The 144179-nt window shown below is 40.6% G+C and overlaps 1 protein-coding gene across 4 annotated transcripts; it reads left to right on the forward strand.

Annotated features, from left to right (window-relative positions):
• The first annotated feature begins 51469 nt into the window (after positions 1-51469).
• Hapln1 (hyaluronan and proteoglycan link protein 1) lies at positions 51470-117154 on the forward strand. 4 transcript variants are annotated; one of them, XM_004841647.4, is made up of 5 exons: positions 51470-52139; positions 88692-88817; positions 105923-106294; positions 111702-112004; positions 113697-117154. In XM_004841647.4, the coding sequence occupies exons 2-5, from the start codon at positions 88718-88720 to the stop codon at positions 113984-113986; spliced, it is 1065 nt and encodes a 354-aa protein (XP_004841704.1). In that variant the 5' UTR covers positions 51470-52139; positions 88692-88717; the 3' UTR covers positions 113987-117154. The 4 variants fall into 4 exon arrangements, with proteins under 4 accessions (XP_004841704.1, XP_004841706.1, XP_004841705.1 ...); XM_004841649.3 differs by lacking the exon at positions 51470-52139 and adding an exon at positions 87641-87738; XM_004841648.3 differs by lacking the exon at positions 51470-52139 and adding an exon at positions 87892-88119.
• Positions 117155-144179: the final 27025 nt, after the last annotated feature.

Genomic DNA, 144179 nt, shown 5'->3' on the forward strand with positions numbered 1-144179 from the left:
GATCCCAACTGTCAGGTTAAGAGATAGTGCAGCTGACTCCTTCGGGCCCCACACAGCTGTATGTGCTGAAGTTCTCTGCATGGCAGTCTACATTTTGGCTTTTTTCTGCTCATCATGGAAATCTTTTTTAAAAAGCAAAACTGCAGACTTATTGTTTCATATATTCCATCTCTTTATTTTCAAACAAATTTGATAACATCTTTAAATTGCAGTGGCCACAAAAGTTCTCAGGGAAGTTTGTACACATCTATTAATTTTCTTCTCTGTGAAAATATACTAAGAAAATATAAAGAAGGAAATCCTTATTTTGCTCACAAACAGCAATTTAAAGGCCAGTGATGAATGCTTAGCTCAGAGAGCAAGTCTCTGAAAGCAAGAAAAATGGGATGATTACATTCTGTATTTTAAAATGCAAATAAACTGGAATACATAAGCAATCGGATACCTGCTTATGCAGAAGTAAGAGCATCTGAAGATTAGTTCATTAATTACTAAGGAATGAAGCATAGCAATGGAACTTTTCTCAGAAAATATAATTATTTTAAAGAAAATTGTGACTTTTAAAGTATGCTATTTCCCATGTTGTTCTTTCTGCATAGGACTAAGAATAAATAAACAGGTATATGTTTAGACAGAAAGAAAAAGTCTTCTATCTAAAAGCTGAGTTGTGAAATGACAACAAATTTGAATATGGTTACTCATATGAGCCTGTTCTTAGAGAGAAAGGTATGCCTCACATGGGTTGTCTGTGTGAGTCAATATTTCTAGTTATCATCTAAAACTCATATAGATTTTCTGAAAGCTTTTGTCATACTCCGCTGCTCAGTTACAGAATGTGCAATGACAATACCTCAGTCAATGACTTGTGCTGGACAACTTCATTGCTACGTTAAGCTAGTACACAGTACATTTCCTTCATTGTCTTCTGTTCCCTTACAGTCACATCTTCTTCTTCATTAAACAGGTTCTGATTAAATCTATTTTTTCCCAAAATGATCATAAGTTTTCAACGGAGTTTCTACAGAAGAAGAATGGAATATTTTATGGTATACATTTTACGATTACAGTGCTTGGATTAATTTTATTAGTAAAAAGAATGAATAGTTTACTATGTTATTATTTCTGCTACTGTATGGCTGTGTTTAGATGTCCTCCCAAAGCTTCATCTGAATAAGGTGGGGATATTTTGGAGGTGGCTGAATCTAGAGTTTGTGATTTGTGGTGTAATGCAAGGCCTGAGATCACTAGGATTAAAGGTGCAAGTGCTACCCACCCCAATTAGTCTGAATAAGATAAAAGGGGCAGGAAGATGCTGTTAAGGCCCCTTGCTGCTTTTGCTGTCCTCTGCTGCCATGAACTCTTGGCCCTCTGACATGTGACACCCTGCATTGGAACCAGCCAATTATGGACTGAAACTTCTATAAACTGTGAGCTAAAATAAACCCTTCCTCTTTCACTGCAGGTGTCAGGTATTTTGTGTCAGCAATAAAAGAAAAGTAACTGAGACAGAGTTTGGTACCAGAGAAGTGAGGTCATTGCTGTGACATTACCTGACCATGTGGCTCAAGAGCCCTTGGAACTGGCTTGTGGGAAGGGAAAGAGTTAGGAACGATTCAGAGGTACCAGCTGAAGAAGTAGAGCTGGACGACTTAGGCTGTTCTGTATGGGAGATTCTGGTCAGAGCTCAGAAGACCAGAAAGCCAGTGAAGTCCAGAAAGCTGGTAAAGACCAGGCTCAGGTGGTTTCCACTGGAAAGGGCTGCACTGGCTGGTGGACTCCAGATGATGTGTGTTATGCCTTGGCAGAAAATCTGACTGCATTTCGCTCATGTCAAAAGACTTTGCCTAAGACTGAGATTAAGGGCAGTGGGCTAACTAATCATGCAGAAGAAATTTCAAGACAACCTAATACTGAGGCCATGGCATGACTAGTGTTAGGGGCTTTTAGCGAGATCTATGTTGAGAATCAAAATCAAAGAGCCCATCAGAATGATTTAAAACTTTTTGAGTTTGGCCAGAAAGGAAGCTCCAGTAAAGCTATGGGCTGCAAAGATAGAGCGGAAGAGATCTTGACTGCTGAGAAGGAACAGGAGAATAGAAAAGATGGCCAGAGAACATCACATAAAACAGCAGGACTCCACCCTTTGCAGCCTCAAAATTGCAAAAGTGAAAGACTGCTTTGAGAAGAAAGCCCCTGAGCACCATGTTCCAGAATAGCAGCAATGTAGAGAATTGAACCCCAGATTGGGTTCAGAGTGCTCAGCAACCCAGGCACTCAACTCCTACAGCCAAGAGAGAAGCAAGCCTGGCTACTGCTCCAGCTGACAGACCGCCTGGGCATCACAGGTGGTGCTGGTTTTAGGTGCATGCAAAATGCAGGAGTTGGGGGTCAAGGAAGCTGCTACTCAGATTTCAGAAGAAGGCCTGGGAGGCAGGCAGTGTGCCCCTGAGAGGGCCGTGTGGGAAGGATGTCTTGGAGGCTGAATCTAGAATATATGACTCATGGTGCAATGCTAGCCCCAAAGGTGTGAGTGCTACCCACCCTAAGTAGTTTGAATAAGATAAAAGGGTCAGGAAGACACTGTTAAGCTTTCTTTTTTCTTTGCTACTGTCTGTCCACCATGAACTGTTTCTGCTCTGCCACCCTGCCTAGGACCCAGCTGATTATGGACTGAAACTTCTATGAGCTGTAAGCCAAATAAACCTTTCTCCTTTAACTTTGGGTGTCTAGTATTTTGTCTCAGCCATGAGAGAATAGTAACTGGGACAGCTTCTATATTTATGTATGTCAAAATGGAAAATATTTCTTTTAAATGTTACCCAGTCACAGAGGAAATATCTTAAAGAATCAACAACTGGGAATTCATCTTATTAACAAGTTTTGCACAACAAAAGAAATCACCAACAGAACAAGCCACAGTTCCCAGAACAGAAGAGGCTTCTGGGTAGGCGTGCCACAGCTTCCAGCACAGAGGAGGCTTCAGGGTCAATGAGCCACAGCTCCCAGCACAGAGGAGGTGAGCCCCGTGGAAGTCACCAGCACCCAACCCCTTGTTAAAATGAGAAGATACATAAATAAGCCTCAGAACCAGACTTCCAGATCACCTACAGGAACCCCAAAGAGAAACAAGATGGAATTCTCTGATACTCAACCACCTGGACTCCCTGAACAAGCAACGAAAGAGGATCTGGAAAAAATGAAATCAGAAATAATTTCTCACGTAACAGCAGAGATTATGTCCATAGTGCAAGACATGATTAATAAATCTAGAGAGGACACAGATAAAAAAAAATAGACGAACAGTGGAACATGATTGAATTCCAACATAGGAAATAAATGGAATCCATAAAACAGATGCAAACAGATTTCCAGAAGATTAAAAAACTCCATTGAAAGTCTATGCAACAGAATGAGCCAATGTGAAGACAGAATTTCAGATATAGAAGATAAAATTGCAATTAGTGACAAAGAAAAGGAAAGTTGCTTTAAAATTGTAAGGGACCACGAGAAATCAACCCAGCAGCTGCTAGATGATGGAAAGAAGAATAACATAAGACTGATTGGAGTCAATGAAGAAACAAGAGAGAGTGCAGATGACATAAAAAAAACTGTTCACAGAAGAGATGACAGAAAACTTCCCAAGCAGGGGAAAAGAACTTGACATACAGATAAGTGAGGCATACAGGACTCCAACTAGCCTTGATCAAAAAAAATCTACACAAAGGAATATAATTATTAAGATTCCAGAAACTCAACCGAAGAACAAATTCTACAAGCGGTTAGAGTGAAGAAACAAATCACATACAAAGGAAAGCCCATCAGAATCATAGCAGACTTCTCAATGCAAACCCTCAAGGCAAGAAGAGCTTGGAGTGATGTACTTCAAGCCTTTAAAGAAAACAACCTCCAATCCAGATTGATGTACCCTGCAACACTATCTTTTAAAATTGATGGTGAAATAAGATACTTTCATGACAAAGAGCACCTTAGGAACTTCATGAATACCAAACCAACACTCCAAAAACTTTTAAACAAAATCCCAGGAAAAGACAATGAGGATCACAACCCCAGGAAGCCCAGCAGAATGAATCCACCAGGCACAACAAGAAATTAAAAACTAAGGGGGAGAATCCAACAAAAAGAAAAAGTCATGACAATGATAAGTCAATACATGTCAGTTATAACCATCAATGTTAATGGTCTCAACTCACCAATCAAAGAAATAGACTGGCAGAATGGGTCAAGAAACAAAATCCAACAATATGTGGCATACAAGAAACACATTTAATTCAAAAAGAAACTCATAGACTGAAAGTTAAATGCAGAAAACAATACTCCATGTGACAGGAACCCCCCAAAAAACAGGAGTAGCTATCCTCTTTGCAGATCAAGTGGATTTCAAACCAACACTGATTAAGAGAGACAAAGAAGGACACTACATCCTTGTAAAGAGAACAATCCAATGGGAAGAGATGACAATCATAAACATCTATGCACCAAACACTAGTGCACCCAACTATATATAACAAATACTAACAGACATGAAAAATCATATAAGCTCTAATACAATAGTGGTGGGGGAACCTCAATACCCCACTGTCACAAATAGATAGATCAACTAGAAAAAAACCAAGCAACAAAATACTAGAACTAAATTGAACTCTTGAACAAATGAACTTAACAGATGTTTACAGAGTGTTCCACACCACAAAATCAGAATACATGTTCCTTTCAGCTGCACATTGGTCATTCTCCAAAATAGAGCACATACTCGCTCATAGAACATATTTAGGTAAGTGCAAAGGAATTGAAGTTATCCCCTGTATATTATCAGACCATACTGCGATGAAATTGGAGATCAATAGCAAAAGAAACTGTAAGAATTTCATAAACACATGGAAATCGAACAACACACTTCTCAAAAACCAATGGGTCACAGAGGAAATTAAAGAAGAAATCAGACAGTTCCTTCAATTAAAAAACAATGACAATACAACATATCGGAATCTATGGGACACAATTAAATTTATAGGGAAATTGATAGCAGTGAAAACTCATATTAGGAAAACAGAGCGAGCCCAATTAAACAACCTGATGCTGACTGAATCTCAAGCTTCTAGAAAAAGAAGAGCAGGACAAACCAAAAGCCCATAGAAAGGAGGAAAATATAAAGATCAGGGCAGAAATCAATGCAATGGAGACTAAGAAAACATACAAAAAATCAATGAAGCCAAGAGTTGGTTCTTCAAAAGAATCAACAAAATTGACAAACCCTTAGCCAACCTTATCAGAAAAAGGACAGAAAAGGCCCAAATCCATGCAATTAGGAATGAAAAGCATGAAATTCCAATGGACCCAGCAGAAATACAGAGGATCATCAATACCTACTTCGAGAAACTATGCGCCAATAAGATGGAAAACACAGAAAAAGTGGACAAATTCCTAGACACATATGAGTTACCAAAGTTGAATGAAGAAGACTTAAAAATTCTAAACAACCCAATATCAATCAATGAAATTGAAAAGGTAATTAAAAACTTACCAACTAAGAAAAGCCCAGGTCATGATGGCTTCACCACTGAATTCTACAAGACGTTTAGAGAGGAACACTGCCACTACTGTTTAAACTCTTCAAAGAAATTGAAAGGGAAGCAATACTCCCAAATTCATTCCTGGAAGCAAGCATCACCTTGATCCCCAAAGCAGAGAAAGACCCAACCAAAAAGGAGAACTATAGGCCAATTTCACTAATGAACATAGTTGCAAAAATCCTTAATAAGATTCTGGAAAATAGAATGCAGAAGATCATCAAGGAGATCATACACCCTGACCAAGTGGAATTCATCCCAGGGATTCAGGGATGGTTCAACATATGCAAATCAATACATGTAATACACTATATCAAAGAGCCAAGGACAAAAAACATGATCATCTCAATAGTTGCAGAAAAAGCATTTGACAAAATCCAACATGCATTTATGATAAAAACCCTACATAAAATTGGAATAAATGGTCTCTATCTCAATCTGATAAAAGCCATCTATGAAAAACCAATAGCCATCATACTAAATGGCCAAATACTGAAATCCTTCACACTAAAATCAGGAACAAGACAAGGATGTCCACTATTAATACTCTTGTTCAATACAGTTTTGGAAACATTAGCCACAGCAATTAGACAAGAGAAAGAAATAAAAGGAATAAAGATAGGAAATGAAGTCAAATTGTCATTATTTGCAGATGACATGATACTCTATATAGAAGACTCCAAGAACTCCACCAAAAGTCTTCTAGACTTAATAACCAAATTCAGTAAAGTAGCTGGATACAAGGTCAACACACAAAAATCAATAGCTTTCCTCTACATGAACAACAGACTCACTGAGAGAGAAATAGGGCAAACAATTCCTTTCACAATAGCATCCAAAAAACTGAAATACCTAGGAATCAACCTAACAGAAGAAATGAAAGACCTCTTCTCTGAAAACTATAGCACTTTGAAAAGAGAGATTGAAGATGATATCAGAAAATGCAAAGACATCCCTTGCTCCTGGGTAGGAAGGATCAACATAGTGAAAATGGCCATACTTCCAACACTGCTATATAGATTCAATGCAATCCCAATTGAAATCCCAGCAGTATACTTCATGGACCTTGAGAAAACAATCCAAAAATTCATTTGGAACAAGAAGAGACACAAATTGCAAAAGTAATTCTAAGTAACAGAGACATGGCAGGGGGTATTACAACCCCCAACTTGAAACTATACTGCAAAGCTACTGTGATAAAAACAGCATAGTACTGGCAAAGAAACAGACCTGAGGACCAGTGGAACAGATTAGAAAATGCAGAAACAACTCCAGACACACTCAGCCACCTCATCTTAGAGAAACGAGCCAAACATCCTCACTGGAGGAAAGATAGCCTCTTTAAGAAATGGTGCTGGAGAAATTGGGTTTCAACTTCCCAAAGACTAAAAATAGACCTATATCTCTCACCACACACTCAACTAAAATCGAAATGGATTAAAGATCTAAATATTAAAACAGAAACGCTGAATTGGATGGAACAGAGGTTAGGTAGAACTCTTGAAGTCATTGATGTAAGAAAAGACTTTATGAACAAAACCTCAGTTACCTGTCAACTAGCACAATCAACAAGTGGGATCGCTTCTTACTAAAAAGCTTCTGCACAGCAAGAGAACCACCAGCAGTGTGAAGAGACAACCCACAATGTGGGAAAAAATCTTCACCTGCTCTTCCTCAGACAAAGGTCTACTATCTCAAAACTATAAAGAGCTTAAAAAGATCAGACCTCCCAAATTTAAAGACCCAATCCAAAAATGGGCATCTGAAAGGAATAGACATTTCTCAAAGAAGTAGAAATGGCAAATAAACATATGAAAAAGTGCTCAACATCACTGGTCATTCGAGAGGTGCAAATGAAAACAAAGCTGAGATTCCACCTCACCTCAGAAAGAATGGCTGCTATCAAGAAATCAACCAATAACAAATGCTGGCGGGGCTGTGGGGAAAGAGGAACCCTGCTCCACTGCTGGTGGGAGTGTAGACTGGTGCAAGCACTGTGGAAATCAATATGGAGATACCTCAAAGGACTAGGACTGGAAGTCCCATTTGACCCAGCTATTCCCCTGATGGGGATCTTCCCCAAAGAATTAAAAGAATCTTACAACGGTGATATATGTGCACCCATGTTCATAGCAGCACAGTTTGTGATAGCTTAAACTTGGAAACAGCCCAAATGCCCATCAACTGGAGACTGGATGAAGAAAATGTGTTTTTTTTATGGAATGGAGTACTACTCAGTCATAAAATATGAGAAATTAGAGACATTTATTGCTAAATGGATCCACTTTGAGGCAATACTCTTAAGTGAAATAAACAGGACACACATGTATAAATACTTAATAGTTTCTCTAGTGTGAGAAACTGAAAGTGTAAATAAGGACTAAAAGGTATAATAGGTAAAGTGAAACAGGAAGAAAAGGGGCAAAGGGGAAGGGGAAATGCAAGGATTAGGGGACAGCAAAGTAGGGAATGGAATTAATATGAGAAAATGAAAAAACAAAGTCTCTCTAAATAGGGAGGGATGGAGGGGTTGAAGGGAGGGCAGGGAAAGGGGGGAAAATAAGAACCAAGAGAGATTATGTAAAGGTGCAAATTTCCAATGATGAAAGTCATTCTATTGTATACCTAAAATGTACCAATAAAAGGATATATAAAGAAAAAAAAGAAATCACCAACAGAGTGAAGAAACAAGCCACCATGTGGGAAAACATCTGCCATCTGTTCCTCAGGCAAAGGACTACTATCTAGAATATATAAAGAACTCAAAAGAATCAGACTCCCTAAATTTAAACACCTGGTCCAAAAATGGATATCTGAAATGAATAGACACTTCTCAGATGAAGGAGAAATGGCAAATAAATGTATGAAAAAATGTTCAATATCACCAATCTCTCAAGAGATGTAAATTAAAACAACATTGAGATTCCATCTCCCTCCAGAACGAATGCCTGGTATCAAGAAATCAACCAGTGACAAAAGCTGGCAGGGCTGCAGGGGAAAAGGAACCCTTCTCCACTGCTGGTGGGAGTGTAGACTGGTGCAACCACTGTGGAAATCAGTGTGGAGAGTCCTCAGAAAACTAAAACTAGAGGTTCAATTCGACCCAGCTATTCCCCTTCTAGGTATCTTCCCAAAAGAATTAAAAGCATCATACCACAGCGATATATGCACACCCATGTTTATAGTGGCACAGTTTGTAATAGCCAACTCTTAGAAACAGCCCAAATGCCCATCAATTGATGAATGAAAAAAGATTTTTTTAATACAATGGAGGGCTATTCTGCCATAAAAGATAAATTTGAAACATTTCTAACTAAATGGATGGACCTTGAGACCATACTCTCAAGTGAAACAAATTGGACACACGTGTAAATACCACATTGTTTCTCTGGTGTGAGAAACCAAAAGCGTAAATAAGGACCAAAATGTGTAACAGATGTTGGGAAATGGGAAGAAAATGTTCAAATGGGGAAGGGAACAAGGGAGGGGGGAAGGAGAAAGGAAAGGACAAGAAAAAAAAGAGAATAGAAGGAAAAAATGAAAAGAAAGCTTTTGTAAATAAGGAGGGGAGAAGGAGCTGAAGGGAGGGGAGGGAATGGGGAAAAAGGAAGCAGGATACATCAGGAACAGGGACAAATTTCCTATGATGAATGTGATTACCATGTATATCTAAAATGTACCAATACAATTTTTAAAAATGTTATTATGATATTAATTATACCTAATAAAGAAGAAAGTTAACTGAGACGCTTGCATTGTTTCCAGATGTCAGGGGCCGATTTCTCTAGCAATCATTAGATAGATACTCCAACAATTCTTCACCCAGAACTATCTTACTGATAGCTGCTCAGCCTCCTTGCCAAAGCAGTAACAATAAACACTGGGGTAGAAAACACTTTTGGGAGCGCCTACCAGGAGCTTGCATATTTCTACAGAAACAGCTCCCTCTGTCACACACATGGACACCTGCAAGAATCACTGTGTGCAAACAGACCCTCCCTCAGCCCTGGCCACAGAAATGGGTACCCGGCCCAGCTGGTTTGGGACTTGGAAAACAACAATAAAAATCAGGCAATCTCTCTCCAGGAAACTGAGCTTGTGAGACATAGAAATACTAAGGTCTTAGTGGGCATAAGAGAGGGGTGAACAGGAAATTACTTGTAACATACATCAGGAGGGAAGGAAAATCTAAGGGAGCACAGGGCCCTGCACGTTCAGTGATGGGCAGCAGGGCTTGTTAGGGGCAGGAGCTGCACGCTGCCAAGGCCTGGGCACTGAGGAGGTCTGTTGGAAGCGTGCTGGGTGGTGCTCTACTGTAATTTTTAAAGTGTTTCTGTTGTTTTCCTCCTGGAGACCTTTGTTTCTTCATAGCCAAGACAGCTGCTTGGATATATGCATAAGCGTGTGAGTGTGTGCATATGGATGTACACATAAAGATTTATGGATCAAGTTATGTGATTAAATATGTTCACCATAGCAATATTTTCATAAGCAAAGGAGACAAGCTACATGTCTGTGTATACACCCACACACAGATAGTGAATAATAACCACGTCTTGAGCACAGCCTGGTGAGCGGCTCATGAAAGTTATATTTCCAAACCTTGTGTGCCCTTTGAAAAAGTTTTAAACTAATATTGCTTTTATTTTTACTTTTTTTGTAGTTTTCTTCATAAAAGTTTTACACAATTTATAGTAATAGTTCTTATGTTTCTAAAAAAAAGCATGTTTCTCATTTCTCATGTGTCACAAATTCCTAATTTCCACAAGCAATGACTCTAAAGTCCTTTAATAAATTTTGTATTGATGCCCAATTAATCTGAGCAATTTACTTAGGTTGCCTCTCTTGACCTTTGAGTTTTAGATATTATTGATTTTTCACTGTAAAGAGGAGGCTCCCATCACATACGTTCATATTGGCCCCAATATAATCAAATCATAATTTTTATTAGATCAATGTTCACTTTTCACCTGTACTGTCCTGTGATTTTTTTCCTTTTCTGCACATTTTTTATCCCTGTTGTTAATAAGCATCATATTTGTTTGCTTCTTTCTAATAGTTCATTAATCAATTTTTAAACTTCTCTCCCATTTATTACTTAAATCCCTGTAAACTACTTCATTTGTGTTAGGCACTCAAACATAGTTTCTGGCAAAGGTTTCTCCCAGAGTCGGCTGACTACCCCAGCAAGGCGAGTTCTTTGGCTGGACATTCCCAGAAGAGTCCCTTTTCTTCTGCCTTGTGTTTCGGTCTTCTAGGATCCTGTGTCTCTTTGGTGGCTTCCTTCTTAACTATGTACCTTCCTTATGTCCCAAGAAAGAAAACACGGGCCCTGCAAAATTTGAGACCTTACCTTTCAGGAGAACTCCTTCATCTGTTTACAAACTTGAGCACTGCTTTGACTTAGTACAGTTTTCCAAATGAGGGACCATATTCCTACAGAAATGTTTTAAAGCATTTTTAGTTTATTTTCTTTTTCCTTTATGTTGTGAAATTTCAAAATAATATTTCTGGATCTGAGTTTCCCCACCTGAATTCCTTATGCCAGACACATGGTATTTTTCAGTATAGAAACACAAATTTTCAGCAGTAGGAATTTCACTGAACTCTTTCTTCTATGATCTTCTCCCATCTTTTGGTTTGTTTGTTTCTTTAAAGCTTCTTCAATGCAGAACTTCCTACAATGGTGCTCTAATCTTATCTTTCCTTTCCTCATTTTATTTTTGTATTTTTACTATATTTTCTGGAAGAAGTTTTCTGCCTTTCCAATTTTTCGACTGAACATTTCATTTCTACATATATATATTTTAATTTCAAGGATTCTTTCATATTCCATATAGGGTTTCTGTGTTTTGTTTGTATTCTTTTTTCAGTTTATGGACACAGTATAGTTTCTCATTTCTAAGTATTTCAACAGTAGCTGGGCTTGGGTTGTTTTTCTTCTTGTTCCATGGTCACTTTTTCCTCTGACTGTCCTGTGTTTACTTTTCATTTTGTGCATTCTGATGATGTCTTTTATGTTGGAGATTTTTGAAGTCCTTGGTGATTCTTGAGAGTGCAGTTTTATGACTGAGCAGCCCACAGTTGGTTGGAAGATCTAGGTGTGCTCGAGGCAGATGGGTGTTGCCTGGGATTTTGTTGTTGCTGTCTGCCTCTGTTAATCCATCAAAGACAGCCATTATCTTTATTTGGGCAATTACTCTGATTTCACAGGGGCAGTTCCTTCCAGCTCCTGCTCCATGAGTCCAACCGTAACAGTCAGGCTTGGAAGTAAACACAGAGAACATAAATCTTCCTTTAGCTAACATTTTTTATTAATGCTTATTGACTAAAGAGATTAATGCAATTCATTTTGGCGGATCTGTATTCACACATAGCATACTCTGGGCATTCTCCCCTCCCACCTAGTTTCCCACATTTTAAAGATATTCCACCCACATGTATAATGTAGTGGGTCTCATTCATGCCACTACCACATATGCTTATACTCCCTTTCAACCTTTTCCTCTCCTCTTGCCCAGTAATAGTCTCTCTTCTACTTTCTTGCCATCTTTTTCAGAGTCCACATATCAGAGAAAATTTGTGATATTTGTGGTTCTGAATCTGACTTATTTCACTCTCACAGTGATCTCCTGATCCATACACTTCTCCTCAAATGACAATATGTCATACTTCGGGGGCAGGAATGTAGCTCAGTGGCACCTGGCAAGTGCAAGTCCTGAGTTCAATTTCTGATACCAAAAAAAGAAAAAGTTATATTGTTTGTGGCTGACTAATACTCCATTGTGTAAATGTACCACTTTTTCTTTGTCTCTTCATCTGCTGTGGGCACCAAGCCTGGCTCATATCTCGGTGATGCACATGGGCCACAATGAATACGTGTGTGCAGCCATCTCTGTGGAATGCTGATGTGTTCTGTTCTCAGCATGCACCAGAACAGAAGGAGGACAGAGAGCTTCTACAGAGCCCAGCCCACCAGCCCTGGGCAGGAGGACCACAGGACAGCACACTTTCTTAAAATGCTTTTGCCAAAACTCCTGTTCTGAGTTCCCTTCCCCTCCACTTCCAGCAGGGTCTAGTGACAGTGATTCTCCAGCTTTCCAGAGGTCCCAGGAGGTAAACCATTCTGCCCCCTCCCATCTCTCCCACCCGAAAGCTTCTTAGGACCTAAGTCAGTCACTACTCTTTTGTTTGCCAGCTTCCAGCTCAGCATCCTTTTATCATTGACACTCCTCTTCCAATCTTCTTGTACTTGTTTATTTATTTATTTAATTTTTGGGGTGGGTACCAGGGGTCAACTTGGGACCTTGCACTTGCTAGGCAGGCAGTGGAATCACTGAGCTAAATCCCCAGCCCGTACTTGTTTATTTATAATCTTAAAAATACCTTTTTTGTCATGTTATTACAGTTTCCAAAGGAAAGACAAGGTAATGTATGTTCAACCTACCATATTTAACTTTCCAGTTTACCCTTTGTAATCTACAATTATTTTTAGAAGTCTTTCAAAATTGATATTAAACTAGTACTTTTTGCTTATTTATTGTAATGCCCAAACACTAGATTTTTCTCATATCAGAGATGAGGTATTTTTATTTTTTAAAAGCTATATATAGTTAGACACCAGGCAATGCAAGTCAACTTTAAAATAATTTTGATAAGATATTAACTCAGCCCCTGGCCTGGAATTTGTATAAATTGAGCGTAAAATGCCTCCCCTAATAAAAGTTGAACAGTTAAATACTAATTTTCAAGCCTGCAGACTAAAAGATTCCTTTCTGCTTTCAAGTGAACAAAATAGTACAAAAAATAACACAAGAACTGAAACATCTGTGAGACATCTATTCACATGTTCCCATTGTGTCTATTAGGTCTGTGATACTTAAATCACTAGGTACCAGAACTCTTATCCCCATAAATTATTGTTAAAAGGAATGAAGATTATTTTCTTTACAATCAAGAACTGTATCTTCCATCTCAGTACTCTGATATCATCTTCAACACATTAATTTAATGAAATTGTAGCACAAGTTTTGAGATATCTTTGTTGGAAAGAATTACTATAGTTGGATTTGTCTCAATTCCTGATAAGATGCCTAGTGATCCATGAATATTTAACAAGCTATAGGATTTTATGAAAGGACTCAGACATCAAAGAAGCAGCCTTCCCACAGTGCTGTTATCAGTGCCTTCAAGCAGAGACCTCTTCTAAGCTGGGTCATCAAAACACCAAAGGGGCGGGTGGCTAGAGAGGAAAAACAGTTCTTTTGGGCCCTAAGAGCTCCGATCAGGGGCCCATCTTAGGAGAGAATGATGACCAAATCCCGATTTTTCTCACAGTTGATCTGAGACCATGTTGACTGTTTGTTTGCTCAACAGTAAACATCGGGATTTTTAAACAGTGCAAGCAGATGCTGATAGTGATAAATAAGTGAAATATTCTCACATACCAAGGTTAATCCAAACAAATGCTCTCCAAGATTATCCTAACAAAAACAAATGGTGTGTCTGAGAGTCTGTTTGGCTACAGCCACCCTTTGTTATTTTGGTGGCAAACAAAAACCCCTTGGGAAGAAGGTGGTCTGTATACTTTAGAATCACAGTTGAGGGACAGCTTCAAAGAACTGGTTCCAGGATCCTCCAAGATAACCTCAGTGACTTTATAGCCATGGTTCTAGCATCATAGAGGCCTGTGTTCCAACCCCTGACTCGATACCTACTTGCTGTGTATGGAGAAGTCAGGTAACCACGTGTGTGAGACATGGGAAAGTGTTATTAGTCTTAACTCATTTGATTACAAAGCCTAATATATAGACTAACATGATTTGTTGGGTGTGCATTCATCTGGGTTGGCTGAAGTTGCAAGAGTTTCTTCCTGTGGAGAAGCACAGGTGTTCCCATCCTCCAGGCCAGAAAATCCACATGAAAGGGCCAGGCATCTCCACTGCGAGAGCCACACACATCTCCAAAGTGGATTCTATCTGGCATTTCTGGAGTTCTGTTCCAACCCTTGGAGCAATAACTGGCTGGAAGGATTAGGTGCAGATTGGTAGAGCTGATCTGTCACGTGGAGATGAAGATACAATGCCAGAAGACACCACTAGAATTATGTGGAGTAGTAATCTCAGAAAGTACAAGATAAAGACAATTCCAAAAGTAGCAGATGCCTAGGACCTGTCTATTCATCCGTACTTTACAGAGTAATCATGGCAAATAGGTTACATAATTTCATTAAAGTATTTGATAAAATGATTCCCAGTAATATTTTATATTAAAAGCTTATTTCTATATGAAAAGCTTATTTCTAAACTACTTGGATCCAAATATTTCATGTTTACTTGAAAGTTAGGTTTTGCCTTTTTGTTCAGCCATATTGCAAGCATTTAATCAGATGCTGATTTTTTTCATTCAAGTGCCTTGAATATGATCAGTTAAAACCAGAGCTTTCAAAGAAATAATCAAAAGTTTTTGAGAAAAATGTTTGAAAATCTTAGCAGTCAAGGTACAGATTGCAAGCCATACATGGAATTGCATTATAGTCACATACTCCAAGAACAGAAAATGCCCCTTCTCAGAAGAGGGAAGCAAATGGAAGTACCAGCTCTACCTACCCTCCACTTGAACTGGTTGAAACAGAATCACACTAATACTTTCAGCCTTGACATGTTACAAAATGCCTAATGATATCCATAAAATCACATCTGTAGGTTAAAACTCAGTTTTCAGCAAGTATCTTAATATACAAAAGTTGGAGACTGTGATATTTTTCTTAGGTCACCATTAGAACTTTAAGAGTGAGTTGAGTACCCAGGGTTTCAATCCAGATTCACCTACTTCGGAGGACTGTCCTGTGCTCTGTATAAGATGATCTTGATCAAGTAGCCAGAATTGAATGTGTGCTAGAACATTCATATAATATAAAGGTGACTTAAGATTGCATCATCTATAATCTGCGATCATCTGGAAACGTACTAGAAAGAGGAAGGGAGCAGAGATTCCGTGGAGCGGATTCTATTGAGTGAATGCATAGTGGTTCATTTTGGCTGAGTATAGATTACAGAAGAGCTAGGAAACACACATGGGCTATTTTCATGTATATCTGATGGGAGAAATTCATGGGAAATTAGATTATAACATTTCTGATTGTACATGAATCAGTAAAAAATATTTTTAAAAGAGGACTTTACAGGGCTGGGAATTTAGCTTAGTGGTTCTGGCGCCTGCCTTGGAAACGCAAGGTCCGGAGTTCAATCCCCGGTACCAAAAAAAAAAAAAAGAGAGAGAGAGAACTCTGCAGATCTTTACAGCTCCAGGGTGGCAGTAACTCAGCGCTACTTTCACTACATAGAGTCAAAATTACTTTTGCATTTGAGAACACGAAGCTTTGTCTGCAGCTGCATCATCTGCTGACCATGCTTTCTTCTACTCCTTTGGAAAAGAACAGTGTGAATCCTGAAAATCAGGTGAACTGCTTTGTGGAGCACGAATTCCATGTATTCAAAACTTCTGACTTCATGCTGAAATGTAAAGCAAGGTGGCTGTTTTATTAAGAGGCTGCTTTCACTACACTGGTTTTTCCACTGCCAGCTTCCAGCCCCTGCTTTCTAGGGAGCTCAGGGTGAGCTCGCGGTGGACACATCACTTGACAGGCTGGGGACAGAGGGGATCGCCTCCTGGGCCGGGGAACCTCACTATCTCCATGAGCCAAGCCTTCATTTTGCTGGACCCAACTGCTATATGTGTCACTTTTAATCTTGAAAACTTCTTGAAAGCTTTATGGGTTGTAACCGAATAATCTTCTTATGGAGCAAATTCTACCGTCACACAGAGCTGAGGTCTGGTCATTTCCGTACATGGTTATAAGATGAAGAAATTTGTTTTGTGACTTTCCTGAGGCTGTGGTGGGAATGACAGCATTATTAACAAAGATGCATAGAGACCCAGACCTCTAAAAGCCCCCAAGCCCCTCTCTCGTGGACTACAATTAATAATAAACTGAAAAATAACACATTGCCACCCTAAATTTGCAAAAAAAAATAAGTCCATACGCCATCAACCAAAAGCCAGTTCCTGTTACTTAGTTAGCTGTTTTGAAAAATAGCTTTCAGAATAATTTATCACTCATAGTGAGAAAAGATGAGAAAAGGGATTTTTTTCTGTGCAGTCAGAATGTTCGCTTAGTTTTTCTTTTTATAATTTATATTTAGAGAATTCTGATTGAGTTCTTGCTATGCAAATGTAACCATTAGAAAGCAAAACTACCTTTCCATTTCCTTCTTTTGTCTGTTCATTTTGTTAGTTTTATTATAGTTTTTACATAATCAGTATTTCTATTTGGCTACATTACGTAATTTGTGTAACATTTTTTATTTCCATTAGTTCCGTGTTAAAAAATATTCAAAGCACATCACTATAACTTTCACTGTACTACTGTCATTCCTAATTCATTGATTTTATTTATTTTTACACGTTTGCAGCACAGGATGATTAAATTTATTATAGGTATAAATATTTATGTATATGAGAAAACTTTTATAGTAGATGACAAACTTCATCAAGTTATATGATGACCGTGGTAATACTCTACTATAAAAAAGGATTGAGTTGAGTCATGTGTAGGAAAACGGGAGCACCTTGAGACCACAGTGTAAAGTGAAATAAATTAGACGCACAGGCTTAAATAGCTCATGGTTTCTCTTATATGAGAAACCCAGCATATAAATAAAAGCCAAATGAAGGACAGATAATAGAAAGCAGGAAGACAGATCTTTTCCAAGTGGGAAGGGGACCAAAACATGGGGGGGGTGGGGAGGAGGTGAAAAAAGGAATAAGATGTGTTATGTATATTTGCCAACCCCACACAGGGAAGGTAAATACTGTACACTGTAAACATGTACTACTAATAATTAAAATTGAAAAAGAGTAAATAAATAAAATTAACCATATAATAAAAGAAAACATAAACTGCTTGCCCTCAAGTAGCTTCTAATTTAACTAGAAGCAAAACATGCAAAATACATAAAGCAAGAAAGCAGTGTTAAATTGCTTACTCACAAAAAGCGTCTTCAAAACTCATTGAGTGTGAAAGGCAGCACATAATTTTGACCTAAGAAAAGCTGATGGAAAGGGGTGAACATTCCTTGAGACTTGAGGAATGGATAGGATTTTGCTAAGGAAATGTGCTTAAGATCCCCTTTGAAAGCAGAACTGAACAGTGACATGGGCGGAAAGAACATTAAGGACCATGATCAGGACTTGGGTTGGGGCGGAACGTGTGTGTGGGCAAAGAAGATTAGCTTGAACCTGTATAAAAGGTAAATGGCAAAGAGCCTCTGGTGCTGCATGGAAGGATTTAACCCCAAAGGCAAGAGAGATGAAAGCAGGGGAAGACTGATAGGTCCAGGGCAAACTGAACAGCAAGAGGCTGGAAACACAGGGAGCATAAACTCATCTTGGTGTGTTTTCTTTCAGATTGAGTGAAACCGATAGTTTTCACAGCAGACGGAGCCAGCACGGTGTCAGGGAGTGGATAGAGAGAGTGGACTCAGGAGACAGGACAAAGGAATGTCTGAGTAAAGGGCAGGATATCAGACTTTCATGTCTGGGTGGCTGGAAAGTAGTGATATGGTGGTAAAAACTTAGACATCAAAAGGATGGTTGTGTAAGAAGAAAAAGAATAAGTTTAGTTTTAAAAGCAGGTTTTCGTATTTCTGTCCAGTAAGAGCCCTGATGCGGGACTGGGGTCTATGTGCTGTCTGCTCTCATGGGGTTCATGGGTGAACTGCAAGAGCGAAACAAGACCCTTTGGGCAGGGGCTTTATGGAGGGAAACTGGACCCCAGGAATGTGAGTGTGTAGGATAGCAACATACAGGAACAGGAGAGGGCGAGAGAGAAAGAAGCTGGATGGACAGAGACATGGAGTCAGAAACCGAAGGCTTTCAGAAGGCCAGAGCCCTCCCTGGAGACCCCTTGCCTTTGGACATGGAGCCAGGTCCTGAAGGTGGTGAACTCTGCAGGAACTTTGGGGCCTGGGTGTCCATCAGGGCAGTGTCCAGGGGGCATGACCCGGGGAGTAGGCTGGACCCACTCAGCTGCTCATAGGAAGCCACAGTCTCCCACTGCCCTTATCTATACTGTCACCAGCAGCTTCATCTCATACTCATTCAAGATGCAAGGAAGGGAGGAACACAAGGGAGGAAGAGAGTATTCCATAGAACAAGGTGCTGTGGAAGGCCAAGCAGCCCAAGGACTGCTGTCAAAGAAAGAACAAAGCCTTCAGAGAAGGCTACTTGACCTTAGGAAGAGGAGAAACAGAGCTTTTGAAGAAAAGTTGTTTAATGACCAAAAGTTTGGCCATCCCCACTGTCATAGCTGAGAAAGTAAAGTCTGAGAATTTGCTGCAGACCAACATATTGAATTCAACTTTGCAGATTTCACTCACTGGTCTTTAATTTGTCCCACAAATTACCCACCCATTGTGGACTACCAGAACATGTTACATGGTTCTGGAGGCATCGATTTTGTTTAAGCGGAAACTAAAGGAGTCTTAATCAGGACTGCAAAGAAAGTTTTCCATTTCGTTAATTTGAAGTCCTCTAATAACTTGGGTGGCCAAATCTATGCCCAGTGTAAACAAACAGCAACCGCTTCCTAACTGAGTAGGCACACTATTGTATTTTAAAATATTCACTAAAAATCTGGCTTGGATTTGAACTGTTCAATGTCTCTTTCCCCCATATGCCCTATAATAATTAAAACTTCAGTTCATCTTTGAGGGACATTTGGCTCCATCCTTCTCACTTTCTTCAGATAATAAATGTAGCTGCTAAATCAACCATAGAGTCATAAAGCTAAAAGAAATCTCAGGATCATCAAGTCTTAAAATCAGAATAAAGGGTTTTATCTAAGGCAGTTTAATCAGTTATATACATCTCAATTGTTTTAAAAATAACTTTAGACTTTCAAAATCTATTGGCTTTGCAATGAGCTACTAAGTCAGTCATTATCAGGTCGGCTCAGCCTTGCTATTTCTTTAGTCTCATTGGTCCTATGATTACAATAAAGGCATTAGCAAGCTTCCTGAAACACAATTTTAATATTAAATAAATGCATTCATGCATATAGTAGACATGTATAACCTTGCCAGTTAGAATTAGATTTGACTATGACAGAGTCTCAAAATAATAATTTCTTCCAAGCACTTCAATTTTCTTATATAAAACCCTAAAATGTATTAGAGATGGCTGAGGGCATTCCGACCCAGGCTTCCTCCATCTTTTCTGTCTCTTTATGGGATCTCCCTTTCCAGATTCTCCTCAGGTTCCAAGACGGCTGCCTCAGATTACCTACACCCAAATACATGTGGTTCCTAAGATTCCACATTATAAATAACCCAACATGAATTGATTTACAAGTATACCTTTGTTTTTATTCCCCATTTTTCCTCAGAATAATTTAATTCCTAGTACCGAAAAGTCATTCAGAAAGGGTGTAACAGATTTCATCTTCACCAGCAGCACACAAGAGCATCCCTTTTGCTAACACCTGCCCTCAACAAAATTGAGTGTATTGTTTTCTCAATTATTTAATAGGTGAAAAAGTTTTCTTAGTATTTGTAATTTGTACTTCTTTGGCCACAAATGACCTTGAAGAACTTTGCTGAATACTAACTACTCATATTTATTCTCCTGTAAGTTTTCCTGATACTCTGATAATTTGCCTAAAGCTCAAATGAGAAAATCATGCAAAAGTATTTTACATAGTATATAAGATACTCTATAGTAAATATGAGATGTTGTTAATATCTTATGAATAATGGAATATGTTCTTTTTACATTCAAGATCAGTGTTCAAATCGAGTACAATGCACGTGGCAGTGCTGTGAGCACTTAGTGTACCCTATGCATGGAGTGCATTATTCCTTTGGGCGAAACACTCAGAAATTGCCTAACTGCTGTGACTAACTGGCACAGAAGATGGGGAGAAGAGAAGAGGTAAAATCAGGTTTCCCTGCTACCACCGGTTTGCTCACTTACTGTCTCCAGGAATATGGAAAATGTGTGTTTCGACGAAAGTCCTCTCTTCCCCAAAAAGTCACCATTTGCAAGAAATAAAAATACTTGGAAAAAAACAGTAAGACTTTTTAAAAAAAATCGCCGTGTGCTCTAAAACTCAGTCGTAATCCTTCTGAGAGAAAAAGCAGCCACGGTGCAGGAATCCCTCAGGGTCAACCTCTCTCCTGCTCATTTCCCGCCAGCACATTGCCACTCGCTAACCTCTTCCCTTCAGAGCGGAGATATCCCGAGAACATTCATCTTGAAAGACCCTTCCCTGCCAATCCACAAGGAATCCCTATGATTTTGTCGCCCCCATGGACGTCACCAGCTGACTCTCACTACCCACCAGGCAGCCCAGCTCCGGTTCAAAAGAAAACTAAATTTGTCCATATTACCTCGTAGCGCAGGATCCCTTAAGCAACCTGGGCACTAGGACTCCTTCAGGGATGAAACACCTTTTCTGCAGGCGTCAATCAAGCTGCGCGTGCAGATGCATCTTCAGGCCGTGGGGCTCTGGGGCCGGGGGACAAAAAACAGCACCCCCGTCTTACTCCACCTTAATGACAAGTTTTAATGCATTGTGATTATGCTGCTTATTTCAAAGAAGTATAAAGTATGTTTGTTTAAAGTATACGCGATTTTATCAGAATTGGAATTAATCCATAGGACTTAGGTAATTATTATTTTTATGCATGGTTTGATTTTTGCATTACTCGATTTGTCATGGTTGCTGGTTATCTTGTGGGTTTGGTGAGACACTGATGCAAAAAGAAATTCAAGGGAGAGGACATTTACTGAACAATTCCAACATTAAATATGAGTCACAGGAAATGGAATGAATAAATGTTTCCAAAAAGGACTATTCTTAAATAAGTTGTAATTTTTTTTCTGGAGAAGAATTGGACATAATTTAGCCCTTTCCTACTGAAAGTGATAAATTCCTGTCCGGAAGCGGTGCAGTATTTCCTAAATGGCTTTGCAATGATAGCATGCACAGCACAGTGCCTGTGCTGAGGGGTTGTTCTTTATGCAGCTGAGAAGAAAATAAGCATAATGATTCAAGTGCCATCTATAGGAAATGTTAAAGTATGGTAAGAAATTTTGCAACACTGATTGAAATATATATAACCTTTTGATAATACAATTTTTTTCAGCAAAATAAACTAAGCCTTTGGGCTTTAATTCTGAATTGATGAGAAATATTTCCTGCAAGGTGAGGCATGGACTTAAATCTTGACTTATCCTACTCTCCACTGAGGTGCTGTCTATATTCTGAGGAGCATTTAGTCCAAAACGGTGAAGGAGGGTGGCTGAACATCTGATGCGTTAGTTACAATCTTTTCATGCTGAGGATGTGTTATGGGTGCTGCTATTAACAGCTTGGATTGTTGTTTGTAATTATCTCTATTTTCCTCATAGGTGGTCCCTGTGCCTAAGCAATCATCCGGAATGTGGCTTCTCTTAATGCTGTGATATTCATTCGGGGCTGAACTTCCTCCCACCTGACTCATCAACTTTAGAAAAACCCACAAATACTTAATGACTCCAAATGTCAAATGTGTAGTCCCGGAAGCTGTTCTCGTAGGACACATGAAAAGGAGAATGTTAGTTGTTACAGAGGTATTTAAATTAATGAGATAAATGTTTGATATTAAATGGAGGAAAGGCTAAGACTAGGATGACAGGCTGGCTCTTGACTGAACTTTCTGATTGGTTTTGGCAGCCTATAGTGATGAGGCTTGTGGATCCATTTGTAACCCAACAGGTAGCAGGTTCAGGATGCATCGCCTCAAAATATGGCATCTTAGAGTATTGAATAGCTTAAGCCAAAACTGTGGAGAAAGGGCAGGGCCAGGAAGGATTGTCTGATTTTCCCTCGAGCAGGCACAGGACCATCACATGGGAAGTGCTCTTCCTTTACGTGGAGGAAAAACACATCCTGACTGTCCACAGAAGGAAGCTGAGAGAATCTGAATGAACAGCCTTGCTGCGTTTTCCCCCATTTATTACACTTAGCTCATATCCCCTGCTTTCTGTCATGTTTCTCCACAGCTTTCTGCTCTTTGTCAAAGTGAGCATAAAAACACTCAGGTTTAACCGAGTCCGCACATCTTCTTCTACTTATGAAGACACCATTGTGAACCAGAACTTACAGGGAATGGACTTGTCTGGTTTTGTTTTAATCTGGCTTTTACCTAACAGAATGCAGAAGAGTAGAAGGAAAAGGTAACTTTCCTCCCTTCTACAGAGAAGCAATTAATTATTCATTACCAAAGTCTACCAGTGCCTGAGTGGTAATTCATATCTGCTCATTTTGGCTAAGAGATTAAGCAAATTTGATTGTGATTGGAGTATTATATTAATTATTAATTGTGTAATAAATTGCTTTTAAAATCCACCAGTAAGCAATGAAATACAAACAAATATTTAGCTTTAATCCTCATGGCAGGGATATTTAAAATAGATTTAAATTAGATTAAAAAGAAATCCACACTCAAGAACTAAGATTTCGCACTTGTACTTTATCAAAATCTTTACGAGAATGTCTTAATCCAAAAGAAATCTTAACAATTAGTTTTTATTGCTGAAATGAACAGTTTCTGAGGTACATGGCTGGTGAGAAAGGAAACATGAACATAAGTGAAGGAGAAAAATCAAGTCAACACACTCCAAATTTGGAATTACTCAAGACTCAGGGTCCCAAAGACCTTGAGCTGCCATCCCACCTGACAGCTGAGTCAACCAACATTGGCTGCCTCTGCCTGAAAGCATTGCTACATCGGCTTCAACTCATCAGGAGGAGAGAACAAAGCGGCCACTCCAGAGGTAACACAGTTTTAGGACTGTATTTGTTCCTGTGGGCTAAAGTGGATACATTAGGCAGATTCTCAATTTGGGCTAAAGCTTGCTTTCACCATAAAATATCAACTGATAATGTGAAAGTGATAAATAACATATCCCTCACCTACCTCTGTTTACCTGAGTTGACAAATATTGTCGGTAAGTCTAACTGAGGAGTGAGCAAAATGAGTCGCTATCCTACCTGCCTACTTTTCTTTTATTCTTTTCTTATTCTCAGATACATTTTAGGTGAATTGTTTTGTGGAAAATGACCTTCTCCTTTGCCTTCCTATTCTGTAGATATTTCTTGCTACTTTTTCTCCATAACATTTAATGAGGAAATGGAGCAGAATGTAAGTATCAAAAGAGTGAGGATAAATTTCCCCACAGGTTTAAATTCATACCATCTACAGTCATTGAAGTCTGCATAAATGTCTCCTTATGCTGAAGGCTTATATGTTATATTTGTGGCCTAATACCTCTTTTTCAGGTATCCTGGCCTCTGAAAGAACAAAACACACCCATTCAGGGATGTGGTTTTGAAGCACTGCCAAGTGCACAGCATTGCTGGTGACAAACGACAAGACACCTCCGTTTTGGTGCCAGTGCTCTTGTTGGTACGTTTCGCTCACAGCAAATAGAATTCCAAACATTTGACTTTATTGGTATGGCACACAAAAGTGTGAGTTCTGCATTTATAGGGCACAGCCTGGCCTGTGGAGGAAGATGCGATGTGCTGTTGCTGCTCATCTATGACATCTTCATGTTTCCCTGGTCACCCCACAATCCCCGAGCAGGTTAACACATTGGACCCTATGGCTCCAGAGGTCCTCTTCAGGCCAAGATAAATTATCTGGTGTCAGACTCATTCTCCCACAGGAAACAAAAATCAAAAACTTTGGACAAATTATACTTAAAAAGCCAGCTATTTGCAATCAACAGTGAGGAGAAGCAGTCCGAAACCGAGAAGCAGCACTGCAGGGTGGGAAATCCGTATTTAGGTGGCTTTTTCCCTCTGAGAAATGCTCAGCAACAGTGACGGCTGGCTGGAGCCCGATGAAAAGTCACAGCCTCCTGGGACACCGTGGCAGGGGACAGAGTTCAATTAAACTTACACTGTTCTGTGTGAACAGTTAAGAAGGTAGGGTGTATGCTCGCGCTGGCCATAAGCAGAATTATTTACTATGTGGAAGATGATCTTTTGATTTTGAACATGTCTTTCCTTTGGGGAAGGGCAATGCTTGAGAAGAACCCTATCTGCCCTTCATTTATAAATCCAGCTAAATATATTGGAGAGTGTTCACTCACTAAATTTGAAATGGTACCAGATGTTCTTTCCAAAACACTGGAAAATGATGTTTAAAAGTTGTGAGGCCAAAAATCACTAACCTAAGAACAAGAATTTACTGCAGAGGAAGAGCTAAGTTTTTGAAAGTATATCTCTAATAAATTGAATTTTAATTACTGAAAACAAGAGCCAGCCTTTAAATAATATTTCTTTGAAGAAAAAAAAAAAGAAGAGTCTTCAAACACACTACAATTGTACAGACTCAGGAATGAGGGTATAACTACAGCAGAGCAAGACAGAAGCTGAGAGCTGAAGCCAGGGGGCAAGTTAGGAGTCGGAAGGAAGTGAGGAGCCAGACGTAAGGAAAGTAGGAAGAAATCAAAGTTGGCAAACACAGGAAGGATCTTGGTGACCAGGAAGTCACCCTTTGTTTTACTCAGGAAGCTCAGACACGACTTCAGAACGGAAGAGGATCTTTGCAAACTACACACCTGACTGGGGGTTAGTATCCAGAATATACAAGGCACTCCAGAAACCTGATGAAATCTGACTGAAAATCGGACAACAGACCTAAATTCACTGACATCTTTCAGAAGACACAAATGGACAAGAAATACGCGAAAAAGTGCTCACTAATCATCTCAGAAACACATATCAAACCACAAAGAACTATTGCTTCCCTTAGTTAGAATGACTGCTGTCAAAAAGACAAAAGATGCCAGGTGTTGGCAAGGATGTGACGAAAAGGGACCACTCCTACAGTCAGTGGGAACGTAGGTTAGTACAGCCTAAAATTATGGAATGCAGAAGAGAGAGGCTCCCCCAAAAAGGTAACCATAGAGTTTCTGTATAATCCAGCCATCCCCTTCTGGATAAATATCCAAAGAAAACGAAACCAGTGTGCTGAAGAGAAATGTACACTCCCAAGTACACTGCTGTTCTACTCACAAGAGCCCAGAAATGGTAGCAAGCTAAGTGCCTATCAACTGAGAAATGGGTAGGGGAAATGTGGGAGATATACAGAGGATACTATTCATCCATAAAAACAGTGAAATTCTGCCTTGCCTGACGACATGGAAAGCAGAGGAGACCATTATAGGAAGAAGATGAGGCCAAGCACCCCAGGACCTGACTCTGAAGTGCCATCTGAAGCAGTTTATCTCATAGAAGTTGAGAGTAGAAGACTGTGAACCAGAGGCCTGAGAGAGCAGCAGCAAGGAGGGATGGGGAAAGGCTGGTCAACACACACCTAAGTGATAGCTGGATAGCAAAACAAATTCTGGTGTTCTACTGCTCAATGGAGTAAGGACAAATAACACGAATGTTTTGTATATTTCTTTTTTGGGGGGTGGGTACTGGGATCGAACTGGGGACTCTGCACTTGTGAGGCAGGCGGCAGAACCATCAAGCTAAATCCCCAGCCCCTGTTTTGTATATTTCAAAAAAAGTAGAAGAAAGGATTTTGAATGTCTTCACCACAAAGAAATGATAAAATACATGTTTGGGGAGATAGACATGATCACCCTGAACAATATACAATACACACGTATCAAAACATCCCTTCAGTGTTTCGTTTTTATGTGTCAATTAAAAATATGTGTGAGGGCCAGGGATTTAGCTCAGTGGTTCCAGCGCCTGCCTCGCAAGCACAAGGTCCCGAGTTCAATCCCTGGTAGCAAAAAATAAAAGTGTGAATACATTTGAAAAGTGTATGTTAGTGTGTACACATTTATATAATGAGAGAGAGAAAGAAAGGGAAAGAATGAGAGCAATTCTACATAGATTTAGATATTTAAAAACAAAGAATTGGACTCAGCCCTTTATTCTTTTTCATAAAAACAGATACCACAATAACACAAGTGAAAGACAATGTGCAGGACCAAAGGGAAAGTAGCACAGGGGTGAACCTACCAAACCCTACAGCCTAGGCAGCATTCAGTCTTAGAAATCAACCATACCTGCTCCACAGGAGAACATTTGCCTGTTTGCATAACACAACAAAGTGATAAAATGAATCGTACCACTAAGAAGAGTTCACCATGCAAACTCTTAGCTGATTCCTGGAGCTAATTTAATGTGCACTTGTACAGGGCGTCTTATCCCTGATGAGTAGAACACCTTCTTTGTCATTTTCTTCTTCAATTTTTATCCCTCGTGCACCCACACTTACATATGTACATGCACGCATACCCAACTTAAATTTTTGGAATAAAGTTTATGCTTGATATCAAATAATACATAATTAGACATTAGAACCCTGCTTTATTTCCATCTCAACTTTGAAATACCTTGGAACATATTTTCTTTTCTTTTTTTTGGTACCAGGGATTGAACTCGGGACCTTGCATTTGCGAGGCAGGTGCCGGAACCTCTGAGCTAAATCCCTGGCCCTGGAACACATTTTCTTTAAAATTTATTTTTATCCAAGGTATAGTAGAATTGTCTTATGATGACATAAACTCAAAGAAGATTGACGTCAATTTGCTTTTAATGATACATACACTCGTGCTGCCTGATAGTGCTGGACATTAAAGAGTTTTGGCTTCTTCAAGTAGTAATGTTTATCCAAGTGTCATAAAATAGTAAAAACATCTTGGTTGGAGATTCATTCAGCCCACTCATTTTTAATAAAGGATGCGATGATTTTAATGAATGATTCTCAAGCATTTTCTTTTCCTGTACCCTGGGAATATGTAACACATCCCTATCTGGTGTTCACTACAGCTGAAGCTGAGATGGGATTATAAGTGACAGATTGGAAGGAAGCGTATTTTAATCCTAATACAGTGGTACCTCGGTTGTTGAACGGCTCCAAGTTTGAAATTTCCACTAGTCGAACAGCAAAATTAGGAAAACAAAAATCTGCTCAATGTTCATAGCTTTGTTCAATAGCCAAACTGAAAATCCAACTTGCAAAAACCTGCAGGAGCTAAGAGGGCCTGATGCATAGGGTTTCACTGTGCACACAAAGGGTGATGCTTCAGGTTAAGCACTGCTCTTACCCACACAACCTACAGTGTTTGTGTTAGTGCATCAAGACTTTCTTCATTTTGCCCCTTTTTTGCACTTTGTGTAAAATATTGTAACCCAGGCTCTAAAGAGAGTTAGTGATACCGGTAGTAAAGCTAAGAGGAAAACTGTGGGAACCATGATAGAGTTAAAGAAAGACATCATTGCAAAATTTGTTAAACACCTGGAAAACTGAATTTGTAAGTGTAGTTTTGGGGCCTCAGAACCAATCAGCTGATTTTCCATTATTTCTCACGGGAAAGACATGTTCAGTCCTCGAACTTTTCAGTGTTGGAATGTGGATTTGGAATGAATTGAGTTCAACAACTGAGATATCACTGTATCACCCTTTATAACTCTGTCTGGGGGGAAATAATTTGCATAAATGGTGCTCTTCTTTGACTGTGTCTGTGATCTTTAATTGTGACATGTCTGCCTGAGTGGAGTAAGAATACCTAGCAGATGAGTAAACCACAGTCCAGGGTGTGTCTGCGGCGTGTTTCTGGACATGACTGACATGTAGGCCAACGTACTCGAGTGAGCAAGACCCACTCCAGTTATAGGTGGCACCACCAACAGGCTCGTAGCCTGTGTGGAATAAAAAAGGAAGAAGAAAATGTGTCCATTTTTGAAGAGCTTCAGTCTGCTTGAGTGGATGTGTCTTTTTTGCCTGTGGATATTCGTCTACCATTCAGTTTTCCAACACAGATCCACACCTGGAAGCCTCCGGAGCGTCCATGCCTTAGATTTCCGGCTGCTGATGCATCCTCCTCCAACCCTGTGTGCTCTGGCTTCCCACTTTTTGGGCTGAGCAGCTCCTGTGTCCTCAGCCTCTCTGGGGTGCAGATGGCCACTGTGGACTCTCTTGCTTTCGGATCCTGAAAGCCTGGCTAGTTAAAGTCCCCTTTCACAGTTACAGGCATATGTCCTATAATTCTGCTCCTTGAGAAACCTCTTGACTTATTCCGGGTCCTTCAAAGTCTTTGTGTTGGAAGCTTAATGCAGTGCAGCAATGTTTGGAGGAGGGCTCTGGGGGGATGTTCAGGTCCTGACGGCTCCATCTTCACAAAGAAATGAGTGCTGTTGTAACGGAAGCTGACAGGAGGGATGCAGCCCCTTGTTCCCTCCCTTCCCTTCCTCCACGTGACCACGAAGGATTCCTCCCCTGAGGATATTAAATCATCGCCCTGGAGGCAGACAGTGGCCTTAAGGAGACAGCTGAATGTGCCAGTGACTTGATCTTGGGTTTCCCAGCTCTCGGAAGTACGAAAAGTAATTTCTGTTCTTTATAAATTGCTGAATCCCAGGGATGTTGTTATAGCTGCGCAGAGACTGAGACAAATGGTAACTTCATAAAGAAGAACAACAATCAAATTAGGTAAAGAATCCACTTTTAGGAACTAAACCTTTACTAGAAGCATAAAGCAATTATGTTTCCTTCCTGAATTATCTTTATGTCATAGTGAGAAAACCTTGGACTCTTGAGCCACAATGATGGGTTCAAATCTGGGTGCAGCCTCCTATGTGGTATAGGACATTGAGTTTAAATTTCTTAACCTCTTCTGTCTCCATTTTCTCTTTCTGTAATGCAGGGGAAACAACAATGTTAGTAACTTAATAACCTTTTGAAGATTAAATGGGTCAATACTAGCAAAGAATTAAGACTACACTTAACAAAAAAGAATTCAATAAGTACAAAGTACTATTGTTAAGTTAGTGGCTGGTAACAGGACATGCAGCCTGTATTTAATGATTTTTTTTTTTCGGTGCCCGGGATTGAACTTGGGACCTTGTGCTTGCAAGGCAGGCGGTGGAACCACTGAGCTAAATCCCTAGCCCAATTTAATGATTTTATATGCTTGAAAATAATAAAAAATCACCCTTGTAAAACGTATATGCTACAGTCTGTTTGGGCACCATAAAGAAATACCAGAGATTGGGTTGCTTAAAAAAAAATAAAAGAAATTCATTTGCTTATAATTCTGGAAGTTCTAAGTCCAAGATCAAAATGCCAGCAGGTCGAATTCTGGTGCCGATTCTGTTCTTGCCATCACCAAAGGTCTCTCCTACAGAGGTAGGGAGCGATACCACCTGTGTGTCCTCCCTGACTTGCATAGTCACTAGTCTTGTCAGACAAGGATCCTGTCCTGATTACAACATGAACTCCAGAAACATCACCCGGGCTTCAACCTGCAAACTCTGGACCACAGCTTCAGGCCATCCCGATAGAGAATCCACATGATTAGCATTTCTCATCGTAGTCTCCATGATATCCCTCCCTGTCAAATCACCCACACCAGATTAGCTGAATTACTGACTAGACGAATAATTTAATGGCATTTTGAAAATCTAAATCCCTGGTTCCTAAATTCCTCTGAAATAGGATAATCAGGGAAATGCAAATTAATCATAGCTCTACTCCATTATTTTGCCTACATCTTGACAAAGTGCTTCTCAAAGGAAGACTGGATCGACAGAGGCAGGAGCAGAGGCAGGGAGCAGGTGGCGAAGGGTGTGATGCTGAAGTCAGCACTCCCACGGGGCGGGGTCTCCAAATGTCATGTCCTCCTCGCACCTGTGTCCGAACCGTGGCAAGTTGCTTTGGAGTACCTTTGGGTGCTATCTGAAAATCCTTCCAGATCCTAGACTTCTTCTATATCTTTTCTCTCGTTTCAGAAAACTATACAACAAATAATTCGCTGCCAGACCTATTGGCTGCCAGAGCTCAGCAGACTCCACTTTTCAGGGAATATCAAGTGCAGTTATTTAAGTTTTCTAGCAGCTGAACCAGAAAATTCCTTAATCTCCAAGTCTTTGAACCAAATTATTTTGAAGAAGAGAAAAAATGTCAAATATACTTCAGATGGTATCTGATATACTGATGCCATTTTGTTTTCAAATTATTTTTAAAAACAATGCATCTCATCCTGGGATAATTATTAGCTTTCTACTTCATCTATAAAGTATTTTTATTCCTTTTAAAACACATTCAGGATACAAAATAATTCAGATGAAAAGTGCATTGGCTGTATTAACACATCAAACATCACCATTACGTGTTGCAAACATATAGAAACAAAAACATTTTTAAAATAAAAAATAAAAATTCAAAGTTAACAAAATAATGATTTACAAAAAGCGGCAAAGAAGAAAAATATATGGACATAAAAATATTGGCTAGAGGTTAGAGGAATGATGACGGGTTGATATACACATATATAATAAATAATATGATACAATATAATAGATCATATATATCAATGGAGCTGAGCCAGCTGGTATTTGTTCATATGTTAATTATTAAAATGTTAGTAACTCTGCTAACCAGTTGTTCAACTATCAGTTGCTTAAAATTAACCATTGTAAAAGTATTTCATACCACAGAAACTAGAAAATTCTACAAATCGGGACATTGATAGTAAGGTTAGGTTGCTATGTGAACACCATAATTTCCCCCTTCTTCCTAAACTATTCACTTCCAGTTAACTTCTGTTCTGTACAGAATTATTTGAACATTTTTTAAAATGAAAAATATCTAAATGAAAATCATTATGGATGTGGTATTTATACTCTGATTTTAAAGTAACAGCGAATTCTCCAGCCCTTGCATGAACGAATGTATATGCCCCACAGACTTTCTACTTCCCATAGTCTACAACTGCAGTTGCTTTGCATAAACAGACTTCTACATATTTGTGTGTCAGTATTGCACGTAGTACCCACTGTGCTAGAGTTCAGTGCTTCTAAATAGAAATGGATCCAGCAATTACTCTAGTGGTTGTAAAACACAGTCACATACTTGTGTCTTGCTCTCTGAGATATAGAACCCATCCACCCAGAGCAGACTGCAGGAATCTGGTGTTTGGGTTTCCCAGGAGATCTGAACAATTAGACCTCAGCCTGCTTCTCTGAAGTGGTGCCAGGAGGTGGTAAACAGGTTGCAGAATATCTGCAGGCTTGTGATGCCCTGGTGGAAAGTACTTTGAACCTTCTCACCATGAGCTGTTTCATTCCATCTCTCCAGGTTAGGTATATATCTCAACACCTACTTCTTGACCAAATGAATTCATCCGCTAAACTGTTTGGTGACTCTCAGCACTTCCCCTTTCTGAAATATGTATTTTACTTGCTATGTGATAGCTTCTAAGCAACAATTGCTAGTTTTCTTAGCTAGGGATCAAAGTTTTGAGACCTAAGTAAAAAGCAGTATATTGCTGAATTGGGACATTTCCAAACACAACTTCTACTCAAAATTATGTTTCCTAGTCTGTAAACCATTCCTTGGAGTGCCTCAAAAATACTGAACCAGAAATCTAAACACTTTTGAATATATTTACGAGCTCCTTGTCCAAGAAGTAAAAAAAAAAAAAAGTTTAAACTACTTATCTTCAATCCTTTATTATCCATGGGGCTCATTTTGCCCAACAACACCTAAAATAGCTGATCTCTGCTTATTTCAGATCTGATATGCACCTGTGACTCTGCCCATTGCCAGTACCAGAACAATGTCTTTCAGATGTCTGTTTGATGTACATCCTTCATCCAGTTCAACTAAACAATTGCGTGCACTACTATCTTAGGTATTCCCAAAATATTTTGTAAGTGATTTCCAGCATATGTTCATGTAAGGATGTAATATTTCTACATTTGCCTGCGTTCTTCTGGGTACACACCTTCTCTGGACTTAGTGAGACCCTTGCATGTGTTCCCTGGGGACCTCTTTCCTCTATCCTGCCCAGGGACAGGCAGGCATGCATCCTGCGCTGCAGGAGCACAAGACAAAGGCTGAGAGCACTGTGGCTGGAGGATTGGGAGCCTTGGGGCATGGGAAGTTTGCCTTGACACAGTCTGGAGAAGTAACCAGTTGCAACAAAGGAGTGAAAAAGATGGGGCAGCACCACGTGGAGATGGAACCCACAGGAGCCCTGGAAGCTGAGTGCCCTGGAAAGGCGCTCTGTGCCGAAGCAGGAGCAGCTCCCGGGGTGCTCAGCCTGTCCTCTCTGTGTCGTTTTATTTGCATTAATCAAATGCAAATTTGATTAATTTGTGGTCCAGTCTACAGAGAGACATCCGGAGGGAAACCAGTTCTCCCCAGCCACCTCTCAATCTGTTCCTGCTGGCGACCCAGAGACAGAATGGCTGGGACAACTGGAAGCATCAAGAGGAGCGAGGTTGGGGCTATGAAATGCTTGGACAACTTGTGAGTTGAAGACGATATGAAGCGAAATCCTCACCTCAGACCAATAGTTCAAGGCTGAAACATAGCATCTTTGAATGGGTTGCAGGAAAATGCCTTCTCCAAGTCAAGAAATTCAAAAGAGCACCAATTTTTAATATAAAAATGAAAGAAAGGAGCCTTGTTTGGGTTAATAAATTAAACAGCTACAGAAGTCCAAATCGAAGCTACACTGGTTGAGCTTCAGAGGCGTCTGCAGGAACATTCTCAGCAACCAACCGAACTGGGACCAGCACCAGGTTGAGCGTGTTCCTGTCTCTGAGACTGCCTGGACTGCCCTTCAGGGGGCTAACTCTTATCTTTGACTTCACATCTGCGACACAATGCCTGACGCTACAATTTAAAGTGGGAGGAGTTTATTTTTCTCACTGTTTTCAGAGGGTTCAGTCCAAGGTCTACTGGCTCCAAGGAAGAAATAGAGTGGTGGAAGGGGCTGGCGGAAGACAGCTGCTCCCCCCATGGCAGCCAGGAAGCCAAGAGGAGGGAGGGCCTGGGGACAAGAAAACAGCCTTCCAAGGCACACCCTAGGGACCCCCTCTAGCTAGACCCCGCCTCCTAACAACGCAAAAATCGTCAGTGGAGAAATCCACTGGTGAGCACAGTGGTACCACATTCCAATCACTAGCCAAAATCCCATCTCTGAACACATGAAACTTTTGGGAGTCATTTTGTAGATCTAAACCATAACTAAGATTCAATTCAAGCATTACCTTACCATATCAGACTGGGTCAGTACTGCATTTCTATGAATATTAATGTTAAACTATTATTTTTAAATGACTGTTTTTTGGTACTGAGAATTTGTCCCAAGGGCTTTCCACTGAGCTACAACCTCAGCCCTTTTCTATCTTTTTTATTTTAAGACAAAGTCTCACTAAGTTACTAAGTTGCTCAGGCTGGCCTCAAAAGTGCAATCCTCCTGCCTCAATCCTCCAGATGGAGGCAGGTATTGGAGGTGTGTGCCACCACATCTGGCTAAAAATGACCTCTTTGTGTGGCCATTTCTCCCTCTAAACTCTAGATTCATCAGAGAAAGAGGTCACATCTCATTGATCTTGGGTCTGTGTACCTAGTAAAGTCCCTGCTATATAGTGAGGGCTTAATAAATGTTTAGTTGTCTACTCCTCCCAAAGCTGTGGCATATTTAAACTAGCAATTTTTTTCTCTGTTAAACACTTCTAAAGAGAAGAGGAAAGCTAATGGTGCAGAGATTTTAATAGCATACAGACACTTCACTCCACTAGGCAGATTTGGTGAAGAGTCCTTTTTTAATTAGGCAGGTATAAACGTAGCATTTTGAATTATTAATGCATTCTGCCTCTCCTTTACCCTAAGCACATATTCAGGTAGATTCTTAAAAATAAACCCTTCCAGGCTTAATCCAGTTTATGGAATCATCTGTTTCATTATGTTGTGTGGAAATATTGTGAAAGGTACTGGGTAGCTGGCTCACACTGACTATTGTAGCATCTATATTTACAATGTGCATGCAGAGTCTCTCACAAGTATTCTTCTTGAACACTCAAAATGTCATCGTTACAGTCAGTGAAATGGTACTGACATTATGGAAACAATCATCTACATTACCAGTTTTTACATTTATAATTCAGAAGATGATAGTCAACAAATGAAATATTTGAAAAAGTTTTTATTATACATTGTTTCAGAAAGAGATGTCTCGAGAATTCCTAATGCTACTCTGAACCGCAAGACCTGCCGACGTCTATAAAGCCAGAGATGTGTAGAACTTAGGGCTACTCTGACATTGTCACAGTATCTTCTGTCTGTGTAAGTAGTCATTTATGTCAAAAGGTAATAAAGCAGAACAGCTGTGGTGTGGTAGCAGTGGTTTCCCAATGCCGCTTCAACAATGAAATTAGTACTGTACTGCACTCTCTGATAGTGTGTCTTTTTCAGATGTTATCTAAATGCAACTTTCAAAACCCTGGGGGAAAGACATTACATTTTAATCTATGGGTAAACCACACCAGGTTCAGTATACATTAATTGGAATTCTTGTGTGCCTGCTCAATACAATAGCCAATGATTATATAAGTGAATTTTTAAAACCTTGTTCCTGTTTTTCTTCATAAATTGAGAGAAGAAACAATGAAAAAGTAACTACATGAACAAAATCAAGATAAAGATATGATCATTGGGGTATCGTGCATATATGAAAAATGGACTATATATGCCCAACAATAGGACTTAAGTTACATAAGTAAAGGTATAGTCATGCAATAGAATATACTATACATTCATAGAACAAATGCTGCAAAATATTTATTATCCTAAAGGAGTGTAACGATTCTATTGTTCAGATGAAAAGCTCAGTTTAAGAATGAATATAATATAAATCTAAAAACTGCAAAATGTAGCAATATACCCAACCAAAACAAGACACACATAGCTCATAGGAAATGAAAAAAATGTACATGGATTGACTTCCTAATCTTTTACAGCAGAATTTAATTGACTGTCTAAAATTGGGGCTTTCTAGGTGGCATTTTTAAAAAGATATTTTACTTTTATTTTAGAAGCTGTGAATAAAATTATGCAGGTGAAATTGCATAAGAATTACTTTTTTTAACTCCTCTTTGAAATAGTGCTTATTTTTATGTTCAAATCTTTGTAAATTGTGTTTGCTTTTAAGGTTTATAACTCAACTCCAGGTAACATTGTACTGATATGCTGATGTGTAAGTCTAGATAAAGCATTAGTCATATGCAATGAATGAGATCAAAAGATCAAAAAATTTACAACAATTATTTGCAGAAATAAACAGAGCTTCAAATTGAGTGTTTAATAAAGAACGGTACTTGGCATACCATTCTGAAAGGTGTGTAGTCTGATGATAGAGGAATTTGAAGGTTGTTTAATTAAGAGGTGGAAGACCCAGAAATAGCTCTGCTATTTCAGGGACCAAATATTTCTACCTTTCACCACAGTGAGAAATGCCATGATTCATCGATTCTGCTCTTATTTGGGCTGAAGAAAAAAAAAAATAGCCTGCAAATACCAGGGAAAGAGCAGAGCAAAGGGGAAGGCAAATCCAGTAATAAACACATAAATATATGGAAACAAAACCATACATTATTTGTGATTCAAAGATTAGTGAGTAAAACAGCTTGGTTGAATCTCAGCATTAATGCCAATCCATAAGGAGGACTACAAAAGGAGGACTATAAATTGAAGTTTAGATTATAGAAAACACAAAAAGTTAAGTAGAATAGCAGACTTTAACACTGCTGATTTTTTAAGCTAGACTTTGGAAAGATTTAAGTGTGTAAAATGAACTAGAATTACAAAAGAAAGACTAGGGAAACAGCCTCTCTTAAGAGCCTGCTACATTCCAAGAAGAGTTCGCAATAATTTCCCACTTAATATTTACAACAGTCCAGTGAAGCATATATTATAATTTTAGTTTTACAGATGAAGAAATTAGAACTCTGAAATTTAAAGTCATGTGCCTGCTGAAAGTAGGAAATAGTGAAAGTTACAGAGAATTCAATCTGCTGGAATGGTGGAGAAAATATTTCAAAACTCTACCTCGCCATAAGAGCAATAAAAACACTGCCAAAGACTCTAAAGACTAACTTTTCCAGAACTCTGGAAATTAACTAAAGGTTTGCAAGAATTCAAGAAGTGTCATCAAGGAAAATGCCAAATGTGGGCAAGGATCACAAGCTCATGCAGTGTCCTAGCTTACCCTGTTCCCAATCCTCCCTCCCCAATTCTACAGTAGCCATGAAAATCAGCGATGTTGTTACCATGGCAACTGTGAAACCTAGAGTTCTGGGAGTAGCTGAGAGAAGCAGCACGGGCTTGGAGCACCTTACAAAGCTCCATCCCTGGAGAACTGCTGCTATTTTCCATGTCTGGTGGTTCCCTGGAAAAACTCCACTCACCAGCCTCCTCATTACCTGACTGAACTAAGAACCCTCTCAGTAGGAAAACCTCTATTCTCAGAGTTTTCATTGAAAGCAATCAGCCACACTTGCTAACAGTGCATCTGCCTGTGTGCAAGTACCTAGTGGAGAAAAGAAGCAGGACAACAAAAGTTTTACCTGGGGAATTAGATATCTATTATAGGCTGCCAAGACCTCTGACATGCACCTGGGATTAGTGAATGGCAAGGAAAAACACGAAAAGGACCTTGCCTCTCACCTCTGAGTCACCTTGGGACCCGAACAAGGAGGAAATGAAGGCTAAGGCAGAGCTTAAAGTGCCAAAGCACTGAAGGGGCAGCCCAACACACAGAGAGCCCTGTGGCAAAGAAGAGAAACTTACTGACTAAAAGCAATTAAGGAAACATCTATGTCATCATTAGCTGGATGTTCACCTAGCTTAGCAGTGACATCAGTTCCTGCATATGACAAAGAATGCAAAATCCATCCACGAAAGACATTAAAAAAAATAAAATGTGAAAACAACAAGGACAGGAAACAACAGCACAACCAACCTGGGAGGACAATGAAGATCTGATTTCCAACCATGCCAAGTTATATTACATAGGATCTCCATGTAACAGCAAAAGTTACTGGACATACAAAAACAAATAGGAAAATATGTCCCAAATAGAAGAAAAAAAGCAGTTAGTAGAAACTGTCCAAAGGATGCATCAATTGGGCTTCTTAGAAAAAGACCCTAAGCCAGCAACTAAAAACATTTATAAAATATAAAGAAAATCATGTTTGAAGGACAGAAAGCTTAAGAAAAATATCTCATCAAATAGGGAATATCAATAAAAAGGACCAAAGAGAAATTCTTAAGTTGAAAAATACAACCCTATTTCCAAATAAAATAAAATTTCAGGACAGCTCACCATTCAGTTTGAGTTGGCAAAAGGAAGTAAAATCTGTGAATTTGAAGATAAGTCAATTGCCATACTCAGTGTCAAGCATAGAATTTTTAAAATTAAAGAAAATGAGCTCAGAGACCCATGAGACATCATGGAGCATAACATCATACCCATAATGGGAGTCCAAGAAGGAAAAGAAAAACAGGGAGATTTAACAGTTGAAGGAATAAATAGCTGTATGTTAGACTGTAAAATCTAGTGAGAAACACTGGTTAATACTTCCATGAAGATCAACCAAGTCTATATGGAAAAAGTAAAAATGTCTACCTACACTAGTCACACTCAAAAGCCAAAGATAAAAGACTACTGAAAGCAGCAAGAGAAAAATCACTCATCATCTACCAGGGATCTAAAATGATTAGCAACTAGCTTCTTGTCAGAAATCTAGTGATATGCTTGAGGACGGATAACATATTTATTCAAAGTAATGAAACAAAAATACTGTCAGCCAGCAATTCCATATCCTTAAACATGACAGAGAAATTAAGATATTTCTAGACAAACAGAACTGAGAAAATTGTCACTAAGACACCTGTCTTATAAGAAACAATAAAAAGGGCTGGGGATTTAGCTCAGTGGTTTTGCCGCCTGCTGCACAAGCACAAGGACCTGAGTTCAATCCCCGGTACCAAAAAAAAAAAAGAAACAATAAAAATATCCTTCAGGTTACAAGGAAAAGGTTTCACAACATAGCTTCAATCCAAATGAAGCAGTAATAGACACTGGGAAAGGCAACTATATAGTTAAGTGTAAAGATCGTATAAATATATTTTTGTTTATGCCCTTCATCTGTCAGACTTAGAAGATTACAACAATAATTAAAAATCTATATTAATAGGCTTATAAAGAGTAAATGTGCAATCTGTGTAAAAAGAATACAAAAAGTATTGAGAGGGAATGGAGCAATGTTGGGCAAAAAGTTTTCTATACTTTTGAAATAAATTAATATATTGAAATTAAGTTGATATTAATCTAGATATTAAACTACAGTGTTTTAAGATGTTAATTTGTATATGTCAGGGTGATCATAAGAAAATAATAAAATGACACAGTTAAAGAATCAGCAAGGATATTAAAATGGTACATTAGAAATATATATTTAACACAAAGAAAAATTTAAATAATGAATAGAGAAACAATGAGACATACAGAAAGCAAATAACAAAATGGCCAACATAAATGTTATTTTATCAGTAATTACATGTAAGTAGGTGAAACACCCCCAGGCAAAAGGTAGAGAGTGGGAGAATGGATAAGTATCCTACCCAATGGAAAGCCTAGAAACACATTTTATATTTTAAGACACAAAGAGGCTGAAATAAAATAATGGAAAAATATATTCCAAGCAAACAGTAACAAAAAGAGCTATGGTAGTTTACTAATATTCATCAGGAATGCACACAATTACAAATTTATATGCACTTAATAACAGTGTCCCAAAGGAGGGGAAGCAGAACTGTCAGAGCTAAAGGAAGAAATAAACAAACAATTTGACAGCAACAGTTGGAGATTTCAACCACTTTCAACACATAGAAAAACTAGCCAAAGGTCAACAGGGAAACAGAAAACTTCACTGCAAGCTAACTAGATGCAACAGATAGCTATAGAACACTCCCAGACAACACATTCTTCTCAGAGGCATGTGGAACATTCTCCACGATACACCACATTCTGATTCATGAAACAAACCACAATAAGTTCTCTAGGACTAAATCATTCACAATTATAATCTTTGGGCACTACTGAATTAAATAAGAAGTAGGTAATAAAACAGCATTTAGGAAAGGCACAAATATGTGGAAATTGAACAGCACAATACTAAATGAGCCCTGGGTCAAAGATGAAGTCACATGGAAGATGGCATCAGTGATGAAGAAAAAACAAACATATGCCTTGCTAAAACTCATGTCAGCCAACTACAGCAGTGCTTCCAGGGAAATTTAATGCCATAAACGCCTACATTAAAAAAATAAATGATCTGCTGGGGATTTAGCTCAGTGGTTCCACCACCTGCTCAACAAGCGCAAGGTCTCAAGTTTGATCCCCGGTCCCCAAAATAAATAAATAAATAAATAAAAAATAAATGCAATCCCAACAATCTGAAAGGCTGACACAAGTGTCACAAGTTGAGCCCAGCCCCGTCAACTTAGTGGGTTAATGAGAATCTGTCTCAAGGATAATAAGTTTTTTAAAAGGGTGGGTGTAGATGGAGCACAGAATGAAGGCACTAAATTCACTCCCCAGTACTGGAAAAAAGTCTCAAATTAATAATCTAATATTATCTTTAGAAGTTAGCAAAGTACTGAATAGGAATCATTAAAGAAAATAAAAAAGCCTAAAAAGTCAACAAAATTGATAAACCTTTATTTACCATGACCAATTAAAAACATAAGAAGATTCGAATTACTAAAATTAAGGTGAGAGAAGATCACTCTATCTTCCAGAAATACAAAGAAGTAGTATATGGAAAGAGTAAGTAGTATATGGAAACACCAGTTTATATGCCAACAGATTTGATAATTTAGTTTGAATGAATAAATTCTTAGTAAGAAACAAACTACTGAAAGTGATTCAAAATGAAATAAAGATATGAACTGACCTATATCAAGTAAAAATTTTAAGTAGCTAATTTAAAATTTGTCACAAAGAAAATGGTAGGATTGGATTTTCTCACTGCTAAATTTTACCTAATAATTGAAGGAAAATTAGTAAAAACCCTTCAAAATTAGCGGAGAAGGAAATACTATCCAACTCATTCTATGAGGCCAGTACCATTATCACACCAAAACCAGAGAAAGACACACCAGAAAAAGAAATACATTAATATCATTTATGACAATACACATAAAAAATCTCCAATCTCATACTTGGTAACAAATACAGCAACATATGAAAAGGATTGTATATAACAGATAAGTAGGAATAAAACCAGGTGTGAAAGGTACCCTTAACATCCATCACAAAATACATTAATATAATACAACATATCTATAGATTAAACAACATACGTGATTATTTCAATCAAATTTAGAAAATCATTCTATAAATTCCAATACCTTTTCATGATAAAAATATGCAGTGAACTAGGAATAGAAAGGAAGATCCTCACCCTCATAATGGGTATCTAGGAAAAACCCAGAGCTACCATTATACTTAATGGTTGCCATCTTGTTCTGTTGATTACTGGGTCTGTGCTCTTCAACAAGTTATTTATGTACGTAAGTACTTAGAACAGAAACCAGTGGGTGACAAGCGTTACTGAAGGATTTGACAATATTATCATCATTAGAGAGGTAAGAATGGAGGACATTTTTAAAAAGATTTTTAAATAATAATATGATGAAGTCAATGGTAATGACTTGGGTACTTGGAATAAACAGAAAAATTAAGAAGTATATTTGACTGGACTTTGATATGAGGCAGGGTGAAAGAACAGTTGAAAATGATTTGTAGGATTTCAAGTTTAAGTGAAGGGGTGGAAGATGATTTCCTAAGTCAAGGCAAAAAAGAAGAGAGCTGTATCTGTGGTGGGGCGAGTTTCAGTGGGATGATCCCTCTGGACATGGGACCACATGTATGTCTAAAATAAAATATCTGCAGATGTAGATTGAGCAGTGATTACCCTATAAACTTTAGAGAAAATAAAATCATCTCAGAAGGATGTGTAAAGAGAAAAGAGCAGCAGACCAATGATTAAAACTTGGAAATGATTAAAGTTACAGCAGAAGAAGAAAAAACCTAAAAAATAGACAAAGAAGAACAAGAAGAGACTATCATCACGAAAGCTAAGGAAAAATAATTTTAAAAACACGTAATGTATGATGCAACAGTATCACAAGCTGAAAAGATGGACTGAGTAGTGTCTGTGGTTTTAAAATTAACATGGTAGATGTTATTGGTGTCTCCATGAGAACAGAAACATAGATGAGTCAGGTTACCGTGGTCGACATAATATAGACAAAAATATATTAAAAATCTATACTTAGGTGCAAAAAGAAAGTTCAAAGATACTTAATTTGTCTGCCCAGTGTAGCTTGTCTCTTAAGTAAATTATCTAGCATGTAGTATTTAAAATTCGACACAATTATAGTTCAATGTATTTCTCTAATTACATAGCACCAACTTCATGTGAAACCTAAACTACCTATGATCCAAATTTCCAAACACATTTCAAGTATTTCTGGATGATCCTTAATTCCAACATAACTTCAGCCTGATAGGTCTTCCAGGTTGTCCCCCTGAGGAATAACAGCTGACTCTTCTTGAGCAGTTTGTGAGCATGGTGTAGGTTATGCTGGCACCATGCATTGGATCATTCAATACTTACACAACCTAGCAGTAAGGAACATTATTATTTTAATTTTGTAATAGATGAAATTTTAGTTCAACCAAATTTCAGTTTTACTGAGGTTAAATAATCTGCCTGGGGATTCAGCTAGGGAAGGAGTGTGCTCAGATTTGAATATAGTTACAGCCTGTGCACTCTGGATTCACCTCCTCATGTCTACCACTCATTCATTGATCAAGTGGTGGAAAAGCTCAGTTAGGAAAACAAATATGTGGTGGTGGTGGGCAATGTGCACAAAACTTCAGTCATGCAAGATGAATAATTTCTGGAAATTTATAGATAACAATACTGTATTGTCTACTTAAATTTTTTGGCAGGGCATATCTTAATGAAGCTATTAGAAGCTGACTTGAATTCTTACTTACTCAGGAGTCTGAGTACTTACTGGGTGCACTACTCCAGTCTGTGACTCCCCTTTTTCTCTTCATGACTCTGCCTTCAGCCACTGCAAAAAACAATCATCACCTCTAACAAAGTGAAAACAGAAAATAGAAAAATGTGAACCCTAAATAAGAAAGTGAGCCTTCCATAAAATTATTAAACAAACAAAACAAATCTGTACCACCTCAGCCCAGCGCAGTCTCCTTCGCTTCCTGCCTCAGGTGAGCGGGCAGTTGGTGACACTGCCAGCCAAGGCATCTCTTCTGATGAGGTCTCACTGCTCCTCCAATGGCCCTTGGGTTGCTAGGCAACCCTTGTTCTCACCTCATGTCTGTACCACACATCTCTGCTCAGCAGACTCTGGCTCTGTGGTCCTACTCATCCGGAATCAGAAGAAATAAACCATGCATTGGAAATACAGGTTGCATGGGGTCTTCTATTTCAGAATCATTTCATTTTTCCTTTTTCTCAAACTTTGCAATATATTCTAATAACTGATATTATTTAGTATTTTATCCTCATTACTTCATTAAGAGAATAATTTTTGATCCTGACCTCAAGTCCAACAAATATTTGCAAAAGTTTTAAATTTTTTCTTTCTCATATTTTCCAGTTAAATATGCCTATTTAACAATGTGATAGCATATTTTGTCATTTACTGATCAAAAGGTTGTGTGTTGCATAATAACATCTAATTACAAGTACTGCCCCATAAAGGAGGTAGTATATGAATATTTTTTTAGAACTTCCAGGATAACTAAGTGTAAAAGATTCTCCCAGAGGTCAGCAGCAACAAAACAATCCTCAGAAGAGGGATTCGAAACACTGTGGCCTCCTGCTGGGAGCTATTTTTGCAGAGATAGTCCTCTTGCTGTCCCTGAAATTATACCACTGATACTGGCTACACTCTGTTTACAAGTAGGGTTATCTCAGCTCAAACTAACCCAATTCTTATCTTACTAATAGGTCTGCAAGAAGATTTGTGAAGCCGAGTGTGTAAGTTAGGTAAGGAAATACTTTTCTCTCAAGCATCAATGCCACTGAGTCAATTAAGGACATGAAATCCAAATTTCATTGTAAAGACTTTGCTCTGATTTATTTTTTTTAAATTAAATTTGATTAAGTTGGACAGAGAAGGTAACATGTTCATGGTTTCTCTTGCATGAGAACCCCAAAATATAAATGAGTTAAAGGGTAAAATGAAGCCAGACTTGGAGATGGGGAAGCACATGGGGGGAATAAAAAATGATCAAGACATGTTATATACTTGGACCAATTCCCCCAAACCAACACTATTATCATGTATTGCAAACATACACCCACAAAAAACAAAATTTCACGGGAAAGAATAAAATTCACAGGAAGCATAAGCAAGTTTTTCAGCATCTTGACAGATCAAGTGGGTGGATTTTTCCCTGAAGATATTCCTTAAATACAAATAGAAACAAAAATGATTACATCTCTTTCTGTCTAAGTTCTTGTAAACACTTCTTAGGAGCGCATCATATGATGGCTCTGAGAAAAACCAACAAAAATTCATCTGGCAAGATAATTAGGATCCTAAAATGACTGCTTTGTTGTAACTTTGCCAAGCATCAGAGTGTCACAGGTATAAACCCTGCCTTGAAAAGACATGTGTTCTTTTGAGAACGAGCATGGGAACACCTCTATAGAGAATGACTTACCAAAGTATAAAACCGCACACACACATTTATTACAATTGCTTACGTTAATTTAATGTATGGCAAAGTACATAAAGCAAATAATCCTGCAATTGTCTGTGACTACTGTGAAGCAACACAAACTAGATGACTTAAGTATTAAGAAGAGTTTATCTATTTTCCTGCTCCATCAGCTGTAGCTGCCTAATCTATGCTTTAGGATAAAATCTGCTTTTATTTTGGAATAAAAACAGCAAATACCTTAACCAAAACAGTCCACCCATCCAAGCAACAAACATGGACATTAACCAATGACTCTTTTCCTAGAGGGTAAGTAAAGAAAAGAAAGCCACAACATAGCCATGAAGCTATTATAATTTGTATTCTTTGATAATATCCCATGTAAGAAGATTATAGGCCTTAAAATTAAGTATTTTATTATTTAAGAGGGTTTTTTTTTCTCTAAATCCCAAGGAAATAAAGATATTTTGACAGTGAGAACTTTGAAGAATCAATGTGACAAAATATGCTTCAAGTTCAATTATTTTAAAAAATAATTTGGGCAGAAGTCATTTTCATAGCTAACATACATATTTCACAGTGAAATGAAAATAACTCTATGAACCTTAATATCACTTTAAATAATTCATGATTTTAACATCAAAATTTTACAACAGAAAGTAATACCATCATGAATCAAGATTAAAATAAGATTAATTATTGAATATTAGTTGTGGTAAAGCAGACTACATGATTGTGGGCTATGCCTAATACACTGAATTGTTTTAAAACAAAACTTATTTACACCCTTTCTTTCTGTTGAGCTATACAGAGCTAAAAAAATACATTAGAACATATTCTGAGCTAAATAACATATATTAAACACTCCCAAGTTTGTGGTTGTTTGTGTTTTCCAGGTGGTTGTAGGACTATAAATGCTCAGTTAGGGAGGAATCTTCACACAGTTCCAGAGAACAATCTTAAGTTACCTGGCAGCCTTAAAAGTATGAGTCCAATAAAGTCATGCACACATTTGGAGTTCTAAAAATATACTCCACTTGAGAGAGAGGGCTTCTAAATTCTGTATGCTACTCCAGTAGTAGCACTTTCTCATATCACCAAGAAAGTCCACAATCAAACTGTAATATAAAAGTTTCCAGTACATTTTTCCTCTCCAAATACTTCTATATTTCTTTATGTTTCCAGATATATAAGAATGCTACAGAGATTCGAGCCCAAATTTGTATTTAGCAAAGACCTATATTTTTAAAGGAAGATTCAGGCATAGTAATTCAGGTCATCAAAAGTTATATTTTAAGAGTTGGCAGGTCTATTGAACAACCATTCTGAATCAACTTGATTTGGAATTAGTTTCTACTGTTTCCAAACAACTTAATTCCAAAAGTTGGGAATGCAAGTCTGAGACCATGTATGGTAAAGCAGAATTTAACATCTAGATCGCCAAATCAATACACAACCCAGGTTTTTTGAGCTAAGCTCTCTAGGAAGCCTTGTCAAGAGTTTTTGATGAGGGAAATGGGATCTTCAGAGTCTTCCGAGTGTAGCAGAATGGAATAGCAGCACAGGCATGTGGAGGGGACCCCTGTGAAGAGGAGGAAGGGCAGGAAAGAACCTCTGTGCTACTTCAGAAGAGTGGGGTTGAACAAAAATTTCCTAGTGATAAAGGAGACAGGGTGAGAAACAATAAATAAATCAAGTTAAATCCCAAGTCAAAACATATCGCTATGTTTTACAGAAGAGAAACCTGAAAAGTTTTACTGAGAATCACTTCCCAGTTTCTCCTGTTAGCATATACGTGCTGTGACTTTCTTTTTTTTCCCCATTAAGTTTATTGGTACATTTTAGGTATAAAATACAGTTACATTCATCATTGGGGTCTTGTACCTTTACATGAGTCTCTTGGTTCTTATTTTTTTCCCCTTCCCCTGCCCTCCCTTCACCCCCTCCACCCTTCCCTATTTGCAAAGACTTTGTTTCCATTTTTTTTCCTCTTCTCATATTTTTTCTTTTCCCTTTTTTCCCTTTCCCTACCCCTCACAATTCCCCTGCTCTTTTAGACCTTTTCTTCCTGTTACACAATAACAGTTATACATTTTTAAAATTACAATATCAAGATCTAGGAGACATTACCACAGATTTTACAGAATTTAAAAGGCTTAAGGAAGCCTATTACAAAAATCTTTTTTGAAATAAATTTGACAACTTCTAAGAAGTACCTTGGAAGACAAATTAATGAAACTAACTCTGGAGGAAATATAAAGTCTGAATAGCACCTATGAAAGAAAGTATATTCCTAGCTTGAAAACCTACCTATATGACAACTACGTGCTGTGACTCTGACATGATTCGATTCACAAACTTTACGTCTACACCTGTATGAAATTGTTCTTAAGAATGGATTAGATATGAACAATGTGCTCATACCATAGAAAGACAGATATATCCCTAACTAATGGAGGATGCTAAGATCTGTAATAGAGATACAAAATAAAATTTGTATCAAGGGTCTAGAAAACATACATTAATTACAACTGCCAGGCTGGGAAAATCCACAGACATACCAAGATACAAGCATGACTTTGGGTTGATTCTTTATTTCACTGGACTCAATTTACTTCTGTGAAAAATAACAATTTAGTCTGACCATTTTACCTCATTTTTAAGCCTATAAATGTTATACATCTACTTAAATGTTGTTGGAAGGGAGACAAGGAGCCATTTAAAGGAGAAGATATTAATAGAGAGAACTTCCTAGAGATCCCTGGATTTTGAGGTTAATCATTGTTCTTACTCAGAAGCGGAGAGATGAGATCTCTCCGTATCATCTCAGTATTTTCAATTCTCAAGCTCTTTGCTTTAAGCATCTGTGTCCCTAGGCCCCTCAGGTGATGCTGGGGTCAGGATTCCTGAAGCAGTCTTGTGTCTCCTCCAAGGAGGTTGGCTGAGCCATCATGAGGCACAGATGAAGAAATACCTCCTCTTTTCCTTTCCTTTGTTTGCTAATAGAGGCTTCCTTCCAGTTTAAGCTTTGGTGCCTTAATTTAGCTGTAGGTTGGAATAAGTAGATTGTGGCAAAGGAAGAAGCACAGATTTCCTATGTACAGTGGGATCAATTGGCTCCGCGAGTCTGTGAAAGGAAGCATTCAAGATAAATGCACGGAAAGCTATTTCCTCAGGCGCTGTTCAAAGGCTCCTTCCAAAATCCTTTTATTTCATCAGTGCTTAATATAACTTAAAGTAACCTTTCTGATGGCCTTCATGCAAGAAAGAGAGGGGTATGCATCTATACATACACATATATTCATATTCGTGAGCTATATATGTATATGTATTCAGATAACTGTCTTTTAAAAACTAGCAAACTTGTATGTAAGGAGAAAATTAATTCTATATTTATGGAAATATTAGGGAAAAAAGGCTGTACCTGCCACTTTGTATAGAGACATAAGTAACATTTCAAAAACAATATTTATTCCAAACCATATAAAATAATTTTAATTATACTAATATTTCGTCTAGTCTTCTAGTAGAATATTTCCATGCTTGGCATTTTCCTAATCTTTCCATCATGAAATGTGTCTTCAGGGCTTCTGGTACAGTGTATTCCTATCTTTCTCTCTATCTCTCTGACAATTCTAGACCTTTCCTTCACCTCCAGCTAATCAAAGCCCTGTCTTTCAGATTTTCCTGAGTAGCTGTGCCCTTTGTCAACCTTGAAACATTCACTAGCTCACCCATTTTACCCCAAGAAGGACTAGATATAAATCACTTCAGACCAATTAGACTTGACAACTTTCCTCTAAAATTTGTAATAAAAGAGAACAGGAAGAAAATACAATGAAGACTACATTAAGTTATAGTTTACAGCTGGTTTAAACTTAAAAGAACTATATAAATGCAAGTGAAAAAAAATCAATATTCAAGTAGCTGATATTGTAATTCCAAGATAATGACACTACTTTGTCACTAACCTTTGTGTAGTTCATTTTCATGTCTTTACTGATTATCATGTATGTGATCACTCATCAGCCAAAGATGGAAGAAAAAACATGTATTGTGTTGCTTTTAATGATATGAGATCAATAATAATGATAAAAGTGTAAATCAACCTCTGATGATGTATTATTTATGCCATTGGTGATTAGATGCAAAACACCGAAGCTGCTCTTTCAACAAGTACCTTTCTCATCAATTTTAATTCTTCTCTTCAAAATGCGTAGAATTTCATCATCACCTTCAATAATAACAATGAACATTTTTTGATCAGCTTCTAACAAGAAGGCTATATGCTGGAAGCAACAGAAAGATGAGATGTAGTATCTGCCCTTAGAGAACTTATGGGGTATCTGACAAAAGAACTAAACATCTGAGAACAGAAATAACAATACAAGGCAGCGTAAAAGCAGCAAACTAGGTGCCCTTGATAGGACTATGGAATTGTGAGGGACAGAGAAGCTTCCTAACATGAAGTCAGTCGAGAACAAGATGACTAAGGAGATGGTACAATCTGAGCCGAAATGCAAAATGAGTAGCTCTAGTTAATAGTGAAATGAAGCCACATCAATTTGCCGAAAACAAATAAGAGAAAAGTTCAGGGATTCTAGAAAGAAGCAGCTCGGGGAAAGAGCAGTAGGTTAAGAGAAAAGTGATGGGTAGCCCTGCTAGAGACAAAACCACTCCACCAAACCACCGTGGGAGCACACAGCCCATCACTGTCCAGGACGGAGAGTATTTATCACGCAGTATGGTATTCACGTGGCTCCCTCAGCTTCTGGATCAGCTCAGCTCTTCACACCGGAACGATTTATTGCCTAATTATTTAGTTTGCCCTTTTGAAGAGTCTGTCTGCAGGACCCTTTCTGAGAGGGAGCACAAAAAGAGTGGGCCCTTGAAAAGTCATCTCCTCTATTGCATTAAAAGCAAAGTAACCTTTTATCAAAAGCTTTGTGACCATTTAGAATATTGAATTTGTATTTTAATCACTGAGTTCAACAGGAATGTAGCCAGTGGGAAGGACTTAATTACAAACGATGTTTCTCATGGTTATGCCAGCAGTCCCAGGAGGAGCTTTAATGAAGTTCCGAGCCCTCACACAGCAAAGGTCAAGTGATTTTGGTCCCCAGTACCTCAAAGTGCACATAGCTGAACCTTTATCTTAGCAGATGTTCAACCAGGTATAATATTAGCCTGAGGCAAAAATTCCAGGAAACCCGAGTTCACAGGGAAGCAGTCCTCTGGAGTTCAGGGGGTGGTCGACCAGCCTGTTTCAGAGTTTGAAGAGGGGGTGAATGTAGATAATCTCCACTTGAATATAAGTGTAAGGTCAGCAATAGGGTCCTATGAAGTTCTTTGGCTGAACATTAACTCAACACCAGAAAATATCTTCTCTCAACAGACATTTAAAACTAAAGCAAAGATGACTTTAACAAATTAGCAAATCATGTGAATCAAAAAAGTAAATGCTCAGGCCAGGGATTTAGCTCAGTGGTTCCACCTGCCTCAAAAGCAGAAGGTCCTGAGTTCAATCTCCGGTACCAAAAAAAAAAAGGAAATGTTCATAAGTCAGCTAAACTAGGTCCGAATAAAACTTAGAAACGTGCACTCTAAAGTGGTCAAATGTTTGTTATTAGAAAGACTGAAAGTCTTTTAGCAAGGACTAGTAACTAGGCACCTGGGAAGGGCAGCCAGAAACGGGAGGAAAGGGCTGACAGCCGATTTCTGTGGAGCAGGGGACTAAGAAGCTGTCACTGTTCTGGGCACCTTGGTCAAGACTGGAGTCACTCCTGAAGCTGGAAAGAGCTGTAGGGCCACTCTGCTGTGGGTGATTTCCCGAAGACGTTGTCCAGCCTGGCTAGTCAAAAGCTTCACATTAGTCTCTGTTAAGGCGCTGCTGGCCTACGTGGAGCAGAGCAAACCACAAACGCAAGGGTCCAAGTGCCATCCAGACCCAGCTGATGTGCTCCTCCCAGGCAACCACCGGAAATTAGCTTTTTTCACCAAAGAAACAAGATCAGTGTATAGACTGCTTTTATGTAACAGCAGCCTCTCCTCAGCAGCTCTTCACTGTAAAATCTGTAGTATTTATGTTTCTAAGACTCATTCCTTTATGTTCTGTAAAATATACACCACCCTAAACATCGTCAAGAAATAGCATAAGAAACGCTTTCACAGGTGAAAAGCAGAGGCATATCCTATTTTTATTGGCAGTTTTCGCGGGCCTACATTAAGAGAATCTCAATCGCCACTCAATGAAGCTCATGAAATTGCGGAACTCTCAGTGTGCTGCGTGTGTGGAGAAATGGAAGGAAGAAGAGAGAGAGAGAGAGGGAGGGGGGGGAGGGAGGGAGGGAGAGCGCGCCAGCCTTGCCCAGGGTTTGGAGTGTCAAGAGTGGTGTCGAGTTGCCTGTCCAAGGGTTCACTTCTGATTCTTTCCTTTCAGACAGAACTGTCTTCGTGAAAGGAGGAGGGCTGTGCTTGGCTTGGCCCAAAACTTCTTTCCAGAGGCGCGTGACTGACCAAACACCCACGGCGAGGGGAGTCTGACCCAGGATCCGCGCAGCGCACCAAAGACGGGCGGCACGGCGAGAGCCCACCGCGGCCCTGGCTGTCCGTCTTTTCTGAGCTCTTCGCAGCCTCGCCCGAGCTCAGAAGGAAGCGGGAACCAGCGCCGCAGGGTTGATCTCCTGGACAATAGCGCCGCTCTCCGCCACGCGCCACGCGGACCACGCCGGCCACCCCGGGCCCCGAGGACCCCGGCCCCGCGCCGCCCTGCGCCACCACCCGACCCGACCCGACCGGACCGGACCAGACCGCCCATTCCCGCCGGCTGTTTGCCGTCCGGGTCCCCGGCCCGGCCCGCCCCTCCTCCGGGCGGCTTCCCCGGCCTTTTGCTTCCTGCGGTGCGTTCCTTTTTTCCCTCTCCTAGGCTCCATCAAAGGTTGCTCTGTTATTGAAATATGAAGCCATTTCCTCTCCAAAACCCTAAGTTACTCAAGGCGGGAATCAATGGGCCTGTATACTCTCCCTGGAGTTATAAATAAACGTCTGTTTGTTCAGCAGGCGTCCTCCCGCGGTTATTTGGGGTGGGGAGGCGCGCGCCTGTGTGCGCGCGTGTGTGTGCGCTCCCCGTCCGCAGCTGGTTCTAACCCCGGCGTCGGCCCCACACGTCCCGTCTGGCCCTCGCATTCCTCGGTCCTGAATGCGTCCGGGCTCTCGGGGCACTGTCCTGCGGGACACTACAGCAGTTGGTGCCCGAGAGCGAGACTGAGTTCAGTAAACACGAAAATGTGCTCCGGGCTCCTTGGGCGGAAGTGGAGGAGGCTCTCTGCGCCTACCACGACTGTCTCGGTTAAAGGAGGGCCTTTCTAGCCTCAGAGCCAACTTTTAAGCAGAGGAGGGGGTAGTTTCGGGGGCCTCGCGGGTCCCCCCAGCACGCAGGAGCCGGGAGGGCGCAGGCTGCGGCCGTGCCGACCCCCGACGGGGCAGCGGGACTGAGCAGGGGCGACTCTGGGAGGTCCGGCCCGGCCGCTGCTCCCCTCCTCCCAGGAGCGCGAGGCGCTGTGGGCTGCAGTTGGGGTCTCGGAGGAGAGCGTCCTCGGTAACGCTCTGCTTTGCTCCTGCCCTTGGTGAGAAAGCGCCTCCTCCTTCGCAGGCTCAGGACCTCTGCCATCCAGCCACAAAGAGACATTCTTGCGCACCAGCGCACGCGCGCGCTCACCCCACCCACCCGCACCCCCACACTCGCCCAGAGACAAACTTAAGGTGAGGGGAAGGCGCGCTAGCGGCACTGCATCCCCTGACTCCAGCTCAGTGGGAACTGAGAAGATCCGAACTGCTGGACTCCAGGACGAGGTAAAACCTCCATGAGACTTTCCTTCCTCTCTGGCATACCTTGATGGCTTTAACATTATATTTATATATAGATAGATATAACAAATGTTATTCTTCTCTTTCATTTACACTTTTTTTTTCTTGGTACCAGGGATCGAACTTGGGACCTTGCCCTTGCAAGGCAGGCGCTGGAACCACTGAGCTAAATCCCTCGCCCTCATTTACACTTAAGTTTAACAGGACTCCAAAAGTGTTTAAGGTTCACATTGTCAAAGGAAATACTACTGCAGCAAAGAGGCCCAATCTAGAAGTGAGAAAAGAGTTAACTCTAGTTTTTCTAGCTTTTGCTAGTGATATTATGAATCTGGTAGGCACCTGGTTTCCAAGGGGAGACTTTTCCATCTGGATTTCCACAAGCATTTTTATAGCATCTGAGGTGAAAGAAGGCTAGTAGTGTAAGTTGAAGAAGAGCTGACAAATGGAGATGTCCATCCTAGATTTCTCACTTATGTCTTAGGGAATATAAAGCTTTATGTGGAAAAGAAAGTTATTTTAGTCATAGATGATACCTGTTCGATTAAGAATCGTTGAAGTGCTGTTTTGATCTGGGCCTCTCCATTTAATTATAAAATTAAAATCAGTTGTGATGCTTTTCATACATAGAACAATGCGTGGAAAAAGCTTAAAGTCATAGTTGTTAAGATTACTTTTAAAAGTTGTTCTAAGGAGTTATTTCAGTAGTGAGGCTACTTGGCACCGAAAGCAAACTTGAACTATTTGGAGATTGGATTAATTTGTTTCCTTCCATTGAATGTGGCTGTTATGTTCAAATTAAGATGGTTTATTATTGTGAAAATAAGTTGTTGTATTTTCCTTTATCACTGGAAAAATACGCAAAGTGGCTGGTACATTTGGGAGATTTTAGGGTGGGAAGTGTTCTAGTGCATGTTCCAGTGCAATGCCCTGAAATCAAGCAAGCATCTTGGTAGCCAGCAGCCCTTAAGAAATAAATCCTGTGAATTAATTTCTAACTGAATGTAGTATTTATTCATTGCAAATGTAGCTTCTGGTAGCCATTTCTATTTGATTATTTCTGTGTCCTACATTTGAAGTAATTTTAAGCACATTTTAGTGACTTCAATATTTCAGTGGAATCGTAAAGTAGAAATAGCATCAACCCAAAATACATCATTACAGTTCTCTCTGGAAAACATCTCGTAACTTTTCTTAATCCTTACATCAGTTCTCAACTTCAGTTCCACGTAACATGAAAGAAAGAAATTTTTTCTTCCATTCAGTAATATATGTCAAAAGCAAAATGACCATTTAAGCTTAGTCTTTAATCCATTTTATACATGTAGTCTTAAATTTTCAGGTGTTTCAGCTAAATGAATGAGTTTATGGCCATGCTTTTAGCTTTTGGTGATCTTTCCACTAAATTGTAAATAGCTTTTACAGACCGTACAACTAGATAAGAAGTAATTTTGCTCAGACTTAATTAAGAAAGAGAAAACGAACAACCTCAAGAGGCCTCTGGTCCAGGGAGGAATGTACCCAGAGGCCAGGATTCCAACCAGGGGTGCCCCACAGGCCTACGCTTTCAAGGAGAATAAAAAAGGGGCCCCGTTATGTTCTTATAAAGTGACCCATTTATTTTCAAGAAGACTTCTCTCTCAGAGGAATGACTGACACTGTAATTTAGAAGTCCTGAGGAAACTTTTACAGAGAAGAATCAATTCATTATATCCCCAGTGGTTTCATTTCATTTTCCTTCCTTTGGGAGCAAGTAACACATCCAGGATAAATACATTTGGAGTGTGTAGAAAGATACTTTGTGAGTAGAACATCTACCAAACAGTCCGGCCTTTCAGCATCTTGGGTGTGGAATTGTGGTATTTTCTGAGCAGCTGAAGAAGTCTTTTGAATCTTAAGGTAGGCTTGGAGTTCATCTTCGCAGAGATGAATGAGACTCGTATTCAGAGAATGACTCCTTTCTTCAGAAAACATCAGTTTCCATTTCCTTTTCCCCCACGCATATTTTATTTCCAGACTACATGTTTAAGATGAATGGGATCCCACCAAATAAATTACAACAGAATGCTAGGAAAATCTGAAAATAACTGATATTACAACCTTCTGTTGCTTCTAATTAATTCTCCGCCATCCTGCAGTCATGATTGCTAACCATAGTGCTTAGTCCATGTCATTAAACATACTCCGCCTGTCGTGTGAAGGTAACAAAACCCTGGGGGAAGTAGGGAGCAATGGAGACCTGGATGCACTCGGGATTTTAATCAATAGTGTTTAAGGAGGATTCGGGGAAAACAGCTGGTTAAACAAATATTAGGTATAGAGAGGACGCAGTAGTATAAATTAATAAGCGGCTCTATTTACACTGCAAAGGAGGAGGTTGGTGTGGGGCAGTGTGTGACGCACGGTCTCTGCTCGCCCCCTAGTGGATGAGTGAGGAAAAGCTTTCTCACCAGCCTGAAATCATTTCATCGAACACCAAATGCCGGACATTAGGGTAGGTGGTCAGAGCAGAAACTAAAGCAAGTGACTATTATACAGTCTAAAAATCAAAACACCTCTTAGTCTACTACATTCCTGGTGTTGCATTAAAATTGCTTTACTCTTCACTGGGTAATTTGCCATCAACTTTTTGCCTCCTTGAGAATGGTGTCTGGGGCAACCACTGGCTTTTAACACAAGGTTGAAATTGTCCATACACAATTTCAAAGCGGGAAACTTGCTTCGATTTGGTTGATAGAATAGAAAAAAATCCTAGACAAGGACAATTACACAGAACACCACTGTTTGAAAGAAGTATTGGGATCTCACAGAAGGTTCACTCCTCTGAGTGTTGCGGTGTTGAAAATCTTTTCTCTAGGAGATATGAGAATGATTCCTTCATTTGGCTTCTTGCAGGATTTGAGTTGATAGCAGTAGTGTTCAGCACGTCCGTTACTAATTGGAACAAGTGGTAAAATTCAGATTGGAAGGTAAAATGTCTCAGCAGGGGAAATGAAGAATTGGTTATTTGCTGAGTTCCCATGGCGTGGTCCATAAATCCAGTTAGGTTGGTTGTTGTCCAATGGAAGCCTCTGCTTTTAGGGGGTTTCTGTTTTTGTTGTGGCAGGGAGACCTATGCTGTGAAAGGAGAGCTTCTCATCTGGTCCTTTGTCACCAGTGCCACAAAATTCTAGCTTGTCTTGATCAGTGGGGATGGCTGGAAACAGAACCATCACTCATGTGAAATAATGCACATTGTCTTTATCTTTACTTCCACTGGTCATTATCCAGTTGAAGGACTTCTGTTAATTTCTTCTGACCACTTTTGTGACTTAGAGTGAATCTTGTAGTCACTGCAGAGGCAGAGCTGTGAGAGGTAGCCTAAAGACCAGAGGCCTTGAAAATAGAAGTTTAATCGTGGATTGTAAAACTATGATACAAGAAGGTTTAATGATTTCAGAAGATATAATGATACTCAACATGAACACACTCCAACCGACAGAACTGTTCACTCTCTCCATGGGCTGGTGCTACTGGGTTCTTGGTTATATTATAATGCTCTGTGATGGTTTCACCCGCGAATGGAAATGTGACAGGGAATTGCTGGAAGATTCCCAGCCGATTCTTAAAGAAAGCCAGAATTTTGTAGTTAACAGCTGTGATAATTTAGGTGCAGGTATAGCCATTCACAAAACAAAAATGAAAATCTACATAGTAGAAATCACAGAACAGGGACTGATTCTCCGATTTGTCAAGAGAGAAATTTCCCCTCTGTCAAACCTAAACATCCAAACAGGGCACAGTTGACTTGGTTGATGACCACATTGCTGTCACTATAAGATCCAATTAAACTAAGTAATAATTTTCACACAGGCTTACAGAAAATATCTCTGTTCTGCCTCCATCCACACTCTATGATGTTCTCTCACTTTGACTGTTGCTTTGAGTTCTGAGGGTCCTCATTCAATCCTTCATTTCTTCCTTCAGTGGAAACTTGCAGAGCACTGGCTGTTGCCAGGCACTGTGTTAGTTCTACATGCTGGGATTTCCCCTCACTTCACACTAAGGAAACCCATTCTAAAATAATCAGAAAATCAAAAATCACTGATAATAAACCTAAAATATCGCAAGCTCCTGAAGTGCACTTCAAAGAACAGAACAACCAAAACGTTCTAGCCTCAGCTTTAGTAGTAAGAGAATTTTGAGCATTCATCTTTAAAAATCATTTTCCTTGGGCCAGGGATTTAGCTTAGTGGTTCCACTGCCTGCCTCGCAAGCACAAGTTTGGTCCCCAGTACCAAAAAAAAAATAAATCATTTCCCTTTATTTGTCACCACCTAGCTGCAAGGAAAAGACCTTTGAGTCTTCCTACAGGTAGAGCCTAGGAAGGCATGTTTGATACTCCCAATATCCAAGGAAGCTGGAATTCCAATTATGTCTGCTAATGTGGATTGAAAAGACAAAGACGAGTTTGTACATAGTTCTTGTCCACCAGTTTGCAACAACTAAAATTCATACCAAGCAAGCATGATTTAGTGCTTACCGTTTGCACTAGGTAGGGACCATCCTATGCTTGGCTTGCGTAGCAATTGGCCCACAGAGTTCACAATCCAGTGGAGGAGTCAGATGGGCACACACCAGTAAAACTTGCCTCCCTAGACTCCTGGGTCTCCTTCCTGAGCACTTACATTCCCAGCCCCTCATCTCATAAACTGAGACTGTCCTCCACACTCCTGCACCCCTAAGGGAATCTGATACTTCCCTGGTTTATTGATTTTTTAACCACACTTAAGTGTGAATGACTTTAACTCATGCCTGTGCATTTCAAGCCTTTTATCTCTTAAAGTAAATGTTTTGTTTGCTGTAAAAAGAATTCAAAACATCTGGAGGGCTTCCCATCCTGACACCAAAGGGGGTCATTTAGCCTAATTAAGTCCACTCTGTTATCCCTGCTCCTTCTGTGAGGACAGAAGGATCCCTGAAGGCCCATTTCCAGGACCTCAAAGGCTCCTGCTAGCTAGCCTGATCCTCTTGCCCTTCTGCCTCCAGCAGGGCCTTAGCCAGCTTCTGCTTTACCCTGAGGGCACACAGTTTCCTGCTTGAGCATTCCTGTTCTCTTCCCACGACCTGCATCCAGAGCCTGTCAGCCCTTCACTGCAGAGCCTGGGCCATGGCCCCTGGACGCAGAACACCCCCTGCTGCTGATGTGCTGCTTCTCCAGGTCTAGAGCCGCCTCATATATCCAGCTCTGGTGGGAGGGTGCAGTGAGAAGACATAGATTTGGTCCAAGGGCCTCAAAGTCGTGGAGCTGGAAGAAGACATGGATCTGCTTAGGAGAAACACAGGAAGGAATTAGTTGTCATGTTGAGAATGTGGGTCAGAGCCAACATCTTAAAAAAAACTATGTATACTTGAGTATGATTGGTTTTAGAGAAATTTTTATATTGATGCTGATTAAGATTTTAGAAAAGTAACTATAGAAAAAATAGTGAAAATCTGCGTAGATTTATAAAAGTAACACTGCTCACCCATTTCTTTAAATTCCTTCTCATTTTATGTGCAATGAACACATAGCACGGGGAGAGCCGTGTTTTACTGGGTATTTCTCATTCTTAAATTATGTCCCATTACATTATTTCACTGCAGTTTGGTGGTCCTACAAGATACTGTTTTGCTCTTCTAGCCTAATGATGTGCTCACCACTTTTTAAATGCTGGTTCTGATGGCCCTGATTTAGAGCCTGGAGCTCCAGGGTTCATGGGCTGCAACCTGACCTCCCTCCAGTACCCTGCATTCAGATGTTTCAGTGTCTCTCGACCTCAGCACTCTTCCTGGTTCTGGTTCTGCTTCCTTGTCACCTTTGTCCTCATCCATCAGTGCTGTTAACAGTCTAAACACTTCTCAGATTTAAATAGTAATTATGGTGTTAAATTTCAAATGTAAGTAAAACTAATTGATAAATTTAACAAGCCTTTAAAGGTAAGGAAAGTGAGACTGGAGACAGGAAACCAATTAAGAGGCCTTTGCAACAATGTAACCATGATTTAATGGGGGAGGTGCACTGGCTGGAAGCAGGAGAAATCTTAGAATACGTGTTCCATGAGTGCACAATTTCATGAAAGGAGATGCAGTGGACTAAGATCTGGACTCTAAGAGCAATGCAAGCTTCAGGGGGGAAATGATGAATCCAAGTTGGGAAGTTCTTATGGGCCAGCCAGCAACCCATGAGTGGGTTATTGAGTGCATATATGTTAAACACAGGACGAGTCAGACTTGGAAATAAAGATTTGAAATCTCTGGCATTAAAATGATAGTTGAAAATTATCAGGAAGAAGGGAAGAGATCATCTCAGGAAATAACAAAGGGAGAAGCAGTTGACCAAAACCTGAAAGCAAGGAGAAAATGGCAAGAATGAGTTTGGCCATCATTTATGCAACATTTTCATTTATGCAACATTTCATTTCACCAACTACAAATGACCTCTGAGTTGACTAATAGCAATGTTTTGTTAAACTTTGTATTGCACAATTCCAGTTAGTCCTCTACCTCTAGAGATGCCGGACATGTTTGTTAAATTAGATGAAATTAAAACTGCATTTCCAAGCCTTGATGTTTTAATGACAGATTTTCATAATGATAACCCTGAGTAAGACGCAAAATGTCTGAATTGTAGTTATTCATTCAATTTTCCCCAATACTGAGCTAAAGTTAAATATATGTTCTTACATGTTGTTTACAAAATCAGCGATCGATGTGTGTGGTGCAGATGGAAACCCGCGACAGAGTTTGATTAACCATAGCCCTTGCTGTTTATCTTAACATACGAATGAGTTGGCCACAGAGCACACACTGGTTCAAGCCACTTATAATTCTTTTCTTGGTCCCTTGATCTTGTAGACTTCTAAATCTTAGGTCAGGTTTGTAAGCCATAATCTTCGACTTCTCTGGTCTGCTTAGGAACTTGCTGTTCTTTTTTGTAATCCTCTCACCCCCAGTAGGATTGCTAGATAAACTATGATGAACACGTGACTACTTTTTAAAATGTCTATTAGTGCGTCTTTCCAGGATGTAGCGGTTCCATTCACCATGGGGATTTGCCGCATGGACCTCGCACGTCTCAATTCTCTTTCATCCCCTTCCCCTCCCTCTCTCCGTATCTTGATCCCATTTCCTTTTGCAGAAAGTCTCTCTCTCTCTTTAGCATTACCCATCTTTATGCTGCTCTGTATTTATATTTTGGGTTTTCTCATATAAGAGAAACCATGTGTTATTTTTTAGTATAAATGTGTACCCAGATTGCATGGGATACATTTGTACCAAACAAAAATAACTTAGTTTTAGAAGTTCACATTTAACTGGATGTTTGATATTTTGTCTTGGCAGTTGTACCTCCTACTGAAGTTACTAAAACTAGAATATGCCAAAGAATTTCTCCGCGAGTCTTCTGAACACTTTCTTTCCAAAGGCCAATGAATGAAGTTTGTTTGTGTATACGTTTGTTTGTTTGTTTGTTTGTTTGTGTATGGTGGTGTTGGGGATTACATTCAGGGACCTGTGCACATTAAGCAGGCACTCTACCATGAAGCTACATTCCCAGCCCTAGTAAGTTTATTTTTACTAGTGAGATAGATATGCTAAAAAGTGATCTAGATAAAATTATCCAATTAAAAGATGCTAATCAAGATGCAAATTTATAGAACATTTATAACAATGGCGTTATATACCCTGTATATTAACCTATTGTAAAAATCCTGTAAACATATGCTAGTGGTCTTGTTTTCCATTTTTCAGATAAGTGATAATAATAGAACAGAAAATAAATTTTAGGGAGAGGTAGGGGAAAGGAAAGAAGGGAATAGAATTAATAAGAGAAAATGAAAAAAAGGAAACAAAGTCTTTGTAAATAAGGAGGAGTGGAGGGGTTGAAGGGAGGGCAGGGGAAGGGGAAAAAATAAGAACCAAGAGAGATTATGTAAAGGTGCAAATTTCCAATGATGAGTGTCATTATATTGTACACCTAAAATGTACCAATAAATATATTTTAAAAATAAATTAATAAATAATAAATTTTAAATGAAAGATCATACACTCAGAAAAGTGCATTGGTGCATTGTGCACAACAAGTATAAATTCGCATGTGCTCTGACTGCAGAATACAGTATCAGAAAGTGATCTTTCCCCTTATTAATTATATGTTCATTGTTGTTTTGCTGCCACCTTGTGATACTTTGAGGTATTATCTAATATAGCAATCCATTAACACCTAGATTTGACAAACACTGAAATTATTCCTCACGTGATTAATATGTATCATGTACCCCAAAATGTCACCTACCTTAATACCAAGAATGTACTGATATAGATATATGTATAATGCAATTATTTTTCTGAGTTAATTTGCCTACAGATTAGTCCATCATGTTTCAGATAACCACTAAATTACAAATTATTCAGTACTACCTGAATTTGTTTAATGGATGAATCCGGTTGTATCTGCAGATATGCTCAGTTTACTTGACCATTATGCCTGAATTTATCATAAGTTTCATGAGCTTAATACTTGCAAAATTGAACTCATTTTCTTTTGACTGCACCTGAGTCACATTTCTCTCTATACCAACACCAAGGTGAGAGGACGCCTGGCTCAATTATGCCAGGAAAACAAGTAGAAAGAGAAGTGATCGCAAGCAAACTCCTTACTTAGAAATAAGTTAAAAAGCATAACATCTGGAATCCTCAACTCCTAGTTCCTGGAAATTACTGGAATCCCTGTCTCAGGTTCCCTACATCTTTCCTACATATTCTCAGTGTCTTTCATAGTCACTTGTTTCTCTGTTGTTCTTCATGCTCAACAATGTATTCAACATCCCTATCTTGTTGTCTGCAAACAGATCCACCCAGAAAAATCCCTTTTCATGATGAATCTAACTTTCTGATTACTCCAATCTACTATGAACTTGGAGGAAAAGTTCCTAGCACCCTCACCTTCGTGAAGTCTGACAGTCAACGTACAGACTCATGAGATCAGTAGACTTTTAATGCAGTGTGTTTGGCAGTTCTACCGTGTTCCTCTTTGCTTCTCACCCCCTCAGTGGCAAGTGTCCAACCCCCAAATCCATACAGAAAACAGAAGCCCCTGTAAGGAATACTCAGTGCCCTGACATCAGAATTAGCCCTTGGACTGCACCCCACATATCTTGTTCCTTCTGTTCTAATATTTTAAAAATATATCTTTACCTTTTGTGAGTCTAAGACAGACATTGACCTCTGGACTATGGACCTCATTTCCTCCGGTCTTTGAGGAGAAGTTTTATTAATTTTTTTCCTTTGCATCTCTAACCTTTCTTGTTTTGGTTATGTTTTCTTATTGGCATTTAATTACAGTTAAATCTTGTTTGTCTTACAAATATAAAATATCCCACAATTTTATATGCATTCTATCAATCTTTCTCCTTTTCATCTGAGCCAAACACGTACATTGGTGCATTTTCTGTCTCTATAACACAATACCTGAGGCTGGATGCCTTCTAGAAATGAGCTTCATCCAGCTCACTGTTTTGGAGGCTCAGTAGCTCTTCCTGGTTTCTGTTCAGCTATGATGAGCATCTCATGGTGAGCAGAATGACAGTAGAGAAAACAGGTGCAGAAGAGCCCTTGTGGTAAGCAAAGATCCAGAGGAGACTGGGGCCAGGCTTGCTCTTTATGACAAGCTCTGAGGAGGACTGACTTCACACGCCCAGCCTTACTCCTAGGAGTGGTGGCCCCTTGACCAGGTCATTCCCCGATGAGCCTGTCTCTTAAATAGGTTCCACCTCTTCCCAAAGTGACTGTACTGCTGACAAGTCCTCCAGCACACGAACACCTAAGGGGCACACTCAGATCCTACTCAAGCCATGGCACAACACTTTATGAATCACCTGTCATTGCTGCTTAGCCCTCCATGCCCACCGCTCTTCACCACACCTGAAGCATCTGCACTCTCAAGTACGCCAGCGAAATGCTCCTGGCCAGGTCACTTGTAATTGTTTCAGTCTTTTTCTTGGTGATGCTCAGTATCAGTTATCATCCCCTCCACCTGTGGCTTTGTGATACCACACACCTCTAGATTTCCAGACTTCTTCAGTTACTCCATCCAGTCTCCTTTGTAGGCTTCCAAAGAGAAGCCCCTAGCGTCCTGGCTTTCTGCATTCAGTGGCATCTGCACATGCTCAGCCCTCACCCACACATCTCCCCGTGCCTGACACCGTGCCCACCCATGCACTGCGGATGCCAAGATGCCACCCTCCAGGCCTTTCCCCCGGGTGTCTCTGCCACCTCTACAGGGAGGACTCACTTCACCTCAGACTCCACAAGCCTCAAATGAACTCTTTCTTTTCTCTTTGAAAATCCTCAATTTCATCACCTTTAGTAACTGTTGTCTACACTCAGTTTTCTAACGCAGAAATATGGGGTTCCCTGTGGATTCTTCCACTTACCACCTTGTCTGTCTCCATTAGCATGGATCCTTACCCTGCTGTCATCCTCTTTGGGTTCAATTCCTGAGAACCTTACCCATCAGGCTCTCCCTCTGGTCCTGCTTCTCTGGAATGCGTTCCTGCCAAGAACACTGGACCAGCCTTTCTAAAGGGTAAGAATGAAAGCATTCCCATGTCAGGCTCTTCAACACCATTCCATGCTATAGAATTTAGGTCCAGATTATTTACTGCAGTTTGCAAAGGTCCTCAGTGATGGGGTTCTAGGTCACTTTTCCAGCTAGGTCATCTGAAATCGCTGACCTTACCACTGACATAATTAAATGACCAAAAAAGAAAAGAAGACCATGAGGTGACCTAGATATTAGCTATTAGATAGCTACCTCAGGTAATTCTGATGCTTCAGAAATTAGATAATTAAAATAAAGTATTTCAACAAAGAACTGAAAACAACACCAAAAAGGATTCTACTGGAAATTTTAGACCTAAAAAAAAATACAACTAAAATTAAGAACCAAATATATGGGTTTACCAAAGTTTAGACCCACAGAGATGAAAAGTAAACTGGAAAATAGACCTGAAATAAACAACTAGATTGAAACCTGAGAAATGCTGAATGATACTGAGCAGAGACCAGGGATGTGTGAGGTGTAGACATTACCACACATATTGGCTGGCTTTGCAGAAAAGGAAACAGCAAATGGGCAGAAGCAATCTTTTAGAAACAATTGTTGGTAACTGCCCAACAAGTCAGAATTCAAGAAGCACTACAAAACCTGAACAGGATAAACACACACACACACACACACACACTCACACACACACACACACTGAGCCACAGCACAGAAAAGCTGCTCACAAAAACAAAGAGAGAACATGAAAATATTCCAGAAACAAAAGACCCTAGACAGACCAACCAGCAAATAACAAAATTAGCTAGTTAGGAAGTTTGCTTTTCTTTCCAGTTTTAGAAATGTCAGATTCTTGGGTTGGCTTGATTGCATTCTGGGCAGCTTTCCCTAAGAAAGCAAAAGTTCTCAAGCCTGGAGGCAAAGCAGTGTGCCTCGTCGCCCAAACACCCTGACTTAGACCAGTGTTAGTGGTCACTCGGCCCCTGCAGTGTCTTTGTAGATGCTCTGCGGTCATGTTGTCACCCAGAGTCATGAAAGTGGCTTGAGATGTCTACATCCATATTTGTCCCTACCTAATGCCACTTTAAATTACAAAGGAGGAAATAAATACAGTGATTGAGAAGTTTATGACTGGCACAGGATATTTGACAGTATTACACATATTTATTTAAGTCCCTATAAATTAGGTCTTCATAACCCAGTTAAATACAAATTTATCACAAAAATCAGAAGAATAAACTCTCTCAGAATACTTATATTCTCTCCCAAATACTCATGCAGTTCAGTTCTACTTCTCTAACTCTGCTTTCATGCTCTTTTTTCCAATGGGAAGCCCATGTCAGCTTATCTGTCCCATCGGAAACAGGGTTGTAGTAGGATCATTAATGTCACACCCTCCAGGTTCCCTTGCCTTCTATTGCTAGGTAGAATTAGTTACATCTTTCACCAATATCTCTTAGTATATCACTCCCATTACTTCTCACCCTTTCCTATGTATTGTGCTATAAGTAATTGTTGAAACATCTTTTTCCACTAATTTCTAGTGTCCTTAGTCACCTTTATGTCCTTCACCCTTCTGAGCTGGAAGGTTACAGCTAGAATCACAGAATTCAAAGGACCTAATCCACTCTAACCCCACCCACTCCAGGTTTCTCTGCATAAAACAGTGGGCAGATGTTTGTTCACCTGCTCCAACATCTGCAGTGCCAGAAAGCACTAAGATTTTCACAGGGCAATTCATTTCACTGTTAGTGAACTTTTCAGGAAATCCTTACTGTCATTGTGCAAATCGGCTTTCCTTAATTCCATCTATTTCTTCAAGTTGTACCTTTTCTATTTTTTAATGTATTTTTCTGTTAATATAATAAATTAGACTAAGTGATGTTCTCATGTAGGTAAACCTTGAATTTCTGGGATTTCAAACCATTTTGTATATCGTTAAATTAGATTCACTAAAATTTAAAAATTGCTTTCGCCTAAAATGATGAAGGATAGTTGATTTGTACTTTATTTTTCTTATAATGCTTTTGAAATTACAGTAATGTTGACTTTACAGTAAAAGATTGACAAATATTCCCTTCCTTTTCACTTTCCTCTGAGAGTTTGTGCAGAGCTGATGTTATTTCTTCTTTAAATGTTGGTATGGTTCCATGTTGAAGCTGTCCTGGTGTGGAACTATCTTTTTTATTTATTTGTTTGTAAGAATGTTTTTCACCATAAATTTAAGTCCTTTCATGGTGCAGAAGTGCTCAGCTACCTTTTCTTTTTTTCTTATGTGAGCGTTGGTAATTTATATATTTCAAGGAATTTGCCCATTTAATTTAATTCATTGATTCTATTAGAATATGGTTTCATAATATTCCTTTCCAGTCTTGCTTATAAAACCAGTGAAGCTATTACCTTTTTTAGTCATATTAATATATACTTTCTTTTATATTTCATTGGATTAGCCTGGATAAAGGTTTATGCATTTTATCTATTATTTCTTCTCATTGATTTCTACTCTGATAATATTTTCTTTCTTCTGCTTACACTAGATTTCTTTGTGTGTACGCCTTTAAGGTAGAATTCGAAATTGTTGATCTAAAACTTTTCTTCTTTTTTAATATAAATATTTAAAGCTGTAATTTTTCATTAAATATTGTTTCACTAAATGCCAGAATTTTAATATGCTGTTTTTTCATCTTCGTTTATTTCAAAGCAATTTAATGACCTTTGATTTCTTCTTTATCATTAGAGTTATTTAGAATTTTGTAGCTTGGTTTCCAAATATAAAAGCTATCCCTCGTATCTTTTTGTAATTTATTTTTAATTTAATTATATAGTCAGAAAATGCAATTTGCATAACTTGAATCCTTTTACATTTACTGAAAATTATTTTATGACCTATAAAATACTTTATCTTAGCAAATGGTTGGAAAGCCTTTGAAAAGGATGCATATTCTGCCCTTGTTAAGTAGGATATTCTATAAAGGTCACTTGGGTGACGTTGGTTTATACAATATTCACATCTGCACACTTACTGATATTCTAATTATTCCACCAATTCTTGAGAAAAGAATGTTCTAATTTCTCCTTATTGTGCTATCAGTTTTTCTTCATAGATTTTGAATTTATACTATTAGGAACACACATTTTTAGTATGATGCATTATTGTTCCGATTATTCAGCTCTTTTTCCCTGGTGATTTAGAAATATACTTTCATTTTAATATTATCTGTTTAGCTTCTGTTGGATTAATGTTAACGTGTTGTACATTTTTCCATTCTTGTACCTGTCATATTTTTGCTTTTTTTATTTAAATTGAGTGTCTTTTAAGAAACTGGTTTGCCATTGGAAGACCTACAAAAATCTGTTGTGAACAGTGTTAGGCAAGTGTTATAACAGTCTTACGCAAGTCAGTTGGAAATTCTTGCCGTTCTTGCTTGTAAGACATTACATTCGAAGCACTGGGAAACATTGATCCTTTTTTCTCCTCCATCCCTCCCCGTGCCCTGCACTATGTTGTTCATCTGGTTTTAATGCTGCATAAATATGCATTGTCTCATGCCTGTTTGCTTTGGATGCTGTGTGCTAAGTTGTAACAAAATGTTGCTTCTTTTGTTATCTGTATACAGCTGCTTGCTTTAAATTAGTAGATTCTGAAATAGCTTTTCTTGCATGTCTAAAATAAAAGTATTGCATGTACTTCACAAAAAAAGAAACATGGAGTTGTGTCTTTGTTTTCAATCTAATCTGACACACTGCCTAAATTCAACAATTTTCATTTAGTAAAATTATAATTTGTAATAATTTAAGTGTTTTTTAAAAAGTCCATTCTATCACCTTTATTAGCTTATTAGATATGATTCTCTGTTCTAGAATACTACTGACTGCTTTGGGATTTATGGTATTTATCTTACCAGGTGGTATTATACTGCTAGTAAAGAATAAGATTGTTACAATGGAATAATTACCTGATCTGTAGCCTTGGGCTTCATATTGTTGTGTATTTTAATTTTACATTTGTTATAAGCCTCACCATAAATTGATATCATTTTGCTTTAAAGTGTCAATTACATTTTTAAAAGATTTACATGAGGTGCAAAATGTCTTTACCTATGTATTAGTATATTCAGCATTCCCCATTACTTATGTAAATCCAGATTACCTTCTGATATAACTTATCTTCTGTATGACTGACTTTTAAAAGGATTTTAACGTGAACTGTTGATTAATGATTTTACCTTTTGTCTGTCTGGCAATATCTTGTTTGTCTGCGTGTGTTTTGGTTGTTGTTGTTGTTGTTTGGTACCAGAGCTTGAACTCAGGACCCTGCGCTTGTGAGGCAGGTGGCAGAACCACTGAGCTAAATCCCGGCCCAATGTCTGAGTTCTTACATGGGTCTTTGCGAAAGTTTTTTCCCTTCTTCTATTTGATGTATTCAATAATTGTTCTAGGTCTTGAACTTTGCAGTCTAGCCCTAACAGTATTTGTCTATCTTTCTGTTATCTCTGTCTATTCTGGGTCAATCCATTGATTAACTTTTTTCTTTCTTTCTTTTTTTTTTTTTGTATTACCCTGCTTCTTTGCATGCATACTAGCTTTAGAATCCTTGCCATAAATTTTGAATTTCACTTTATTTAGTGCTGAATATTTTTATCTGTGCAAATATTACTGGAAGTTGGTTAAAGATGTAGTTAAGGTACTTACAGACAATCTGAGTCTTGTGGGACATTCTCTCGAGCGATGATGGGTGAGACCAAAGCTAACCTCTCACCCCAGTACTGAGAAGATTCTCGAGACACTAAATCAGTGGAATTATGAGGCTTCGTCCTCGGCCCATTGGAAATAGACACTATTGCCAGTGGTGGTGAAAGCTAACCATTCATAATGACTTTTTTCCTGGACTTAGATTCCTCAGATCTCTGTACTGACTAGCCCCCAGCCGAATAGCCCAGGGCAACCTTTGTAAAATACTTATATTAGCCACTTTACTATTGCTTGGGACAAAATACCTGACTCTGGATACTTGCAACTTAAAGGGGAGAGATTTTGTTTCATGGGTTCAGTCCATGGTTGGCTGGCTCCAAGGGAGAAACATCAGGGTGAAAGGCACGTGGAGGAGAAGATGCTAGAGACCTGGCAGCCGAGAAGCAGAATGAAGGTAGATGCTGGGCACAACAGTACCCTCAGTGACCGCCTCCAACCAGGTCCGCCCCTCACAGCAATTCAGCATGAACTGGCTCATCCCTGGCTGACCCACTGATGGGTCTAGTACCCTCTTCTTCCACCACTTTGCAAACGCAGGAGACATTTGGGGGACATTTTAGATCTAAACGATAGCAACCTCACGTTCCCTCTGGGGCACTCCTTTGTCTCCTCCCAGCTCCATTATTTTACCAAGTGATTTTTATCAACCCTAGATTCCCAGAGCTCCTGGCTCCATCCTCTCCACTTGAGTTGTCCAACAAGTTGAGTTGCTTCTCCTTCCTGCACTGTGGGGAAACTTTCTCTAGGTGGTAAGGTGGGATGATCGAGGAACTCCCCTCATTTGTTTTGTGTAAATTAGAAGTTAGGATTCTTCTTTGCCTGATGTCTAATAGCTTGAGTGCAGAGGGTTAATTTTTTTCCTGAGTTTTGTGCATTGTTACAGTGGTTTCACACTGCAGGACACATTCTGCCACTGTTTACACCATCTTCATCAGAAGAAGCCTGGATGGTTTATTTTCATTGTTCTGTTTTTCTTATTTTTTTCTAGTTTCTCAAAAGCAGCACACATGTACTTATAAAATATGTGATCATAAAAATATATGACATCATAATAAAAGAGGCTCTTTAATACCTAGTATTAAAGAACTATATTGAGTGATTAATTATATTAATAGACCTGAATATCTAATAAACAGCTATATAAATGCAAACTTCTTAATCAGCATCCATATTATTTCGGGCTTCTCTTCTTAAGGATCAGAAATCAGAGGCACACAGTGGTGCACCTGAAAAGATAGAAATTTATTGGAAAGAAAGATGTGAGTTTAAATACATAAAACCTATATCAATAAACCCTAAAATGTTACAGTGAAGCCCACGAAGAGATCATTAACATGCCTGTCAATATAAATCACCTCAAATCTTATTAAACCTAGAGTCCAGTGTGTCCCTCAAAGATGTTTTCATAAAATCTCCCAGTCCCCATTCACAGATGTCTGTCCAATGACCAATTGATGAGAATTCCATGGCTTCAGTGTTTCACTTTGAATAACATCCTGCACCTTCCTCAACCTCATAAATCCATCACACAGCTAAAAACCTGTTTCTGCTTCTGTAATTTTGGCTTTTGTGATCTCCTCGGGTGGTTCATTTGTTTCCTGGCACTTCCACAGCTCAGAGTATGAAACAGTCTATCTGAAAAAGATATGACAGATTCTTAGATATTTTTCTTGCAATGGTTGTTTTAGAGGGCAAAAAAACCAGATAATTTTCAGGATTTAAGGTTGTCCTTTATATTACATCAAACGCAAACAGATATAACAGATATGACAGAATACTGAAACCAGGGATGTATCCCAGGTAGCCATTCTTCTTAGGGCAACCTGAAGATTGCTTCCTCAATTAGCTGAAACTTCTGGGTGGTCTTGAGAAATAACTCTTTGAAGAAAGCAATGATGTAGTTATGCTGTAAATGTGAAATAAACATTAGTTCTTTAGCCTTGGAGCTAAGAAATAATGAATAACAATTTAGTGTTGTTTGTTTATTCATTTAGAATTTTTATCTCTGAAATTTAAGAGGGAAAATTCATTATAAATCCAATGGGAAAATGTAAAGGTGTATATATCTGAACTTGGAATTAGTCATGTTAAATAATTTAAGGGGGATGTGCACATGAATGTACTAGCCAGCTTCACATCACTACAACAAAACACCTCAGGCAGTTAACTTACAAAGAGAAGAGTGTTGGCTCCATTCCTTTGTCCTCTGGAAAGAGCACAAGAGAGCCATGGCAGGAGCACATGTGAGATCACAGGATTCACACCATGAGCCAAACAGCTGGAAGAGAAAGATGGGGCCCACAATGGGGCCCACAGTGCTTTTCCAGGGCATGGTCCATGGGGTGACCTACTGCAGTGGTGGTGAACCTATGGAATGCAGAGCCCTCTCTGTCAGACCATGAGCCAGGTCACCCCAGCACCACCCAGCCGCCAAGCACTGGTTAAAAGGCCACATACGGGTACTTTGCAGTAAATAAGTGGGTTTTGGTTGAGTTTGGGAACCTGGTCTCTAAAAGTTTCACCATCACAGACGTAGTGGAAGTTCTCATTAAGCCCTAGCTCCTAAAGGTCCAGAGCACCTTGCCATAACTCCACCCTGGGGACCAGCCCTGTAACACATGCACTTTGGGAGATGCTATCCAAATAGTGGCAGTGAATGCCTTGATTTGTTTATTCTTATATGTAAATACAAGTGTACATGTGCGCTAAAATCAGTGTATGGACATGTGTGCTGCTCAGTAGTAGAGCCCTGCTTAGCATGTGTAAGACCCTGGACTTCACTCCCCAGTACCAGAAAGAAAGCAAGGGGGAGAAAGGGAGAGAGAGAAATGAGGAGGAAAGGGAGAGAAAGGAGGGAAGGGAAGGGAAGGGAAGGGGAGGGGAGGGGAGGGGAAAGGGGGAAATAGGAAGAGAGAGAGAGAGAAAGAGAGGGAGAGAAAGAGAGAGAGAAAGAGGAAGAGAGAGAGAAAGAGAGAGAAAGAGGGAGAGAAAGAGAGAGGGAGAGAGAAAGAGAGAGAAAGAGAGAGAACGAAAGGGAGAGAGAAAGAGAGGGAGAGAAAGAAAGAGAGAGAAAAGAGAGAGAGAGAAAGAAAGGAAGGAAGACAGACAGACAGAAAGAAAGAAAGAAAGAAAAAGAAAAGAAAGGGAGGAAAGGAAAGGACTCAGTATGTAATAAATTAAAATAAGTAGAGGTATATAGAAAATAAAAAACTCCATTCATGAGAAAATTGAGAAACTTGGCCACTGCTTGTCCCAGTCAAGAGATTTGAGTCCCCTTTCTGCCTGAAATTACCCCCGTGCATTTTCTTGATATTACCACCCATTGGCTTGGCCGAGGCGCAGTGCTAAAGTAGTTGAAGTTGATTCTGTGGACACCCTGTTCCCTTCAAGACTCCCTTTCCTCTTTTACTTTTCTGCTCTCAACACTGAAAAAGATATATTTCCCTTGTGATGGCTTTTCTTACCCTAGCTCCTCGGGCAGGCATGGGACAAGCTGGCGTTGGACTTCACTACCCCAGTGCCCTAAGTGGGGTTTTCATTACCACCTGGCTGTACGGATCTAACACTCCCACAGTGAAGACAGTCACCTTTTCCGTGTCCAAATGGATGCTCAGTATTGGTCTTGGCTAAATCTGCTGGCCAAACCCTCCCACCCCATCCTTCCAAATAGGAAGGACAATTAAATTAATTTTCTCATAAAAAAAAAGAAACAAATCTCCTACAAGCAAGGACCTAGTACTCGGGTGGATTGTGTGGTAGACGGAGTGAATTTAAATGAGGTAGCACGCATTGTAGACATTGCAGCTCTTCCAGGCAATCTCATTCTAACTGGCTTTCGGGGCTGTGTAAATACCATGTCTGTCCTAAAAATTGTGCTTCACCGTGAACCCAGAATTTAAGTTCTGTGCTGTGCTGCTCAGCCTCCTCGGATATGGGCCAAATGGGCATTTGCTGGTGAAAGAACACCGCATGGCCTGCAGTGGTTTTCTTCATTTATTGTTTTATTAGTGGAATTAGTGGCCGTGCCTCATGGTTCAGAGGCAGAGGGTGCTAGACATTTCCCACTCTGTCCATCATTGCCTTGAGTGCATTTTTAACTTTTAGAGTCTTCTCGGTCTATATTAATATCTCCCATTTAAATACACTTTCCTCAAATACCCCTTGTAAAAGTGTTTTATTTAAGGGCTCCAAAGCTACTTTTGGCAAATACTAGCCCAGGAAATTATTCACAATTGAGAGTTCCTACAAAAGAGGAAGGGAGGTCAAGATGCAGTCGCTTTTCATGTGCATTTAATTATGGGGGAGAATTTGTTTTGGCAGTTATCTTAAAACAACTTCATTTTACACGGGGGAATGAGGTCCTGGGGGGGGGGGGCAGTGAGCTCGCCGGATGCATTGGGAGTCCTGAGAAGCAGAACCTGGGGAAAGAGCTCAGCAGGAGCAGGCTGCGGCGGTGGGGGTGGGGCAGCGTGGAGCCTTCTGGGGTCAGCCAGGGTGTGAATCTGTGGTCACGGGACCCTGCCTTGGACAGGACGCTGGTTCTGTGGCCTAAGTGTCCACCGTGGAGACAGCCCTCTGAATCAGATGCTCTACTAGAGAAGTAGGGACCGTTGGATGCCCAAAGACAAGGGTGGGTTGGCTTCACCCCACCAACACCTACGTTTGGAAAGCAGTATGCGCCTGGGTCCAGACGATGGGTCTGAGAAGAGAGACTGGAAGAGTAGATGAGGCATTGGTGAGTACTTGAGTATACCACACACCAGTGTTCTGAAGAGAAGAAGTAGGAGAGTGGAAGAAAGGAACAGAGAGGGGCACCTAAATGTAAATTTACCTCATCTTACACGGCCCATTTTGTGGCATCAGAATTTTTGTTTAGCTAGGTTTGTACCTCAAAAAAAATAACGGATGCACCTTGAGACCAGGATGTTAAGAGAGATAGATCAGACACCCAGGCTTCAAGATCGTGTGGTTTCTCTTAAATGAGAAATCAAAAATACAAATAGAGAGGAAAATAAAAGCCAGATAATAGAAAACAGGGAGATAGATCTGTTGCAAAAGAGAGGAGACCCAAGAGAGAGCAAGAGGGAGAAAGAGCAGCAGAGGGAATGAAGAAAGAATGAAGAGGTATCGTACCCACGCCCCAACTGCTCACCATGCGTGTAACCATTACATATTGCAAACCTGCACTAATGAAAATGAAAATGTAAAAGGAAAACCAAAGGAGTACAAACTTCCCTTTGATGTTTCTGTAGATGAACAATAATGGACTGTTCCATGTAAATGTATTTCTAAACTGTAGATATTCTAACACCAAAGAGAAAAAACTGAAAGAATCAACTAAACCTCTTCATGCTTTCTCTTTTAGTATATAAATTAAAGTGTAAATTACCAAAACATTAAGATTGATAGACATGACACGCAAAATAATTATCCTCCAGCTAATAATGCGGTGTGGACATTACACTGGTACTGATCCAAGCACTTGCTCCCTAGTCCGTAAAGCTGAATAATCACATTAGCATCAGTGCAAATGGAATCCACTGTGACGCAAAGAAGTCATTGATGGTTTGGATTGCACAGTGATGAGAGGTACTTGGGAACACGGATTGCATCTTATGTACTTGTTCCCAAAATACTGTCGAATGAATGCTTCAAATTCGATGCCAGCAAGCATTTATTTCTTCTGTTTATGCATGCAGCTAAATAGAAATTTATGCTCTTGTTGAGAGGGTTATTTTGCAAAGACCTTCCTACACTATCTCTCGGAAATACAAATTGTGGTCAAGAGGTTGCTAGCCGGACTGCGTGGCTCTTCTCTGTGAAGGAAGTGCCAGGTGCATCCGTAGGCCATTCACTGCATGCAGAGGGAATATTTGCCATTTTGTGCAGTTTTATAAAATTGATTTTGACTAGAGCATCACTGAAGTTAATGATTCAGATGAAATAATCTTCTTTTCCTCTCTTCCTGTGTAACCACCAGATGTTCTTATTTTCTTGTACACATTTCATAATTTTTGAGTTCATTTCCTTCTGGTTCACATTCCAGAGTACCTGTCACCTTAACTTTCAAACAGCCAACTTCACCTATTAACTTCTTCATTTTTTATCTTTTTTGGCAATAGCATTTTTATGAAATTCTTCCCTTGATATTCAGGAATGAAAATAAGAACACACCCTCCCAGATGTGGAGGAAATAACCTTCTGTTCTTCGACTCTCTGACATTGAAATGAGCTTCTTTTGTTTTCTGTCGCCCTGCACCACCTGCTCCCTGTCTGAAGCCTTCCTGGAGATCCCCCACCATGGTGGGCAAGATGCGGAGGGGTTGCAGGCAGGACACATGCCTGTGTCTATTGGGCTTGAGCTATTCATTCTTATCAATATTAGTCTAACGAAGAGATGCACTGTTGCCTCTGAATTAGTTCCCAGCTAGAATTTGCCATGTGAAGTCCAGTGCATTAAGCCTTCTGACTTTATGGGTAGTATACTGTTACTGATGCAGCCAAGGACTGAAGTGTACAGGTTCACCATGAGCCAAGGGAGCTTCCCAGGAGCCAGGCAGGAAGCCTGGAGCAGAGCTGAGAGCTCCCTAGAATTCATTGTGTCTGACAGGCTGGTCTCAGTCCCTCTCCTACCTTTTCACCACTAGCAAGTATTGCTTCTTTGTTTCGCCTGTCATAACTTTTGCTGTTGGTGACAGAGGTGAGAGAACTATGCAGGAGCTGATCAAAGAGCACAATTCCTAAGCGAAATTTAAATCAGCTCATAGGAGGAAATGAAGTAGAGAATTTGATCTCTCTCTCTTCTCTCTCTCTCTCTCTCTCTCTCTCTCTCTCTCTCTCTCCTCTCATACATGTTCTAGCTTTAATTTTTATTTTCACTCAGAGACTGGTGGCAGAACCATTCCCTTGGACCCAGGTAGAGAATGAAACAGGGAGTACTGATGAACTATCAGTGCTGCTTGTGCTAAGCCGTTGATGGCTTGCACTGTTTATTTTCTATCAGGGTGAGACTCCCCTGTCCATGTGATGGGAGGCGGGGGAGGCTGACATCCAATAGTCCCTACAAACGCCATACAGTTTCCTGTGTTCCATGTTCTGCTACAGATGGTCTTCAAAAATGCCTGTAGAAGTGCTTGCAAGTAAGTGTAGTCATATGCAAGTAAACGGAGTCCTATGCTTTGGGCCAGAAAATGGTCCTTTTCTATCAAGGTAGATTATTATTTTCAGATAAGCAGGAAACTTTGGAAGGTTTCCCATGACAGGTTGAGACATTCCGAAGGCCATAAAGGGTCACACCAGTCAGTCCAAAGAAAGGAAACCATGAGCTGCTGCAGTAACTATTTCAGTCAGTCCGACTTGCTCCAGTGCTGCCCCTATCCAGGTGGGTTCCCAAGGACAGAAGTGTCATTCTTTTTTTTTTTCATTCATTGATCACTGCCTGAAAACTCACAAGGTGCAGAAAACTAAGGAAATATGATCCTTGTGCTTAAGATATGCTTGGTTTTTGAGCATTAGCATTGAATCAAGCAGTTCTAGTATATGTGCTGCTGAAGCGAGCACAAATCAAGCAGTTTTAGGTGGAAATTATGACTTCTCCATATATTTCTATGAAATGTAATCTTGGTCTAGTAAGGAAGCTTTGTATAGATTTGCGCATGTAATGTGCATAGTCTGACTCAACGCAGAGGCCTGCAGTGCATGATTGCACAGGTTGTGTACTATTGAACACTGGGGGGTGCTCTGCACCCTGCAGAGCCAGTAGCACCACCCATGGCTCCCTGTGGTCCTGCTGTGTGCCCCAGAGTACAGCGAACAGTTTCCACCTTCCAGAAGTTTGCGGTGTAGCAGTCATGCTCAGCTAAAGTGGGCTGCATCCATCAAACCCCATATAGTATTCCCGCATTCACATGACAGTGTGTGACTTGATGGTCCTCTAATACAGCATGATATGAAAATGTATCCCATGTCTGATGCTTCATGATTGTACCAATCACCGAATTTATAAAAATCACTATCTTAATCTGGCTTCACCAAAGAGGGAGTGAGAATTCAATAACTAAAACTTAACTCTTTACATTTTGGAATTGTTATATTTTCCTTTTTAAAAAGTGTAGCATACGTGCTTCTTTCTTAGTAGCTAAAGCATATATGACATGAGTAAGAAGACCTCTATCTGTACTGTGCGCACACATATATTTATAACTGAGTCCGTTACCAAAGAATCTCCCAGTCTAAGGAGTGACAAGGCAGCAATGTCCACCCCTTCTGCTCTCCCTCTTGAGCCCCAAGAGCAGCGGAGTAACTGTCCTCAAGAAAGTCCTGCTGGAGGGGTTTGGGTGCCCATCCTGCCCTGCCGGAGGACCAGGTGCCCGGCAAGGCCACTGCTTTGCAGCAGGGGGGCCCATTCCCACTCCGCACTGGGAACCCCCCTCTCCTAGTGCAAGCCTGAGTGTACCTCGGGCATCTTGCTCTGCCACCATGCTGTGCTCTTGCTCTGGTCCTGGTCCGCTGTCCTCTTCAGGGGGAGTGCTTGCAACCCTAAAAACGAGCCTTGTTTCTATTTGCTCAGCAAAAAACAGTTGCTTAATAGATAATCATTGAAGTTGTCACGTCGTGGGATGCAGAATGTAATTAGCAGCCTTGAGATGTAAGGCTGAGATTCCCCTCCCTGGTTCAGCTAACAGTGCTTACTGAGCCTAGCTGGTGGGTTTTTCTCTATTTCTAACATCTGTGCTTCAGGCCATATCTCCTATTTTTGGTGGCTGTGCTGCTGGTCTCCTTCCCAGATCCCATTAAGAACACTGCTCCTCTCTTCTTAGTTGTTGCTTTTCACAAAAGTCCAATTTTCCCCTCCCTCCTTCCCTCCTCTTCCTCTTCCTCCTCCTCCCCCTCTTCTTCGGTCTCTTTTCAGTTTGTTTCTGAAGAGTAGGGACTTGATTTTTTTTAAACAATGGCCTGCTGAGAACACATTTTTAGAAGTTAACCTTTGAGTCAGCCACTTCCATTAGAATTCCCATGACATTTATTTCTTTAGTATTCTCTCAGCCCTTGCAGTCTTTTTTTTAATCTCTGAGAGTGATTACTGACAGCTGTGTACATAAGGTTTTCCTGCAGTTTTTTGATAGCAGTTCATTTTTTGAACAATTGTACAATGTTATCATTTCTCTTGACTGTATAAGTACTGTGTTTGCAGGATTACATTTGGTCATCTAAATATAAATATATCTATATAGTTGCTAAAGTTAACAACATGTAGGAGATTACTCAGAGATCATTAATATGCAGGTAATGCTCAAAGTCCTTTCCCAGAATTGATGAAAATTTGGGTCTGTTATGGAATGGTCATAGAATAACCATTGTTTTCTAGGAAAATTAAGAAGAGAAAAGCTTAGGTTTTTGTGTGACTTCTTTTTGCCATTGTAGCATCATCAGCACTACCCGGGTACCTCTCAACTCTGTACCCCGCTCACCTGCATGACCTTGAGATGCTCCATAAGATGGCACAGAACCACAGTACGGTTCGAAATGGAGCTTTGTACTTAAAACTAATGAGGAGAGTGTGGAGCCAGGTTGAAAGGGAGGGTCTGAGAGGTGTTGAGACTACAGGCAATTTTGCGGTTTTTAAGATATTGAAAATCCTTGGGGACTTAGTTATAGCTACTTTCCATACTTCTTTTGACAATACTGCCCATATCATTATGTATCATACTTGTAAAGGATTCTTTAGTTCTGAGTTGATGGCTGCCCATATAAATATATGGAAGTTTGCATTGCAGCGTTTATACACATAAAAAATGGACTGGATCTATCAAACCATATATATATATATATGATTGATATATATATATATTGTGTGTATATATATATATATGTAACATTGTAATGCCATTGTTTTTTATGAAAGAAAGTTACAGATTATGTAGACTGTCTTTACCACCCGGAGCATGCAGTTCTATCTGACTGAGCTTCAGTGACTATCAAGTTGGTTAAATGAACTTTTTTTCAGATGAAAAAAATTCCTCAGCTAAAGAAGCTGTAAATGAGAATGACTTAGTTTTAAGAGCTTAATACTTTCAAAGATCAGTTAAGATGAATTCCTGAACTACATCTTGGTCACAAAATCTTAGCTATCCCTATTTACCAGGGCAGTTGGAGAACAATGCGCCTTCCTGGGTTTTGTGCTGTGTAGCCACAGCGGATTTGACTGGGATGGACTTCTCTGCTCATGGGCCAATAAGTGGCTGAGCTCTGATGGGACTGTGCTTAGACATGGATGTGGACCAGTGGAGAGGCTGTGTCAGGTCTTCTGAAGATATCTTAAAAGTCACAGCCAACGGTGGGGATTTAGCTCAGTGGTTCTGCTGCCTGCCTCTCAAGTGCAAGATTCTGAGTTCGATACTGGGTACAAAAAAAAAAAAGTCACAGCCAAAAAGATGAAGACTGAATCAGTTGAAGATGAGAGAGAAGTTTCTTCTGCCAAAGATAATTACTGTAATAGATTTTTGTTTTTGTCATGACTTAGTGTCATCAGATATGTCAGTAAATCATTGATCATAAAGCACTTAAGGGTATATAGTCAAAAATCTGAGGTGACATATATTTTTAATCTTTCTGTGCCTTCTCCGAATTCGGTCACTGTTTAAAGCAGGTGTGAGCTACCTGATTACTGTTGCCTGTCAGCTAGTTTTGAGCTATGCACCATGCTCAGTGGTGAACTCAGCGTTGGATTTTGCATGATGTGGAAAGCCTGCTGCTGCCGCATCTGTGAAGACATCAAAGATTCTTGCACATGATTTACAACTTTATTTTTAGATCCAGTGCTAGTGAAATGTCTAACTGGCAGCTGTTGAAATTCTGAGGTCTTAAAGAGATGTTAAAATTGTAAAACGAAATAGAGTCTTAAAATACTGTTTTGGTAGCTCAGAAACACTCTCAAAAGTAATTTAGTTGAAAATGATGTTATGATCAACTTTCTATCCATATAAAGCCTGCTTCTAAAATTTTTACGTTAAAAACTTTTGTTTCAAACAATAAAACCTATAACTGAGAGGTTTATATTCACTTAATTGTGTGCATATGTGCTAAATTCTAAGCTCATTTTTATATAAACTACATTTGAAAACAGTCATAAATCTTGACTTTATTCATATTTGTACATTATAATATCAAGGGGATAGTTATTTTCCATGTTTTGAATGTGTTGTAAAAGAATAATTTAAAATGGAAGATTTTATTTTATTTTATTTGCTTATTTTGGAATTTATATTTGATAGAAACAATGGGAAAGCAACTGATGCTCTTGGTAGTTTTCATACTCCCTTTAGAATGTTTCAGAAACATGGATACATGCTTTTCTTGTTTTTTGAAAAACATTATTCTAGGGTAAAAACAAAGAAAATGTTAGTGAAACTTGTTTTTGTCAAAATTACCCTCTAGCCTGTGGGTTTTTCCCACAATTTGTTTGTTATCATAGTAGTACCCATATACCATGGCAGCCACGTGGTATTTAGCATCTTAAACTACTGGAGAATTATGGGTTAGCCTGCGAAGTAGCAGTATTGCTAATTGATATTCTAAGAAATTTAATAGTCTTTCAAGAATTGTTCAACAGGTGATTTTATTTTTTAGTATTTTCTTTATGTGTGATGACAGAACGCATAGCTTTCTTCTGCATCCTATAAAGAGTACATTTGTAGAAGCATCACAGGATAACATTCATATTGGTTGTTGCCCAATTTTTAATGCTCTATGGTAAAATTAAGATTTTTTAAGAGAAGAAAGGAAAATAAGTTCCCCTAAATAAATACAATCCGATTTCCTTTTGATCTCACTAATGCTATTAAAATAAATTTTTAACTTGTGTTTAATGACTCATCCTACTGAAAGACATGACATTGAGGCACAGATTATTAATGATAAAAGACATGTCCTCTGAACACTTGGAAATCTGAGAAAGTTGAAAAATTGTAAGTGGGTAATGAGAAAATCTGCATATATGAGTCGTATTTAAATAGATTTCATAGACCTACGTCGATTTCATAGATTTTGTGTGCCAGCTTCCACTCTACCCCAAGGTTGTGAGACCGCAAGTCTCCTTGTCCATCTACCAGATCTTCTTTTTCTCCAAGAGATTATAGATCATCCGCTAGGCTTAGATCTATAACACTGGCCTATACTGAGGACAAGTCTAGAGTTTCCTGTGCATGACCTGGGAAGAAAATCTTGCTAATGCTCATGTTGACACATAAGGAAAAGACATTCTCAGTGTTGTTATGGTTTAAATCTGAAAGGTCCCCCCAAAAGACTCATGTGTTCAGAAGGTGGGTCTTTCAAGAAATGACTGGATCGTGAGGGCCGTAACTTCCTCAGTGGGTGAATCCATTGATGGGTTTATAATTTGCTGGCATTACTAGGAGGTGATGAGGAACTAGGAGGTGGGACCTATGGGAAGGGAGTGAGTGGTCCTGGGGATATGGAGTTGGGAAACAGATCTTGTCCCCAGCCCCTTCATGTCTGTCTCTTTCTCACCCGCTCTGCTTCCTGGCTGCCATGAGATGAGCAGCTTTCCTCCTCCACTCCTTCCCACCATAGTGTTCTGACTACTTCAGGTAAACCCATGGGGACAGCCAGCCATGGACTGAAACCTCTGAAATCAAGAGCCACAAGAAATCCTTCCTCCTCTAAGTTGTTTTCCTCCTGTATTTGTCACAAGGATAAAAAGCTAATAGAAGTATGAAGTGACAGAATGGAGTGGGATTTCTGTGTACACCTGGACTCTCACTCCTGTCCTGTAAGGTACAATGACATGCAGAAGTCACTAAGAACACACCGTAAGTCCACTGCAATTTAGTTCCAACAACTTACGTCCTCTCTGTCATATGGTTTGATTTTGACAACTACTTGTCTTCTGGTAGTCTACCATTTGAAAAGATTCCTGGTGCAGCTTTGAGAGGCTAGTTTACAAGTTCTATTCTTTCCATGGTGAAGAAAGGAGTGAAGTAAGGCATAAAATGTTTGTGAATCTCATTTCCAACCTCAAGATGACCTGGGTTAGAGAACAGAATTCCATCTTAAGGTCTCCCCTGCAAATAAATCTTGAACGGCATGCCCAGAAACTTTAAGAATCACATTAGCAAAAAGTTGAAAACCACTAAATGCAGTTGGTGACTTTATTAAGGTATACCTTTTATGTTTGTTTTAGAAAATCAATAAGTAAACTCTGGCAGATTCTTTCAATAATTTGTTTTGGAGAAGCCCTAATACCCTTAGGCATGTCGAACCTGCAGCCTGCCAATTGGACATCCATGTGCTGTGATAAAACATATACAAAAGAAAATTTTGTTGCTTAGCCCATTAGCTCTATTACTTTACATGTGGCCTGAGATGCTTCCTCTTCACTCAGTGCAGCCCTGGCAAGCCAGGCAGTGCCACCGCTGGCTGCAGATTAGGTCACCTGCTGGCCCGAGGCTTGCCCAAAGCTGGCTTGGATTTGCTAATGCCCAGTGTAAGCCAACACACTGAGCTTAAGTGAGGGGTTGCTGTGTGTGCCCAAGCTATGTCAATGTCTTCCAAGAGAAAGCTCGAAACAAGGCAGACAAAACCAGTTAGTGAATTGAATTGCTATTTAAATAAACATTATTGATAATATCCCTTTAAAATATATAAATTCATTTGATGAGGACAGTCTTAAAATGCAGTATAAGAAGAATGGAGGTCCTGATATTTGCTCTAAAAAAAAATTGAATAACAACAACTAATGCAAGACTTTGATTTTTTTTTTTTCAGTGCCAGGGATCAAACTCATGACCTTGTGCTTGCAAGGCAGGTGTGGTGTCACTGAGCTAAATCCCTGATCCCAAGACTTTGACTTTTGACATCATCTATTTCACTTAACCAGTAAAACGTTTTCCCCTGTGTCAGTGGAATGGCTTCTTCTTAGATCATAAACTAGAAAGTCGCAGAAAGAGAATGAAGCTCAGTTTCACTTTTCTTCATGACTTTCGTACCTTATCTCCACATCTCCCCAGGACAGCCTTGGGTCCATGCTGTTGTTTCCTCTACATACTTATAAAGGTTCCCCTGTTTGTGCTGTTGCCAAAACTAGGATGATAACTAATCCCATAACTAAGCAAGCCTCCCAAGAATTTAATAACATACTCTCCATAATTTAATTAACATAATAAAATATAGGGGAAAGAGTAGATGTATTAGATTCAGAGGTGGTAAATGAAGAAATGGAAGTATAAAAGAAAATGCAAGAAAAAGGATAAAAAATGAAAATTATAGGGGAAAAGATGAGAACAGGCTCATTTCAAATATATGGGAGAAAAAAAGGAATAAAGCATAAATTTAAAACTGCAAAAATGTCATCGACACTCTCTGGTTCAGCCTGTCATTTTATTTTTATGTTACAAATTCATGACTCATTGAGATTTCTGAAATTTTACATTAGAAAGGAAGCCAAAGAAATCCCAATTAAATTGTGGAAACTTCATAACTAAGGAATACTCAATAAAGTGGGCATTTTAGAGTGATTTGCTCTAACCCTAAGCAGTTTCTGTGTGTGTGGCTAAGATCTATTTAGAGATTTTTTGACAAAACTTCAGGCATTGACAAGCCCAATAAATATTACATTAAAATATGTGTCTTCTTGTTGCTCATATATGTTGGTGCACATTGCTCAAAGACAAAATTGGAGAATCCACCAGTCCCCAGCCCCTTTCTGTTTTTGCCACCAGATCCTATTTCTCCATACTCTGCCAGACCATTTACATGCAAAACTTGATGTTAAACTATCTAACACACCTTGTTTTTAGAGATGTCATGTTCAGAAGTTAGGTCTGTGATGTGGGAACTGTGGTTCAGGGTGTGTGTGTGTGTGTTTGTGTGTGTGTGTGTGTGTGTGAGAGAGAGAGAGAGAGAGATTTTATTGCCTCAAAGTTAGAGTGTACTAAACATTCAGCAATTATTATTCATTTATTTCACTGCCCCTTGTTTCTGCATGGCTTCTTCTTTCTCTTTATTTCTCTTCGTATCACCCCATACCTTCTTCCTGTTTTCCTCTCCATTCAGTCCCATTTTCAATGCCTTGATAATGAGCCTGTAAGCGTAGCTTTGGGCAGGAGAGAGGACTGTTGAGCCCAGCATGGTGCGGTGAGGAAGCCACGTTATCAACATGCGCTGAAAGTGTCCAACTCCAGAGTCAGCGTTAGAAGTTTCTGAAATAGCCTCCGTAAAATACAACTGTCTCAAATTTAGGGAGAACAAATTAAGGCAAGTTTTCTTTTTAACGCCAATCATTTTTTAAATGGTAACATTTTTGAATGAGAATCTTTCCAAATAAATGATACATTTTGCCTAATTTTTAAGTTTTGTAAATATAGTAACATTAAGAGTTTGTACAAAGGAGGGAGGTATCATGCTGAAAACAAATATTCATTCCTCTCTCTGGTGTTTTAAAGTAGTATCCTTATTTTTAAAAAGCATATGCACTACAGGAAAAAAAGAAAAATGGAGAAAAGGTGTATATAAGCACAGCATTATTTCCAGGGGTTGGGGATCTTCAGAAGCTGATGATCCACAGGGTGATCTTAAAAGCTTTGATCAGTGGTCCTCAGAGGAGCCGAGCATTAAGATCACCCAGGCTAGGTCTTGTTAAAAAGGCCAGACCCTACCCTCCGAAGGGGACAAGGAAGTGCATGCTTTCATTCATTCCCAGCTGCTACTGCTCCAGACCCTGCATGGATTTGACTTCCAAGCTCATTTCCAACAGTGGCTCAGAGGGTGCTCTCTGCCTCAAGACTTTCCCTTATTTCCGTGTCTTTCCGTTATTATTTTGCTTACATTTTTACCTGTGAGTCTTATTCAAGCTCAAGGTAGGCCAAACCTATTTGGTAAAAATAGCTCTGTCTCTGTAGTTGTTTATACTTTGCCAAGAACGTTTCTCAAGCAGGAAGCTGTTGCTTCCATTCCTGTTTTTCAGGTGAAGGAATGGAGACCTGATATACTTGTTATGAGACCTGAAGTAGGTCTCCTATTTTTTCCTTCCTGGTTGCTGACTTTTTCCAGTTTTCCAGGTTGCCAAAGGACTGTGTTAAGGACATGGAAACAGCAGACTGACTCTGGCCAGACTGGGAGGTGTGCCTCTGGGAATCCCACTCAGGGCTTCAGGGAAGTGATTTCTCCGGCGGCCTCTCACACAGGGAGCAGCGATGTCCACCTGGAGCCCACACACATGTACTCAGAGAACAGTTCTGATTGCACACTTGAACAAAGTCTTTACTGTTTTGTCACCTGTCTGGCTTTTCTTTTGAGCTTTAGGCGCAACTATCTAACCCATTGTACATAGCATGACTTGAATTTAGGTAAAAATCTTATCAGCATAACCAATTGTTCCTGCTCAGTGTTCCAAGCAGTTCTGCATTATGTCCCATTATATAAAGTATATCTAAAGACTTAGGTAAAAATTTTACTATTAACCCTGTCATCATTAGGAATGGTTCCTGCGAAGTATTCCAGTCAGCTCTGCTTTCCGCCCCATTGTACGTAATACATCTTGAAACTTAGATGAAATCTTATTACTCACCTTGTCAACATATCCATTCTTTCCCTTATACGTGAAAGAATTCAAATGCATCACTAATCTGAGTCTGTTAGTCATCATTTAGGCCTATATTGTGACTTCTAAGCTCCCTATAACACCAGAACAGAAACACACACACACACACACACACACACACACACACACACACACACACACAACCTGCCACTAGCAGAGCCATTGAGAAACCAATATAAAATTTCCCTCTTTCTTTTTTTGTTCTTTAGGGGGCATAGGAAGGATTAAAAAAAAATCTCTATTTCAAAAAGTCTAAAATTTAGAATTTTATGAAACACAGGCCATTTTAACCACAAAAGTGTGAAAGAGATTACTTCAGAAGAAAGAACAATATAAACTGAATCCATTGAACACTGTCACGCCACCGTTTTAGTTATTTATTCATTCTCTAACATTGCATCACTGACCAGAGCTCAGAAAACATGGTCATCCTTCTGCCTGTGACCAGATCGGACTTAAATGATGTCAAGGAGGGGCAGGGTCAGTTTATTTTAACGTCATTCTGTTCAACAAAACGCTACGGTTTCTTTTCTCATGCAATCTCTAGCATCCTTTGTATTGACTTTCTGAAGTTTTAAACCAAATTCCATACACTCAGTGGAAGCTTGGTTTATTTCCTCAGTGGAGAAAACGATATATTTTCACTTTCTCTCCTAAAATGACCCACAGAAATGTTTAAAGAGTGCGAAGCACGCCCTTGGTCCTGACTTTCTGATGACGTCACACTTTCTCCCAGTCTGGATTTCCCGTCATTCTTTGTTCGGGAACACAAGTGCAGTTCCGGGCGCTGGGTGAGCACTTAGGCTTCGTGGGCTCACGGGACAGTGCGGTGACCCCGCAGGCCAGGGTCTCAAGATGTGTCCCAGCTTGCATCCTGCCTAAAGGAGACGGGACGCGGGCTAGGAGAGCACTGTGCTATACACAACATCAGCAGTGGTGGTAGAAGTGCAGATTCTTGGATCAGACTCAGACTACAGGGACCTACAGTGGCTTGCTGTGCGTGATGGGTATTCGCCACTTGGAAATTCCATTTGTGAAACTACAAAGTATGGATAACAGCCATTCTTACTTCAATGTATTTCTTCTGAGAAATAGCAAGTAGGTGAAACTTCAAGGACAGCACCCAGTGTGTGATAGTAGTTCAGGAAACATGTAATGTTTCTCTCCAGACACAGGAGGTAATCCCGACTCCTTGGTTTTATTTCCCCATTACCTCATGCAATAACTTTAAAACAGGTGCTTAATGAATTTCAATTGGTCACTTTAATATTAGGCTACTGGTATGTTAAACTATTAGACTTTCACTTTTTGTAGAGTATTGTGCTCCCAAATAGTTATTCAGTTATCACCAAAACCAAACGCTAGTATCACATTCCTATCACCTGTCTTTGACCATGAATAGAGCTGTTTCAAGATGGTGTCCTTTAAAGCTACCTGCAGCATCATAGCAGCAAAGGAGACCATCAGTAGGTGAGCTGTAGATGGTCTAAAGGTGTAAGTCAGGGATGCTTGTAATAGCTGGCTGTATAAAAGTTCCCCAACATTTTCAGTATTTTACTCACATCAAGAACTACAGGGACCAGGGATTTAGCTCAGCGGCCCAGCACCTGCCTGGCAAGTGCAAGGTCCTGAGTTCCATCCCTGGTACCAAAAAAAAAACCCTGCAAATTTTCACCTAATATGCCAAGGCATTCAGAGGAGGCATGATGACAAAGCACAAATAAGTGGGACCCGGGTTGGTTCATTCACATGACCACATACCAGGTCTGACTTGTTATTATCCATGGGGACAAGGATGCAGCCCTTGGCTTAGGCCGTGCCTTTAAGGGACTTACTCTGACATGCAGCAACTCCCACTGAGCATTGTATCCCCAGAGTTTGCTTTTCTACTGTCATGTTTATTAGTGGGAAAGTTATATATTCAGGGTAGCAAAGCTAATTTCCAAATTCTGCTGCCTGGATTCCACTAATGCCCATGGGAGGTACTCAGGAGTGGCATTGTTTATTTATATCTGCCTCCAGATTAATTACAAATCACTACACAGGCGCAATATCCTTAAATTGGGGGACAAAGACAATAAGAAAAGTGGCAACTGATTGATTTCTCATATGCAAATCTTTGGGGGAAAAAACTTCATATACACTGTAAGTCAAGGTTTTAAGATCATGGTAGTTTCAAGTTAAAACACCTAGATAAAATAGAAAACAAAAACAACAACAATTAAGTACTTCTATCCAAAAATAAATGCAACCAAAGTAAGCGTTGCTTTTGCTTCCGGGTAAATCCAAACTTTGCTACTTGCTAGATGTGTGACCTTCAGCAAGAGGATGGTCTGAATCACTAAAATGGAAACAATTGTCCCGTGATATTGTTATACAGCCTGCTATGGGCCATTGTATGCAAAATGATTATCATAGGACCTGGCAAATAGTAGGCATACAATGAGAAGAAACTGGCTCATTATTATTATTGTCTTAGTATTACTATCAGCATCATTACTATCCACCCCTACACACACACACATACACACACACACACACACACACACTCCAGAATGTTTGCGTGTCAGAATTGGGCTCTTGGTTGTTCGATACTGTGGTATTGAATTAAAGGAGATTTATAGATTTGCATGTAATTTATTTTAAGTGAAAAAGAATGAATATGAAAGGGACTGCAGCAGTATCAATGTACAGCTCTGTGTGTAAGTGTACATCTCCCTAGAAATTAAACTGTAAGTGACCACAGTCGTGTGAAAACATCGAGCACATTCCATGCCTTTGTTCACCGTGACCCCATACCTAAGGGAGCCGCTCGCTCACTTATTCCCTGCACTGCCACATGCTGTTTCTCATCCTCTGTCCTTCAGAACGGGCCCTGTTCCCACCTCTGATTCCTGGGCAAGCAGAGAGCACATCACACCTCTGGTGCTCTCTGCTCATTGTTTCGTTTGTGCATATAATTACACCAATTACACCACACATTTCAAAAGATCTCATTTATCATATTTGTTCACCCAAAAAACAGAATTTCGGGCTGCAAACAGGTAACATTTATTTGTTGTCATCTTTCGGACAAAAGCCAAGGGCTACAGAATGTATCATTTTACAAAAATCTTCAGAGGAAGCAGCGAGCGAACTTCTGAAAATTAGATCAGTGACTCAGGTAGAATTTCAGATAGTACTCTTGGTTTCCTGGAAGAAATAAGTTGCATAATTTGCTTCTCCACCACCTTCTTCGTGAAAAGTAATTACAGCAAACACGCAAGTCTGAAGCCATAAGCATCACAGCAATGCAGTCTTTTACACAGGGAACCAACCGGGGTGCCACCCCGGGAGAGGGTGGGATGGTTCCCTGAGTGAAGGCTTCAGTCTCTGGACTGCAGCTCACTCGCAGTGACCTCCAGGAACAGGGGAGTCCAGGCTCTTTAATAAGTATTCTAGAGAGTCAGGCTTTCCTGGAAAAAACAAATTAGCGTGAGGAGCCAGTGGCATGCAATTTCAGTTTTAAAAATAGCCATCATTGTTAAGCCTGCTGTGGGCTGGGGAGCAAAGGAAAGTCCTTGTTAATATTTGCTTCAGCTTCCCACACTGGAACACAGGAGCTAGTCGGATTCTTGCCTGGTGAACACTGAAAGGTTGTAGGATTTTTCTTGCTTGGAATCACTGTTTGGTCCTTCCCAGGACAGGATTTTAGGGGGAGCGGGGATTTGTCCCCTTTGGGTGAAGGGCAGCCCAGTGATGCTCTGCCTGGCTCCTTAGGGACAGAGCTGCCCTCCCTCTCTGTCGGCTCTTCCTTTGCCTCATTGCCGGGTGAGCCTGGCAGGGACAGTCCCTGCAGCCCTGTGGCTGTGCTGACTGCAGAGACCCTGCCTGGCACCGCCAGTCTGTGTCAGCATCCTGGGTTGCAATGAATGAAAAATCAATCGGCAGGACTGCAGTGGTAGCACGTACACCTGTACCTTCGTTCGTCCATCATTTTGTACTCGCCCCCTTAGACCCAAGCAGTGCTTAGGATGGTGAGTGAATCACAACCCACATGCTGTTGCTGCTTAATGGGCTTTTATTTTTCCCTCTTTTCAATTCACAGCAAGTAATAACTGGCTCGGGAAACCACACACAAACTGAATGTTGATGTCAAGTTTCATGCAATTATCCTTCATTCGCCGTGCTGTAGGAGGCAGCTGTTTATTAGACCGAGTGATAGCCAGTGTATGGAGTTGCTTCCTTACTAACTTTACTCCAGATTCAGAGGGTTAATTTTTTAAAAGCTTAATATTTTTAAGAGCCTATGTCCTCCTCACATCTTTCTGGAACTTGTTGTCACTCTTTATGTCAAAATGAGAATGTTTGAAATTGCAGTTCTGCCCAGACAGAGTTAAGCACTATTTGGGCTCTGGCTGCCTAAAGGGAGCTGGAGTTGTTCAAAGCTGCTGTCTTCTGCTCTCAAAGAGCCACAGTAGCTTTCTGGACAGATCGGGTTAAATATTTGTTCAGACCTTTGTAGGATGATAAGGCGGTAAGAAGTTGAGCAGTGCAACACGCAGGGCTCCGGACCTCACGAGCCTCTCTCTCTGTGCTATGTCCACAGTGAAGAAGATTCTCACAGCTGGAAAGATGAAGAGCCTGCTTCTTCTGGTGCTGATTTCCATCTGCTGGGCCGATCATCACTTAGACAACTACACTCTGAACCATGACAGAGTTATTCACATCCAAGGTAAGAAAGCTGGTGCTCCCTCCGTTGAAAGTCGGATTAATTTCAAGTTTCCTGCAGTTGAGACACTAGGCTCATGTGTGCTCATGTTACTTCTGCTGTGTTAACTTCTTTCCCTTTCTGCTAATTGCTGAGCACAGGCCCTGGCTTTTGAGAGCTCTTGCGTTAGAAGAGAGTTAAGACTTGGGGACAACTGAAGTTGAACGGCTTAAGAATGTCCAACCGCAGTGAGTCTGTGCAGTCTAGTTTGGGGATTTTTAGTGCAGCTGCTGTCTTCAAGCAGAAGGCAGGGCATGAAGTTCATTGAAATGCACAGTGGAAGGAAGAAATAAGAAGTAAAACTTAGGGTGTCAGGTTATTCTGTTCCAGTAACTGTGCAGTCCTTAGGAGAAACAATGCAGAGTGTGAAAATCAGACAGGCTACACCTGGGAAAAGCAGCTTATCCTATCATAATCTCCCTCGGGAACGCTTCTCTCCTACAGACCAATATGCTGGCCCTGTGCACTTCTGTTCAGCTCAGCTGAGTCCTCAGCCCAGGAGCTGTAGCGAGACAGGAGGCTGCAGTGCAGTGCAGCCTTCTCCTCCGCCCAGCCCAGCTTAGGCAGGGATCACCCTGCATTAGGAAGGCTGAGAGACTCATGCAAGAAGAAAAGGCGATTCTCAGAGCTGTGCCTTCTCTCTTGCCCTTGCATGCTGAATAATTAAAATACAAATTACAGAACTGAACAGTTTAAACCCATGAGGGTATTCATTTTAGATAACCTCAGCTTGGAGGACCAAAGGCATTGTAAGTTTACTAAAGACATAAACCCTAAGTTGTGTCTTCAAGGTCAAAAGTGTAGGTGCAGAAACCTGCATTCGCGGTTGAAATGTGTGGCATGTGAAGGTCGAATGTTCGTGCAAACCTGGCTGTGAATATTTTCCTGTATGCAGTGTGATTACTGAGTAAACACGACTTTGAGTTTGCCTGTTTCTTGCTATTTTAAACACATCTCTTTCAGATTTCTCTGCTTCCAGTAGTTTTATTTTTTTACTGTTGAACCATGAAGAGAAATTATATAATCATAAATTGTGTGGTGCAAGCTGCTGACTCAGCTGTTCCTCAACGCGTGTAGTAAAACCTAAGCTATTTCGAAAGACTGGAAGGTGTTTATACATGGAGACAGTTGATGAAAAATAATATCATTCTACTTTCTAGCCATAGAATTCAATTCAGCCCAAATGGTAATACCGAATCATTAATAACAGCAGTTTTAAATCAAAGGTAAAATAAACTTTACATTTGTATAACTGTGGTTTCAAGTTATTAGTAGATACCCAAGTTAAATTATCAATTATGTACAAACCATTTAGCCTACATTGTACCCAGAGTATGAAAATATTATTTTTTTGAAAATATTATTTTTTAATATACTAACATTTTTTTAAAACTACTCCTATAAGTAAGATTAAAGTTTTCTCGGTGAGGAAAATTGCTGAGCTCATCTTCCATCCCCATCCTGGTTGTTGAAATGCAGTGTAAAGAGATTTCTGACCCAAGGTGTCAGAATTATCCAGATGATTTGCATATGCTGTCCATTTTTTTTTCAAATGCCTTGATAGTCCACTTCATTTTAATTGTAAATTCACATTCTTGGAAAGTGTAGGCTCGCCTTGGAAAGCTGTCAGAGCTTTCAAGTGAGAGAGCTGGAAAGGCTATATTTGCTGGTGCAGATTAATACTGATATATATATTTTTTCAGTGTATATATTGAGTTCTAGGTCACAGGATTTTGGGGGTGTGTCCATCAGGGTTAGGGTTTATATTAGAATATCTCCCAGTACCTGTTCTCTTTACTTTCCAGTAATTTTTTTTTTCCTTTTGCTGTTGTGAAAGGATTCAAATTGAACTTTCAAATTTCAGAGTCCTTCAGATAAACTGCTTCCATGTGGTTTGGGTGATTTCAGTTGCTTTTAAGATGCAAAAATAAAGTATGCAGTGCAGGAGAGAATCTAGAAAACAGAGCCTTCATTACTTTCTTGAAATACTAGGCTACTGTCTCACATCTAAAACATTTACTTATTATACATGGCCCAGAAGGAATTTAAGGGAGCTGAAATCCTCCCAAAATTTTATAAGAATTTGTATTCAGGTGATAAAATTAGCCATCTGAATCTCAAATTGCTGGATGGTATGAACTGCTCTGAAGTATAGAGAAGTACTCAACATTCACTTTATTGTAAAAACACCTTTGGAACCTTTCATTTTTCATTAAGTTTCTGCTTTTGTACTCTAAGGCCTCAAGGCATAAATGATATTGTGGAAATAGTGCATATCATCCTCAAATTCTCTTTGGCTGCTTTGATACAGATCCTCAACATTTTGATAATTCATTCTGGAGATTCACGTGTAAGAGTTACAGAATTACTTCTCTAAGAGCTCCCTCCTTTGTTATAGGAGATTCTACAGAGACATAGGAACACAACTATGTAATTTGGCTTTATAGAAGAAAGGAAGAGTGAGAGAGAGAGAGTCAGGTAGGCAGGAAAGCAAATGGTTTGTGTAGATCCCATGCAAAGTGTTTCTAGTGAAAAAATGTTTTTCTGAAATGAAAAAGAAAACTCTCCTAATTCCTCGTAGATATGAAATAAAATTTTACGTGTGCTAATTTATTCTTTAGTATTTTGCTGAGATAATTTGGTTACGTAAGAAAGTAAACTTCACATGTCCACAGTCTGATGGAAATATGCAACTGTGATGTTCGGTTAAGTGTTTTATGCTGTCCTCCGTGTAGGGGAAAGTGATGTTCTCAAGTGCTTCTGCCAAAGAGAAGCTCCCAGGGACACCGCTTCTGTAGTGCTCTGCATGGGTCACTGGCCTCACGTCAGGATGCGCCCTCGAGACCTTCACTTACTTGGAAACTTGACACCAGTAGGAAGGGTTTTGCACCGAGTACCAAATCACACAAAAGAACAGTAGTCTACATCTTTGAATCAGACCCAAACACTTCTTGTGTGTAGTTTCACTTGCTTTTCTTGTTGTAGACTTGGATTTGCGAGCAGAATTTCAGAAATGATGAGCATATACCTTCAAATACAACATCTGCAGAGAGGAAGGAATGTCTATGACCTTTGCCATAGGCAAAGTGAGTATAGTTGCACTGACCAAGTACCTGTTTGACCTTATCAAGATCAGAGAATTGGCGCTTCCTACACCTGGGGTTTAAACACATACCTTCCGATAAGTTTAAATCTTTCTCCTGCCCACCATTGTTTAGCCAAGGCCTTGGAAAGTTTACTTAATCTCTTCCTGGCTTAGTTATGTCACTTATAAAGTGGAGCTTCATCACTACACTTGCCGTAAAGCATTGTGAGAATGAAATGAGACAGTACATGTGAAAGTGCTTAGCACAGTACCCCTGTGCACAGTAAGCACCCAGAACATGACAGTCCATATCATTATGCTTCTCACTTCCTTATTCTTAAGGAAAACAGATTTTTAAATACACAATCGTCTGCAATCATAGGGGAAAAGTTTTCAAAATATATTTGTTGACACAGCCTTGTCTTACTTCAGTTCTAATAAATGTTTTATGTAGCCTCTTTTGTCTTCTTTAATTTCACAATTGAAAACTTCTCCAAGATTAAACATTATCTAATCACTATTACTTTCCTTGTAGAAACAAAAATGCATTCCAAACTTAAGCAATGTTTTCCTTTAATACTCTCAGTATGTGAGCACAGATAAACCAAATTTTTGTGAGCAATAGCAAGAGGAAATCTCAGAAATAAAAACTGTTCCAATTTTTTAGTAAGTAAAATTTATTATCACCTTTCTCAAAACATAAAACAACTTTCAAAGGGAGAATTTTCAGAAAGATATGTAATATAAATCTAGAACCGCAGGCGGAAGTGGACCCTGCCCGCTTATCATAGGCAGTTCTCTCTTCCTCTGTGAGTTGTGACCACCACCTCTAGTCCAGGTCAACCTGTGTGACTTGCTGTGACATCATATGCTGGATGTCACCTGTGTAACATGCTACATAGCAGTGCCTGGCACACAGTGAGTGCATAATATATGTTTGTTGAGTAAATGAGTGAGCAAGGGAATGGATGTGTTAAGACACTTCCCAAACCCCAGTGTCTTAGTGAGGACTCTTAAATGCTTGGGCACCCATGAGCATCATGTTGTGTGGGTGTAAGGACCTTCAGCTGGGTGTGTGCAGGAATCTGTAGTGTTGGCATAAACTCAGCAGTGGCTCCCAAAAGCTGAGATCATAACAGGACCTTAGTAAAGACCATCTAGATCAACATCTCATTGGGTAAATGAGGAAATCAAGGCCTTCAGCTGTGACATTGTTAGTCTCACATAGCTGATCAAATATGGTCTCTCTTGGTCAATGCCCTGTTTTTCAAATGTGTGGTCATCGCTCTCCTTTCTAAGAAAGCTTTCATGACTACTGCACTCCCCTCATCTCTGTCATCTTTTATTCTTTTGTCTTTCTCTCTGCAGCACTGGCTAAACTTGTATGTAATTGACTGTTGTCCATCAGGGACACACAGTAGCCCACAAACTCAGGGATCTGCATCTGACTAGCAGCCTGTGTGTTTCCCACATTGCGTGCAGTGCCTTACACGCCATAGGAACCACCGAGGTGGGAAGCAGTCATCTCCCTGATGCGCGTATGCAGCCTGGAAGAGCTCTAGGTTCACATGTGTTCACTGCAATGCTATCTGGTTCCTTATGCAATATCTGCAGAGTAGCGAGCTGGCAGTCCAGAATGGGTCCAAAGGGGGCAGAGTGAATTTAATAATGTCTGACCACAAACTGAGCCCCAGGGTTCAATGGGAGAACCACATGATGTTACTTGAGCTTAGGTTTTTCTCTCCCACACAAAGCTCATTTGAAATCCCTAGATCTGTTATAAAAAGTTAAATCAACCCCTTTTCTCTTTTTTGAAGCCAGAGCATGTTATTTGTAACCATAAATACAAATTCTACAAATACCAAAGAATAATCTACGAATGTTTCCTAAGTAATATTTACATAAACATAAACATGTAAAAATCCTATGTAGAAGTTAGTAGCTATAAAATGCCAGAGAATTTTATTGTGGAATTATAAAAATTAGCAACATTACTCATATCAGATGACTAATTCTCAAATTTATCAGTTTATGATAGAAATAAAATAAAAAACGATAGTAGGGCAATCAGCAAAATGTGTCACTTGATCAAAAGAAGAATAGCACTATATTCATATAGTAAATGAACCCAAGAGAAAAGAAAACCATTTACATAAATATGTACATACATTTAGAAAAATACTCATATATTGTGCATAACTACTCACTTATTCAACAAATATATTGACCACCTACTATGTACAGGCATCAGGGCTAAAATGATGAGCAAAATTCATATCTCTGGCTTCATTAAGCTTAGGTCTAGGAGAGATATAGACATTATTATGAATATAGAACTACTGAATATGATATACAGATAATAATCAGACAGTACTATGAAGATAGAAAGACAGACTATAATAGCGATATATATTTTGTACCAACTTTGCATCTACCAATAAGCATAGTTGCTACCCCAGATTCTAGTTGTCTTTGTGTACATGTGTACTTGAAAGAAATCTAATTATTCAGGCATTTGTTGAACACTGGTTTCCTTCATACAAAACCACTGGCTTATGTTCTATGGAGAGACAGTTCATCTCTTCAGTGAGGTTACTGACAATACTACAAATATAACAAAATAGGATAAAGTAAGAGTTAAAAAAGATGGAAACCGAGACAAATCTGTAATTAGTTACAAAGTAAATGATGTTACTATTTAGAACTTTGTATCCATGATGTATCCATCAATTTCTATCACTTAGTAGTTAACCCATAAAACACATCCTCCTAATATTTCTAAACTTGATATTGAATATTTAGAAAAATTAATTCTATGTTATCCTATAAAGTACATATTAAAACAACACAGTTTTGTAACTTCAGGTATGAACACCTGTATTTAAAAATCTTTTCGAGCAGCAACAAATTCACACTGAACACCATTGTTGCTGTTTTTACCTGGGTGCTGGAATTAGAAAGCTGTGTAAGAAGTCAGTGATTATTTGGAAACTCTCCCAAATGCCCAGAAAAAAATATTAAATGGACAGTTATTTGGTTGCAACTGTGCAAGAACTAGTATTGACTCAGCTAAAACTCTGACCTACAGTATAACAGATTTATGCTAAAATTATTTCAACATGCTATTTGCCTATCTTACCAAATATAAAGAAAGAATGGATTTAGATATATCAGTTTAGGACCTTATTTTAAATGTAAAACTTAAATGAAAACTTACCATTTTATTAAAGTCATTTGAAATACAAAAGTCTACCAAAATGCCAAGAAATTAAAAATCAATCAAGAAATTATCAAACTAATAGTATCTAGGGGAAAAACTGAAGTCTCTGTCATAAGAATACTACTGGTTCATAATGAAGACACTGGAAATATAAGAACCCTAGCCGTTTTATGAAATTACTTTGAAAGAATTTTGGGTTACCACAAGGTCATAATGCAGGTGTGAGTGTCCTCCGGAGTGGAGATCGACTTCCGTTGAAGCTTTGGTTTCATTAAACATGCTGATCACTTGACCTCATGGTTTAATCAGTGACTGCTCACCACTTGTATACTCTCTGGAGAGTATCTTTTTATGTCCTCAAGGGTTGTTCTGAGCAGTGTGCTGAACAAAATAATTTAAACAAGAATTTTCCTTAGCTTTTACAAATACTCTCTATTCAAAAGGGACATAGATGTTGTGGATACACACGCGCACACACACACACACACAACTACAGTCTATCATGTACAAAAATGACAAAGTATGTTAGAACAAGAAACCTCCTACTACTGTCAAGTGTGCAGGTTAAGTAAAGCGGATGGAAAAAATAAGAGAACCAATCCTATCTTGTTTCTAAAGAATGTTCGAAAAATTAGAAGAGAAACACTATTGAAACCTTGAGGTGAGGTGATTTCCAGTACTAGGGACTTTGTATTGGTCCTTGCTTTACTTCATTGTTCTGGCCTATTCCTGGAAAGCAGTGGAAATTATGTTTGTCTGTAAAACTCTGTCAATGGAATGGTAGAGGAATACGAATAGAGGTGAAAGAAAAGACATAAAGACATGCATTTTCCTTTTAAATTACAATATGTATTAGAAAAATTGATATTTTTGGTATAATATGGTAAAGATAGTTTTATGATTATCTATGATTAATAATGTTGCTAGCCAAAAGTAATAAATGCTTTTTCCCTATTTTTAAATTTTTTAGCATAGAGAGATAAAATTTGAAGTTTTCTTTCCCAGTGTTATATATATTATAAACAATTTGTCTTTACTTTCTCTTGAAAAGTATTATAAATTATGCAGACATGTTTTTAATCTCCAAGAATCTGCTTGACTATGTTTGTGTGATAAGCTTGTTTTGCCTTTTATCACACAGTTATTACCAAAAGGTCCTAATTAACTTTAAATACTGAAAAGCTAATTAGGTGGCTAATGCTTCCTGTAGATCTTTCCAGGTAAACAAATACCTTATTTCCAAAGATGTATCCTGTAGCAGCTTTTTATAAACTGCACACAATCTATCAAAATGTGCTCCCAAATCAAGCTTCTTTATCGTCACCCTCATTTCTTATAACTAATTATTTGGCCCTCTTGTAAAATTGAATAATAAATAGAAACAAATTAATATGTGAAAAAAATATAAAAAGCAATGTTAAGGGATAAAATAGAGAGAGAAAGAGAGAGACTGACCCAGGGTCAGTGGGCTGAACGCCATTAGAGAACAGACAGAGGAGGGCTGTCCAAGCAGAAAGAATCATCCTAACACCAGAGACAGGAGCAGAAGACCAGTCATCTCAAAAGTCAGAGGCCGAGGGTTCCAAGTAGAAAGAAGGGAAAGAGAAAATTCTCTGGGATCGTGTTTCTCATGGGAACAAGTCTGGCAAATGGGGAGACATGGCTCTGAGGTGAAATTGGAAGAACCAGGCAAGGGGAAACCATTGTACTCTACACATGGTTCAGAGGGCAGAGTTCAGATTTATTCTAAACACACTTGAAAACAGTTAAAAGGTTTGAGCAAGGTGATAGAATAATACGGTTCCCATTTATGGAAGACAACAAGACTAGTGGATTAGGGCAGGCTGAGTGCAGGGGGGCTGACCTTTAGGAGGGGTTTGAAGAAGTTCAGATGAGAAATCGTGAGAAGTTCAGATGAGAAATCATAGTAGCCTGAGTGAAGATCAGGTGACAATGGAAAGGGAAAGAGATGAAGGACTTTTACAACACGGAGGTAAAATTGGCAGCACTTCCTGAAAGATCAGATGCAGAGACTAAGGAAACAACACATCTTGAACACAGCTCCTAGATTTTGACTGGATGAAAAATGGATGTATGATAAAGGCATAAAATAAATGGTGGAAGACTGGGAGAAAAACAAGCAGGTTTGGGAAACAGAGGCAGGGATTTAATGTACGTGTTTGACATCCAGTGCATGACCAGAAGGTAGATAGATTTACTAGTTTGCTGCTAATGAAAGTATTGGCGTTATTAACACCTAAGTAGAATTTGTAGCCATGGGACTAGATACAGTCACCTATGGAGTTGGAATGTGCAGGTAGAGGGAGAGAGATGAGTCCACTCTCAGCTTTGGAGATCTTCACTACCAAAACGTGAGGTAAAGAAGGTCACAGAGCTCACAGGTTCACTTCCCACAGTCTACATCCTGATCCCTCATGTGTGAGAAATTGTCTAATAAAAGTTTTTAAAGTCTAAATTAGTGGCAAGCATTGAAAGGTAAGCGGTTTTTGCATTAAAACTTGCACTTAAGGTCTTTGCAAAATATCCAGATATTTTCCAGTCTGTCCTCTTCCCGTAGTGCAGCATCCATGGGGCCCTGTATCTGCTGCCTCTTGGAATGGTGTACGTGCTCCCAGCAATGGTCACTGTCCTCCCGCTCTGCTCTTCCATGTCCACGAAGCTTCCTTCATTTCTTGAAACTTTGCCCAACCTGAGCATTTATGCAACTGGTCTTTTGTTTTGTTTCAGCACTAACTTAATACCTGACTCATTATGGGCTATGGACTCATGGTTGTTTATTAGGTGAAGACACAAAAGCTCCCTTCTTATTCCTGTTTGTCTTGGGATGGACTCTGCATTGGGATTATCCTGATGAATTTCATGCTGAGTGAAGACATTAGACTTATCTGTGCATAAAATGAATTTTGCAAATTATAAATGAGGACCTTACCCTTCGCCAAGAGCAGACGTGGTCTGAGTGGGAAGAAGTGCATTGGAGCTCTAACTCTTCACCACATGAAGGCACATTTTCAGTGATGAAGGAGTGTGTTCGTAATTACAGATGAATGAGGAAGAATGACTCATGTTTCGGTCTCTCCATGACCTTTGAAACAAGCCTCTGTTAGAGTTAAAATCCCGGAAACTATGTTTATCTTTAGAATGTTACTCAACAAATTAGTGAAATGTTCAAATTATGTTTTCTCCTCTGCTCCTTAATCTCTCCATAACTGTGATAACCCAGCTTGGTTTTGTTCTCTGTCTAAAATAACAACAGTTAATACTAGTTCTTTATCTACAGATCATTGGTAACATAGATAAATCTAAATTCCGAAAATTATTAACTAGACCAGTCAACTCTGAGTTGATAAAGATACTAAAATTATGCCTTGTTCTGGGATCAGTTTTATCAGACTTAAAGGAGGGAAAGATGGCAGCACTTCCGATAGCTCAGCTGCTGAGATTAAGACTGAATAGTAATCTGCTAATGTGAACATTTAGAATCACCTGTTGCGTACAAAGAACAACAGCTCATCTCTCTCAGCCCTGGCAGCACTGTGTTGAAATGGCTTTCCCCATGGGAGCTGGGAGGTCCAAGTTGCCCGCCCCAGGTTCAGGATGGTTAGGTAGAGATTCAACATGGGCAGTGTGGTTCTTATGCTCCAAACCCACATAGGAACCCAACAGCCTCCACCTAAGACTTTTTTTTCTGTATTTTTTGAATGAAGTAATGGATAAAATGGCCCTTATTTATCCTACTCGCTTTGGGTTACTGTGTTCCAGAAGAAGCAAGTCTCTGTGAAAAGAAACTTTGATCTTGGGCCTTCAATAGGGGCTTTTCCCATGAACCAATATGGTGATTTTCAACAGAAATAAGAAAACAGGGTGAGGCAGTAGCATAAATGCATTCATTCCACCCAAATAATGAATGCCTGAAACCCTCAACAAAATTAAAGGCGAGCAGACAGAAACTGGACCCTGTAGATAGGAATAGTGCTAGAGATGTGGTTTCTTAAGGCATCTAAGGTGGTGGTCTTGAAAGGAACTCTGCCTGCCCCATTAAGTACCATCAAGAGAGGATAAGACGCCAATTTCTAGGAACCAGTACTTCCTAGGATCTGTCTTCCAGAACAGAAAGACAGTGTCCAGGGCCGGAGCTGTGTGTGTGCCCGGGCCTCCTGCTACATTCAGTAGCTGAGTGAACATTAACTGGACACACAGCGCAGGCCAGGAAATACACGAAGTTCTTAGTGTATTGATCCCTCACAAGAACCCTGGGGTGAAGATACCTCAACTCGATTTCTCTGATCAGGAAACTGAGGCACAGAGAGGTTAGGTGACTCAATGTAGGAGATAAAGTCCATCTATTTCCCTTAACTGCTAAGAAACAAAATGAAATATTAATTAGTGTGGAAAGGCAGAAAGCCACAAAGAACTCTGTCAGCAAAGCAGAGCTAAATTCCCTTCTCACACTTTGGTTCTTCTTGGTATAAAAGGATGAAGAAAGGGGAATTGAAAAGACACTATTTCAGAACATTAACAGAGCTTCAGATATACATCTGAGAACTGCAATTTTTAAATAATATTCACTGGACTCCTCAGAGCCTCTTGGGGCCTCTGGATGTCCATTTAACCAAGAGACCTGCCGTTACTAGCTTCTTACGGCAGAGCTGTGTCTAAGATATCCTTGAAAGGGAAAGATTTCCCTGTTCTTGAAAGAAAAAAATGAAAGGTTACCATAAGTGAACCTCCAGGTTCCAGAACAGTGATGGCAGGTAATGACTCATGGTCACCGCCTCCCAAGATGAGAGTGTGTTTTGGTGTTGGAGAGTTTCCATCATGGAATCACTTTAGCCAGAAGGAAAGGAAGACGGTTTTGCTCAGGACCTGAGGGTGCTCTGTGGAATCACACCAGGTAGTGCAGGTCTCACGGGAAGAGCAGGGCCCATCACAGATTGTGAAAATATAACTGTAGGCAGTGTTGTGTAGCTGTCAATTGCCAGGAAAGAGCAGGACGCAGACACTACCCCATGGTTAGAGAGAAGGTAGCCGCTGGCCGGAGGGGAAGGAGAGATGGTGAAGTGGATGGGAAGAACATGATCTTTAAGTCTGTGAGACCAAAGGACGGGGCACTATGGTGAAAAGCAGCACGATCACATTACACCGAAGAGCAATCTTCATTGGTCTTATTTTCAGCAACGGATTTTCCATTATAATTCCAAAGGGGACAATGATCCACGTCCTTGGCAACAATATCATCTAGAAAAATAGGAAATAAGACATAACTTTCATGTTGTAAAGGCTTACTTGTTTGAAGAAACCATTTTCATTAACGGAGCAATAAATCTTCTGCAAAAATATAATGCTTTAATTACAACAATATATCAGAACTGTGGCTGTTAGCATCTTGTGTTTCTTTTTATAGATGTGCTAGACAGAGTTGTGTTTGTTTGTTTATTATATTCCCTCAAGTTTTCAGTTTATCTTTGTTACATTTTTAGCTTGTACATATGCAGCACATTCACAGAGTTCAGATTCCTTAAAAGTATGAAAATGTGCACAGTGAAAGTCCCCACATGGTCTATGCAGATTCCCCCTGACCTTCTCACAAGGTGCCAAGGTTGTTAGTTTCTTGTGAACATTTTCAGGTGTAGTTCATGCAGACACATAGAAACTTTTGAATTTACAAAAATGGCCAGAAGCACACATATCCATATGTATCTGCAGGTCAAAGTTTGAACTCCAGATGTGAGAAAAGATGGTTCAGGGACACATTTAAGATTTCCAGTGCTCGTCAAGTAGGTGAGGGGCAGAGCAGGAATGAGATCATTTCTCTAGTGCCCCTGCAGATCTGCCTTTGTGGAGAAGAGGTGGCAAAACCCTCTACATTCAAGAATTAGCAGGGAAACCAAATTATAGCTTTATCTTTAACAAATTAAAAATAACTGGCAGCCAAAATGATAGCAAAGGCTGAGCAGCGGGGAGGGCGGCAGAGATAAAACAGTCACCAGTAACCTTTCCCCACCCAACGAGTTGAACCCAGCAAAGTTGGATCAGCAAGATGGCGCTTCTGCTCCAGGTGTAGACACACTACTGTGAGCCTCATTCCAGCCTCAGAAAACACAGTAACTAAAAAGTGGAAGGTTAATGAGAAAGGTACTCTTTTTCCTAAATAATATATTCTACCCCGTGTAATGTGTAAGGTACAAGAGATGAAATAGTGACATTATGGATTCTACTTACACATTGTTTCTTCAATGTGCATAGCTATTTTTACAAAGTGTCTTCATTGTAGAGCCACCCCAAGCTCAGGAAGCCATGCCTCCCGCCAGACCCCAGCACAGGCTTTTGTCAGCCCTGTAATCATTACCACTCCATGTGTGCCAGGCACCGTGTCTGGGTGGGACGCGCCATACCAGCAAGACAGGGATTGGTGCCAATAGAGTGTGGTGAGCACAGCGACAAGGATTCAGATCCACCCGGGTGGCTCATTCTTCCACAGGTCTTGGCCGTCCTAAGGAAAATCACAGTTTCCAAAGGGCTGTGTCTTACACATCCAAACCTACCAAGGTGATAACGAATGTCACAAGAGAAAGGAAATGGTTTCTAAGCCTTGTATATTGTTTTTAAATGACTCATCATGGAGTTGAGAATTGAATGCCTGTCAGTGTGGAATGTCAGAGAGAAATTAACTTTCTATTTGGGATAGTGAAAATGTTGTGGGAAAAGTAGGGGCGGTGGTTGTATAACAGGGTGAAAGGAATTAACAGCACTGGACTACACAGTTAAACATGGGTGAAATGGTAAGTGCGTGGGCGGGTGTGTGGGTGGGTGTGTCTTACCATGATAAGTTTAAATGGTGGAGGATGGAAGCAGAGTACTTTTCTAGAAGAGATATTTTAATACCCTTATTTAGCATGTTGCTTAGACATCTTTAAAAAAGTTCTCTAGGTTTTTTTTTATGGGTCTAAGAAATTCAAACTTTGGATCTACTTTACCTACACACCAGAGGAGAAGGTAACCAATGTCAGACTGGTTATCTTGTTCAATCCATAATTCATCTCAGAAAGGCAAAATTTGATCCATAGTCCTTCTCCTTCTTTTTCTGTCACCTGGATTTCTTTGTGTATGACTCACCCCCCAAAAATCCACTTTGAATAGAACTGAGGACAATAAGCAATGGTCCAGTACCGTATTTCTGATATATTCTTCTGCAATTGTTTTTGTGCTGTTGTTCAAGACTTCATCTAAATTACACAGCAGGTACAAAGGTCAGTTGTTTGGTCCACTGTTGCTTTCATTATCTGGTGAAATGAGTGCTGTCCTCCAGATTCCACAGCAGAATGTGTAAAATCATGAGGAGGCCCTGTGGTTCAGTGCTTCCGGGCAGCTCTCACCAGGCCCTGCTGCTTTCTCTGCGGACGACTGGGCTTTGAAGGGCATCAGATCATTCAAGCCACCGAGAGTGACCCTCAGGATATGAATAGGAATAGTTAAAAAATAAATTGCTCTTTAAAACCATTCGGCCTCCCTCTAGACATGCTTGATTTCCCTGGTTAACTGTGTGTTTTGAATACCCTCCCTCCTTTAAGTGCATCACCAAGGTCTTCACGAAGTGTCTGTGCGCACCTTTCCACATTGAAAGGCAGGGGGAAAATGTGCACATTTAGGCTTGTTTTTATTTATTCTTTCAGGGTTTTACAAGGAAAGTAAGAAGTATTCATCCCAATGATCAAGATTTATATTTATACGCAACTGCCTTGTTGATCCAACAGTTCTGATTCAAGCATGGATTTCACACTGCTCCCAGTGTTGAATCCACTGATCAGATCCAAGACTTACTCTACGCAGCACTGCAGATGTCAGCAGCCAGCTTGCTTCTCTTTTCTGCTGCCTTTGCTGCTTCCTTCCCCTCTCCAGCTTAGTGTGTTTCCAGGTCGTACTAGTGTGGCAGCCTAGGACACATGTTAAGCTCAGTGCCCTCACGCCACAGACGCCTGAAGCCAGTAGCACCCAGAACTCCTGGATTGCTGCCTCATGCTCGTTCCTGTCATCTTCCTCTTCTGGAACAGGCCACTCCCTCCAACAGCACCCCCTGCGCTAGAGTCTGCAGTGCGGAAGTTTTGAAAAGAAGCACATGAAAAACATTACTTTGGAGGCCCTGTTGGAGAGTTAGCTTAATGAGCGTCAGGAGCCGTTAGTCACTAAACACGTTAGTCCTTCCTAGGGGACTGTTGGTTTCAGCCAGAGACCTCTGGCATCTATTACCTGAAGCCCTCCCTGAAGAAATAAGAATACAAGCGTTTTAGTTTTATATATATATGAGAAAAATACTTTGTATAAAGTCAGTGGATTTTTGGCATCTGCTCTGTTTTCAATATTATACCATACGCAAAATGCCAGAGAAGAAGTAAAACAAATCAGAAGCCTATGCATACTACAAAACCATGTGCAATTCACCATAGGAAACAATTAGAAGTCTCACCTCATATGCAAGAATTTCAGTCTTTGCTCTAGTTCTTCAATTCATGAAACATTCCAAACTTGTGTTCGTTCTAGAAAACCTTACATTTATATCAAGCCACACAAATTTCCAATTCTCTTATACAACACAAGTGGCATGTATGTTATTTATTTTTACCTCCACGTGGTTCAAAACTGTACAAGTAGTTAGAAGTATGGAAGGTTAATGTACGCAGTTACGCTCAGTAGCAGGCAGCATCATTTTGGGGATGTACTGAAGAAGAACTGTACCAAAGGAGCAGTTAGCATCAGGGCTTCCTCACCTCTGGTCAGCCTTTGTTCTGGGCACTGAGCTGCGTTTGGCCCACTCTGCATAACAGGAGGCATCACTGTCCCTAATTCACACATGAAAATCTCAGTTGTGCCACTTGCCAAACAGCTAGGAAATTGTAGAGATGAAGTTAGACTAAGCTCCATCAATGGAAGGCCTTGTTCTCAACTGTCATAGTATCTGTCTCAGTGACCAGGGACATTAGCTTTGACTTTTACTAAACTCGCAGCCTCGTGGATCTAAGAGCTCTCGTAGCTATGGGCTACATCTAAACTCAGCCTCCAGGTGTTCTACCTAGATGCTAGGAAATGTCCCCTAGGCTGACCAGGAATTACTGAGCAAACTGACACCATAGCACCTTTTCTTTCTCCTACAAAGAAGACTAGAGACGCTTAAATAGAACCTGGGTGCAGTCACTGGGGATATAGTAGGGGAAAAGTAGCATGTAGCATGGAGGTGGAGACAGGTTTCTCTTTCCTCACTTCATATCCTTGTATCCTGAATAAGAAGATAAAGAATAGTACATTAATGAAATGTTTGGTGAACTGAGTTTGTGATTCATTTTATCTACATACAAAGTGAAGTCATTATTTATGGAAAGTGGGGACATTCATGTCTTTGTTAAACTTTTTATTTTCTGAGGTTTGGGGCTCTCTACAAATGAAACTGTAAATATGTTCACTTGTAAATATTAATTCAGATTGCTATGTGATAAAAATAGAAATGCTATGTTTGGTTTTTTGGGGGGGAGCATGGTTTATTTGAAATTCAGAATCATATGTATGTTTGGCATTAAGTCAGTTTTGAGAGCCATCTCATGGTGAATGGCTACTCTTCCCAGGGGTTGTAGATCTCAAATACTTCATGGCCAAGAACTAGTGACACCAGCAAGAGGGCTATCTGGGGACATGTGTTGGGGAGTGATTGCATTGCTTCTCATTTTCAAAGCTTGCATGACCTCCGTAGACCTTGTCAAGGTCAAAAGCACAAAGTGCTAAGCAGGGAATCCCCAGAGAAAGCCAAGATCTGAGAATAACAGAACAGCCACACTGCTGGCTTGGCAGACCTGAAATATTGGGGTGTTTTTTGGAAGGCAGTGAAGGCCTGGCAGCAGGGAAGGCAGAAAACCAAGGGCAAGGAAAGGAAAGGTGGAAGTGATAAAGAGAATTGTACAATAAGACATATCAGACAGCAGAAACAGAGGGGTAGGAGGACATTTAAAGAAAGTAAGGAAGCAGGTAATTAGCTGACTGATCAGGAAATAAGTATAACTGTGGGTATACTTCTAACATTCAAATTTGGAAGAATATGTTTCAAAATATTCTGGAATTTGTCAGTAGCATTCATTTAAAATACCTTTCTGATGTTTACCCTTTGTGGGAAAATGAAAAGCACACATGTTGCTCGAAAGCTCAGACTAGCGGGCCAAGGGTGATGTGTATTTGCATAGATGCCACAAACACAAGGACATTCTGAATTCTTTGGCTGGAACAATATAATGAAAGAGACTCCTGGTGTTTTATGCTTGTTCTATAAATGTAATACAAACTTATTGTATTAAAAAAACCGAGCTGGGCTTACTTTGAAAGTTTTGGGCTTATATTCTGTCCAATATCCATCCTCATCCTTATTTTTGATATTTAAATGATGAAAAATGGAACCAGAAAAATCAATGAAATGTATTATGAAATCATTGAACTTCAGATGGCTATTGGTCTTGAATACAGTATTTCTGGATGAGCATGAAGCAAATCCTTCCTTTGCTTAGTGTCTGAGCAGTCATGACTGCCTGAGAGACACCTTTTAGGTGCCAGAGGCACTATTCTGTCTGATCCAGAAGAGATTGCAGAAGAGATAATCACCCAAGCTGTTCATTTTGTCAAATATACTGTGTATTTGCATATTTCATTGTACCCAAAATATCTGAAAGCACATGAATGGTTGTTTTCTTTTTTCTTTCTTTTCAATTGCAGTAGAAAATGGCCCCCGTCTGGTCGTACAAGCGGAACAAGCCAAGGTCTTCTCCCACAGAGGCGGCAACGTCACACTGCCATGTAAATTTTATCGAAACCCCTCAACTTTTGGCTCAGGACTCCACAAGATCCGAATTAAGTGGACCAAGCTAACTTCAGATTACCTCAAGGAAGTGGATGTTTTTGTGTCCATGGGCTACCATAAGAAAACCTATGGAGGCTACCAGGGGAGAGTGTTCCTGAAGGGAGACAGTGACAATGACGCCTCTCTAGTCATCACGAACCTCGCCCTGGAGGATTATGGAAGGTACAAGTGTGAGGTGATCGAAGGCTTAGAAGATGACACTGCCGTGGTCACCTTAGACTTGCAAGGTGGGTCTCTATCCAGCAGCTTAAACTGGAAAATGGTAATTCATCATGGCTCCTTTTGTTTCATGAAAGGTAATGGGTAGTGGTTACCATAGTAATTAATAGTGTGAGAAACCAAAACCCTATGCCTAGGATATTTTTCTATTATTTTGTACTATGTAGTCTGCCTGTGATTTCAGCTTTCATATTTGAAGTGTACACACAGTGCTTATGTGCACAACTGAATATGTTTGCAGCCAGGGGAAACGTGCAGTGAAACTGAATTAATAATTTTTAGAAATTGCCTTATGCTATTTGAAATTTAAATCCTAACGTACACTTATTGAGAAATTCATATTGGATTCTTTTTTATTATGCTTCTAAAATTATCTCAGTTTCAGAATAATGGTAAATTTTGTAAAGAACATCTATAGTGAATTGCATGGCATTGTATTCTATAAAATGACTGCAAAAACTTAACAAAAAACTAACCTCTGAGTTTATTTAAATAAACTCAGTAAGCGAAGAAGTACTTGTTTAATGGCCCAGGGTCCCTTAGGCACTGAATACAAAATGATCAAGGCATTTTGGAGACAAGGGATGGTCTGTGTCTTGAGTATATGTAACGTATTCAGTTGTTTCAAAAGCCAACACGTGTGCAAATCTCTACAAGGAAGTGTCCTTGCCATGTTTGCCTCCCTCCTCTGGGGAAACGTCCCAGTTTCATTCCCTGTGTATCTCAAGCCATCTGACTTTTCATGGATTTCAGGAATATTTTACATTGAATAGTGAAGTTTGGCTGCATGGGCATGAAACCTGACATAAAGCTGTAGGTGTGTATTTACCAGAAGTTCATTTCATCTCCTAGTGCAGATTTGTGGCTTTCAAAAAAAAAAAGCCAGTTCGGTCCACTAGCATAGCACTGGAAAGCCAACCTTCTGAAGCCTGTACATGTCCATCACAGGCATAGAGACTTAGGTGTGTCAAACATCTCGTGAATCGCACCCTGTTATAGATGCCTTCTGGGGGCTTCGCTGGCCTCCCCTGTGGCAATCCGTGACTCCTGATGGCATGCCACGTTGGCCTTTCAGGTCTTATTTACTGGCTCTGATATCTGTGAACTTTAGGATTATTCAGGATGGGAGGAGTAATTGGCTTAGAGAAGACAGGCACCAAGTATTAACAACCGGTTTCCATTATCCAAGGAACAATGATAGGTAATAACTGATCATCATAAAGCGGGTCTTTTGCCTTATATGGTTGACCATAGCTTTCCAACGCTCATGCATATAATCCCCTTACCTCCATTACCTATCCCAGACTATGTGGAAATTGTCCTTAGGTTATTGGCTAAATTCTTCAAATTTTATCCTTATGGATTTTATTTTATTGTATGGTTATCTTTATAATTTTTTGTAATTTCATTTTAAATACAAAATCATTATATAGCACAGAATCTTGGCTAAAGTAAAGCTTTCTAATAATTATCAATTCATTACATTAATACAAAAACAAGCAAAAAAAAATAAGCATTATATAAATATAACATGGATAATGTTACTAGAAATTCAATAAATAGCTTTACAAAATTCATTGCAGCAATCAATATATAAAAAGATATTAAAATTATATTTGTTCTCTCAGTCTTGTATCTATTGGTGAAAATGAGGCCAGATAGATAAAAATATAGTCTTAGAAACAGACAAAAAATTTCAGATATGTTCATAGCACTAGTAGACACAAGAAGAGACACTAAGGAAAGAAAAATTATTTATACTACGTGGTCTTTGCCTTATTACTAGAAATATTTACTTTGTGGGGTTATCTTATGGAGTTATTGATACTTCTATGTATAACAGGATATTAAAATTATTTATATATCTAACAAATTATTATTTATCAACAAATAGAAGGAATTGGGCTGTATAATTATAAATCTTAAAAAGTGTTTCCTCAAAATGTACTTCACTGACCAATCCCTTCACACATTTTATATTACTGTTTTCCATGGGATGTATCATTCTATTTAATCTTCTTTGTAATGACACATACCAGCACTTCATGGAAAAGAGAAGAGCTTTTGATGATCTTTTGACAGAAAAGGCTAAAAGATAAATGAATTACGTATAACCACAGACCCTTGTTGCCTGCCCATAAGTTTAACTTTTCTGATGTTTGCAGTACTGCACCAAAGCCATAACTTGCTCTAAAATTCAGCTGTAGGAATTGCAAGTTTTTCCATAAATCCCAGAAGGATTCTGCAGTTGAGTATTGAAATCTTAACTACCTGAAAGTGAAATAGGCAAATAAATTGCTAATATGCAGTTCCAGAAACAGCCTTGCTTGAGAAACATATGAGTGTTGAACTGCACTTGCTACATGTGTAGAATACACATGGAAGTTTTACAACTTGGGCTACTCAAACACTGAAGCTGAACTTGATTTACCTGGAATATATTCTTTCCAACATCATCAAACATTGGTTAAAATTCGTTAAGTAAACCTTTTCAGTTAGTACAACCAGTGACTTGTCCCATGGTTGAAAAACAGTGACATTTTAACATAAAATTTCACTCTGGCTTTAGGAATTGATTGTATGAAATTTTGTTAAATTGGAAAGAAACTAAAATAAAACACATTACACTGGATTTAAAACTAAACCAATGATATATCAGTAACAGGCAATAGGCAATCAAGGAAAAAGTACTAAAGAAATTATTTTCCTCATGCCCATGAGAGTCTACCACAATACATTACAGTGAATTTAAACCTAAAAGGTTTTCTAGGTCTTTGAAATTATTATAAATTAAAATATATTTTCCAGTGCCTCCATCTTGAGACATTTGGAAAAGGGAAGCCAACCCAAATAGAAGATGTTATAGACATACGTGGTGAATGTTTACATTTTTAAAATGTGCTACAGAAAAGGACACTGCCATTGACCTCCCTCAGAATACTCTTCTTTGTTTGTGCTTTGAACACCCTCATCCCATTCTTCTTGTCACTTTCTGAAGCAGCTCTGGAAGTACTCTTTCATGAGTGTCTCCACAAGGTATGATCAAAAATACAGTGAATCTTACGGCCGAACACCATCCAACAGAAAGGCAGGCTACAAAAAACATGAGGCCTTGTGCTCATCCACCTTATTCACCGGATCTGGCGCATGCACCTTCTGGGTCCTCCCCAAAGTCAAAATGACCATGATAGCGAAATGTTTTTAATTGATTCAGAACTCCCTGGCAGCCAGGAAAGTGCAAATGAAGACACTGATGAAGGAAGACTTCCAGAACTGCTGCAGAAAGTGGCAAGAGCCATGGGATGAATGTGTTCAAAGCTCGAAGCAAGAGAGAGTATTATGAGGGGAATGAATGCCAATGCATCTTTTGCTGTAATTGTTTTAAAATTTAAACATTCACTCTATATTCTAAGTACACCTTATAGTTTCTTCCCCTCCCTAGGTTGAGATTCATGGAGATTTTCTGTCACTCGGCTTTTAGCCAAGAGACCCTCCACTGGATGAGCCCATGTCTTGCCATCACAGGCAGGCATTCCCAGGTGCCAAGGAAAGAGGACCGAGTCCTCAGGAACAAGCACTGTAGCAATTCCTTCCCAGCACCCTCGGAGCTCCTAGCTGGGCCTCCTCAGACCCCTTCCTGGGGAAGTTGCTCCAGGTTCTTCCCCCACTCAGCACAGTGGGGGCCAGCGGCAGCCTGGGAGTCGTCCCTTCTCCTCTGGCCCCACTCCAGCCTACAGATCCCTTGCCAAGAACCTGTGTAGGCAGAATGGGATCAGGAGGCCTTCTTGGAGCTCTGCCTCAGGCGGGTGCCAGCTGGCCTGCACTGAGGACTAACGACCAAGGCTTCCAGGGACCTTTGCCGCATGAAACCTGGTTCAGACTGGAAATTTCTTCTTGCAGAGTCTCCCAGGACAATTTACAAAAGGAAGTGTTTCCTGTGCGCCGCTTACCCTGTGTGCATCTTACCCAGGGTCTGCAGTCTTGGGATGTGTGAGACAAGCCCTTCAGTTACTGGCTCAGTGGGACAAGCATGTGCCTTCCACATGCAAAAACATTAGTTATTTTAAATCATAGTTTAAAAAATACAGGCACTCCAATTAACCTCTTATTAATAATGAGGAAGGTGCGTTGACATATATTTTTATGTCCAGTAGTGGGCTTGAACATCCCTAGCCCCTTTTTTATGTTTTATATTGAGACAGGATCTGGCTAAATCACTAAATTACCTGGAATGGGCCTGAACTTGAGACCCTCCTGCCTCAGCCTCGAAAGAAAGAAACGAGGGACTCGTGATCATTCTGTATGTCCAGTAAATCAAACAAGTTTGCTATCTTAATCTGGTAATCTTCTTCCTTTAAGAAGCTGTGCAGGATGTTGTGAGATAGCCCTACACCTCCCATCGTTATTTGGACAAAAGAAATGTTTTTGAAAACCACTGCGTCTTCCCAGGCAAATTCAAAGGCCATGTCACAAAATCTACACTCCCTAAGGGATTTTGTTCTCTAAAACATTTCATGTCAGCAGTGACCAGTCAGCCAATGCCTTTTCTGAAGCTGCCTTGTACAAGTTCAGGGAAATGTTCTTTTTTCCCTATTGGTAGTGAAAAACATTTTTAAAACGTTAGCTTCCATTTGCAGTATATAAAATGGAAGCTGAAAATAGTAATGGAAATATTTTTAAGCAAAAGCCTTTATTTTAGTTGTATGACTAAAAGGAAGTAAAACACGAAGATGAAGAACTGCAGTAAAAGTTGGAAGCCATGATGCCTTTGATGGGAGTGTAGCTCACTGTACCAAATTATCTTATGAACTAGTTAATGAGGTTTGTGTTAGATATGCAAATTCACTTTAGAGTTCTCCAAATAAGAAGCCTCTCTGTGATAGTAACTTACCTAAGAAGCACATTTAAGTGGATGTATACACGTGTTTCTTTATATACTTCAAGAACTAGATAAAGCTACTAACCCTGTAATGATTTCTAAGGGGAGCACTGACTCCACAGCTCCCTCTCCCCAAACCCTGCAGCCCCCTTTTCTCAGTACTTGCTACTCTCTCCTCCCTGCAAGGAAAGGGCTGTGATTAAGCTGTTCAGGGAGTTTGTAAGCAGGTGCAGAGGGTAAGTTCCCAGCCAGGCTCCTGGGGAACTCTACTGCTGCCTGGCCATTTCCAGAAAGGAGAATTTTAAGCAGTGAGTTACATTTTTAGGAAAAGAGGCAACTCACTGAAGTCGCCAAACCAAAGAGCTGATTGTGAGCAGCTCAGGCTCGGAGGCTCTGCCAAGGGGTCGGGGCCCTGAGAGGCTACCCGGGGGTGGCCGAAGCCCCTTCCCCGGGTTCAGATTGCAGCAGTCAGGTGGGCTGTGGAGGTGGCTCCTGTCCGCTGGCCTCTACTGACCCCTCCCTTGCCCTCTGGACAGGTGTGGTCTTCCCTTACTTCCCGAGACTGGGGCGCTACAACCTGAACTTCCACGAGGCACAGCAAGCCTGCCTGGCCCAGGACGCCGTAATCGCCTCCTTCGACCAGCTCTACGAGGCCTGGCGCGGCGGGCTGGACTGGTGCAACGCGGGCTGGCTGAGCGATGGCTCGGTGCAGTACCCCATCACCAAGCCCCGTGAGCCCTGCGGGGGCCAGAACACCGTGCCTGGCGTCCGCAACTACGGTTTCTGGGACAAGGACAAGAGCAGATACGACGTGTTCTGCTTCACCTCCAACTTCAACGGTGAGACAGACCTGGGCGGGCGCTTCCTACCCAGGCCACTGCATGGTGCATTGCACTTGGCTCTGATTCTTTTCTCCTGAAAGAGGCAGAGCCGGGAAGCATTGCTCTAGTTTGAAAAATTATGAAAAGTTCTTGCATGGCATAGTTTTAGAATCGTCCACACATGTCGAGCAAAAAGTGCCTATTTCCGATACTCAGATCTGAGTGCATCTAAACTTTATTATGAAAGATCTGAAATTGTCACGTGGTATGGGAGCTGCTGGTGGTGGGGTTTTGGTTTTGTTTTCGTTTTGGGTTTTTTGTTGTTTGAGACAGAATCTTGCTAAGTCACTAAATTATTCCAGCTGGGCTTGAACTTGCAATTCTCCTGCCCCCACCTTTCAAAATACTAGGATCACAGGCATGTGCCACTGCACCAGGAGGAACCAGCCACCTTATTTATGGGCCCAGTGCAAAGTGAAAATGCGGCTTAAGAATTTTAAGATGGTAACTGAGCATGAAACCAAGCAGGAGGCCTTTCTAACTATGGGCTGAGGAACTGCGTAGGTCTCACACCCAGGAATCAGGGCCTGCCCCCTTCGTAGCACATTTCAGGAACCAGGTGCCATACTTTTGGGAAAACGGAAAGGAATCAGAGGTCAACAAACCTCCTCTATAAAGAGCCAGGTAGCAAATAGTTCCGGCTTTGTTGCTTCTGTGTATGTCGGAGCACAAGAGCAGTTGTGCCAGTAAAAGCTCATCCTCAGGCTAGATGTGAGGCAGGTTCCATGGTTTGCCGTCCTCTGGAGTAGGGGAGAGAACTCAACCTCTCTGTTCTTTACCCATTCACAACATCTGAGTCCAGAGAGAACCAGAAAGTGTTAATTTATATTTGAATAATATTGCATCCCAATGTGTAATCAGATAAGCTAATCTGGGCATGTTCTACCTGCAGTTAAGACAATCTCCAGTCAGCATGTATCACTGCAGTCAGCTGATGTCGGGTTTCACACAGCCTGTGCGTTTCCCATACATATTATCAGGATCTCTGGGTAATTGATGCTATCCAACAAGTGGTGAAGCCGAACTTGTTTTTCTTGTGAACTCAGACATGGCAAGGTGTCAGGGATCCAAGGACGGGTGCGAGTTCAAAGCAATCCACAAATTCATTTCTTTGGTAGTGAGGAAGATGGCCTGGGTTTACATTCTGAGTCCATGCGGTTTGCAGCAAGGGCCTTCCTGCATTTTATGTACTTTCACACTGCAGTCTGTGGAGGAGGATAATGTCTTATTGATACCTGGAGTGAAAAAGGCTCGAGCGCTTTTGATTTTTGTAAATGGGCTTTCAGGTCAAGAATGCTTTTGGATCCTTTCACATTCAGATTTTGCCTCTCCAGAAACTGGTGCTGGGCTTCAGGCCTGCTCCAGCTAGAATTTCAATAGCCTTTGCTTGGACCATGCAGTTTTATCTCCGCGGGACCACAGAGGGGCTTTCTAAAGTTGCTAACTAGCTAGCAGAAACTGCACCTGTCATTTCCATTCTGCTGCTAACTCTTAATTGAGCACGTGTGCACACATACTAAGGGGCAAGCAAAAGAGAAACCAGAGGGGAAAAACCCAAAACATAACGTGGATGGAGAGCGCCCCGGGCCCTTCGGCCCGGCGCCCCTCCGCGGCTGTGTCCGGACGGCCTGTGCTTCTCTCCCGCTGCAGGCCGGTTCTACTACCTGATCCACCCCACCAAGCTCACCTACCACGAGGCGGCGCAGGCCTGTGCCAACGACGGCGCTCAGATCGCCAAAGTGGGCCAGATCTTCGCCGCCTGGAAGCTGCTGGGCTACGACCGCTGCGACGCGGGCTGGCTGGCGGACGGCAGCGTGCGCTACCCCATCTCCCGGCCGCGGCGGCGCTGCAGCCCCAGCGAGGCGGCCGTGCGCTTCGTGGGCTTCCCGGACAAGAAGCACCAGCTGTTCGGCGTCTACTGCTTCCGGGCCTACGACTGAGGCCCGGCCGCCTCACCGATCGTGTGCCAGGCGTTGTGTTCTGTCTTTCTCCACACGAACTCGTGGAAGTTACCCAAACTGTGACAACCCTTTTTTACTGTAAAGTCCTTTCCTAAAGAGCGATCCATTAGCTTGTTCTTTGTAGAGCTAGCCTTCAGGACCCACCACAAATGAACGCAGTTGTAAGGGAAGCTCTGCGGCGCGAGGCTTCAGAGCCAGGCGGTCCGCACCTCAGTTCCTCTCTCCAGTCCTCACGCTCGGCCGACACCCCGGGAGGGCAGGGGCTGCTCAGAGCAGCAGCTTCCGCAAGCACGGATTTCACACGTTCGTACAATTCTGAGACGCACTCTGGTGAACAAATATAGAGCGACCCATTCGCCACGCGGGCTTCTTTTTGCAAAGAGGTTCTGAGGGGCTGCACTTCCTTCCGGTCTCCAGCACACGGTCTTCTAGGCCTCCAGGCCTCCCTTTCTGTCCAAACAACAACAGTCAATCCAGGCGGGCTCAAATACATAGTAACAAGCACAGGAAGTCCTCCTTAATAATCCCATTTCGATGAGGTTTAAATAAGCCGGTAACACTTAACCCACCAGACCCTCCTACGTTCTTCTGATTAAAATGACACGTCTCTGAGAAGAACTCTTTTATCTTTGAGTAGCATTCCTGTGTTATATTTAAATTCGAAGAGCCCTTTGCTAGGCCACATTTAGCATCCACTCAGGGCAGTTATACAGATAAACTGCTGGACAGAAAAATTGTAAAATTTACCAGCTTGATTTTATGTTAGCCTATGAAGTGTTATTGTCCTATAAAAATAACTTTAAACTATTTAATATGTCTTTTTTATTTACATGACATGGAAAAATTAAATAATAGAATGAATAACCATATACTCGCCTAACCAATGAATAAAGACCCAACCTTCGACAGTCTTAGTCCTATTTTTACATACATTAGGAAGCCCAAATGGTGCCTGTGTTTGGGGACAAAGTCACGATGTGGTCCTAAACCTTCCCAGAACTGGCAAACGTAGTCAGTGTCACCGACCATGCTGGGCATCATCAGGCGTAAATGAAATGCTGAAGCTATCATCAAAGAGATTACACTAAAATCTTCAGGGCTTTAAATGAAATCTAAATCCAGCTTCAGGAAAACAACTCCTCCTTTAACAGCTCCAATCTTAAATAAAGCTCTGTTTTCCTATATTTTTATGACTGTTGAGACCCCACAGGGACCAATATTTGTACTCAAATTACATTTCATGGTTTCCCATTGTTTCGCAACGATTTCTAATAAATGGGATTTATTATAATAACCTAAGGATGACATAGCTGATAGGCTTTCATGAATGTTTTTATGAAGATTTTTCTCCCATGAACATAAGTAAATAAATCTGTTTCTTGAATTGATTGTGGTTGCATTTAAAGCTCTGTAGTAATCTTAATAAATTTATAAATGTAGAGTTATATGTGGAAAGTATAGAGCAATTGGGAGTTCATAAAACCATAACTATATTCATATATTAGCTAGATGAAATATTGTAAATAAAAGTAGACTCATGGATCAAAAGCATATCTGGAAATGTTCAGATGCTTTAATATTAAAAGATGATAATGTATGCATGCACATTTTTATGTTAGACCAGGTATGCAAATTATATGAAACTATAGATCCAAAGAGATTATGAGGCTTAATTCAAATACTGCTGGTTTAAATAGAGCCCACACTTCTAAATTAAAGATACCTGAGTGGTCTAGGATAAGAGAAATGTATTATTTAAAGAGGGGACTGTCTCCAAAATAGCAACCCCAGCACGTCAAATTAAAGAGGGGGTTAGCTCATTGGGGGAAGCCCATACTTGAACAATTATTGCCTATATTATAAGAATTTTATTAGATATGAAAATGAGAAAATTTTTCTATTGAAGCAAGTATATAACTTTGAGTTATTGTCATGGAACTCTGACTTTATAATATTAAGTGTAGTATGATTTCTTAACTTTTGAATACTTATTAGTACAGGATTTGGTGCTGATCACAATCTCTAGAGTGACTGTTAGCTGATGAAAATCTATACCAATTGCACACCATTTTTCCATTCTTAAAGAAAATATCTAAACAGAATAAATATTGCTGAGCATAATTTTTATCTTCTGATTTCACCTACAGGATAAAATTCCTCATACTCTTTGGACTCCTAATTGAAGAAGGAGTCATTTTACTGTTGTCATTGTGATGTTTTCCCAACAAATGTCCATTTGCCTACTTCATTGCCCAAAATATCTCACTGAGAATGTCTGAAAAAGAAAAGTTATCCTGGCCCAGTTCATAATAGAAAGTTGATATAACAGCAGCTAATTCAGAAATTGGCTTTTACACTTTGATTCCAAGAATATCAGAGGAATGCAATGGAAGACAGGGTTACAAAATCTTGTTTTTAGCATTTTGTCTATAATGAAGTCTTGTGACCAATATAAAGAAAGGAGCGTATCTAAGAATTTCACTGAGACAGCTACATTTCAAAATCCAAACAAAAACAAGCAATGCATATAAAACAGGCCAGGAATGAAAATAAATTGTCACATTAACACTGGAAGCCATCTTTTAGTGTCTGCTGTCATATTTTATCACAGTAATTTTTAGCCAAATATGGTATTTGTAAATTTAAACTTTCTTTCATAGAAAGGGGGCCGGTACCTGTTAAAAGTGTTATTTTATGCAATAATATAGTCGCTTATTATTTTGGCAACTAGAACTAGACTCAGAGGAGATTCCAATTTGGTTGCTGGCAGCCAGACTGGGTTTTTTGATTTCCACACTCTGGGAGCATGGTGGTGTCCTGGAGTATCGGGCCACTAAGGAAGAAAGGACTAACAGGGAATCAGTCATCTGTTTTAGAACAACCAAGAAAGGTCAATGGACAGCTGACATCGTTTTGTTGAGAAGTTAACTTTGTCACAGTTTACTACTCCCAGAGCAATACTGGTGTACAACCGAAGAAATAAATCAGAGGTCATTAAGCTACCTGATTAAAACAAGTCTACATTTAAAGGCAATTAATACCTACTAAGTACAAATTTGAAAAGAGCCAATCTGTATTACAAAATACGTTTTCATTTTCTGTAAGATAACAATGAAATGGTAACCATTAAAAGTCAATTTTATGTCACTGCAGTATCTTCTGATTTTTCTGAGTTGTAGAATCAGCTATTTCTCTTTGTGTCAAACTCTGTCATAGGATTATTTCAAGAAAACACATTGAATTTATCCCTGTTCTGTTATATTTGAGTTGAAAATGTAAATGCATTAGCTATTTCCATGTCCTCATATTTTTGCAAAGTTAAAAAAAAGGAGTATAACTATGGTATTATAATCAATTGGCTTTTTTCTTTTTTATACAATTCAAATCACTATTTTGCTCACCAAGTGAGCAGTCCCAGAAATCTGTGGTGTACTGATTAAATTAATATAGTTGAGATACTTTACATCAATTATGAGTATTGAATTAAAAGTTTTTATTTCCATAGTTAAAGCCTTTTCTCCACCACTTTACATTCCACTATAACAAGAAGCATATTTTCTAGTGATTCTATCCCTACCTTGAATTTTCAACATTAAAAGTAGCTGTGCATTTTCCTGGTACATACATAGAAATGGATTCTACGGTGCAAGGGTCTACTGTTGGTGCAATACTTGAATGAAAGCACACCTGAGTTTGAGTCATTGACATTTAAACAATAAAGTGTACTTCTTTTTGGAATATATTCAACAGCCTTGGAGAAGAAAAAAGTTCCAAGAGCCATATAAACTAAAATCATCTTGTAGTGTTTAAGTTCTTCCAAAGGCAGAGGACATTGTGTTCACTTCAGCAGCTATTTTTAGGTCATATTCCAGTGGGTCCTATCCAGAATGAGCTTGGCAGTAATACTGGAGGGTCTCATGGAGTTTCATGATGGTGATTCAATGAAAACAAGTTAAACTGCTCCGATGTGAGCCCCTTAGTTTCCCTGCCAAGTGACAAAGCATAGCACTAGACTATTCTTGAGCAGAACTGAGCCTGTGCTCGGTGGTCAGATATGTAAAGAAAATAATAAAAGAAAAGGGTTATTGGGGAGCTTGAAGGGGACAATTAACTAAAAAGAAACTGACGAGCTGTTTCCTTTCCTACCTCAGTTCCTTAGGCCCTGTGTCAGGGTTACTCCAAAGCTCTGCAGTCTTTGCTGTTCTGTAGATGATATACACAGGAGCCTACCACGCTGGATGCTCAGGGAGAAAATTCATTGCTCACATTTTTTTCCACTAAGAAGCAAGCAAAATTTGTTCATTTTCTTTGGTTTTCTTTCAGGCCAGTAAAGGTGGCCATTCATCTAAAATACCTCGGGCCGTCCAGGTATTCTTGGATCCAGAATTCCAGGTCTTGTGAAATCAAGCAAGTTCCCACTCAGGGTTTGGTGTCTGTCTTCGGCTCACTGGACTGGCCAGCATCTCAAGCCTGGGCTGTTCAAATTTGGCCTTTTTATTCTGTGGGTGTCTGGCTGCCGCCCAGGTCTGTTTATTCAAGAAAAAAATCCCCCAAGATAGAGAGAAAGCTCAGATTCTCCATTACCTAGCAATGAAACTATGGGTTCGAACAGCAAATGTGAGGTTCTCGCGTGATAATAGAGTTCTACTAATATTGTTGCCCAATACTCTTCTTTCTAGGAAAGCACCTGCTCCCCAGATCCTCGTTCTGCTTGAAATACCTGTAGTTTCTTTTCCTATTTTTGTATTTTTTTTAAACAATGCTCCTCCCTTTGAATTTCATCAATGGAAATTCTTCTTGCCAAAAATCATATTCATGGGCCGGGGATTTAGCTCAGTGGTGCCACCGCCTGCCTTGCAAGTGCAAGGTCCCAAGTTCAATCCCTGGTGCAAAAAAAAAAATCACATTCATGCAAAGAGGAAAGAAAGATGAAAAGCAAGTGAGTTCAAGGTTTTAGAGACTGAAAAACCTTGCAGATTCTGAGAATCATGCATGTGACTAAAAGCAGAGCCACACAACCACACATTTATTGTTCTGATAAATAAACATATTTGCGCATAACCATTCCTGTGAGCCCAGAGACAGAGAAAGATAAATTGGGTCCTTTGTCATTCTTACTGTGCACAAATTCTGCCAAGCCAAACGTCATGACTGCACTGGAAGACGCTTGCTCCTGTGATGACAGCCAAATTTCAAGCAGCTGAGAAGTAAATTCTCTAATAGAATATCTTTAAAAAGCCAATCTTCCAGTTCAGTGTCCATAAAAATGCAGTACTGTGTTAGAGGAGTTATACTCAGTTTATCAGAATCATCCAGGAAGCTTTAGAAAAACACCCAGTCAGGGAAGCAACTGGACACAAGGATTTGATGAACACCTCACCCTGCAGAGACTGGCAGTCCTGCACCTCCAGTGGGCAGCCAGCGTGAGAGTTACTGGTCTTAAGGACTCAGGAGGGGAGCAACTGCCTTTCTGTTCATAGATGAGCAGGCTGATGTTTATAACTCCCAATGTCAAATTATTTTTAAAAGTCGAGCAATTTGTTTGCATTTGATTGCACTTTGGAGGTTATTAAACACAAACAAATCCTTTTACCTATTTTCTCTCCTCTCATGATATGATGGTTCCCCTTATTTTAGAAAATATGTGTCTAATAAGCTGTCCTACTATTGTCCCTCAATGTATTTATTTATTTTTTTTTGGTACTGGGGATCAAACTCAGGACCTTGCTCTTGGGAGGCAGGCGGTGGAACCACTGAGCTAAATCCCCGGCCCTTGTCTCTCAATTTTTTAAAAATGATTTAAACCATTTATATATTATTCTGGCATCAAATTTTTCATTTAAAGTCCTAAAATATGTAGGATCCAACAATAATGGTGTAAAACACCTTGAGTATAAACATTCAAAGACATTACAGCAAATGCCCTTGATATCTCAATAACATCTTAGGACAGATCTGTGTCCACTGCGAGCTTCACAATATAACAGAGGACCTCCTCCAACAAACAAAAAGAGTCAAGATGATATTGGCAAGAGAAAAGAAAAAATCATAAGTGAAAGATTTTAGGGGAGAAAGAATTCTGCCCTTGTCTTCAGTAAAGATTTATGGTTTGATTAGATCAGTGTCCCAAGAACCAGAAACAACTGCTTATTTTTAAGTTGCGCATGTTAAAAAAGATAAACATTGTGACTTTATCAAAACATATTTATTTTATGGCACCATGCACATTAAAAACATGCATTCCTTGTAACTTAGCCCTTAATGCAGAAGGAGCTGGACAATTTCAGTGTGGAGTCCAGTGCAGAGACCACAATGCAATTCTAGCTCTGCCACTTACTGTTTCTGGGCAAATCATTTCTCTTTTTTTTGGCCCTGGTTTCTCCATCTAAAAGCAGAAATATTCGTATTAATGATCTCATTAGTGCTGCCTCATAGAGTTATCAAATGTGAATGAGTTAATACATTTTGGTGATGGCTAGCACAATAGTCCACAATGTGCTAAGCATTTTATGTGTACAATATCGTTAATCCACAATAACTGTGGGTGTAAAATACTCCACGCACTGTGGCATATACCTCTGCTTTTTAAAATGAAGAAACGAAGGCCCACTGAGGTTACATGGCTCCCTCACACGTGTGCAGCCTGATTGCAGTTGCAAGTGAAAATTTAAGTCAGGGAGAAGGTTCATGGAGTTGGTTTCTCAATCAATGAGCCAAAATGAACCTCATGGAAACCCAAAAGTCGAAACAGAGTACTCAGTTTTCTTTCTTTTTTTTTTTTTGGTACCAGGGATCGAACATGGGACCTTGTGCTTTCAAGGCAGGTGGCGGAACCATGAGCTAAATCCCCAGCAGAACCCAGTTTTCTTATTCAAAGGCAGTCATAATATTAACATTACAAAATTGGTATTCCAAATAATTAAATGGGATTATTTGATAATATAAAATTCATTATAACTCGCCATTTTCTTGAAATACACTCACTGTTTCATTTTGACTACTTGAAACTTTGATATATAATCACTTAAATTTTTATTTTCACATTCCTTTGGTCAAGGAACTAAAGTAAAAATTTCCAAAAACACAGACTATTTAATGTTATGTTCATATTCTTCCACCCTCACCTCATAGGCCTAAGCCCATGCCGTAGTTAGAGTGTGAAAATTAATAATGGTTTTGTATCCAGAATTAATACATATTTTTATTACAAATATTAGAAAAGCACGAAAGGGAAAGGAAAATCACTTATATATCCAAGAAAAAGACACTGTCAAATTTTTTATAATATTATATTTGTCATTATGTATTTTAATAAAAATTAAATCATCACAAGTTTTTAAATGCTTGCTAAATTCATTAAGCAATGCTACAAAATATAGGATGTAAACTATTAGGAAAAGTGCACATGATGCTCCCAAGTGCCCTGTGCTTATGGCTGGGATCTAGTGTAGCTCATTGAGAGAGTAGAAAGACATGAGCAACACACAGACTAGGCTGAAATCTCAGACTCTCCCCTAGGAGGCACAGCCCGAGGACTCCCAGCCACTTCCAGGGTCCTTAAGTCTAGGGCTCTGCCAGGGGACACAGAGCTGGGGTTCAGAGCTGGGCATTGGCTCCAGAGTGCAAGGGCTGGGCCTGTGCTACTCTAGCTTCGGATTATATCCAGAGAGCCAGGCGGCTCCTACTGGAGCGAAAGAAAGAATAAGTTCTATCTCGTATCCTTTCTACTGAAAAGAACAGTTCTAAGTTCAAAAGGAAATGATGATAATCAACTGTACAATTAGATGCGAAAGGTAAATATTAACTAGAAAGCTGGAGTAGCAATGCACCAACGCTTAGTTGTCACCAAAAGAGAGGAAAGCTACTGAAATGTGAAACATTCTTTGCGAACTGGCTCCATTTAAAGAGTTCTGGAAGAGGGCACAAGCATCAGCATTTTGAAAGTTGGTGGGTGTTGTGATTTAGATCTAAAGTCGTGTGCTTAGAGGTGGAGCCTGGTTGGAAGAGGGAGTCCCTGGGCCTGTGACCTAGAAAGGTGCACTCCTGTCCCCTCTCTGCTCCTGCCTGCCCTATGGAAAGTGACTCTCCTCCACTATGCCTTCCCTTCCCTACTGTCTGTACTACATCTCGAGCTTCCTCTTCTTACGATCTTCACTCATCATGTTTCTCTACAAATTGACGAACAAGAAAGAATACTCACAATGGATTTTTTTTCTGGCTACCTTCAAGGTGGAAGAGTTTTCAGGATTAATTTGAAACACATCTTAGAGGTATAATTTAATTTGGGGGAAAGAGTTTTTATTCAGTTATTAGCAAATATTTGCATCCTTTTTGTTCTTCCTGAGGAGAAGAAAATGTCATGGAACATAAGGCTCAAAGGAGATCTACTCAAGAGTCCTTGCTAAGTATCTGTGCAGAGTCTGGGTTACCACATTTTATGTCCCAATTTAAAAGTCATTCAAGTTCAAACTCTTTTCAGTTGCAAATATGTTCAGGATCCCTGGGGAGTTTGAGACTGAACCAGATGGCTGGTAAATATGTGGAGTTCCACCCAATCTAACATCTTATCTTAAAATAATTGACTTTCCCCCTTTCATGGAGCCTTCAGTGGACACCAAATTGTGTAAGGAGAAAATGTTATTGATACTTGTGTGTGTTTTATTGAGTGATTTAGAATTACTAGATCTTGGGAAATACAGGAATAAACTGGGGTCATAGGATGAATTTCCAAGTCTGTCGGTGATCCCTAGCATGCTAAGTAAATGGCTGTAGACTAGAAATGTGAGTAATATCTCCCGTGGAACCTGTGAAAGACCCTAAATTTTAAAAGCAAGCCAGCGTCCAGACTTGACTGAAATGATTTCTGATTGGTCTAGTCAGGTGATGTTATGTATTTCACCAGCTCTCGGATATTTTCTGCCACTTCACTTACAATAAACAATATATGGGTTCATGATGAGGTGCAATAATATTTTGAAGTAATAGTTCGTGTCTTTCCTCCCAAGTACAGAATTTATTCACTCACAGCCAGAGGGTTTGCTCTTTCCCAGCCACTTAACCACAGAAACAAGTCACCCAAGCTAACCCTGAAAAATAAAGCTAAGCTAACACTATACCAACAACCCCATAGTTAAGAGGGGCTCTAGAGACTCATGCATGCCTGCAGGGGGGTTTTACTGCTCCCACAACCGGAAAAGCGCAGCGATAGCTAAGAAGAGAGATAGGATGGGAGCAGAGTGTCACATACACAGGAGGAGGGGTGGGAGAGAACCAGACTGGCATCAGTGGTGCCCATCAGTGTAAGGGGAGGGTTGGACCCTGGGTCGGCATGGAAATGATGCCCAGTAAGCACCCCTGGCCACCAGCATCCAGCACACGGCCTGACCACCCCCTGCCTGCTACGGATTGTCACCAAGGCTCCACTCAGTCCCTCACCTGTCCTGTCCAGGGAAGAGGAGTCTGGGTGCCTGATAGAAGAGGAGAAGCCTTTTCCCAAGCAATGAACTGGAACCTTGGGGAAGCACACTGCTCTGCTTTCACTCTTTCTCAGTGCACACATTTAGTTAAACAGCAAAAGTGTATTGACCAATCATCAATAAATAAGACTCAGATATTATGGATACAGTTTTGATTGCAAATGATGGCCACGTTGGAATTCATAGAATACAACACAAATGTGGTTTTGTTTTTCTTTACTAATTCAATTTACTCCGACTCAAAGAGATATGCACGTATACAGGTCCTACTACCTATAAAACACTAAGGACACTACCATAGCTATGATGCAGCAAGCAGAAAACCACTGACCCAAAATGCAATTATCTCAACACTTAGGAAAATTAGTAATGAGAAACCCTAACCCCACTTTAGAAATCCCAGTTTCTCCGAGTGGTCCTTGACAACAGAGGCAGTCAAAGAATCAGAAAAATGGCTTCCACCGTATTTTCCCCTTCCAGTGGGATCTAAATTATATGGCAAATTTTCTTGCCAAGAAAGTCTTTAAAATGTACTTTAAATAAGCATGCTTAGCTTCTGCTATACAGGAAAGAATCCCAGGTGAAGATTCACATTGAACGCCAATCCGTCACATTCAAAGCCAGCCTTCCTTTTGACCCATCATGTGTACCGTATCATGCCAACATGTGGACCTTCTCAGTTTTCCTGTGTCTTATTGGTCAAAATCAGCATGCAAGGCACTAACTTCCCCACACCTCCAGGTTTGCTGCTTTGCCCTGGGGAATCAGAGCTCTGGCTCCCACCCAAGCTGCTCCCTGTAGTCTGCATGCGATGGAAGAAGTGGCTTCCCCTTTGGCCCTCATCCAGAGAGGGACAAGAAAGCAGACAGGAGTTGAGAGGTGAAGACAGCGGTGGTTAGCAGGGGTTTTCACTGAGCAGAAAAGCAGGACAGCAGGGGAAAAGATAAAGCCAGAAAGGACAGAGATTCAATCCATCCCAAGTGTCTACTTTAATGACGGTACGTTACTTTTCCCTCGAACATGGAGCTAGGTTGCTGTCTGGTTCTGCTGATTCTATTTCTGTATCAGAAGCCCAGTATTCCTCTTCCCCCTCGACAGATATGCCTTCCTGGTGCTCTCAGACAGGCTGGGTGGTAGAAGGAGCCCCAGATGTTTGGGCCTTTGCATGACATTCATTGGTACCACCATGAGCTCCATGCTTAGTGCCAGCACTAGACCAGGAGAGGAACGAACTAAAGAAACTAAATAGAATGGATCGCTGTCCCCACCTTGTTATCAAGAACCATTTCAGAGAATCTGCTTTGGTGAGATTTTCTGTGAACCATTTCTAAGAGGTCTACGCACATATGTTTTTCAACATAATCTTTTTCCCGTGACCCTTTAGAGATTTTTATAGCTGCTGTCCATAAAACAATGTATACGTAAGTGTCTGGTTATACCACCTTTCAGGCAGAAGGAATGGCAGATAGATACATGGTTGGCTTTGTACCCACTGGGTGAATTTCACCTTCCTGCCCTGCTTAAGGACTGCTCTTGAGTGATGCCATAGTGCTATCGCCGTCCACTTCTTTCCACTTCTGGCTTAATAATCTACAAAGCAGACACAAGTAGGTAAACTGGTCACAAACGTTTACAGAGTCAGGGCTTGTGCTGGGTGGCTGGGCATCAGCATTTACAACATCTTCACATGTCCAAGGCCTGCCCTAGCCCAACTTCCTATCTAGCCCTTCCATTGGATAATGGTTTAATCCAACCCTGGGCTATTCTGAATCAGAATCATCCAGGTTCACGAAGAACATCTCACGTCACACAGATACTTCCTGTCTGTTAGTCCTGTGTTAGTCCTTGTCCTGGATTCATGAAGTTTGCAAGTTTTGGGATTTCTCACTAAGTGAATTGGAGTGAAGCACCCAAACACTGGATATGTGGCTGCCTTATGCTGGTCACTTCCTTTCCATCAAGGAGTCTAAGAATTCATGTTCCACTCTGGAAAGACTACCCTCTTGTTTCCCAGGCCACCGGACTACCCTGAAACTGCATTGCAGCAACAGGCTACTGAAGTTTTGTGTGATTATTTTTTGGCCTCTGCTGTGCACTTTTCTAACCAAGGAGTCTGGGCTGTTCTTTACACTTCACTCATCATGAATATTAACAATGACTTAAATAGATGACCTGTGTTTAATTGAGGTGATCAGTATCTCTGGCGTCTAAAATATGACATAGACTCAGACTATTTGAGGTAGCCTTGACACAAAGCAATGAAGCTGTACCTTTTTTCATGAAAGGAAAACAGAGCTCTCTGGCAAGTAGTTACTGAAGAGGGGTCTTGCTAACTTGATATGACTGGGCAAAGAGCTCTGTTGATTTAATCCAGTGAAGAAAGTAGTTTGGAAACACTAGGTGTTCTCTTATTTTTTTACCCTTCTAGCACCGTGCTATTACTTAACCAGAATCATTTGTGAGCCCCATAAGCTGAAACAAGCTAAATGGTGACATGGTAAGAATCACTGTAGCTATATCTCTCATACCTGGGGTTTCCTCTAGAAGTTCCACGTATAAGTCCCTTATACAGTGAACCCTCAGGTTACAACTGGCCTGACATACAAACAACCTGGTTTATGACCAGAATTTTAGTTTTAACTTGTGAACAAAATCTTGAGTTATGACCCAAATGCTGGCTACTTGTGCTTCCAGATGGTCTCAGATACAGATTTAACCCTTGAAGAGTTCTGGAAGGAACCTGACAACATGCTTTCCTGTGTGGGGTTCACTGAGAAATCCTGGGCCATTGTCTAAGGACACTGAGATCTGCCTGTGTACAGGGGAGAGGCTTTGAAGCCAATTGATCAACTTGAGTTACAACCAGCCGTAGCTAACAAATTGAGTTTGTAAGTCAAGGGTCCACTTTACATTCATAGAAGATGCCTGTGTCAATGACTGGACCCTGTGTTTTTCTACCATTTGCCTCAGCATTTCTGACACTTCTGCATAACTTTGTCCTAGTTTCTGAGTGACACCATCGAGGGTATTGGCATGATCTCCCAGGTCCTTATCAGCATGGCAAACCTTTTCTTGTCTTTCCATTCCTTTCCTTTTTTCGGGGGCTGGGGGTGGGGGTAGTAGTGGGGATTGAACCTGGTGACTGCTGAACTAGATCTCCAACTGGTTTATCTGTTTTGAGACAAGGTTTCGGTATGCTCCTCAGGGTGGCCCTGAACATGTAGTCTTCTTGGCTCAGCCACCCTGAATAGCTGGGATTGCAGGTGCGTGATATCATGCCCAGCCAGGTGTTAAATCTCGCACTGAGGGAGAGGATTCCTGCACTGAATAACTTCCTTCTCAGCTTCGCGTCCCATGCTCCTAGCCCACCACTTTCAGAATCCAGTCCAAGGCATCATTTCCCAACTCCTGCTGCCACCTGTTGGCTCAGTCTTGCAGCTTAAATTCCAAGCACACTGTTTCTCTTCCATAGGAAGCCCAGCACTTTCCCGGATGGATCATGTTGCCACTCAACTCTAGCAATGGATCTGACTTCCAGAATGAGAGTTGAAGGTGGATCTTCAGTGAGGTGTTTGTTGTCTTGCAAGACATGGGTTCTATATCATTTGCAAAAAAAGGCAGCCACTACCCTCCTCCTGGTCTCTTCTGCAGGCTCAGAGGATTCAAAGTTAAATACTTCAGTCTATCATCAAACTGAAGTCTCAAGCTCCAATGTTTCCCCTACAGCAGTCAAAACCTGGATATGCATACTTGATGCAGGTGAGATTTCTATGGCCCTTCTCTGTAGCTTTGCTGCATTTCTAATTAAGTCTTGACCTGATCCTTAGCTCTTTCTGCCTTACAGTTACAGAAAGTGAGAATTTCTCTATATATTTCCAAGGGGACCTGTTGGCTTTTATACTTTGCCTTTGTTTGGTAAGTAATCACCCTTGGTTTTTCTTTGTCTTCCCTCTAATGTAGCAGTTCTCCCTAGAAACAGCCATCTCTTTCCATAGCCCCTACCTCTACCTCTCCCTAAATCTCTGCAGCACCTACAATATTGAACCCAGAAGTGCACTTTCTTCACCTAAACACATCACAATGCCATAGGCTTTTGTATACCACTTGGGAACAGAGATGAGCTCCTCAGCATGAACTGCTGGTGATGGTCCAGTCCAACATCCCATTTGTAGCGTCTGCTTCTGTGCGTTATTCCTGGCACCAGCTTTTCATCCACCCCTTTGGAAACGAACTCTGACATGGAAATTTGTGTGCAGGAAGTATATCGCAGTATGATCCCAGAAATAACCCTGGTGAGAGAATGAGAGAAGAAAAATTCAGCAGAGGGAGAATTGAACTGCACTGTATTTAGGGCAGAGCCTTCTGTCAACTCCATGGAGGATTGCTAGCAGGATGAGTCCGCAGGGTTTCCCTGCCTTGTTTGTGTCTCCAAGTTCTCCGAGGGATGAAAGCTGACCCAAGGAGAAGTCACTTCAGCAGAGCCTGGCTCCTCCTGAGGGACTGGGCTTCGATCCAACACCCCAGCCACCAGGAGAATCCAGTGCACGCCCCCCACAGAAAGCAGGTCCTTTCCTCCCTGCGCTAGGATCACTGTTCCCAATCCTCACTCCTCCCTCCTTTTCCCCTTTGAAATTACAGATTCATTGCAAGTTTCACACAGTACAGTGGTTCACAGTTACCAAGTTGCAAACATAGTTCACAGCTCCAGGTGCTCTTCACTACTTTCTACCAAAGTTTATATCTTTTCAATCATAACATTATACAAAACAGAATTGTACATTGGTACCTCCTGTGTATATAGGGTCACATCATTTTTGTGGATTTGAGTAATGTTCACAACTAAGATATGGAACTATGTACCTTTTTTTTTTTTTTTTTTTGGTTCCAGGGATCGAACTTGGGACCTTGCGCTTGCGAGGCAGGCGGTGGAACCACTGAGCTACATTCCCGGCCCACTATGTCGCTTTGGTAACCCTTACTCCTAATACCATCTCTGATCTCTAGAAACCATTAACTCATTTTTCCTATCATTGTTATTTCTGAGAATGTTCTCTAAATGGAATCACCATAGGCAGAACAATGCCCTTTAAAGCTTTTACTCCTGGCATAAAATTGCCCATCTGACCGCTTGAAGAGATCAGAGGTAGTAAGCCCATTGGTAGCACTGTGTGACTGCACCAACCACCCACTTCCAGAACTCATCTCCCTCCTGCTGGCCCATGGTATCCAGCATCATGCATCTACCCTTAGGACTCTGACTAAGTACATCTAAGAGGAATACTACAGTCTGTGGCTTTTTGAGGCTGGCTGCTGTAGCCCACTTTGTTGCTATAATGGAATCCCTGAGACCGGGTAATTTACAAGCAACAGAGCCCCCTGGCGGTGGGGAGTCCACGATCGACATGCTGGCTGCTGTGTCCGGGCAGCCTCAGCCTCAGCATCCAAGATGGAAGGACCTTGGACCTTACACGGGTGAATAGCGGAAAGGGGTGAACCCACGTCTAAAAGACCTTCTCATTGCACCACTAGTCCATCCATGAGAGCGGCCCTTCATGACCTCAACATCTCCCATTAGACACCACCTCCCAACAGGAGTATAGTGGGATTAAGTTTTTAATGAGTTTGAGAGGAGCCAAACACCTATACCATAGCACTAGCCTATTTCACTTACCGTGTTAAGGTTCATCTATGTTGCAGATATGTCAGAATTTTCTTCCTTTTCAAGGCAGAGTACTATTCCATTGTGTGGATATATCTTATTTTGTTTATCTGTTCATGGTTAATGGGCACTGTGCCATTTCCCTGTTTTAGCTATTGAGAATAATACTCCAAGTGAATATAATTGTACAAATAACTCTTCAAAATGGGGGATATGACAAATATCTCTTCAATGAGGGGGTATAATAGTTAGAAAATTACTTGATTAAATGGTAATACTTTTTTAATTTTATGAGAAAGCACTGTACAGTTTTTCAGAACATCAGTGGCAATTTGGAGCCCTATTACAAGTGTAGGAGATTTCCAACTTCAGTCTTTTAAGCATAGTTATTCTAATGAGAGGTAGCATCTCTCCCTTGGCTTTTTGATTAAATGTATTGTAAAAATCTTGCAAATCTCTTTGTCACGTTTTTCACTCAAGTCACACTTTGTGTTTGTTCTCCAGAGCCTGGCTGAACCCTGAATCTAGTTACAGATTTGCCCAAAGAAGACAAAGAAACATCTTGTCTTTACCCTTCCCAAGAGTTGTAACAGACACTCCTATGACAAAAGACAGATGAAAAAGATAAGTGCGTAACAAATTTATTCAGCCAAAGTTTGACAGGACATAGGAGCCTTCAAAAATTAAGATCCTAAGACCCATGGGGAAATTGCATATTTGTATACCTGGCTTTGATAAAGAATGGACATTCGTTTAGAAGTATGACTGGACAAGAAGGGGGTGTGATTTAATGGTAACAAATTGGGGGAACTCGATAAGGCCTGTTTTTCCCAACTCTTCCTGGTGTCTCTGTGTAACAGTCAGGCAGGACTCGACAACTGTCAAGTCTGAGGGAGGGAGAGGGTCAGAGACACCTTGCTGCTGCTGTAGTTTTCTCAACTCTCTCCAGCTTAAGATTCTCAGTATGCCAACGTACACCTTTGGGGTAGATTTTTTTCCTGCACCCCATTATTTAGCAACAACAACCCCTTTGGAGTGGAAACAGCTCTGATGAGGTCATTTCAGGTTTCCAGGCAGGCAGACCCAGCTACATCAGCCAAAGAACGAAGTGTCACTGCAGATGGCGAAGGGCGTCCTGTGGGGACGGGGTTGGGGCAGTCAGTGACTGTTCCTTTCCAGTCGACACGATTCTCCTGCTTCTCAGCCACAGAGAGGGGCTGTGCTTTCAACTTCTGTGATCATCAGCAACTTCTAGGGCTTGATTTAGCCATGGCAGTGCTAAGGTTATCAAGGAGAAGAAATTAGTTTAGGATAGTCCTGATCCTCTGATCATGGCTTGAGCCCAAAATTTAAAATTCTAGTTTATTTTTCTCTTATAACCCTGAAGTGCACTCTGAAGCAACCACAGCCGGCCCTGCTGTAAGGAGCACTAGCCCATCACTGCAGGCACATCCAAGGAGCATGCTGGACAAGCACTGCCCATCAGAATACAGTGTCCAGTGGTGCATGCCTGTGACCTCAGCACTGAGAGGCCGAGGCAGGAGGATCATTGAAAGTTCGAGGCCAGCCTGGGCTACACAGTGAGTTCAAGGCCAGCCTGGGCTACACAGTGAGTTCAGGGCCAGCCTGAGCTACAAAGCCAGACCTTGTCTCAAAATAAAAGAGAAAAAAACCCAAAAATAAATTTAAAAAAAGAAATACAGGGTCCAAGCCAGGTAAAGGGCTGTGTGCCTACAATCCTGGCACCCTGCGAGGCTGAGGAAGAGGATCAGCCTGGGCAACTTAGTGACCAAGTAAGACTGACTCAAAACAAAAACTACAAAAGGGCTGAGGATGCAGCTCCATGTCAAGGCCCTGAATTCACTCCCCAGCACCACAGAAAAGTAAAGCTAGGGAGAAGGGAGGGAGGGAGGGGAGAGAAGAAGAGAAAAAGAGAAGACAAAGTTCAAATGAGGACGTTAGAGACTTCCACAGAGTTAATTCCCTCTTACAAGTCAAATGACAGGTTTTCCAGATTCTGAGGCACATTAGGCATGACAATAAAATACTTTCAGTTTTAATAGCTGTTTTCTACATATTCTCTTGGAATGAAATCTTAAACTATGCAATTACACAAATAGCTTCATAGAATGATAACTACCTTAAAGAAATAAGCATTTTACCTAAACTACTTCCCTATGAACATTGAAGAGGCATTTACTTTTTTTCACATGTACACAATGTAAAGTGCTGCAAGCAGGGACAGTTTCTGAAATTACAAAGTAAACTGTAAACATGTTGCATTGACAAAAACCTCCAGGCATTCGAGACTAAAGGACATGCAGAAGGAATGCGGGGTACACTTAGCAATGTTAGATACAATACCAATATGTTCAACCAACGCAGTATTACACTAAAAAGGAAGAATAGGAACAAATCCTGATGCATCAAGATGTAATAACTTAATTGCATTTTATAACATGACTACTTGAATAGTTTTTACACAGACTCCACTATCTCTATGCACAAATTGTTTGTCCATTGAGTGCAATACCTCAAGGGCTAGAATGATCTTGACCAAACGCTGGCTGAGCTTTTGTCTTTAGGAGAAAAATATTTCTAGACAAGAGAGTAGGGTTTTTTAAACATACTGGGCAATAATACTTTTGCTGATACTAATCTTTGTGAAGAGAGCACAGAATTATTTTTAAGTGAACAATAGCCTGTAATTGTATGTCTGGCTGGGTTCCTCCACAATTTGAAACAACTGCATTTATAGACAAGTAATTCCCAGATAAAACTGTGAGTTGTGATTTCATTTTGAACAAGAGAAACATTTGTACAGAATTAAATTGTCAACTGGTGAAGGTTATAGACAAAAATATTTTGGTTAACAAAGTGTGTGCAAGGAATATGTGAAGCTTGAGAAGTCGAATGAGAGCATCGGAATTCAAAGTGACCTTTGACAGAACTTAGAAGTAGATTAATAAAATGCTTTCTAAATGATAGCAGTCATAACTCACTGTATAAACAGGACACAGATACATTAAACCAGCAAGTATGGTTGCCCTTTGAATACTTCAGACAGAGTTTCAAATGCATTATCAAATATATGTTCTGATTAACAATATGAAATTATCCTGGAAGGGGTAAAGAACAGACCCTAGAACACTGATATAGTCTTTACTTTTTTATTATTTGCATATGTCTCTGATGGCCAAGGAAAGTGTGGCTTAGCAGTGGCCTGAAGTCTTGGGGTATGCATAAGCTGCAGTGCATGTCTGTAGGCTGCAAGGAGACTCACAGTGTGTCAACAAAGCTTCACTGGGCAGCAGCCTTCACTGTGCTCTTGACTACACTTCATAAAGACACTTAAGAAGGAGTACTTCCAGAACTGCTTCAGAAAGTGCAGAAGTGGTGGGCTAATTGTGTCGAAGCCAGGGGGGAGTGTTTGCGGGGGACCGATGGCAATATGCCTTCTACTCTGAGACATTTTTAATGTAAACATACACTGTACATCTCCATCACAATTTGTAATTTTTTCAACCCACTACTCAGGCAAAAGCTTACAACCAATCTATAATCCTCCTAAAGCTGCCCAAACCCTCCACAGGTGTACTTTAAAGATAAGTTTAGAGAAGAATCCTATGCTGGATGTCTTCTGTGCTGACCTGGAGTCTGTTACTATCTGCTTCTCCTTTTCTGGTACCCGACACTGGCCAGCCCAGGGTGTATCTGGTGTCTGTGCTCAGACTGCTGCACAGGTATGGACGGGTGTGTTTCAGCCCCTATGAACAACTTTCAGCTTTTCTGTATCCAGTAATCTAGAGTCCAGCATGGACAGATCTCTAATGAGCTCAGTCTCTGATTCCCATTCCTCCCCTAGAAGGACTCCGACAAGAGCTTTTCTTGCTGTGATGCTACAGGTCTCAATTTCCACAGATAGCTCTGGGCTTTGGTAGGAGGAAGGCAACTTCCCGATGAATGTCCCTGAAAAACCTCCCTCCGTGTCTGATAAATTCTGTATCCTGTGACATCCAGTGGAACATGATTACCACATATCCCCTTGCCTGCAGGGCCAGGGGTTTCATGGTTTAAACCTACACAGCAGCAACCTACCCCAGACAAAATCACAATAAAAGAAACAAGGATTTGCATCACCATGAAAGACAATTAGCAGACATGACTCAGTAGAGAAAACAAAAACAAAACCAACAAAACACCGTCTATAAATTTGTCTTTTATCAAGGAGAATGGCTTAGATAAAATCCATTTGCGGAGCCAAAATTCTCCATAGCTACTCTGCTCACAAAATTTAATTCAGTTTTATTATCTCAGTACCTCCTTAAAAACACATTTGTTCTGCAAACTAAAGCAATGACTCAAATACACTCAAATGTGGCCCTTGAACAGTGCTAACAGCCGAATTTAGCTTGTTCCATTAGCCGATCTGCAGATACTCGCAACATTATCCTCAGGTACTGATACATATATAGTAAATTAAAAGCCCATTTAGTAACTTTATTTGACAGCTAAACTGCTTCTAAGAAGCTGCAGGCAAAGGATACAAATGTGTGATTCACAGATAACTATGGCACACAAACAACGTTAGGATGATCACATTCTTTGGCCATGGGCTTTGCCAAAAGTATTGGGCTTTTCGGGGACAGTATCACATAGTCCTGTTTGCAAAGGCACTAAGAAGATGTGGTCAGAGTGAAGCAACCCTACCGTGCTATGTGTCAAAGCGCAGAACTGTGGGATCATCTTTTTAAAGTCATCCTTTTACATACGACCTTCCCTGATGAATAACAAGGCTTCGTTTGGAAGATAACTGCATGACATAAACCATGGTACTCTGCAGTGTTCTTCCCATCCTCAAGAATCTTCTTCATGAAGTAAGCGCAAAGGGTGCAGTGTAAACAAGCGCTCTCAGTAGTACTTAAGGACTGCCGGTCCTGCTGTTTTCTATAATGAGTAGCGTACATTACGAACGTGGCTTCCTTCCCTTTCACCCATTCAAGTTCTTTTTCACAACTCAAGGAGCTGCACCCTTTCTGCAGCGTGCACATGGACCTGCGCGCGCAGGCCCGGCCTCTCTGCTGCACCCCCCCCCACCCCGCTCACCCCCCGGCTGCTCACCTCCCACCACCTTGCAGTTTCTGGGCCAGCGAGTAGATTTGCACCCAGACTCCATCTTCTCCGGCCAGGCGTGGGGGTCAAGATGAGCAGGCACACACGCGTGCCCGCACCCATGCGGCCAGCAGGTGACCTGGAATCCCGAAGCACCCCACTGGGAGGGCTCAAGTCCACGCGCACGCTCCCTCCGGCTCAGGACTCCCAGAGACGAAGCGCTGCTCCCTTTCTGCCAAGAAGGCTTTCCCTGCTGGTTCTCTCTTTGAAACCCCAGGCCTTTCGGGCAGTCTGAACATCACCTAGCTCCAGAGGTGAATCTGAGCCCTGCACCTGTCTGCCCCTCGCGCTCTCTGTGACTGTTAGTCACCGCGGTGCCCCGCACCTCTTGGCACACCTTCCTGATGCGCGATAAACCCGAGGGTGGAGGCCCCGCCTACTTCTCCTTACCGCCTTCCTGCACTCAGAGAGCAAGCAAACTGAAATGTCTGTTACACAGCACTAAACTGGAGCATCATCTTCTCCCGCAGTAGTGAGAAGGGGAAATAGGTCTGCTCTGAAATCTAAAATGTTTACATAGAACTGTAAGTGACTAGGATAATGTAGGTGCCTGGGATCAACAGGAACTGAGGCTTTGAGTGAACCACTGAACTCCGGCAGAATATGACTCGCTTTGCAGGAGTCTTGGGATTTTGCTGCTAGATATGATCCTTTTCCCAGAAATTATGTCTGCTTGGCCATGTGCTCACAGGTGCACACACACGCATGCATGCACACGAACACAAACACACACATACACATTTTAAAAATAGTCTAACATAAAGGATCTTTTCCCCTTGAACTTCAGCCATCAACAGTAGGTCAAAAACAAAACAAAACAAAACAATAATGTCGAAATCCTCAGACCACAAGTGAAGTATGCTGGGACTTTGAAAATGGTATGAAAGGAAGATCCCTAGAGCATAACAAGCAGAGCAGCTTTAAAGCACATGAAAATGTGTGGGAAATCGGAGACCCTTGGAGCACTCACTTGAAAGGCTTTGGCCCAGTGTTCCATGTGTGAATTTTATTGGAAGCTGGGTCAGGCTCACAATTGCAACTAGCTGGTGAGGCAGTGAGGCTTTGTTGTTACTGGTCCTGCTTCTTTACACAACAATAATTCAACTGAGCAGAGGCCAGTGCCCTTTCTCTCTGAAGGTCAAGCCCTGAGACAGGGGAATTATCTAAGCCATGAGGACAGGGGAGTGGTCTAGAAGGAAGAGAGGGAAGATGTTCACTTGCTTTTCTTCACTTGGATCAATTCTGGAGGATCATTGACACCTTTAAATCCTATTCAAAGAAATAGCATTGAGTAGAAACTAGCACAAAGATGGGATATGGAAGAAAGAAGAGCATAAAACAATGAAATGCTGAAGATGTTAGGATTATACAAAGAACTACCAGAAACTACTATTTAGGGAAAACATGGCATGTTTGCAATTAGAAAAATCTCCTGTGTCTGCAGATGACAGGAACCACTGCGAAGAGGGGAAGGCTTTGATTCAAGCTTCTGCAAATCAGCAAACCCCAGGGTGGTTGCTTGCTGCCATCTAGTTCACCAGGACTCATAATTCTTCCTGAGGGGCTCCAAGGACCTTTCTTGATTTTCTCCATCTAGCAACATAAAAAATCAGAAGACGTGATCATTTACCACTGTGGCAAATGCTAAAAAGAGGGCCTTAGATACACGTGATCTCACTTACTCCTCGCCACATTTCACAAGACAGGTGCTGTCATTCTCTTTAGTTCCCAAATGTTGTTAAAAAGTGGACCTTAAGGAAAGTTAGATGCTCCTTAAGGTCAAACAGTCGATAATGAAAACAAAGAGGAAAAGATTTGTTGACCAATCCAAACTCAGATACTACACAAAGAAAAACATCTTTATTTGCAGTCTCAGGACTGTCAATTGGGAAAGGACGGATTCACATAGCTATAAATCAAAGTTCCAAAGAAGGCTGGGATGGTAGGGCTGTGTAGGGAGCTGATGGCACTGATTTACTGTAAGGTGGTAAAAATTCTTCTGTGGGGAAACATGCTGCAGCTGATAGCAGTGATTGGTGACAGGGGATATGTGACCAAAGACAAAGAAAAGAATCTGTATATTAGTAGAAGCACCCATAAGATAAGAGTCGAAGAACTTCTTGGCAGGCATGTGGAGTCTCTGGGTGCAACATAGCTGCCTAGGTGCCTGCAGTTGGGAGTAATCAAAGTTTACACTCCGGACAGAAGGTGGAATCCCACACCGGTCCTTCTGCTTTGATTTCTCTCCCAATTCCACTTTGAAAAGCTTGTTCAATGTTTCCTTCCTCACAAATCTCCTTTCCTTTTCACAGATTCTTTCATGCAATGCTCACTAACCTGGAAGGCAGTTGCAGCTGTTAACTACTGAGCTGAGACAGGAAGTCTGGGCTGTCAAGCCATCTGGTGAGCACCATAAGAAAAACAAAACAAAAGAGTCCAGTAACCAAACAAAATTCAGAGTAACTCATATTCTTTGAGTAATCCTTCTTTAAATCCTATTTCTCAACTGGGCATGGCAGTTGTAATAGCAGCATTCTGGGAGGCTGATGCAGGAGGGTCACAAGTTCAAGCCTGGGCTGGACTACTTAGCATCTTAGGCCCTTTCTCAAGGTACAAATATCTTTAAAAAGAGGTGTAGATGTAGCTTAGTGGGAAGGCCCTGGGTTTGATCACCAGCACCACACACACACACCACACAATCTCATTTCTCCTTCTTTTCCACGTACTTTCTTCCTAACCTCCAGCTACTCAGGTCCTTTCTCACCGTAACTGCCGACTGCCTTAAAATGTTTCTCCATCCTACTTACCCTCTCTCCCGGCCCCTTTCATTCACTTTCATAATCCAGATTTTTCACTTTTGTCCCAGTGCTGGATCGCAGCAGCCAGCTGTGCAGGACATCTGTGAGAGTGACGTAAATGCCCCACTGTGGGTGCAACATTGCCACCTGGCGCCAGGTCCGGGGCTGGAAAGCTGAGTGCAGGCTGGTGCTGAGACCCGGGTCGCCTGCCCTGCACCACTGCTGTGCTAAGATTAGCCACACATTTTAAACTGGTGTCCTCCTGGTTAAGAGCCTCTAGGGATCTGGGCCCCCTCCCTCCATTTCCTTCATACGTGTGCGACTCTCTTACAAAAGGTAACTTTTCACAGATCTTCGTGTATGTGCAAATACCCAGCTAAAATAACCCTTATACCAAAGATGCACATTTAGAGTGGCATACGTTGGTCTTCCATGGTCATATTTTGGGGTGGTGTTTTCTGAACCCCACCATCAGAAAAGTCGAGGTTTGATTTAATAACTATATAGAAAAGCTAAAAGATAATCCATCTTGAAGGGATCAACTTGGCATTGATCAGGACACTGGTTCAATTGTAGGGCTGGCCAACTTCATTATTCCTATACTAACCTGTTACTCTCAAATGCAGATGAAGAACTGAGTTAATTTCCATTTACTTGTTCTACTAAGGACAACTGGTGTCTACTCTGGGCCAGGAATGGGAACAGGGATCGAAGACAGAAAGAGGGGTCAAGGACCAACCACACTGGAACTGGACATGAACGCATGGTTGGGAGCAAGCAGTCCCAACACAAAGAGCGCAAGGAGTCATAGCGCATGTGAGTGCCGGGTGAGGGTAGGAGAGGGTAGTGCTTCCCACGGAAGGAAGGAATGTTTCATTGATGACATTGCGGAGAACAGTGCATCATGATAATAGAAGAAACGTGCGTATCTTCCATTGGTTCTACTAAAACTTATTTGAAATTCCCCACACGTTGCCTCCGAAGGTTGCCTGTCCTGAAGACCACTGCTCTTCCGCATCTCTCTCACCTCTTGGGATGACGCTGCTACCAAGTGTTTTATGACCAAAATGAAAGAAGAGCTTGACTTTTTCTGAGGAAGCTGCAGAAAAAAAGTAGCAGCATCAGTGCAATTTAAACAAGATTTGGAAAAGAAGCAAGAGTCCACCCAGTTATCCGTAATTACCACATTATCTGAATTCCCTACTGGGTTTTGAAATCTATAGTTTTGTGTGTAGTTAACATTGCTCAACTCATTTATTTGGAGCCAGTATTTCCTCTAAGGGCCATCATTGATTAGGTCAATTATTTCCCTGCTCCTGGGGACACCCGGTTGTGCCCAGAGGAAAAGGAAATCGTGAATGTTACTCCCGAGCTCCAGTCTTTCCACAAATACCAATGTCGGGTGGATTGTACAGCAAGCTGCTCTTAGAGTAGAGGTGAGTGTGTCCATGTTTACTGCAGAGCTCACTGGAAGACAAAAGCGACAGGATTAGCAGGGGAGAAAACAAGTTTTTGAGTAGGCCTTCAAAACAGCCTAGCTTAGTCTCTTTGGGCGGCTGTAACCCAACAGAATGAGGAATTAAAACCAGTGGAATGCATTGCTCACGATTCTAGAAACTAAGAAGGCCAAAGTCAAGGTGCCAGCAGATATGGTGTCCAGCAGTGGCTCTCTGCTTCATCTTCGATGTCCTCATGTGACAGAAGGGCAGACGAGCCCCCTTAGGTCCTTTTCTAGGAACACTTAATGCCACTCGTGAAGGAGGAGACCCATGGTCCTTTCACCTCCCAAAGGCCCGCCCTGTACTTCTCCCACATTGGGGATTACAGGTCAGCACGGGCATTTGGCAGGACACAAATGCTCAGACCTGTGCTTCCCTAAATGTATGCCTTTCTCTCATCAGAATAATTTTATCCCAATAGTCCCCAGAGTCATAACTCATCCCAGATCTATGCAAGCCAAAATCCAGAATTTCATCTCTATATTATCAAGTCTTCATCATCCTGAGGCAAACTCCTTTCCAGCAATGACCAGGCACAATTAGACAAGTTTTGTGTCTGCAGAATACAATGCTGGGAAGGAAACAGCATAGACACTCTTGCGTTGGAAGAGAAAAATAGGAAAATAGAAAAAGGTAATAAGTTCCAGGTAACTCCAAAAGTCAAAAGGGCCACGTTCACCCTACACCTGGAGCGTAATCTCTGTCTCACTGGTCCTCCCTTCAGATGCACGGGGCCTTTGGGTGGCCCTGTCCTACGGCTTTGCCCCACCTCTCCTGGGTGGACTTTGGTGCCACGACTCTGTCAGGCTGCAAGTCCTCTCTACTGGCTTCACTGACCACAGTGTTGAGAGTCCACCAGCCCCAGCACCTAGGCAATGCCCCATGAGGAGTCCCGGCAGCGGTCTTGCTCCTGTGGCTCTACATACCCTGTCCTAGTGGGGCCTGACTGTGGAGTCCCCGCTCCTGTGGCAGATCTCTGCCTGCATTCCAAGACTCACCAGGGCCTCCTTTGACATCTGGGTCTGGGTAGCTGTGTCTCCACAGCCCACGTGGTCTGTGCACCTGTGGAAGCGGCACTGCATGGAAGGAGCCAAAGTTGTAGCTGGTGCCCTGGAGAGGGTGGCCTGAGCCACAAGGGGACAGGCTGAGGAAGGCTGTGCCCAATACGTGGAGCAGGGACCTGGGGAAGCACAGGGCACCAAGCCCTTCTTCTGTCATCATTCTGTCCCCCAGGCCTTGGTTGGTCTGGGTCTACGATGGCGATGGTAAGACTGCTGGCCTCTGAAATGCTCCAGCGTCCTCCCATTGTTGCAGTGAATGGAATCTGACTTCCATCTATACCAATATCTTTATCACACAATGGCTTGGCTGCACCCTGGAAAGTGTGCCCTGAACATGTTTTTTCATTCTTTACCGTATGGTCTGGCTGGAAAAATTCAAAATCTTTAAGTTTCGCTTGTCTTTTGATTATAGATTTGATCTTTGTTTCTCTCTTCTCATATTTTATAAAAAGCAATCAAGAGAAGCCATATTGTACCCCAACACTGTGCTTAGAAACTTCTTCTGTCAAGCAACATACTTTATCACTCAGAAGTTCTACCCTCAGAGCACTCAGGCATGAAAACAATTCAGCCAACTTCTTTGCCCCTTTACAAGAAGAATAATATTTCCTTCCCTTATAACGCATGTTTTTCAGTTCCACTTGGCCTTCATCATCCAGATTTCTACCAACATTCTGTTTGTGATCTGTTAGGAAATCGCCAAGAAGACTGAGGCTTTCTTTACAGCTCTCTTACTTTCTACACTGTACCAAAATTGCCCTTAGGCATTGCCATTCTTTCCATGGCAATGTAGGTATAGGCCTTCACCTTAAATTCTCTTAGTCTCTTCTCAGTTCCAAAGCCATTTCTGCATCCTTCGGTATGCCTTACAGTAGCAACCCACTAATGGTACCAATTCCTGATTTAGTCCACTTGGTCTGCTATGCCAAAAATAACTTGCATATGTATAAATTGTATACAACAGAAATGGAGTTGTTCCTAGTTCTGGAGGTTGAGAAATCCAAGATCAAGATATCAACAGATTCAAGATCTAGGAAGCGCTCTCTGGTTCATAAATTCATAGCTTGTGCCTTCCTGCTATGTCTATACATGGCTGCAGCCCAAATCAACTATTTGGATCTCTTTCACAAGGGTATTCATCTCACTTATGAGGGTGAAGCCTTTGTGACCTAGCATTGTCACGAGCCTCATCTCTGAGCACTACCACGTTTAGGATTGAGTTTCGCTACGTGAATTTGGTGGAGAGGCAAAAGTACAGCCTCAGCTGATCTCTGGGGAAGTTTTGGGATTTAAATAAGACTTCAAAGTTGTCCTGTACTGTGCTGAAATGACCGACCGAGTATTTACCAGGCAGCTGTTAGATGTGGGCCAGCCAGGAATGATGTGTCGTTGGGCAATCAGCAATGTCTACGACACAGTCACTAACTCACAGAAATGACAGCTGCAGGCCACCGTCTGGACAGTCCCAGAAGTCCTTACTAGAGGGGCCATCTGGGTGCCATATTTTCATGTCCAACACTGTTGTTTGGGACACTTTCTTGTCTACATTCTTGGCACCCAAAGAATAGATGTGCCACCAGCTGACAGGCCACTGCTGCTTCCCTCCAAATTCTCCTGGCAGGAGAGTGCTGCTCCCACAGGTTCTTTTCCTGTTTGTAGGTACCATGAAGTGCAGTTTATGCTGGAATGTATCCCAGCTGTTGACTGTGGCAGTCCTAAAAAGTTCAGTCCCTCCTACCTGTTACCCTATCACTGTTCTAGAAAAAAGAAAAATTTTCTATCATTTATCCATGTTCTTGACTTCTTCAGCATTTGTTCCCAGGAAGAACAGCAAATTCTTGGTTTGGGTATATCGCCACAAACATTTATATTGTCACATTTTGTTCTAGAATACGCATGTTATTTTTTATTCTCATAGACCATACCCAAGCATCCTTTTGCAACAAGTTTATATAAAGGTTGTTAAATAATTTCAACCAAATAGACTTTGATAAAGAAGGAAATTCTTGCATTTACTCACTGGGTTCAGTTATTTTGGGTAGAGAATTCTCTTTTCTGTTTTTATTTCGTTAGAAGATTGTGGATAAGTTAAATTCCACCAAGGAGCCACACAAAACAGAAGTGAATTTCAAAGGGCAATCCCAGACACTCAAGTTTAATTCATATCCACAACCTTCAGGCAAAAAATGGTACTTTAGGAAAACTGCTTCCCTAGTGAGATCTTTAATGCTATTCCTTACTCAATTTATGATTTTGTTTATTTTCCATTTCAATTTATCTGGAGGGTGTTTTCCTCTCATTTCTGTGGTGCTTCTCCAATGACAGTGGCTGAGCAGCAGCTGTGATGTGGACAATAATCCTGCCTGGAAGGTGTCTTTGAGCTCTGAGCATACACAATTAGGGACATGATGTCCCTAATACACAGGAGTCCCCAGAGTACCGCACTTTACAGATTAGAACATTTGCCCTCCAAAAGTATATTAGAATACCAAAGTAAAGCTGCCAACTTTTAATATTTCCAATAAGAATGTTAGAATAAAAACTTCTGTAGGGTGATATTATTATTTCATAACATTTAAACATTAACGACACAAAACAGAGAACATTGTAAAAGATTAGTTCATCACGGTAAACATATTTAGCTACAGGAAAACTCCGCACATGGCCTCATGTTTCTGATTTCTCTTACACCAGGTTGCTTCAGGCTCCTCTGCTGACCCCTCTAAGGTGATGGGAACTATTGCTTTTGCTGGCCGCTACTTTTCCAGGCCAGGGCATCGAGCAGGTGCCTCCTGTGTCTCAGCTGTGCATGAGTGGCTGTGGGACAACTCCTGAGAACCCTGATCCAGGTCGTATCTGCCATAGACCTGCAGAAGGATCGCCTTCAAGACCCACAAATCCTGAGTAGGGATTTCACAGCCTCCGATCACAAAGCCACGCCCCTATTCTGGATTGCCTGTCGAAGTGAAGTCCTTTCAAACAATCTGTAACTTGGAGTCCTTTTTATAAACAAGGATGCAGAAAATATGGAACCTTCCCGGCCCCTTAGTGTCGGAGCAGAATACAGACACCAGTGGTCCCTCCAATTGCAGAAGTATTAGAAGATCATATAACCTCCTGCAGGACAAGCCCTAGCGAGCACGGCCTAACACTTCCTCATTTGTGACATCTAGTGGCCTAGTGTCTGCACAACAGTCCCTTATAGAAGGAAAAATCTGGCAAACTATTAAAAACAAAAAACAAAAAAACTTCAGCACACGTACCTCCTTTCCCAGAGGAATTTGGCTGTGCTCCATTAAAAACTCGGGAAGATTAAAACAGAAGGTGTCTCTGTCTGCAGTGTATTCACTTGGCCCTAGAAAAGCACAAAAGCCAAAATGTGCCAAAGCTCTGAAAAATAGTGATGATAAGGAAGACTTGAAACCCTCACCCTCATCCTTGGGCTATTCTTTCCTTCACAAAAGGAAGAAAAGTAAGGGGCAGACACCCTCCAGGGCAGCATCTTGCATAGCAGTGGGAGGCCACATTCAGAATGAATCTCCACACTAAATAGCTGATGTCTTTATGCAGGCTGAGTTTTTAGGGAAGGACTTGGAAATCAACTCAGACACCAATCATCTTCCGGCAGTGTTGGCCTGGCCAGGGGGCAGCCTCTCCATGCTTTGGCTAAAGGGAGACAGTGCAACTTTGAATACATTGTCTCGTTCAACTTAGTTTCACAATAACTGCAGGTAAATCTTCTATGTCCTCCGTTCTAGTAAGGGAAAATATAATGTCTTGGTGAGACCAAATATAACTTGCCCTAGTGTTTTCAGCTAGACATTCATATCGCTGGCATCTGAGTCTGTTTCTTTGGCATCAGGAGTATTTTTTCTTCCATATTACATTTGTTCAGACACTAGTTTTTGTTAAGTAACTAATATTGTCTGGTTTTCCACCAGTATTTTCCTCTTTTGCCCTCATCCTCTGTATGGAGTCACTGCCTCAGGAAGGACGTGACAAAGCCTAAAACCAAATAACTTCTCAAATGTTGGGGGTTTTCCTAAAGTCTAAGAAATAACGGGATTCAGGGCTTAGATAAAAAGGGTAGGAAGAGCAACAAGAAATAGGGTCTGGGGAGCGTGGTGCCTTAGTCACCCTCTGCTCACTGAGACACAATACCCAACACCACAACTACATGGGGCACAGGTTTTCTTGGCTCATATCTTCAGCCCATAGATGGCTTGGCTCCAAGGCAGGGCAGCGTGGCAGAGGGACGTGGTAAAGAAGAAACTGCTCACATCACGGCAGCTGGAAGCAGAGAGCGAAGGGAGATCAGGGAGGGGCAAACTCCTCCAGGTTCCACCCCAGTGACCCACAGCCAGTCAGCTCTAAACCCTCGTAATCTGATTGGCTTCTCAAAGCCCTGCCTCTGAATGCATAAGGCTTTGGGAAGATCCCAAACTCCTTGAAAGAATGAAGTTGAATTAGAGAAAATCAACATTATATTGAACACTGCAGCCCACCT

The sequence above is a fragment of the Heterocephalus glaber genome, unplaced genomic scaffold (assembly GCF_053883595.1).
Source record: "Heterocephalus glaber isolate CG9 unplaced genomic scaffold, H.glaber_assembly_v1.0 deba00001465, whole genome shotgun sequence".
Classification (NCBI taxonomy): domain Eukaryota; kingdom Metazoa; phylum Chordata; class Mammalia; order Rodentia; family Bathyergidae; genus Heterocephalus; species Heterocephalus glaber.

Coding starts and splice junctions, on each gene's coding strand:
- Hapln1 (XM_004841647.4), top strand. CDS start 88,718: ATGAAGAGCCTGCTTCTTCTGGTGCTGATTTCCATCTGCTGGGCCGAT. Junction 88,818..105,922: donor CAGAGTTATTCACATCCAAG/GTAAGAAAGCTG, acceptor TTTCAATTGCAG/TAGAAAATGGCCCCCGTCTG. Junction 106,295..111,701: donor GGTCACCTTAGACTTGCAAG/GTGGGTCTCTAT, acceptor CCCTCTGGACAG/GTGTGGTCTTCCCTTACTTC.